This window comes from Martes martes, assembly GCF_963455335.1.
Source record: "Martes martes genome assembly, chromosome: 4".
Lineage (NCBI taxonomy): Eukaryota > Metazoa > Chordata > Mammalia > Carnivora > Mustelidae > Martes > Martes martes.
This window is the reverse complement of record NC_137891.1, coordinates 162,695,789-162,814,801: the sequence shown is the minus strand read 5'-3', so window position 1 is coordinate 162,814,801 and position 119,013 is coordinate 162,695,789. Positions and strand designations below refer to the sequence as shown.

Sequence of the window (119,013 nt, the reverse complement as noted above, 5' to 3'; positions counted from 1 at the left end):
GTAGTATATGCAAACTTCATCAAGGCATGAATCTGACCTGCCTCGTTCACTGTTGTATGTTCAGTACCTAGAACTATGCCAGGACTTTGAACTTGCTGCTCTCTCTTCCCGGAGCTCTCTTTCTCCAAATGCCTGCATAGTTTCCTTTCTCTCTCCCTTCAGGTCATCCTCGTAGCGAGGTCTTCCCTGATCAGCCTACAAAAATTACATAATTTCTCTACCCTGGGCCTCCTCTCCCCACACGTACATGTCTCACTTTTCTCTACAGCCCTTATCATCATTTGACCACTCTGTCTTTGTCACTGATTGACAGACATCTTCATATGGGAACTGTGTAGAAGACAGTATTCAAAGGATTTCTATAAGTGTGTTGAAGAGTTTAGGAAAAATAACTAATAAAGACATATAAAACAAATAATGGGGAAAAGGGGAATTATTAATTCCAGGAGAACAAAAATTATACAAGAAAGGAAATATAATCATAGTTCACATTTGGTTCAATAGTGGAAAGTTTTATTGAATATAGTGTGTCTACTGGTGATTTAACCTAAAATAATGATACAGCCACAGAAGAAAGTTGGGACTGGGTTGTATCCCAGGACGTCTATCAATTTCACGCATTCCCTGGACACACCTGCCCTGGGGTATCTTTCCACTCCTATAGGGGCAGACTGCTCTTTGCACTTGCCCAGCTGTCAACCTGGGGCTCCCCCCATGCTTTTTTTCTGTCTTAGATTTCCTTTTTTTTTTTTTTAAAGATTTTATTTATTTATTTAACAGACAGCGATCACAAGTAGGCAGAGAGGCAGGCAGAGAGAGAGGAGGAAGCAGGCTCCCCGCTGAGCAGAGAGCCCGATGCAGGGCTTGATCCCAGAACCCTGGGATCATGACCTGAGCCAAAGACAGAGGATTTAACCCACTGAGTCACCCAGGCGCCCCTTAGATTTCCTTTTTGCTAGATCCCAAGTTTCTCCTTACCTTTTAAAATTTATTTTCTCATTATATTGTTTGGTGGCTTCCTAAGAAAGAGAGAATGGGGGGAAAAAAACTGAGACCTTGGATACCTAAAAATGTCTTTATTCTCCCTTCACACTTGTTAAATTGGTTATAGAATTCTAGGTTCAAAGCTATTTTCCCTCAGAAGTTTGGAGGCAACTCTCCCCTGTCTTCTTGCTCCCAGTGCTATTCTAATTCCACATCCTTGGGGTATGTCACCTCTTTTCCTAAAAGAAAAAATAAGACAGCCATTTCCTCTTCTGCATCTGGATATTGTCAGGTGGGAATGTGATGCTTGGAATTGCTTCCATCCTTTTTCAACCATGAGGGGAAGGCCAAAGAAACCTAGAGAAGACAATGTGATGCCCCCGTATCTTTGAAACACTGGGTTAACCATCTCAAAAACCAACCGATCTAAAGACTCTTCAAAATGTGGGGTCATGGGGTGCCTGGGTGGCTCAGTGGGTTAAAGTCTGTGCCTTCGGCTCAGGTCATGATCCCAGGGTCCTGGGAGCGAGCCCCGCATCGGGCTCTCTGCTCAGCGGGGAGCCTGCTTCTCCCTCTCTCTCTCTGCCTGCCTCTCCGCCTACTTGTGATCTCTGTCAAATAAATAAATAAAATCTTTAAAAAAAATGTGGGGTCATAAGCTCACTATACTTTAAAGATGAAAATGTGGTCTGAGACTACCAGAATCAGTACCACCTGAGATCTTATTAGAAATGCAGAGTCTCGGGCCTCACTCCTGACCCACTGAATCAGGATCTGCATTTTAAGAAAATCCCCCAAGGACTGACATGATGTTCAAGTTGGAGAAGCACTGCTTTCAGCCATATTTAGCTATCTCCCTTCTTATTTACAGCCCAACTCATTCTGAGAGAGTGAGTATAGCTGACAACCTTGAAGCCACAAGTCACAGAGCCTTGGCTCACTTTGAATCCAGCGACAGTTTCCGAGGTAAGAGGAATTCTGATATCCCTGCTCCCAAGATTCTTGTCCTTGGGCTGTTCCTCCAAATACAAGTATAGTGACTGCTAGGAAGGGACTTTGCAGCTGGGATTAAGGCTACGAATCAGTTGGCCTTAAAACAGAGACATTATCCTGGCGTATCCAACGGGGCCTGATGTATCACAGGAGCTCTTACAAGTAGAAGAGGAAGTCAGAGAGATTCAGTGTGTGAGGGCTGAGCCTGATGTTGCTGGCTTTGAACATGGAAGAAGGCAGCCACAAATCAGGAAATGCAGGCAGACTCTTGAAGGTGAGAAAGACCCCCCACCTGACAGCCAGCAAGGAAGTGGGAACTTGAGTTCTACAATTCCACAGAACTGAGCTTCCGTGCCAACCATCTGGGATGCGGATCCATTCCTAAAACCTCCACAAAGGAGCAGAGTCCTGCCAACACTTTGATTCTGGTCTTGGGAGACTAAGTAGAAAACTAGCTGAGCTACACTGTGCCTGGACTTCTGACTTCCAGAAACTGTGAGATAGTACACTTTCCTGCTGTTTGAAGCTGCTAAGTGTCTAGTCCTTTTTTTCTGGACCGTGCAGTTAGGGTGGACAAGCCTGCTAAGCCCGGACTTACCTCTACCTGGCAACATCCCCCTTCAAGCCTACGATGTGTCTTTATGCCTGCCTTCAGGACCTTCTCTGACATCACGGGAGCCTACTTGGCACAAAGGAGACCAGAAGGGCAAGGAAGTTAACTGCCCCGAGGAAAACACACACCCCGTGGATGACGGGGGCCAGTAGATAATTGCTTTAGCTGTAACCTTTTAATTCTGGGAGGCATTTGTGCACTTCTTAGAAGGCAGACTCAAAGCCCCATTCACTGTAGCAGCAACCTCTGTAATGTACCCTTCCCTTGTTTGACTCTTCTTTCTTTTTTGTCCCATTCTCCTCAAGTCCTTGTTCTTGTTTCCTATGATTCCCTTCCAAATGCCCACCCTGTTCCTAAGTCCCTTTATCAACCTCTGCTTGAGACTGACGGGCAACTGGCAAAGTCGACTCCATGAGTTCATCTTGCTCAGAACGAAAGGTTAATTTACTGGAAGATTATTTCAGTGTTTCACATTGAAACCAGGCCTCAAGGAAAACTGAAATCGGGAATCCAATACCACTAAGTTCCTCTCTGTTTCTTGTTCCTTCCCTAAAGGTATTATTTTTAGAGAGAAAGATGGAATGTACCCTCAACGCCAGAGAGAAAAGTCCCAGAGAAAGGTTGTAATTGATGACCCTTGGGTTGGTGTCCATGACTGGTATAGTGGGAAACAGGGCACTCTCACTGGTTCCTTGTGGGTCAGGGTTCTAGCCGTGGATCAAACCATACAGCTGGGTGGTGTGTCAGGGCCTCCAGGGCCACCATTATATTGCAGGGCATTACCAGAAACGGGGGAAGGACTGAGAGATGGGGAAAGCTACACTCATTTTCTAAAACCTTTACCATCCATTCTCACTTCTTACTGATGTGGGGAACAAAGGCAGAAGAAAATGTAGATATATTAAATGTCCTTATAACCTGCAGCCCATTGACAAATACTTGAAATAAACAGATGATAACATTCCTCCAGGATCCTGCAAGTCTCCTTCAGCATATGGAAGTCCTTTTGGAACTTCCTTTAGTTTTACTTTCCCAACTCCAAGGTACATAATCACTGCCCCTCACATTCCCGGGGCAGCAGGGAGCAGCTCTTTCTGCCCATGGGTCCTGTCCCTGTGCTTTAATAAAACCACCATTTTTCTCCAAAGACATGTCAAGAATTCTTTCTTGCCCATCAGCTCCGGACCTCATCAACGCACAACAACATTCCCCCCAAAACCAAAAACTACATCATCGCTTCCTTTTTCCTGATTCTCCTCAGCTTCCCTCACATGCTCTCCTTCCTCTGCCCAATGCATAAATGTTGGGGTTCCTGAAAGTTCCATCCTTATTCATTTTCTCTTCCCATTCTTATTCATTTCCAGAGTCATCTAATTCCATGGCAGCCATCATGGTCTTCTCCCCAACATTTAATCCTCTCCAAACATTTAATCTAAACTAGTTATGGTAGTTTCATCCCCCTTGGCAACAATTCGTTTGGGAGGAATCAAACTGGTGAGATTTAAGGAGAAGCTTGCTTAGGACTTCTGGGAAAGAGAAATCAGTCTTACTGTTTCCTGTTGGATAGGAAAGGGGAGAATGCTGCCTCAGTTGCCCTGCAGTCATTCTGTGACATGAAGGGACCCAGCTTTGGTATGAAGTCAATGGTTGGCACAGCAGAACAGCAAGACGGAAGTGTCTCAGGTTCCTAATGACATTGTTGAACCGGGAAATCCTCTCGCTCTGCACTACCATTGGATTTCCTGCGCTGTGAGATGATACATTCCATATTGCATAAGCCAGTTTGAATCAGGTGTCTCCTGCTTGGCGATGTAGTCATCCTACTTAATTCACACTTACTACTATGAATTCTCTCAAACTCACTTTCCTGGGCTCCAGACCTACCCACATTTCCCAAATTTGCTCCTCCTCTTCCTGGTTTTCCTACAATTCTTTCACATAAGAAAGAAGAAGCAGGTGCTTACTATTATGCCAAACTCTGCCATAGACGCTGCGGCCAGAGCAGTTGCTGAAACAAGATTGCTGTTCTCATGACCAGTGAAGGAGGCAGGCAATAAGCAAAACTATTTTCTGAATAAATGAAATAAGGAATAATGCACAGTAGGAACTCAGTGTCGAGTGAAAAAGTTACCACTGCCTATAGACTATCAAACCAGAGACTGGTCAACAGGCAGCAGACAGCCCTAGTCAGCAGGGTCAGACCCTGCTCCTGCAGCCGCCGCCTTGGAATCTAGAAGGGTAAATAACGACCCAGGGCCTGCCCTCTGGAGCCGAGTCCAGAAAGAATGCCAACATTGAACTGAGTGCTCACTTTGTCGGGCGCCGTATAAAGGGCCTTCGGGTAACTCTCATTTAGTTCTCACCGATTCTATAGGAGTTTGGCCGAGGACAAACAGCTCTGGACAATGGGCCTCGGACCCAGCGGTCTGGCCAGTGACAAAATCTCCCTCCAGCCAGTCCCGACCCTTGGGCTTAGGCCGGGTGCATGTGACTTTGCGCAAGTCACCGTCTCCCTCGTCTTTCCACGCACTAGCCAGTGTCTCAAACGTCTGACCCCTGGGTTTCCCTGGCGCCGCAAGCTTCAGAGGGTGCCTGGGGTGTGAGACAGGGTCCGAGGGATGGGGGATGCGGAATGCAAAGAAGGGAGGTCCCTGAGATCAGTACCGAGGCGGTCAGTGGTGAGTGAAGAGGGATGAGCGGGCAAGGAGATCCCTGGAGAGAGAGACGGACACGGACAATCGCATTCTTCCCCACCCAGGCCCTGCTCCCACGCCCTCCGGCGCCGCCGCCGCGACCTTCTCCTGGGCTCCGGAGGGAGGGCATTTGCCTTCCCCACTGCGTGCCTCTACGCCACTGGCCCGGGCCCAAAGGCGACAAGTGCTCCGCGAGCCGCGCCGCTTGACCAGGCCCCTACTCCTTTGGCTCCGGGAACTCGCAGCTCTGCTACTCTTTGCCTCTCCTCTCGTCCACTCCCCCCTCGGCTCCTGACCACTTGGTCTGCGCCATCTGCATTCGCTGTGTGCCGGGCCCGCCCGCACTGCGGGGGAGAGGCGGGGAGCCGCCCACGCCGCGCTCAGCGCTCGGCGTCGCCGTCTCCCTGGGACGCGCGCGGGCGGCGCGGCGCGCGGGAGCCGGGCGGGCAGCCATGGCGTGGCGGGCGGGGAGGTAGCCGGGCGGGCCGCGGGGAGCGCAGGGGCCGCCATGGCCCGGCGGCGGCGCCGCGCCTGCATCGCGCTGTTCCTGGTGCTGCTCTTCGCCTTCGGCACCCTCATGGGCCTGCGCACGCTCAAGGCTCCGGACGGACTGCCGGCGCTGGGCCCCGGCCTGGAGCTGGCGCCCTTTGAGCGACGCCCGGAGGGAGCCCCCGCGCCCGCCGCCCGGGCCCCGGCCGCCCCCGCCGCGCCGCCCCCGCCGCCGCCGCCGCCCCGCACCGCTGGCCCGGGCAGCTCCCCGGGCCCGGCCCCCGCGGAGGCCGAGCCCGCCCCCGGGCAGAGTCTGCGCGTCTACTCGGACCTGCACGCCTTCTACTACTCGTGGTACGGGAGCCCGCGGCGTGAGGGCCACTACATTCACTGGGACCACGTCATGGTGCCGCACTGGGACCCCAAGATCTCGGCCAGCTATCCCCGCGGCCGCCATAGTCCTCCCGACGACTTGGGCTCCAGCTTCTATCCGGAGCTGGGGCCCTACAGTTCCCGGGACCCCGAGGTGCTGCGGGAGCACATGACCCAGCTCAAGGAAGCCGCCATCGGTGAGTTCCTCCCACCCCCGGGGAGGCCCTGTTCCCCAGTCTCACCCTTCCTCAGTTTCCACACCCCAACTCCCGCTGGTCCTGTCACCGGGCCTCTGGTCCCACTAACCCTTCAGCCTGGCTTCTTACTCCCTCCCTTCTATTTTCATTCAGCACTTACCACGCGGCGCCCTCCCCCCTCCTAGTATTAAGACTCCTCCATCTCTGCCATCTGACCCCTCACAGCAGGGCCCTTTCATAGGGCGGAGCTGCCTGGAGGGCCAGTGGAAGAAGGCATTTGCTCTGAGCTGTCCCAAGTAGGGACAGCAAGGAGAGGGAGAAAGTCTTCATCTCTTGGGCTTCTAGGCTTGGGTAAGTGAGGACTGTGCATCCTGACTCTGTAGGAATGGGGTTCAGAGGAGCCATGCCTGGGATGGCAATGCTTTCACACCAGATACAGAATAGGGCAGCAACCCTTCCAGTTGGGTAGGATGGGGGGTGGCAGGAGCTTTTCTTCAAGTACTCTGGTTGCAAAGAGGTCCCTGGGAGACACTTTTGCAGGCAGGCTTGGGTGGGGAAGCTCACTTCTTTCAGACTGTGTCACTGAATTCTCCTGGATTTTAGAACACATTTCAATTTATCTAGAGATGGTTAGTGAATGGGGGGGAGTGTTTGAGTGACAGAGACAATGGTGGGAGGTATTCGCAGAGAAATACCACAGAGGCTATTCCTCAGGATTTTACAGTCTGAAGAGGCAGTCGAGACAAATGTCATTTCCCTCGGAAGGCATGAGATGACTTCTGCATGGGGCTCCTCTCCCTGCGGGAACTTAGAGGTGTCCCTCTTCTCCAGAGAGAGTACTGTGGCTTCCAGATGGGTGTGGCATTATCCACTCATTTCCTTTTGTTCTACTGCTTGCCGATGCAAGCGGAAGCCCGAGTCCTCCTGACTTTTCTCAGGCTCCTTCCCCGCCTGATGTGCAAAGGTTCCCGCTCGCGCTGAGCTTCAGCACCGTGGGCGTGGACAGCTCCGGGAGGCTAGGTTCTGGGATTCGATCTGCAGGAAGTGAAGCTGGCAGGAGCCTCGCTCGAGGTTTCATTCAGAAACCATTTTGCAGTTGGAGACTGGGAGGAAATGCATCTCTGTTGCGGGGGTACTGTGTGTCTCTGAAGTAGCTTCTATGTTGTGACTCAGGCGTCCTGGTCTTGTCCTGGTACCCACCTGGTATGGCTGATGATAATGGGGAACCCTCAGATGACCTGGTACCTGCTATTCTCGACACCGCCCATCAGTACAACATCCAGGTGAGTGTCCAAGAATACGTCAGGTGCTCTTTGGCCCATTCTGGAGATTTCCCCTTCTTTGCCCACAGGGGTTAGTTTTTGGCTTTAGCCCACATATGGCAGATACACAGCAACTGTGGTGTTGGGGGTGGGGTTCTAATAAATAGCACCTGTCCCTCTTATTCTCTTGAATTTTGGGTGGGAAAACTAAATTTAGGAGAAATGGGAAGACTGAATAAGTATCACTGTGATAGAGGTTAGGTTGGAGACCCTGACTCTGGATAGAGGGCAGGCAAGCACCAAACGTCTCAGATCCCTAATAGGAGGCAGTGCTGGGCCTCAAGGAGGGGAGTATAGACAGGCAGGTGCACTTTCAAGATGATGGGGTGGAGCTAAACATGTCCAATTATTTTCCCCAAATGAACCAAATAAGTTATTCCCCGCTCCTGGGGTGAAGGAAGAGAAACAGCAGAGCGGAGCCCCATCCCTGTTCCTGAGCCCATCACCGACATGTTAACAGATCAGAGCACCTTCGCCGGACAGCTTCAGCACACTTGTTCCCATGGTTTCAGATAGCTAGTGCCAATCATATGGAGCTGGCACGTAAGCTTAAACTAATTAGCCATCCAGTGACATCCCATGGGAATGACTCCCAGACGCCCTGCTGTGGGAGGTGGCCAGGCTTCTTGCCCCTCTTTTTCCGACCCTAAGGGCAATGGCTGCTTTTATCTCTGTTATGCCCACTGTTGCCAAGCCTCCTCCTCCAAGCCCCAGTGGAGCATGAGCCTTATTATGGGTTGTGGCCTATGGGCAGATACTCACCTGACCAGTACCTCCTCTGTTTGTGGCAGGTGGCCTTCCATATCCAACCCTACAAGGGCCGGGATGACATCACTCTGCACAACAATATCAAGTACATCATTGACACGTAAGGCTGCTATGGAGCCTGGATCTTGATGGGGATCAAAAGGGGGGGGGCGGGGATAGACTTGGAGGGGTAGGTTGAGAGACACCAGGGAAGAATGCTGGTGTCCTCAGCAGCTCCTTCCCAGTAATACAGTACTAGGCTTGGAGTCAGCAACTTGGGTTTGAATTCCAGTTCTGCAGCCTCCAATCTGTGATCTGATGCCTCTTAACCTTTGAGTCTCATGAGAGTTACAGGAGTTAAAATATGTGAAAGTGGCTTGTATAGTGCTTGCGGTTTCATCCATTCATTCAAAAAATATTTTGAGTGCCTTCCGGTGTCCAGGCTCTGTCCTGAGCCCTGGCTGTATGGTCACGGGTAGGGCTAGCGAAGGTGACATTCTAGTGTGTCGCTGCAGTGAGGCACACAGTAGCTACATGCGAAAGATCACATAGTGACCCATGCTATGAGAAAGTGATAGTAAAGAATAGAGCAGGGTACTGTGTTACAGCATGCCTGAGAATGGGTGCTAGACTTTAGAACGGGTGGGCAAGGGAGCCTGAGGAGAGGAATGTGTGAGCTAACACCTGAAGGAAGTTAGCTCTGCAAAGATCTGCAACAGAAAATTCCAGGCAGAGGGCTGTCAGATCCAAAGGCCCATAATGGGACAAGCTTGACAGCAGAATAGAAGGCTGTGTAGCTGATGTGTGGAGATGGGGTAATGCAGGGATGGAGGTGGGGAGGGCCAGATCAAGTAGGAGGGGCCTTGCCCATCTCCATCAGGAGCGGTCGGATCTGGTTCATGCCTTAGAAAGAGAGTGGGTTATAGGGAGCCAGAAAAGTGGGAGCCTGGAGACCCAGTGGCTGGCTGCTCCTGTAGTCCCAATGGGAGAGGGGATTGGTGTGGTGTGGGACTCGAAGTGAGGCTTTAATGGAGGGAGGTTGAGGCTGGGGAGAGGAAGGTGGGAACTAGGTTCTTGCTATGAGGCATGAGGAGTGCAAGCACGGGGAAGGGCTGGATCCCAATCACACTTGGGCATCAGGAAGGACCTGAGCCGTGGCTTGCCTGACAGCTGAGCTGACTGCCCCCCTCCTAGGCCACCAGCTCAGGTTCTTCTCCCTCCTGCTCCTCAGGTATGGCTCCCATGGTGCGTTTTACCGCTATAAGAACAGCATGGGTAAGAGCCTTCCACTCTTTTATATCTATGACTCCTACCTGACATCCCCTGAGGCCTGGGCCCACCTCCTGACACCCAACGGGCCCCACTCCATCCGCAACACCCCCTACGATGGGGTCTTCATCGCGCTGCTGGTGGAAGAGGGCCACACCCACGACATCCTGGCGGCCGGGTTTGACGGCATGTACACCTACTTCGCCTCCAACGGTTTCTCCTTCGGCTCCTCCCATCAGAACTGGAAGGCTGTGAAGAGCTTTTGTGATGCCAACAACCTCATGTTCATCCCCAGCGTGGGGCCTGGCTACATTGACACCAGCATCCGGCCCTGGAACAACCACAATACTCGGAACAGGGTCAATGGCAAGTACTATGAGACAGCCCTGCAGGCAGCCCTGACCGTGAGGCCCGAGATTGTCTCCATCACGTCTTTCAATGAGTGGCACGAGGGCACCCAGATCGAGAAGGCCATCCCCAAGAAGACGCCAACACGTCTGTACCTGGACTACCTGCCTCACCAGCCCAGCCTGTACCTGGAGCTGACTCGCCGCTGGGCAGAGCACTTCATCAAAGAGAAGGAGCAGTGGCTGATGTGAAGAGCCTGGCCACGAGGTGCCAATGTCCTGGCCTCCCCGGAAGGTGTCACCGTGTGGGGCTCAGCTGTGGTCGGAGACACTCACTGGCCTCCAAGTTAGCAGTGGGTTGCCTCTGGGTGGGCCATCGAGCCTGGGCTGGTGGGGACCAGAGCTTCCTCCTCAGGCATGTGGCACTGGGGTGCTCTGTAGGGATGGGAAGTAAGGCAGGGCTCCCAAGAGGAACCCAGAGAGGCTGGCAGGTGACTGGACTCAGCCCAGGGCCACTCCACAACCTGGAGAAACACTTTAGAATTATCCCTTTGAGCTTGGAACTCAGCAGGTTGGTGTCGCGCAGCAGTCCCCAAGTCACTGCTGTCAGGAGGGTTCAGGGCTCTGGGCAAGCAGGTGCCCTGCTCCCTCTTTGGCCTTCTTCCCATAGCATCTGTCTTCTCCAAGTGAGGGAACCATATCTGAGACTTCCCAAAAGGGAAATTTTAGGTTTAAGCCCTTCCCAGTAGACCCCTGAACACAACAATCAGGAAATAACCCTGAGCATTTGTACACTCATTCAGCACATACTAATGGAGCACCTACTATGTGCTAGGCGCTGGGGAGAGACTTCATACGGGAAGGTTCTTTTCTTCCAGAAGCTTACAGGATCCAGCTTTCCTTATTTGGCGTGGCCTTGTAGCTAGTGCCTGAGCAGTTTTTCCTTTTTTGCCATTTTCTCCAGTGTTGGGAGTTCAGTTTTTTCCTTCTCTAAGAAGATACCTCTGTGCCCCAGAGCCCACATTTCCCCAGATGACCATCTAGCTCCTGGGAGAGGACCAGGACATCCTCCCTCCCTCTAGCTGCCTAAACCGAATGAGGCCCACTCGGTGGGGCCATTTTCAGTGCTACTGTGATTTGTAGTAATTAAATATAACATGGTCTTCTCAAGTAAGCATTCCTTTGCTCTCTTCAAGCCTTCCTGAACTCTGAGCCCTCCCTCAAACGCTGTGACAGACACATGAGATGGGCTGGCCAGTGTCAGCACAATGAAGAGGGAGTTTGCTTAAGAAACCAGGAGTATAAAGATTTTTAGAGGGGATATTTAACAGTGCTTATGTACAAGTAAATGAATCTACTCATTGTGGGGGCCCTCAGGGCAGGTCCTGGAACACCTTTCTGGCAAGATTTAGGAGCTACTTGGAAATATATGCATTACTTTATAGGCTCAAGCTTGAATCCCACTTGTGGGACCAGGGTGCAAGGCAGGAAGGGAGGAAATGGGGCCTACGGATTACCATGGGACCCCCAGCTCCCGTGAGGTAATGGGCACTGGATGCCATGGTGGACAGGGCAGATCAGGACAGGAGCACAGTGCTGCACGGTGCCCTGCAGTACTTCACAGAAACAAACACTGAGGCTTCATTTCACACACACATGGTTTGAAAAATACTAAAAATATGGGAAGCTCAGGGTCAGGAGCAGTAATTCTCATTCATTACAGCCTGGTCAGTTCTCTCAAAGGCTAATCTGTAGTGAGAGCCATAAAGATGTCCATACACTTTAACCCTATAATCCTAATCCCTGAGGAAATAATTCAAAAGAAGAAAAATAAACTATTTACAAAGCATTTTCTATTAAAGAAAAACAAGGTTCAAATAACCAAGAATAATTCTGTTTAACACTTGGCATACATATGAATAAAGGCTCTGAGTACACACCGGATTCAATAAAGGTATTGTAGGCATAACTCATTATAATTTATTTTATGAATAAATAAGAAAAAAAGCCACTGGCTGAAAAGAATAGTGAAGATTTGTTTTCCCATATTCTTTTGATTTGGCCTTCCCCAGCCCTGCCCCCTGCCAACTGAGCTCACTTCCCACCATTAGTCCAGAATGCTGACTCTCTCCATCAGGCCTTAAGGCACACCACACCACCTGCCTCTCCGGTTTGGAGAAAACAGTGTCGGGCCTGTGGCTCAACAGTCTTTATCCTACTCTAGGTCCAGCTTCAGGTGCCTAAGTACATATCTTTGGTCACTGGAGACTTAATAGCACCAGCTGGTGCTCTGGCTGATTTGGACCTTAAATGCCACCACCCGCCAGAGAGGGGGCTCCAACTGGATTCCATATCTGTTCCTCAAATTATTTCTCAAAAAATATTTTTTTAAAAAAGAAACTTATCAGAACAAGGCCATCCAAGGAATGTTCTCAAACAAAATCTCTAAGTCAGCTTTTGGCTGATACATGAAATCACAGATAATAAATATGACCTCCCCCACCAGGTGTGAGACGAAACCAGCAGCTTCTGGGACTTGGTGTGCAGTATTCAGAAAGACACAGTGCCTTCAAGAGTCAAGACTAGTGGCGCCGCAGCCCCAGTGGCCTCTCTCAATGAGGCCGTGCCAGTCCCCAGTGGACAGACACACAGTGTCCAGCACCAGTCCTTGGGCCTTCCCCCTACCCAAGATGCAAAAGCAGGATCAGTGTGAGGGGAGGAGCCCATACTTCTGTTGGAGGATGGCTGTAGTACTCTCCAGGGCACTGAGAAAGAAAAATGGAGGGCAGTTAAAGTCTGACTTCTCAAAGACCCGAGCCCGCCAGAGTCTGCTGATCAGTGACCTCTAAACCCTCAGGTCTTAAATATGCTCTCATCACCAAACCTGTGATGAATCCTTTGAATCTTCAAAAAGCCAGCAAATGCCAGCAAACTCAGTCCATCCACCACTTCTCCAAACCTGCCCACCCCACCCAGGACAAGATAGGAGTATCAATCCTTATTTTATTAAGGCCTTTTTTTTTTCACCTTCCAACCTTCCTCAAATTCTTTCCCCGTGCCATAGCAGACTCACCAGCCTGGACGAATGATGCCAAACTTTCCAGGTACAGACAAATCAACCACAGTTGAGCCCAGGCGATACTCAGGGCTCTGGCCATCCCCAATTGGTCCCCCATCAATGACCAGGGACAACTGAGGCCAGAGGTCCTGGAACTCCTGAGAAGAGGGAGAGGAAGATCATGGACACCACCTCTGGCATCCATAATGATGTCACCTTGCACGCAACGTGCACACGGAGACAAAGCCCGCACACGTCTAAAACAGGAGGCGTCTTCCTCTAGGCAGGGAAGGAACCTCCTTCAGTTAAGGTCTGTCAGCATCTAGGACATGGCATCCTGTGGGGTTTGGAGCTGCCCCAGGTTAGCACTTTAAGGAACACCTATCTAGAGCTTTAAAAAAAAAAAAACCTCGCTGTGCCAAGAGGAGCTTGCACACAGGGCTTCTGTTAGGGACATATAGGTTCGATGACTGGAGGTCTAGGTGGATGTCCAAAGATGTAGGCTTTTACCCTGAACTTTTGCCCAAACTTCTGAGTCAGTGCACACAAGTTACGTCATCCAGCGCATCTCCTGGCTCTCAGGAGAACTCTGGGTAAGGGCAGGAAAAGGAAGGCAGGGTGCATTCTGCACATGCGTGACACCAGCTCTCAATCCTTGGGTTGTGGGAAGGATAGCCCCTCTGAAATCCATGGTCTGAACTGTTAACTGGGTTAGAGCATCACCCACTCTCCCTGCCACCACCACACACGAAAACCCTGCAGTGGTGGCTAAGCCTGGGCATTTGCGATGGAGGAGCCTAACCAGCAGTTACTGCACTGGACAGGTCAACTGTTTGCTGACAAGAATACCCCCACCCCCATCCCCACTGCCTCAGGCATAGCCACCAGGTAAAGCCTGCAGTCCCAGAATAAGACAGGATGCTGGACTCTCAGTTTCCAAGGCCCCGGAAGCCACTCTCTAGGTCTGGACATGGAAAACCCCATCACTGTGCTGTGTTTTTCTTTTCTTTTTTTTTTTTTTTAAAGGTTTGTTTATTTATTTGACAGAGAGAGATCACAGTAGACAGAGAGGCAGGCAGAGAGAGAGGGAGAGAGGGAAGCAGGCTCCCTGCTGTGCAGAGAGCCCGATGCGGGACTCGATCCCAGGACCCTGAGATCATGACCTGAGCTGAAGGCAGCAGCTTAACCCACTGAGCCACCCAGGCATCCCTGTGCTGTGTTTTTTATTTAAGTTCAGGAAAAAGAAAAGTGGTAAGTGGCATCTTTTTTTTTTTTTTTAAAGATTTTATTTATTTGAGAGAGAGAGAGAGAGCTCACGTGCACACAGCAGGGACGGTGGCAAGCAGAGGGAGAGGGAGAAGGAGGCTCCCCACTGAACAGGGAGCCTGATGTGGAGCTAGATCCCAGGACCCTGGGATCAGAACCTGAGCCAAAGGCAGATGTTTAAACAGTTGAGCCACCCAGGCACCCCTGTAACTGTCATTTCTTTGTGTTGTCATTCATTCCAAGCTATGCAGTCAAGACAGAATTAGGATGGATTCTTTGACCTGGCTAGTGGCCAGGGAAGAGAACAGAGTCAGGAGTCCCTGGGCCAAGTGATTTCACTTTTTGGAGCCTTAAGTGTCTTTACAGCACTGTTGTAAAGACTTAGTACCTGACTATACTTTCCCGCAGCTACCACCACAAAAAGAAGGAAAGAATTAGATTCACCATGACGTTCCTTATTATTAAAAAGACAACAAGAAGAAAACACCAACTCTTCCCCTCACCTCTCAAGCTTTTCAATTAAACCTTTCCAAGATTCTCTAATTTGGATCCCCCCACGCTACCCCACCCCTGCCAACCGGACAGACCTCCCACCATCAGACTAAATGGATGAAACTCCTACAAGGTATTCTGGTGAAGCATCAACTCTACTGACTCAGAGTAAACTGTGTCTGGCCTGGTGATGTTTCTGCGGGGAGGGCTGGGTAACTTACCTCAACATTCAGAGAACTGGACTGGGAGCTCAGGTTGGCACTGGTGAGAGCGAGTGGTCCCCCAAACACCTGGGCCAAATCCTGTATGAAGGCATGATCAGGAATCCGGATGCCTACAAGCTATGAGGCAAGAGGAAAGAAGATAGTCAGAAAGGTTGGAAGGGGTAGGGAATGGTTCTTGCCTGGATCCTAGTGAAAGCCAGATGGCAGAAGTCTGGGGACACAGGAGAAACTCTGACTCACAGGAGTAAAGGGGTTCAGGTCCTTATTGAGCTCCTCCGAGCGTTCCAACACCAGGGTCACTGGTCCTGGTAGTAAGTCTTTCAGGAGTCCCTCGGGTACTCTCACATGGCAGTACCTGAAAAACAGAGATGGCACAAATCTACCCAAGAATGAAGGGTCTCTGCTGGTCCTATTCCAGACGGTAGGCAGATCTAGAAAAGGGGAACCTGGGGACTACAATGGGATCTGTCTTCCCTCTTCACCTCCCTAAGAATTTGAGAAGGCAGTGCTCCAGAGGAACACCCACGGCTTGGAGCCCACACGCCTCTGGTCTCCAGGACTAAAACTGCTACACCGTTATCACGCTCCGTGTTTCATTTTCTTCGAGGCATCCCCATAGCGTTGTTTCCTTTGTTGCCGTTTTTAAACCGTGGGAGTCCCGACCCCCTCCCCTCATCATCACAAAATCGCCGGGAGGATAGGGACCCTGCCTGCCTCGTTCATCGCTGCGCCCCAGCACCTCTCTCAGGGACTGGAAGACGTTAAGTGCTCGATACACATTTCCAGTTCCGGATTCCTGGGTGAGCCTGGACAAGCCCCTCCCGCTCTCTGCGCCTCAGTCTCCCAAGCCTGTCACCGGAAGCCCCTCCCGCGGTGCCGCCCCCAGCGGGGCCGGGTCGGGGCGGCCTCACCTGTAGACGTCGGCCACGCGGCCCAGGCAGACGGCCAGCGGCTTGGCCTCGCTGCGGCCCTTGAGGCGGTACACAGCGCCCAGTGCCGCAGAGCAGCTCGCCGAGCAGGCCAGGCCGTACAGCGTGTCGGTGGGGACGGCCACCACGGCGCCGGCGCGCAGCTCGGCCACGGCGACCCGCAGCGCCTCGGTCCAGCCGGCGCGCTCCGGGCTTGCGGCCCGCACGGCCCCACTCCCTGGGAGCCGGAACAGCCGGGCCCCCGGCGCCGCCGGAGCGGGACTCGGCGGGCGGAGGAGGCGGCCCCTCCGGGCGGAGCCCGCCGGCCCCTCGCTCAACCCCACGCTGGCAGCCACCGCGGCCCTCAGCCCCCTGCACGGACGCGCCGGAGACATCCGCCAGGGCCCGCTTCCGGGAGGAAGTGACGCGCCCAGTCAGCTTCCGGCCGGGGAGGCTCGGCCCCACCTCCGCGCCGGGCAACTTAAAGGGACCGCGACCCCCAGGAGGATTGAAGGAGACCGGTGGGGACGGGGCGGGGCGCAGCTTTGCGGAGCCCTAGCGCAGCGCTGGGGAGGGGGGCGGCCGAAAGGGGGGCGGTGGTCGGGCCGCGCAGGCGGAGATGGAATGGGGCCCGGGCTCAGACTGGTCACGGGGGTGAGAGGGGGCCTGTCGGGGCGGGGGGAAGGGGCTCGGACCCCGCGCGAGCGCCGGCCCTGACCGTGTGTCTCTCGCTCTCTCCCGGGCAGGGAGGCTGCCGGCGTGGACCGTGGGAAGGCGGGGCTGGGGCTCGGCGGGAGGCCACCCCCGCAGCCGCCCCGGGATGAGCGCGCCCAGCAGCTGCTGGACGCGGTGGAGCAGCGGCAGCGGCAGCTACTGGACACCATCGCCGCCTGCGAGGAGATGCTGCGGCAGCTGGGCCGCCGGCGCCCGGAGCCGGCTGGTGGCGGGGTCAGTGCCCACCCCGGGCTGGGCCTGGGTGGTGGGAACTGCCCCGTGGCTGGACTTGCTAAGCCCTAGCTTCCCCTGGAGGGTGGAAGAGTGTCCCCACCGCCTTACCCCCGAACCTCCTTTCATCTGGGCGAGAGGCTTTGAAAAAGTTGTGCTATCCAAATGCCAAGTGGCCATGTCCTTGCGGGGCCTAATCCAAGGCCTTTCCTTCCAGCCTCACTTTTCCTTTCTGTTCCGACCAGAATGTCGCAGCCAAACCCGGAGCACCTCCCCAGCCAGCTGTCTCCGCCAGAGGTGGCTTTCCAAAGGATGCTGGCGATGGAGCTGCGGAGCCCTGAGCATCCCTGATGGGCACCCTGACTTCTCTCCCTCCCGGGGCTGGTGGCTGAACTCTGAACTCCCTTCAATAAAGGGGCCAGTCTTCACTGGCAGTGGCTGGTACTTGGCTCTCAGCCTGGGGTGGCAGCTCTGCTAGCAGCTGGGTTCACTCCCACTTCATCCTGGCTGAAGGCAGTGCTGAGCTTTGAAATGTAGCCAACGAATACCCTGTCTGATTACCCGGATTTGGGCAGACCAGCAGTGCTCTCCAGAGTGGTCTGGCCTGCTTTGGGGGATCCAGGTGGTGTTACATGTCCATTTCATGCTTTGGGGGCTCCTAGCCCCACAAAACACTTTTAGCAGAGCCTTGATTAAAAGGAAACCTGCAGACTTTCTCCTGGTGACCGACCTTTCCTTTCTGTCCCCCAAGACTCAGCTGGGGAAGGGAGGGGGTGGTAAGTAGAGGAAAATCATCAACCATGGGTAGGTTTGGGAAGAAATGCCACAGATACTACTAGATTTAAATAAGCATTTAATTAGGATTTCATTAGTATTTAATATTGCTTTTTCAATTCCAAAAAGTTAAATCTTCACTTCTTAGCAGATATTTTAAAGTACAATATTAAGTTTATACAAAATGAGCAATTAAGCAAACACCATTATTTCACATTCTTCAAAAATACAAATTCATATTTACTCTTTTTTGGGTTTGGAGGTTTCTTCCTTTGGAAGTACTGAACCTGTAACGTTTTCATATCGCTCGGTGGAAGTCCGTTGTTCCCATGTTTCACACTTCAATAACTTTGATAGGCTTTCACATAATCCAAATAAAACCATTTGAGATTTAAAAAACTGTCACCAAGATCTCCGGCCAATGACTACTAGTGTGTGTCAAAAAAGAAGGCTCTCTGTGGGTCTTGCCTTTCCTGGCCAGATGCGAGCCAGGGATTCAGCAAAAACCTGTTTCCAGCCACCTTCCCCAAAAAGGGACTTGGAAGAGTTGACAGGGAAAGGTAACAACCACCTTGAACTCTGACCCTCCACCCCCACATTCTCCAAAACACAACAAAGGATGTAGACTTTAATTAAACCAAAGGCGCCTCAGGGAGGCCTAAGGATGTGGGAGAAGGGCAAGAGAGGCCTCTGACTTGGCACCACTACGAGGATAACAAGGATATTGCAAAAAACACCCCTGGGTTTTGGTGAAAAAAGGTTTTATGAAAAATTTTCCCATAAGAAAAAGAGTAGAAACTGCATTGAGCTGAGAAAGTGACACTACATTATCACCCAATTTTTGGCCCAGCAGGCACACCACCAAAAGGGCAGTGTGTGGTTTTAAACTTTGCTTCCAGTAAAAAAAGCTTGTACTATGTACACATTGACGTAAGATCCAGTTTAATTTGCATTTTTCAGTGCAGACTGAAAAGCCCTCTGGAACAGGAGTAACAGTGAGAAATGCCCCAACAGTGATCGTCAGCTTCCCCAAGGGGCATGAGAGGAAACACGGGACTCTCCCTGTCCCCCAAAACCATGCAAGAGGAAACAGGCTAAACTGACTACCAACCAGAAATACACAAAATTCCGTTTTGTTGCCTCCCCCCGCCCCCACCCCAATATTAGGGAATGGACAACTTCCCATCTATGTCACAGCAGGCCCATTTGCATATTGATCTGTGGAAATCCTTCTGCTTTGGCTGAAGTGTTATGTCAAAACTTCTCTATTCTACTGTAGCCTGAGAATTGAAGATAAAATGGGGGGGGTACTCCCCCCCCCCGACAAGAGGGAAATATGGGGGAAGGAAGAAAGTAAAAAAAGCAGATTATTAACAGCTTTGTTTACTGGATTTAATGAAGGCTGGAGATCTTTTTTCTTAAAGAACCAATGCGGGTGGTGAGGGGAGCAGTAGGGAAATGGCTCATGTTGCCCGCTCCCCCACTACCACCACAACCTCCCAGACATGTTTCTGATTGGTGGTGGAGGAAAATGTAACTCTAGCAATACTGTTGCAGTTCCACAAATCAATGGTTTCAGTGACTCTGGAGAAGTCTTTAAGATTAAGGACAATGAACGTGACTACAAATAGAAAACTCTAGAAGGTGCCAGGTTTCTACCTAGGAACAACCTGTTCCTTCCTTTCAGGCATCACTTTGTTATGGTGAAGGTGGGGCAAGATGGCAAGGGACCAAGAAGTGATGAGAAAGGGCCTCAACAGTCAGCAGAAGAAAACAGGACCCGCAGCAGTTCTTCAGAGAGCCTGAGGGGGCGCCCTCGGGCACACAGGGAAGGCTTGCATAGATTGAAGCAGTTGCTGAGAATGCATAATAGTGTTTCCCTATGGACAGCCTCACAGCACAGGGCTGATCAGAGTGGAAAAACGTGGCCAGGCCAGGGCCACATGGGACAACGACCGTCAAGCTACACATATTGCACCAAGGTAAGTGCTTTTCTTTTCACACCTCAATTTAAATTTTTATTCTGAGCAAAAAATAAAACTTTGTGGAAAGTATATATATGTATATATACACACAAAAGAAATTGCAGCAATTGGGTTAAAGATAAAATAACCTAAAGTGCTTTTTTATTTTATTATTTCTTTAATATACCAATATGAGGTTCTGCAAACTCATCCCTCTGGACACATTCAGCATTATACAAAGTCTCTCAGGAAAACCCACCCACACCCTCCATGATCCCCATCAGCCCACTGCCTTGACCCTGAAGTTGAAACTCCAATCTACTGACTTTCCCAGAGCTGGTGGAGAGAAGTCCCTGGCTTTTACACAGAGAGGTCACGCCTTAAGGCCCCTCCTGGGCTTTGTACCATGATCTCCTTCTAAGGGGAAAGGAGTGGAATTTAATAAATGACACCAACTCCTGTCACCAAACAAGCGATGCCCCCTTGAGGCTGACCAGATTCCTCCTCCCCCTCACACCCCCTCCCCCCTGCCCAGGATAGGCAGGGCCATTCTCCCTTGATGTCCCAGCCACCTGCTGGGGAAGGGCCCACATCACTAAGGCAGCTTGGGGGTGCCAGCTGGTCTCCTACCCCTTCCTAAGTCCATGAACTCCAGTCCCTGGTGCTGATGACACCCTGTAAAGGGGTGGTGGAGCTGGAGATGCCAGCGGGGGCTGGAAGCATACACCTACCAGGTGGAAATGGCTAAGGTTACCATGGTTAGAAAAAAGGCTTGATTTTACCTGCCCGAAGTCTGGAGCTCTTCCCTAACTTCACCACAGGGTCATTCCTGGGTTTGGGACAGCACATTCTCCATGAAGGCTTGCTCTAGCTCCACTGTAGCCAGTAGCCTGCTCCCCCCAGAAGGTTCCTGGCACCAGAGGCCAGGCTTTGCAGGAAGCGATGGGAGGGAGAGAGCTCTGGAAGAGGAAGGAAAGACTGCCTGTCCCGTGGACAAAACCTGCTCTTCACAACCGCTCGCTAGCATTTTAAGCACATTCCTGATTTTTCAAAAGCTAATTGGCTCTGATAGTCCCCTTGTAATTTTGAGTCACCCTCAAAAGGCAGGTACTTCAACTAGATAAATCTGTCAGCCTAAATACTGTTTGAAGATGCTTCTTCATCACCCCCAATCTTTGGAGAGCAGAAAAGCCAATGACCTCGCTAGGCCCAAGAGGAGCACAGCTCTGGCTAGCTAGAAAGAAGCAATCATGAAACCACGGACACTTCCAATGACCTTCCCTGGGCTCCCGTTTCCCACCTCAGCTCCCAGGGAACCGAATCCCAGGTGCCCCTAGACTGGGTATGTGGGGAGGTCACTTGTGCCCTCTGATATGAGCTATCTTTGGGACCCTGTCGCGTTGCTCTGTTTGAAGTTGTAGCGAAAGCAGCCTCAAAGCTTCCTATGCGTACAAGACCCAGAGACAGCCATGGATAACCCACCCTCAGCAACTAGTTTTCCAGGAAGACTAAGCCACTGTGGTAATAGAAGATTCCTTCCCCCTTATCAACTTCTGCTGAAGTCAGTGGTCACCAGAACCCACCAGCCTTTGGGGGAGGGGAGCGCAGAAGGTCAAGAAGAAATGGATTCTCTGGACTAGACTCCTAGAATGAGAAACCACCAGCTGCCTGAGGGAGAGTCCTTTTCTCATGGCAGTAACAACATTTACTACCTCTGCCTTCCTGTCCAACTCTGTCCCTGAAATTCTGTCAAAGGCAGGGCCTCTGGGCCCCCAGGTAAATGATCAGCTCTGGATACTGTCTTGGCTGGCCCTGAGTAATAGCTCAGAGAACACAAGAGTGACACATGCACATCTCTGTATGTTAGGGAATGGAAAAAGAAGACAAAATTATGGCTGCGTTCTGCCTGACACTGTTGACTCAGGAGAGCAGCTGTGTTCGTGGACCCCTCTTCCTTGCTCAAGGCAGGGAACGGGCTCTTGGAGGCAGAGGCCTAGTCTAGACCCTGGGCCAGGCCTCATTTCTGAGCTCAGTGAGCTTGGTGAGCACTCATGACTACGTTAATATAGCCAGTTGAGAGAAACCTTCCATTTTAGTGTGAACTGGATTTTAGGTTTTATTTTAAAGAGGCAATGACTTAGAGCCAAAGGCAGACAGATGGATATAATTCTATACACAAATCAAAAAAAAATTTTTTTTCCTATAACACAACTTAAAGAAACATTCCAAATGAGATAACTTATTGCAACATTTCAGGCTTTTTGGTGGAAGGGGGATTTTTGTTTTGTTTTACCCTGAGTAGAAGATCATCGTTTTGTGGTTTTGTGTTTTTTTGTTTGTTTGTTTAGAAATCACATGACTAAGCCAAGCAAGTCACATCCTTCTTTGCACTGTACTAGACTGCATGCAAAATCCAGAGGGGTGAGAGGCGGAGATGGGAGGGGCAACCAAAAGCCTGGCTAGAACCTGGAACCAGGACACCTGGCCTGCCAATTACATGCCGCCTAAAAAAGAAAACAAAACAACAACAAAAAACTCCCTTAAAGCTGCACCCTTTCCCGTAAGCAAAATGCAGCTCTTCTGCTCTGAGGAAGAAAATACCATTAAAGGCAGGCAGACCACCACCCAGCCACTGGCCATAAGCCACATGTCCACTCTAGGACGAAACAGGGAGGTTCCCCCAGAAAAATTCACTGCAATCTGCAAGCCCTGGCCGCCAACCAAGAGAGGCAAAGAACCAGGAAGGCAAAGACTGGGATGACGTGGCTAGAGCCTGCTCTGCACACGTACTGACAGTCAGCAGTCAACAGCTCGTCCAGGGCCCCCAAAGAACCTGATTCCCCCACACAGCCTCGGGCCAGACTTTTCGCTACCCACCGGGCTGCAGCCAGCTGCTGGGTGACACCTGCCACAGCCACCCTGAGCTCCACCGACACCAAGAGCAAACAACAAAACCACCTCACCCAGTCCCTGTCTGGCTCACGGCTGTCTGACCTGCCTTGGCCATGCCCCCTCTGATGAAGCCAGGGTCTGGCCTCCCAGGCCAGCTGCGGCCTCAGACTCAAAAGACGCACAGGGAGGGAGGGGCAACACCCGACCCGCTGAACTCCGCTGCCCAAACCACAGAGACCCCAGTGCAAGTGATGGGCAGCATCAGACTGATGGAAGCCACACCCTTTCATTTCGAATGTTTATGCATACGAGTAACCTTAGTTTCCAAGTTCACATGACAATAAGCAAAAGTGACATACAGTGCAGCCAAACAGTTCATTTATAACTTAGCTTTTTTTGTTTTGTTTTTTTGTTGGTTTTTTTTTTTTTTTCCAAAGATCAGTTCCTTAAAATGGATGCTCCTGGGATATGACTAAAGAAAATACGTCTGAAAGGTGAGGATTTCAAACAGTAGATTTCTTCATCCTTTGAACTGCTGACCCACCCCCAGTGAGGCAGGCACCGGCCCTTCCGCCTCCGCTCGCTCCTCCTTTCCTGGAGGTGAGCGCATGTGGCCCTTTCACTTGGAGAAGCTGGTCAGGCCCATTTCCTCCTCCCCCTGCAGTAGTGCTTCAATGGGAATCAGATTGGACGGGGTGTCCAGGCTCTGGAGGGACAAAAACTCTGACACATCCATGGCACTTAACGTTTCTGTCTGAGGGTCTGAAGGAGTCTCGGCTTGTCTGCTTTGCTCACAGGAAGAGGGTACAGCAGAGGGTGTCGACAGGGGGTCAGGGGGCGAGGAAAAAGTCTGTGGTGGTAGCTTCAGGCTGGGCCCATCAGGAGGCTGGGGGCTTGGTTCTGCAGGGGGTGGGGAAGAACAGCCCTTCCTCCTGCCCGCCGCCCGCTCCTTGGCAGAGTCCCGGCACGCGCACTGACACTGACATGCCTCCTCTTGTTTGATGATGATCACAGGAACACTGAGGCCAATCTGCTGTACAGAGCTCCCTGTGAGAGAGGCAAGAGACACTGCTCCTCAAGTAGCCGCAGGCAGGGGCGTGAGGGACGGGGGTACAGACTAGGTGAGCGCCGAGGGCCACGGAGGCAAGAACCGTGGGGAGGGAGGATGCCAAGCTCCAGGCTTTGTTCTGTCTGACACTCCCCATCCCCTCCAAGGCAAAGTCCCTTTTCCTCAGAAAGCCACACACACCATCTAGATGACCCTGTACCTCCAGCTTTGTTTCTGGCCTTTCTCCCTGGTACCCTCCATGCCAGCCACAGCAGATGCCTCCGTTTTCCTGACATGTTCTTCATACCTCTGGGACTCTGGGCTCTTCCTTCTGCCTAAACTCCCCACACAGGGCTGTTTTTCTGGAGAACTTACTCTTCTTCTCCCTGAAGACCCAGCTCATCCCCTCTCCTGAGGCTGCCAGGCTGGGATGCCCGCAGGCTCTCACCTAGGGCTGGCCCGAGGGCAGCTGGCCTACCAGTTTCTTGTCTGTGTGCCAGGAGCTCCCGCCTCCCTTCGCACCTCTCTCCACATTGCGTGGGATGTGCGGCCTGAGTCCCCCTTGCCTAGGACTAAGCTCCTGGACGGCCTCTTGCTCACTCTCACATCCCAGTCTTGCACACACAGTGGGTGGGGGGGATCCCCCTGTACACTGCCAGCCTTGTGCTCACGCATGCTCACGCTCTTTTGTGCGTGTCTGTGTGCTCTGCACACGCACACTCCAAAATCAGGCTGTGTGTGTCTCAAAAAAACTAGAGGCCAGGGAGGCAGGAGAACAGAGTAGAAGTCAGAAGCCTGAGAACCAGGGCTCTGACTCTGGCCAAAAACTCTCTTAGGACTCCGGAGGAGTCATTTCATCTTTTAGGGCCCCGTTTCTTAATCTAGAAGATAGTTTAAAAAAAAAAAAAAAAGGAACTTTTTGCTCTGTAGGAGTCTCTGACCCAGATGCTATTTCTTCATTACTGTAATTAGAAAAGAATCCAGTGAATTAACAGCTGCCCTCTTCGGCATTAACTGTGAGTCAAACTTTCTTCTGGTTACACTTAAAAGCTGTATCTGAGAGGGAAAGAACCACTGCTCCTTAAGGAATGTTAAATGTGGTTATTTATGCCGTAAGTGTGCTAACTTATGAACAATACAATCTGACAAATGTGAGGTTTTAAAAACTGGGGCAAAGCAACAATGAACTCTGCCTCAAGGGGCCCCGAAAGCTGACGTGCTTTTAAAGCCTCCACACAGTTACATACCTGTGCTACTGGCTACTGGTACTGCCGTGGTAAAAAACACCTTCTCGACTTTAGATGCTTGCTGCTGGGGAGGAAGAAAAAAAAAAAATCACATTTATGGCCACTCATGTATGGCAGATCTCCAAGGACCTGAAGCCTGCCTGATTGTACTGGTCATCCAAGAGGACAGAAAACCCTCAGTGTTCAAGGATTTTTGCACTGAGTGATGTTTTGTTTGTGCTCTGACATGAGGTCACTGCACTATTTGACATTCAGTGCTGATGGTGCAGCCGGCTTTGTCCCCTACTACTTGGCTGTCTCCCAGCTGCCCAATCTAGTAGGTTCTGTCCGCCCAAAGGCTCCACCAAGGTTGCTTTGCTTAAGCTGGGGTCTTCTCACAGGGAACCCCAGGGCTAGCTTCCCTACAAGGCCTCCACTGCCGCCACACCCCAATACTTCTGTGAGGCTGGAAAGTTCTTTTGTCTCGTCAAGGATCAACCTGCATGCTAAGGACCAGCTAAGATGTCCTCTCACTGGTAGAAGAGCCCCGTGAGGTGTGCTATAAGCTGCACAGGGTAGCAGCTCCAGGGTGGGCTCTGGCCTCAAGTTCAAGCCCCACCACCTCTTAGTTGTTGAGGGCAGGCAAGTGATTTTTCTTAGAGTCTCAGTTTCCTCATCTGTAAAACGGGAATAATAACCAAAGGACCTCCCAGAGGGCCCCTGTGAAGGTGAAATGAGAGGAGGCATGCGAAGCCTACAGGACATGGTGAGCCCGCAGCAAACATGAGCGATTTACGTTCTATGAGGCGGACCACAGAATCAGGCCCAGAGGCCACCCCTTCCACTGTGGTAACACTTCCTGTTACACTGGCTACAGGATTTCTGCTTTCTTCCAGTAGTAACCTTAAAAAGGCTTTGTACTTTATCCCTTTTGGTGGGGGGGGGAAGGGTCCCTCTAGGCTGAGTCTAGGAGGAATATGAGAACTTCTGGCTAAGTTATAGGAGCTGACACTAAAATAATGGTAGAAAAATGAGACCGATATTTAAATACACAAAAATGAATTGTATGGAAAAGGAATGACACCGGCCCCATGCAGCTCCCCAGGGCAGATGCAGGGGGAAAAAAAAAAAAAGTAAAAGTGACATGGAGCAGATTGGATTACAACACCAAAAAGGCCTTCCCAGTGACTCTGGCACTCTAAACATGGAATCAGGTGGCCTCCAGAGGTGCCTGGCACCTGATCTATGGAATCTGAACACTCTGGTCTCGCTGTTTAGCCCCAGACTACCCTTCCAGTTTGACGGCGTCATACATCCACCCTAGCATTCTCCAATTTAGTACGTTGTTTTCTCCATCTATTTCCTCCTAACTCAAGGCTCACCTGCCCTGGATGGCTACCCAACAAGCCCCGATCCTCTGCACCCCTCATCTGGCAGCACGATGTAGTAGTCAGGAGCACGGGCTCTGAGACCAAGCTGTCTATGCTCAAATCGCAGCCTTCCCACTTATGAGGTGTGTGACCTTGAGCTAGTCACTTAACTTCTCTGGGCCTCAGCTCTCCATTGGTAAAATCATACCTACCTCCTAGGATTACTGTGATTAAATGAGCAATGCACTGAAAAGTGCTTAGTTAGCACAGTGGGTGACATTCAGACATACAGACATCTAGAGACTGAAAATATCAGTGGTTGCTAAGGGAGAGGGGGACGGGATAAATAAGCGAAGAATAGGGAGTTTTAGGGTGGTGAATCTACTCTGAATACTGTAATGGGAGACACATGACATCATGCGTTTGTCAAAACCCACAGAACAGTGCACACACAGTGTAGGCCCTAATATAAACGATGGACTTTGGTTAGTAGTAATATATCGATACTGATTCACCAGTTGTAACAAATGTGTCAGACTAATGCAAGATGTTACTAACATAGCAAACTGGGTGGTGGTGGCCGAGGGCCGGTAGCCAGAGAGTGCACAGAAACTCTCTGTACCACCTGTTCAATAAAATCTAAAAAAAAAGTAACCTAAGAATAATGTATATAAGGTAACAACTGGCACATGTCAGACCTTCAATTTCAAAAAGTGCTTAAACAGCACAGTGAGCCCTTATACATAGTAAGGGTTCGATAAATCACTGCTGTTATTTTTTTATTACCACTTTTATTATTATTTGGCCCTTTCCCTACTGGTAATGTTAACTTTGAGTCATTTTAGCCTCTTTAACTAAAATCGTGAAAAAGAGATCATGGTTTTCACTCTTCTGTATCCCCAAAAGTATCATGCATGGTGCCTGGTAAATACCAGGCGCTCAGGGCACCCGGGGGGCTCAGTCAGTTAAGCGTCTGTCTTCGGCTCCAGTCACGATCCCAGGGTCCTGGGATGGAGCCCCCGCTCAGTAGGGGAGCCTGCTTCTCCCCCTCCCTCTCCCTCTGCCCCTGCTCCTGTGCTCGCTCGCTCTCCCTCTCGCTCACTCCTTCAAATAAATACAATCTTTTAAAAAACAAACAAACAAAAAAAAACCAGGCCCTCAAATATATATTTAATTGAGTGACCAAATCATTTCCTTCATCATCGAAACGAAACACTTCTGTAGAAACCGGTTCTCGAGGAGGCCCTGGGAGCACAGATTCTCTCTCTGACCTGGCCACAGCTGTGCTTTCCACCTGATGGGGTCTGACCATCCCTGCACATCAGTCTGACTCTGCCTTGGAGAAGAACCCGGTTTCCTAAGTCGTTCTTGGGCCTCTGCAGTCTGCTGACTGCTCTGCTCTCCTAGAGGGTGCCGTGACACTGCAGATGGGATCTTCATTCATGAGCCTGCTGCTGCCTGGCAGAATGGGAGGGCTTGTCCTCTGCTTCCCTACTGCGGGTCTGCATCATGGCATTCTCCGGATTTCTACCACTCGCTCATGGGGACAAGGCCAAGAGGTCAAATCACAGGTTTCAAGGCCGATACAATAACTGTGTTCAGCAAAACCTGGGAACATGTCCTCTATGTACAGACGCACCGGATCCGTTCAGACAGAGTACTTACAATTTGTTCCTGGTTTTGCGGTGAACTGGTGGCACCATTTAAGATCCACTGTAGGTTCTGTTCTCCCATGACCAGGCTTGACTGCAGGATGGCTGTGCTGGGCGTCGGGGTGATGGTGATCGTGGGGTTGTGAGTCAGGACAGAGTTGGCGCCCAGGGGCAGAGTCTGGACCATGGCCGGCAGGGGCTCAGTAGTACTTTGGGACTGGGGCGGTGCCGCCACGGCCGGTGGTGCTGCCGCCGCCGCCGCAGCCCCGGCAACGACAGAGAGTCCCGGTACGACGGGCTGCGGGGCCTGAGGGTGCGGGAGAAACTCTTGACGATTAGCAGCAAACTGTGTGCTGTGGGGGACAGGCACTTCTGGAGGTTGGAAGAGAGCAGAGGGGTTGCCAAATGCAGCTTGCCGGGAACCAGTTCCTAGGGAAGGAGCAGGCGGAGGAGCAGACGGTGCTGAGGCTGGTAGCAGAGGCTGGGGTGGCTCGGACATGCCAGGCTGCAGTACAAGCGGGAGAGATAAAGATGCTGAATTTCCTGTGGATGGCGGAACATCACTGACTGACTCTGCATCACCATTAAAACTTTCAATCAAGGCAGCTGGCAAGAAAAAGAAATAGAAATATATATACATATCCCAAGCCTTACAGGAGCCACAAAAACACAGTCATCATGGCGACACCAAAGATAGCTGAAGTCCGTTAGAGCCAAGAGCTTCGTTTCTAGAAGGCTGGCCTCCTGCGTTCCCTTTAATGACCCCTCCGGCCGAAGCACCAGGCTTCACGACCAACCTCGCTTTCTACATGTGAAGAGCTAGTATGGGCTTCACCGTCAAAAAAAAAAAAAAAAAAAAAAATTGTTCTAAGGCTTTTCTGGAAAAGAGAGACTAGACATCCCCTTTTGGCATAAGCAGCGAACACACTTTCTGACTGCTGTGAAGCTTCAGGGACAGATTTTCATTCAAACACAGAAGGATCTAGGCATCTGATGCTGTTCGTGGATCCTGCCTACTCGCGAGCACAGTGTCGCTTCAGATGAGCGAGCTCACAGCTCCTCTTTCTTCTGAAAGCCAACAAGAGCTTTTGAAGAAGACCCTCTTCTTTTGAAGGGCTAGGGAAAGGAGGCCCTCAAGGAGACTCTTGCTGAGGGAAGGAGAGAAAAAGCTGGAACCAAACAAAAGGCTCATACTTCCCGGACCCCTCACCAAATTCATGTGTTGTTCAAGGGAACTGAAAATCTACTTCACGGCGCCTGCCGCGGTGTGTCACCGAGGGGGACTCCCTTGCCCGGTGCCGAGACGTGAGCAGGAAGAGAGTCTATGGCACAAACCTGTCTGTTGAGGATCTTCCTGAATTGCCGTGTCATCGGAATTCTGGAACATAGATTCGAAGATGATTGCTGGTGAAATTGTGCTGAGGTCCTGGCCCTGTGATTGACAGACAGAGACAGAGACGTGAGGCTTGTCACCCTGAGGCAATTCTTCACTGGGACAGAACACACAGAAGCAGAACCAGAATGATCTTTTTGATATGTTTCTTTTTTCTAACTTCTCCCTTTCCAAGGTGACATCTAGTTCCCTATACCTCAGACACTGGCGATTTGGGTCCTCAGATACTCTAAAACAGGAGCCCACAAACTATGACTTGTAGGCTGCGTGTCCGTTTTGGGAAATAAAGTTTTACTGGAATGATGCATGCTTGCTCATTTATTTCCATGCTCCTTTCATTTCTGACGGCACAGCTGAGTTTTGTCAGAGACTCTGTGGTCCGCAGAGCCAAAAATATTTACTATCCAGCCCTTTCCAAAAAAGGAGCTTCCTGACCCCTGCCCTAAAAGACCAAATCCTACCTAAAAATGGGATTGTATAATATCTATTACCTGCAACCTGCTCTTCTCATGTAATAATAATGTACTCTGAATATCCTTCAAGGTCATCATATAATACCCATGAACAGGTATGCATGGCAACGAATCAGGCAATAAAAGAAACCTTTTATGAGAGACAGTAGTTATCACCTTATACTCACTACTGTTTGTCACTGCAAGTTTCTTTGTAATTAAGAATTAAGAAAACGTCAGAGGCATTTTTAAAAAAGATAAAATGTGGGGGGGGGGATCTAAAAAACATATAATGCCCTAAGGGTCTGACTGCTGATAGGCACCAAATAAAATGGCCACCTCCAGGCTTCTCTGTGGTGAGGGGAAGTGAGGGGAAGGGGACAGCAATTCTTCTCCCTCCAGTCTGCCTCTGCCCCACAGCTGGTAGGGCAGGAGGGACAGAGGCAAGTGCCTCCAGGAGAGCAGGCAGGTAACAGAAGTCATGAAGCCAGGGCAGCAGGGACAGGAGGTTGGGGCAAACTGGGGGGCGTGTGCCCCCGGCACCTCAAGGGCTTCGGAGGAACGCTGCCCTATGAAGTGCAGACTGGGGACTTCTGGAGCTCAAGAATGGTCTGAAATGTGGATTTTCATGTGAAATCTACTGATTTGTAATTTAAAGCAAGTAACCGAAAACAAAGCACTGTACGGACCAAACAAAACCCATCTTCAGGCCATATTTTGCATCAGTGCCAACTTGCGTTTAAAGGTCATTTTGTAACAACTCTGCTTCTGGGAGGGGGAAGGATCACTCTGGGCCTGGGCAAGTGTGGTGAGTGGAACTGTCCAGCAGCCTAGAGGTCCTCGAGATAAAACCGCGCACGTGAGCCAAGAGGGGCCAAGTTGGGAGAGCAGTTATCCTTAGGGAGAGGTAATAGCTGTTAGTGGGCATGGAGGGTAGGAGGCTTCTGGGATGCTGAGAATGTTCTATTTCTTGATTTGGGTGCTAGTTACATCGATGTGATGAATTGTGATCATTCATTAAGCTGCATATTTGTGATTGGTGTACTTTTCTGTATGTATATTACACTTCAATAAAAACTATTTTAAATTAAAAAAAAAAAAAACCAAAAAAGTGCTGAAGTGCCTGTGACTCAGCCACTGCCAGGCTTCAGGATACAAACCCTGGGGACAGAGTGAGTTCAAGCAGCTCCCCGAAGTAGAGGAGACCAGAAGAGGCTGAGCCTCTGGGGCCTGGCTCAGAGAGACAAAGAACCCTAGGAGCTGTCTAGGACCAGGATGGAGCCTGAAGCTCTAGATCCAAGAGGTCCAGAGCACCGTTCCCTAGGCGCTTCAACCCTCCTTTAACGAAAGATCCAAGGAAACCGAAGCTCACGTCGGGGACCCACATACACATATGGCTGTCCAGAAACCAAGAAAAGAAGGCCTTCGTCAAAATGTGTCTGTCATTTGGTATTAACAATTCATCATTTTTTTAAAACCAGAACAAAGCAAATTAATTTTTTTTAAAAAGGCAAATTAATTCTATTACTTTAAGAATTGTGGCCTTAGAATGAAAGACTAAAAATGAGACTATTTCCAATTCTGGAATAAATGATGGGTGGTGAGGGCACACTATGTAATTTGACCCCAAGGGACAGAGCCTCTGTCTTGCCAATGTCAACTATGGTAGAAAAGGCTTTTTTTCTTTTTTCTTTTTAACAAGTACTTAATGTCCCTCCATACCAGGATTCCTCACCTGATGACCCCAGGGCTCCAGAAAGCTCTTTAGTCCTAGATCATGGCCCTGGTCAGGGAGTAGACTCCTAAACAAATCATTTAATACAACCTCTGAGATTAAAGTGCTATTTTACCCCAAAATCTTAGGTTCCCCAACTCAGAGGGCATCGAGGCCTCCGGTACAGAAATTTCATCTTAGACTATTAGCTCTGAAATGCGAAGAGGCATAAAAATCACATGAAGCGCTTATTTAGCGTCTTTCTTTGTTCTTCAGATTGGTTCATTTCTATTGCTCTGTCTTCAATTTAACTGGTTCTCTCTTCTGTCATTTCCAATCTGCTGTTAAGACCATCCAGTACATTTTTTGTTTCAGATATATTTTCAGTTCCAGAATTTCCATTTGGTGTACTTTTTATAGTTTCTATTTCTCTGCTGAGATTTCCTGTTTATTCAGTTATTACAAGCATGTTTCTTTATGCCCTTGAGCATGAAGGAGCTACTCAGAAATCCTCGTTTACTGGGGCACCTGGCTCGCTCAGTAAGTGGAGCCTGCAGGTCTTGATCTTGGGGTCGTGAGTTTAAGCCCCATGTTGGGTGTAGAGATTGCTTAAAGAAATAAACTTCTTAAAAAATGTTTTCCTCTTTCTTATGTGTACTAATTTGGGATTACCCAGGACACTGTAAACGGTATGTTGTAGAGACTCTGTCGACTTGACTATTCTGTGGATCTGGCTGTGCTCTGATGGCAAACTCGGTCTTCCCTGTGGGGGAGAGCAGCCGCCTCTTCGTCTACTTCTTCAGCCCTAGCTGGGCTGCTGTGGGTCTGTCTCACACACGCCCAGTTCGGGGGTCAACTAGAGATGTGACCAGTTTATACACAGAGTTTGGGGCTCCCACTTTGTGGCTCTTTACTTTCCAGGCTATTCCCCTCTTCACCTTCCAGGTGCTGCTGTGGTAGCTCGGAGCTCTGTCCTCTGGTTATCAAGCCAGTGAGCCTGCATGTTTACTGAGTTTTAGCCATCTTGTCTGGTGTCACCTGGGGCTTGCCCTGAGGCTGATAAGCCATAAAACTTGAGAACATATCGAGGGCCTTTGCCATTGTCCATGCGGCTCCTTCTTCCAAGCTTTACCTCTGCCTGTTTGGGGGCTGCCCTTTGGTGCCTTCAAGTAGCTGTTCCTGATCATCTGCCCAGCATATGGAGTTGTTTTCCATGGGGGTTTGGTCTGATAAGAGCAACTCCACCATTACCAGAAGAACCCAAGCCTTGGGGTGCTTAGATAAAAAAAACGCAGTGTCAGATACCACTCCCAGAGGATACTGATGAAGCAGGCTTGGGGTGAGGCCCAAGAAGCCACGTCATCAGAAGCGCAGAGGACCCCACTGACACACTCTGAGAACCTGCACACATTTCACAGCACTCCTGAGTCTTTCCATTTCTGCTCAAATACCTCCTGTCACGTTGATTCCTTCTTACTTAAGCAAATACTCATAGAAAATCTAACTTAAGATATGTTTATTTACCATAGAAAAACGTCAAACAATGCACCCCTAACAACCCAGTTGGTGACAGAGCAAAGCGCACATCCTCACAGAGCATAAGCTCGGCCTTCATACAGTGGCCTGCAAGGCACATCACTGAGCCACGGGAATGGCAGGGGAATTCCACACACAGTCAACTGAAGTCACCACATCAAGAGACAGTGGGGTTGTCCTTTAGAAGAGGCTCAGAGAGAAGGCTCCCTCAGGACCTCAATGCAGTGAGTGAGCTCAAAGAAAGACAAAGACGGACTCCAGTCACATCAGCAGGGCTTGAGAGAGTCTGCAAACTGAAATTCTGGTGAATTCTGGCTCTCCCCTTATAGCGGACTAATTTTAACTCCTCAAGGACAGACCACACTTACTTTTTTACCCCTACAAGCTCACATCAGCACACTACCTGATGGACTAGGCACTCAATAAGAATTTGCTAAGTGAATAAAAGAAAGAAATTTTCTGGGGCCAGAGGTTATCGACTGAGTGACATGGGTCAAAAGGCGTTAGACATCAGAGAGAAAGACCTTTCCCGTGAGGGCTCTATCAGGAAATAAAATCAAAACAGCCCTAAACTAACTGGATGCAACCAAATCTGGAAGACTCCAAAGGCTGGCCTCCCTCAATTTTCCCACCAAAGGGGTGTGCTCAATTCTTGCACTTATTTTTCTCATACCCATATCACAGGTACACTTACCGTAGAATTTTCTCGCAGTTCAGAATCTGTGGACAGAAGGCTCAAATCACTCAGACAAAGTGAGTGATTTGTATCCTGTGAAAGACAAAAAGTTCTTATTGAGTAACAAAAAAAATTAAGATTTATAGTAGCACAGCATGTATAAAACACTTGATCACAATGTCCCTATGGTTGCAAATGTCAAGATCTGTTACTTGGAAAGGTAAAAACCATCCGAAGAAAGGGCTATGTGAATTATTTTAATTTTTAAAATCCTGATATTCTTAGAAGACTGTCTTATATTTCTTAAAGATGGTTAACAGATGATCTTAAGAATTGTCTCATGACGGGGCACCTGGGTGGCTCAGTGGATTAAGCCGCTGCCTTCGGCTCAGGTCATCATCTCGGGGTCCTGGGATCGAGCTCCGCATCAGGCTCTCTGCTTGGCGGGGAGCCTGCTTCCCCCTCTCTCTCTGCCTACTTGTGATCTCTCTCTCTCTCTGTCAAATAAATAATTTAAAAAAAAAAAAAAAAAAAGAATTGTCTCATGACTGAGGCTCCAGAGGAACAAAAGCTGTAATAATATGAAATTAATAGTATTTGTATAATTGGTCTTCTCATTTACAAAGCAATTGCCCATGGCCTGATTTGCTATTCATATGAACCTGAATTATTATTTTATATTCCCATTTTAAGTATGAGAAAATCAATGCTAAGACTGGCAGTGAACTGTCCAAAATCACACAGCTGATTAGCAGAACACAAACCCAGTGCTTCTGAGGGGAACGCCATCTTCCTCTGTATCACTGTGTTCCCAGCATCTCAGGGATTCTTACTCAGCAGTGCTGAGGATTTACTTCCAAATACAGCTGCCTAGGCTAACTCTGAACTCTGGATTCCCAGAATGCCAGCTGCGATTCACATACTTTTGAGTGGGAACCCTGCTTACCTCATGGGTCAAATGTTTCCATTCATACAATCAACAAATAGTCACTGAGCGTCTACTACGTGTGAGGCACTGTTCCAGGCCCAGGGCTACGATACTGAACAAAACAAGTCCCCGCCATCAGAGCGCTTACATTTGGGGGTTGTGGTGGGGGGGGGTGTGTGTGACAAAATCCCCGAAGATGATGCTAAGTTTATGGAGGATAAATGGAACAGGGAATGCTGGGGCAGGAGATGTCCTCTTATTAAATCAGGGAAGCCCTCTTAGATAAGCTGGCATTTGAGCAAATACTGAGGGAAAGACAGCACGAGCCAGGCACGTATCTGGGAAAAGTGTTCCAAGCAGAGGGTATAATAAGTACAAAGGCTTGGAGGCAGGAATGGGCTTCCTTTGTTCGAGGCACCACAAAGAGGACAGTAGAACTAAAGCGAGAGGAAGAGAAGTAAACGAGGCCAGAGAAGTGACGAAGAGAAATGACCCCGTGGGCCACTGTAAGATTCTGACTGACTTTTGCTCTAAGTGACGCAAGAAGCTACTGGAGAGTTATGAACGGAGGACAGACATTATTTGCTTTATGGTTTAGAAAGACTGCTCTGGGTGAAATATGTAAACCAGTCTGTGTCAGGGCAGGGTGGGAGTGGGGAGAAGGGGAAAGGTGTGAGGAAGATCACTTAGTGGTTACCATAGTAATCGAGACAAAAGGTGACAGTGGCCTGAACAAAGTTATCAGAAGTGATCAGATTCTATGTATATTCGCATGGTAGAGCTGACATTTTGCTGGCAGGTGTGGGATCTGAGGGGAAAAAAGAGGTATCTAGAACGACTCCAAGACTTTCGGCCTATGCCACTAAAAACACAGAGGTACCGTTTACTAAGGTGGGAAGAGGTTTGGACATATGAAATTTGAGAAGACTGATGCTTTCTGGGTTGAGGAGAGAGGCTGAAAATATTGATCTTTCTCAACTTAAAGTGCAGCTATATCCTGATAAACCCAGCCTAAGTCGAAAATGCACTGAACACCTAATCTTCCAAACATCACAGCTTAGCCTAACCTACCTGAAACAGGCTCAGAACATTTACGTTAGCCTACAGTTGGGCAAAATAGTTTAACACAAAGCTGATTTTATAACAGTGTTGACTAGCTCCTGTAACCGATTGAATACTGTACTGAAAGGGAAAAAAACAGACCGGTTGAATGGGTCTGGAATAGTTGGAAGTGTTACCAGCTGGTTACCCTGATGATCGCAGGCTGACCGGCGGCTGTGGATCATACAGGATCATACAGCCTAGCCTACTGTTAGACCGGGAAAAGAGTCAAATCAAGTTTCAAAGTACAGTTTGTACTGAATGCATATGACTTTTACACCATAAAATCAAACCATCCTAAGTGGGGACTGTCTGTACCAGTCTAGAGTTCAGGAAGAGATCCAGGCTGGAGATCTTTGTAAGACTCAGAGGCAATCTAGATGGCTCTGAAAGCCTGGGACAAGAGGAGCTTCCCTCTACTGGGGAATGAGCTGCAACCCAGAGAAAACGAGACCTGAGCACCATGTACTGGGGGGTTTGGGGAGGGGGTCCCAGTGCTTAGGGGCTGTCACCAGTTAAATTGTCCTCTGTCACATGAACAAGAAGATTGATCACAACTTAATACAGGCAGCTTAGTAGACAAAGACTCTCAGATCTTAATATTTTTATCTGGTTTTCCAGAAGAGGAAACTGAGGCACAAAGAAGCCATTTGCCTAAGGGTGTCCATCTGATCAGTAGCAGAGCCTGGATCTGAATTCAGGCAGCTGAGCTCCATAGGCCACAGCCTTTACAGATAATGTTATTTTGCCTCTCACCACACAGGGGTCAAGGACCAGGCTCTGGAATCAGACTGCCTGCTAAATCGGAGTAATTACAAGCTCTGGATACTCAGGCAAGTCATTTAATTTCTCCTTGCCTCAAAAGTTTCATTATCGGTAATGTGGGGCTAATAACAGTACTGACCTTGCAGAGCTCGTGAGTGAGACTATCCATGTAAAAGCACTTAGCACTGAATGCAGCAAAAGGTAAACACTCAGTAAATGCTAGTTATTATTACTAATAAGATACAGAGGCAGAATAGGTTTGAAGGGATCCTTTGCTTTTTAAAAATTGGAAACCACAGAATTTATGCGGTCTCTCCCCAGACCAAAAGATATTACCTATTTTAAGTAAAAACCTCATTTTTCAAAAGGAGGTCAGTGTGGTTCAGTTCCTCTATGAAATAGTAAGATAATAATACTCACTTCCTAGGTTTAAGAGATGTACATTAAGTGCCCAATACATTAGAAGTAAAAACAGTAGGGGTGCCTGGGTGGCTTGGTCAGTTAAACATCTGACTCTTGATTTCGGCTCAGGTTGTGATCTCAGGGTTGTGAGACTGAGCCCCGTGTCGGGCTCCACACTTAGTGGAGTTTGCTTCTCTCCCTCTCCCCATGTGCTTGTTCTCTCTCTCTCCCCCTCAAATAAATAAATCAATCTTTAAAAAAAAAAAAGAAGAAGAAGAAGAAGAAGTAAAAACAGCAAATTTCTCCCAGGACCTCTCCAGAATGAAGCTGCAGAGAAGAAAATACGGTAGATGGCCTTGGCAAAGAACAGACCAACTGTCTAAAACTCTGCAGAAGAAAGCTCTGCAGTTCAGTACCTCCCATCAGTGGCTCTCAAACCTTCTGGTCTACAGACAATTCAAAAGGGCAAGAAACCTTCCAGATTCTGCCTGGTTCTCCAATGACAGATTAAACAGATCTATGAAGCAAAGCTTTAATTTGCGTTTCAAACTCAAGTACAGATGTTTCACAAACACAAGTGAGAAAATAAGACACTTGCAGAGCATCTGGCTGACCCATGTGAGACCTCTGGTGACAAGGTGCCTCTTGCACCGTATCTGATGGGAAGGAGGCAGAGCCAAATCAAAAGCTGAAGCACAGGGCGCCGGGTCAAATTGCCAGCTTGCACCATCCCATCACAAAGACACAGATCTTGACCCTGACTTCTTCCCTCTCACTGTCGGATACACAGAGAAGACTTTTTGACCTTTTATTTTGACACACAAACAATTGTTGCTGTTCTGTGTTGCCCAGATCAAAACAAGAGACAGGGGCGCCTGGGTGGCTCAGTTGGGTAAGGCCTCTGCCTTCGGCTCAGGTCATGGTCCCGGGGTCCTGGGATCGAGCCCCGCATCGGGCTCTCTGCTCGGCAGGGAGCCTGCTTCTCCCTCTCTCTCTGCCTGCCTCTCTGCCTACTTGTGATCTCTGTCTGTGAAATAAATAAATAAAATCTTTAAAAAAACAACAACAACAAAACAAGAGACAAAACACCACGCACCTCTGACCCATTGTGATTTGGAAGTGCATTGTATGAGTGTCCTTTATTGTCGTGACCTTTCATGTGACTTTTGAGACTGTACTGAGTGCTGAATGTTTTCTCACAGCCATTACTGGGGCAGAAAAAGGGTCTTTCACCTGCAAGAATGACAAATAGTGTTAATATTTCCATAGTCATTTCACTCGATTCAGACATCTACTTTTCCCTAACAGAGAGAAGTAAATATCCCTGTGAGGGTTCAGGTAACAGCTGTTACAAGTTGGACAAATTACACGTTAACCATCCCAGTCCTGAAACTGAATGTAGAGTAAACGTAGCTTGCCCCTGGCAAGTTTAAAGAGAAGATTCATTCCCCCCCACCACAGGTTCTTCTGAGAATCTCTGCACTGATTTCACTTGTTAAGGTTGGATTCCTGAGTCCAACCTTTAGATCTTTTTCCCTCTGAAAGAAACTCAAACATTATAGGTGAAGGCTAAGCTGATTAGGTTTGCTCCGTCCAGGAAGCTCTACAAGTCCCAAGAGAAACACAGATATTTACTGGCTTGATGAAGGTTAAAAGAAAAACTACAAATCAGCCTAAACTCACCAGTATGTGTACGGACGTGAGTTTTAAGGTGGTGGCTTGCTGCAAATGCTTTCCCACAGCCATCATGATCACACCTAAGGAAGTTGTTTAAGCAAAAAGAAACAGCAGTCATATGGGAAATAGGTCTTTTATCTTCAACATCTCTTATAAATACAAGCTCAAACTAAAACACATGTTCAGAACACAGAGATCTGATCGAGGAAATTGATTTTAGAGATGGGAAATGAAGACAGGTCGCTGGAAAAAGTGACAGATCTGGGAACAGAGGGAACTGATGGTCCAGGATAAATATTTCTTGTCCTACAAGCAAGTCACATGTTGAGAGCTCTGACAATGAAAGCCTTTTGATGAATTACTTAACAGAATTCTATTGTCGATCAGAGCTGATACAGAAAATCTACTGCCAGTGGGATACTAGGAATGTCAATAGTAGGTACAGAAGCTCTCACATAGGCAGGAAGCCTAAAATGTAACACTAAAACAAAATCAGTCCCAACTACACTGACCACATAATATGTAATGTATAATGGCCGTAATGACTTATTTATAATCTTCAGTGTCAAGATCTACTTCTTTCTCTTTTACTTTCTTGATAACCAGAGCTATAAGTAATCTCTCCCTCCTGAGAACTCCTGAGGCACTTATCTCTGAGTTTCTTTTAAGGCACTTGTCCTTTCCAATCTTATTTTATCTTTAAGGGTATACATTCGTTATCTGTTCTAGATTAGAAACTCTTTGAGGGCAGGGTCCAAGTAGTCCTTTATATCTGCTGTAGTTCTTCCATACCGCAGGCATTCAGTAACTATTTATATGAATGAATGCATTTTCTTGTAAGCCAAAATATTTTCTTTCTTTAAATAGAAAGCTTCTCTGGAGCATTTTACTTCTTAATTATATATAATCATGTGTCTAAATTCCCATCTAATATTCAAGAAAAATTAGCAGTTTCAATCATCACAAAAATACATGTGATTGAATAAAAATTAAGAGTCCCTCAACAGCCCTATGGGGGAAAAAGTAACCCAAGCTTTCCAGAATCTGGAGAGTAACCAACTAGAATCTAAATACTCTTGCTTTTAGGGGTGCTTGGCTGGCTCAATCGGCAGAGCATGTGACTCTTGATCTCAGGGTTGTGAGTTCAAGCCCCATGTTGGGCATATAGCTTACTTATTTACTTACTTACTAACTAACTAAATAAATACTCTTGCTGTTAGAGGGGCTATGACTCAGGAATGAAACTCTAATTTTAAAACACAATTCCATTCAGTTGATGTTTAAGAGTTGACTGCCCCATGCGGTGCCTAGGTGGCTCAGATGGTTGGGCGTCTGCCTTCAGTTCAGGTCATGTCTCAGGGTCCTGGGATCGAGTCCCACACTGGGCTCCCTGCTTGGTAGGGAGTCTGCTTCTCCCTCTCCCTCTGCTGTTCCCCCTGCCTGTGCTCTCTTGCTCTGTCAAGTAAATAAATAAAATCTTAAAAAAAAAATAGCTGACTGCCCCTGAAGACAAGGGCACTGCCTAAGGATCCTGATGAGATGAGTGACTTGAGAGGGGAAAGGTAGCATTGTGATGCCATGCATGTAACAGCAGTCTTTCCTGCCACACTTCAGAGACAATGTTTATGAGCAATTTTCACTAATACATCTATACTGTATTTAGGGAGAATCCTTACAAGCTGATTATCTTACCTAAAAAATGTCATATAATCATTTTGTTCAAAATTTGAACATTTGTTCAAAATGTTTTTGAACCCCTACTGAATGCCCAGAACCACACTCTATGCTATGAGCGGAGAAGGTAGATGATACACATCCTCCCTTCAAGGTTACATACACATTTACACGTGGATGTGTTCAATATACACACGGGCACAGGTATGTATAGACTGAAATACAAACAAAAATGGTTGCTCCTATATGTGTGTGTATACAGATGGATTACAAGGCAACAACTAAACACGCAACAAAATAAAAAACCTGCACTCTTACCCTTCATCTCCCCTCTCATCTCCTCCTCTCCCCCACCTAGATATTTAGGTAGCTCTCCCTTCCGCTGTGCTTGAAGTCATCTGTGCACCTTGTTCTCATACGGTCTGTTACTTAGTACTTTCTCATCAGACTACATTCCCAAGAGAAGAGCATGTGTCTTAGTATTTCTCTAGCACCAATAAAAGTGCCTCCCACCTTAAGTGAGTTTCAACAAATGCCTGTTGAGAAAGGGAAAGCCTGAGGCAGAAAGGCCATCACTAGGGTCCCGAGTAAGGATGCTCTTAGAACCCATCACCACTCCCTCCTGTATGCAGGAGTTGGTTGCGGCCACCAAAGAACTAGCAGAGGGAATTTTCTTTCTGCTTCGAAAAATGTCAGGGCCCATGGAGACATCCAGCTGCAACCTGGTCAGCGACAAACAGAGAGCAGTTCGACTCACCGAAATGGCTTTTCTCCTGTATGGGTTCGGATGTGCTTCCTCAGATCGCTGAGTGTGGTGAAGTACTTGCTGCAGCCTTCGGATTCACAGTTAAACGTTTTCCCTGTGTGAAGCCTCTGATGTGCTTTCAGCCTGTGAGACAGCCCAAGAGACAAAGTCCCTCCGGCATTTGCATAATGTAGGACAGAGCCTCCCCACCCCTGTCAGCTTAACGTGCTTCAGGATCCAGGATGTGAGAACTCTATATCCTTAATATATTAGTATCCCCAGTTTTCTTGCTTGAAGAGAAATTCAGAGAAGTATGTAGCCTAGTGGTAGGAGTGTGACTGTGCAGCCAAACTGCCTAGGACTCAAATCCTGGTCCCACTTCCTACTGGGTGGGGACCCTCCAACCAGTTACAAAACCTCTCTGCTTCTGCTTACACATCAGCGCTGTGAGGATTCACACTCAGAACAGTGCTTAGCGCAGGGTGAGTGCTTCCTAAGTGTTAGCTCTTGCCAAAGTTGAGGACTAACAGGAGTCTCCTGATATAAACAGCGTAAAAGAGAACTGGCCAAAGTGTGGTAGAAAAAAGTTAACTTCAAGGTGATGAAGGAAAGAAAATGACAGAAGCCTTTGGACAAGATCCTGAGCCAAGGGGAAGTAACAGTGCAAGTATTAAAATCCCCAGGCCAGTATGTCACTCTGGGAGAGGCAAATCTGAATACGAAATGTACTATCCTTTGTAACCAACCCCATATAGGTCAATCTTTAAGTAACAAGTTCCTCCAGCGAATTTTAAACAGTTGGGAGAGCACAGCTGTGCATTTCATTTTTATTTTTTTTATTTTTTTAAGTAGGTGCCACGCCCAGCGCAAAGCCCAGCACAGGGCTTGAACTCACGGACCCGAGATCAAGATCTGAGCTGAGACCAAGAGTTGGATGCTTAATGGACTGAGCCCCCCAGGTGCCCCCCCAGCTGTGCCCTTTCAAGCACTAGAAGTGCCCATCTGCACTGGGCAAGGGGAGGACTCTGTAATCACAAGGGCAGGGGCTGGAGAAGAGGCCGACCTGTACAGCGTGTTGAATGCCTTCTCACAGCCCTGCACGTCGCACTCAAATGGCTTCTCCTTCGTGTGCACTCGCACATGGATCCTGAGGCTGTAGGAGGTGAGGAAGGCCTTGCCACAGCCCTCCTGATTGCAGACAAACGTGTACTCTCCTCGGTGAGTCTTCTGATGGGTGCGCAGGTTGCCTGCTGTGCTGTAGGTGCGGGGACAGCCCTCAAAGGTGCACTGGTACCGCTTTACCTGGCAGACAAAGGACACCTCATCAACAGGACAAAAGAGCTGCCCAACGCCTAACTCCTCCCAGAGTCTGGCTCCCAAGAAATGTGGAGGACACACTGAGGTTCCTATCATAAGCACAGAAAACCACCTCTAGCAACAAAGCAAGGGAATCTTCCCCTTGATGGAATCACGCCAGAACAAAGAGTAAGTCATGAGGATGAGATAAGCCTATAGGCAGATGAATATTCTAAATGAATATGCTAAAGGGGTTTTCAGACTCTAGTATACATCTGGCATCTAAAGGTGGGTCCATACTATCACAATCACCTATATCAAAATAACATTTTGCCTTTGTTTTTTGTTTTTTGTTTTTAAGATTTATTTTAGAAAGAGAAAGAGAGACTCAGGCTGTGTGTGCAGGGGGTGGGGACAGAGAGAGTCTTAAGTAGACTCCACGCTGAGCACGAAGCCTGCCGCAGGGCTCGATCTCGATCTCCTGACCCTGAGATCGTGACGTGAGCCGAAAACAAGGGCCGAGCTGGATGCTTGACTGACTGCACCCCCCAGGCATCCCCTGGCTTTGTTTTCAGGCTTGATTAAACACCCTGCCTTATGGCAGCCCACCTTGACTGGAACTGACCAATGTTAAACTGGGTCTAAACCACCCTGACACTGATATACTCAGTCATCAAGCAGTATCTCCCTAGCATAGCTTCCACTGCAAAGTTTCAAGTCCACGAAACTAAAATACTGTATTAAGAGTTTCTCAGAGTATTTGCTGGTATATGACATTTCTCAAAATGCCAGCCTCTCGGTTTCACTTTCACCGCCAAACTTCTTGAGAGGGTGGCATACATGTGTGCCTCCATCTCCCTCGATGCCCACATACTCCTTAAGAACTTGGCAAGCTGCTTTCACTGCATGAAATTCTTCTCTTGCACTTCCCAGTGGACAAACCCTTCCATCCTTCGCCATTTGCCTTCCCTTATTTGCAAACCTCTCCCATCGCCCTCCCCTCCCGAAAACCTGTCCTTCACAGCACAGCAATTCCACACAGCTCTCTTTATCTTCTTCTTCTCCTCCTTCTCCTTCTCCTCCTTCTTCTCCTCCTCCTCCTCCTCCTCCTCCTCCTCCTCCTCCTCCTCCGAGCCACGCCTTTCCCTTCCCAGTGATATGTAGGTTTATTCTGGAACGTATGGCTCCCCTCCCAGACCCTCCCCTGCCTGCCCCGGTGCAGTGGGAAGCAGCCTCAGACGTGGCTGGAGGAGACTGAATTTTCGGCACTTATGTTCAAGACCTTCCGCAGGTCATTTTGCTTCGCTGAGCCTCAGTTCTTTATTTCTCAAATGAGTATTTTTTTTTTAAAGATTTTATTTATTTATTTATTTGACAGAGAGAGAGAGATCACAAGTAGGCAGAGAGGCAGGCAGAGAAAGAGCGCGCAGGGGAAGCAGGCTCCCTGCTGAACAGAGAGCCCCATGCTGGGCTTGATCCCAGGACCCTGAGATCATGACCTGAGCAGAAGGCAGAAGCTTTAACCCACTGAGCCACCCAGGCACCCCTCAAATGAGTATTAATGCGTGCCCTGCCTGTCTCACGGTGCTATAGAGTGGAACGAAATGAGATCAAATATTTGTGAGAACCCGCAGTAAGAGATGTGATGTTGTACACACAGGGTGCTAGCACAGTCTACTCTTCAGCTTTCCCCGACATCTCCATCCTTTGACCTGACCTTGATTCCAAAGCCTCAGTCGCATCTCCAGCTACACCGTTAGTATTCCTTGCACAGTTACTGAACTAGCAGGTCCCAGGCAACAAGCTAGATACCATATGAGATAAACAAAGGAACCAGACAAAAATCGCTGCTTTTAAGGAGTGCCAATTTTTAGGAGGCAGATGTGCACAAATTATTACAAACTGTGCTGATCCGGACAACAGATATTTGCCCAAGGGGGCTGGGGAATATAAAAAGGGGAAACCTAACCCTTCTTGGAAAGACTGGAAGTGGTAAAGTCTAAGAAGCTGAGGTCCTCTCTCTGAAGGTTTTTTTTTTTTTTTCAGTTCCCTGTTTGTTTTAGGGATAAACTGAAAACGTGTTCTGCAGATAAACCAGGAAGAGAAGGGCATTCTAGAAAGCGCTGAGACACAGGGCGCCCGGGTGGCTCAGTAGGTTACGCATCTGACTTCAGCTCAAGTCATGATCTCAGGGATGTGAGATTGAGACCCACAGACTCCGCAAGGAGTCTGCTTCTCCCTCTCCATCTGCACCCCCCTCTCAGATAAAAAAAAATAAGGTGACACCTTGGGAACTGCATGGAAAGAGGAATAGGTGTGCTGGTACAGGGAACCACAAACATACCTGTAGCATGTAAGAGGCTGGAAGGAGAAGGATCTAGAAAAATAAGGTGAGGCCTCCTTAGTCAAGCCATGGAGTAGAAGAATAGAACAATGGGGGCTCACCAACGGATTTCAACCAAGAGCAACATATCAGATCTGCGGTTTATGACAGATCCTTCTGGCAGCCTGGTGGAAGATGGAGTGGAAGGGTAAAAGAACAGAAAACGTGGGAGAAATGACTGGCCGTAGCGGCAACTGGGTACTGAGAAGCGGAAGGGGTTAGGGGGAGGCAAAGTCGAGGTCAAGAGTATGGCCTGGATGACTAAACAGATGGTCACGCCACCAAGTTGGGGCTGGATGGAGGGTGGAGAAGAGATGATGAGTTGGCTGTGAAGTGCTGCCAGGACTTCCGGGTAGAAACTTCTAGTAGATAGACATACAGGCTGGAAGCTGAAAGGAAAGCCTATGGCAGGAGTCATGGGCACACACAGCTGACTTTGCCTATATACCAAAGCAGGCTCGGGTTCTGCCACTTATTGTGTAATCTTGGGAAAACTACTTAAGCATACTAAGCCTCACTTTCCTTATTTATAACATAAAGGAAACAAAACCTATCTTTTTAGGTTTGTTGTAAGGATCAGGAATAATTTGCATAAAGCATTTAGTGACAGGCATATCATAGGTATACAATAAAATAACAGCTCTTGTAAGAGGACAAAGGCTAGACCTCGGTAAGTCACCAATGTGTAAGGTGCTGGTAAAAGAAGAGAAGCCACTACGGTGCGTGGGGATAGGGGGCGGGGAAAACAGGAAGAGTCGCCAAGGACAACGATGGCACAGAAGCCAACAGAGAAAGGATCTCAGGGAAAAAGAATGATCAAAACATGAAATGTCCGAGAAAGTAAGGAAGCCGCGACTGAGGAAACTCCCGGATCCAGTGCTAGGAATCACTAATGACTTAGCAAGTCTAGTTTTCACCGACTACTGGGGCCCGAAATCTGGGAGAAGGTGAATAAATCGAAGGTGAACGGGAGGCAGACATGAGAGATGGACAGCAGGAGCAAGAGTGCATGGACTTCTGAGCTGATGCCCATTTCCTTCTTTCTCTTTTTTTTTGAGTAGGGTAGGTCCTGAGCACACTTGGAAGGAGAAAGGTCCTGGGAAAAAAGAGAAGCTGAGGACCTGAGAGGAATATAAAGAAGAGAAGGGTATTTAAAAGGCTGGTAGAGGGAAAAGCCTCAGATGGGAAGAGGCACAGGTAGCTTGAGAACCGAGAGGGACTGAGGTAAGGACAGGTATGTTCAAGGGCGTACAAGGTTCTATCAAGGGCCAAATGGTACATATTTAAGGCTTTGTGGGCCATGCAGACTCTGTTCCAACCACTTGACCTTGCTGCTACTATGTGAAAGTAGCCATAAACAATGTATGAGTGGACGAGCCAGGCTGTGCTCCAGAAAAACTATTTATGGACAGTGGGATTTGAATTTCATATAGTTTTCATATATCATGAAATACCATTCTTCTTCTGATTTAAAACAGATCATTTAAAAATGTAAAAACCATTCTACACACACAGGCATCTGGACGATTTGGCCTGTGGGCTATAGTCTGCCAGACCCTAAAACCTGTGGGTGTGGGGAAAGGAGGAGCCCTAACTCCTCCCATCTCCCCTCCTACTCCCTGTCTCATCTGTCCAACCCCCAACACAATCTTGCACAAGTGCTCCCTCACTTTTTGTTCGGCAGCCTTACCGCTGCTACACAGGAGGTGCGCCGTCAAAATTTGCTGAACTGAATGACTGACCCACCAGTCCAGGTGTTCTCGTGTCTCAGTGCCTAGGTCTGAAGCCAATCGTTCCCAGATTTGTTCTAAAAGGGTGTTCTCCACATGCCACCTCTATGCTCAGATGCTAACATCCCTTTGCCTGATAGTCAAGTCACCCCTCCACAGGTCCTCTTCCGCCTTCCCCCACATGACCCCACATGACTCCACCACTAGCCCAGTAGGAGGCTCTATCTGAGCCTAGAGGCAACAGGACCCCCTTCCCCTATTTGCCACAATGAATCCCCACTCGCCTGCCTCTGCTCTCTCCCCATTCTCTCTGCTGGAAATGCATGCTTCCTTCTCTGCTTTTCTGAGTCTCTCTCTCCCTTCCATTCAGGCCTCACTACTTCCAAGGTGCTCCAGGATCAATACACGTGGAAGTGACAGTGCCCTTCTCTGAATTCCAATCATATTAAACTATACCTCCCTTGTGGCACTTAGCCTGTATTATTAACTATCCTCTCATGCCTATATCCTGATTTCCCATCAAGACTGAAAAACCTCTCGAGTTCCGCCAGGCAGAGATTTCATAATAGTCACCGACCAGGAAGGAGAAGCTGCAATAAAGGAGTAGCGTGTCTCCATAGGAGCCCGTCAACGATGGCAGCTGATGAGAGCAGACTCTCATTCCTAAGATGCGACTGCGCTGATCACTTTATAAGAACAGTGCAATCAGGGGCACCTGGGTGGCTCAGTGGGTTAAAGCCTTTGCCTTCAGCTCAGGTCATGATCCCAGCGTCTTGGGATCGAGCCCTGCATCGGGCTCTCTGCTCAGCAGAGAGCCTGCTTCCCTTTCTCTCTCTGCCTGCCTCTCTGCCTACCTGTGATCTCTGTCTGTCAAATAAATAAATAAAATCTTAAAAAAAAAAAAGAACAGTGCATTCAATCATTAACTACTACCCCTCCCTGTCTCCTTGCCCTGCCAACCCCTACTCCTGTCCAGGATTTCCACTTGGCCAACTCAAGCTTCCATTAAAAGTTCCTTCCTCAAGGAACTGCTTGACATCATTACCTCTTTAGTTGGTGGGCACAGCAGTAGGTGGAGAACATGAGGCTCTAAATAACTACTTGTTGAGTTAAACACAGGAATGGCTACTCGCTTGGTGGACTGCAAGCTCCATGAGAGCAGGGCCTATATCTGTGTTGGTCACAGCCTCAGGGGCTGGCCTTGTGGAGGAGTGGCACCACATTCACATTTGTTGAATGAATGAAGGAATGATAACACAAACAAAACAAACCAGCAGGACTTAATGCTGAGGAAAGTAGTGACAAAGGGTTACAAATGACAAAGGAAGGATGGTCAACTAGGTCAAATGTAGCAGAGATGACTTACTGAAGCATTTTTTGGGTTCGCCTGACTCACTAGATCATAAGCGCCCCCCCCCCCCAGCAAGAGTAGCTTCACTGGAGGGGTGGGACCAGAAGCCAAAATGTAACAGGCTGAATAGTTGGGGGAAAGCAAGGAACTAAAGACCATGAATATAACCACTCTTTCAAGGAACCTGGCTGAGAAGAGAGGAGAGAGAGTTGGGAGAGGACACAGACTGGGGAAGGTATTTGTGTTTCAAGGTTGGGGAGACGGGCCCACTGACAAAGCCAATGCCTGCTCCCTGCTAATGTGCTCAACAGACAAGTAATCTCTTACCCCATCAGGAGGGAGGCTATAAATGAAAGTCATTATTCTGGGTCTTTCAGAATCATTTTTAAATAGCACCAAATTTCACAAAAGGGAAAACTAAACCTCCTCAAACTGGATCCGAACAGGAAGTTGCAAAAAACATGTAAGTTTTCACGGTTACAGAGAAGAGGTATTGCAACACATGGTATATTTAAATACAAGTAAGGTTTATCATGCTTTCAAAAAATTACGTCGCAGGGATTATATTGTTCAGGGTTCTACGCATACAGCAAAACCAGTCCGTGCTCTCAAGGAGCTCAATGTCAGAAGGAAAATCAAAATGACAGAGAGGTAAGACCAATACGGTATGAGAAGTTGGGCTGATAATGGATGTGAGAACAGAAGTACAGGGGAAAGAATCTAACTTAGATGTGGGGGCCACTGAGAAAGGTTTCTCAAAAGAAGTTATGCTCAAGCTGAATCTAAAGAAAGAGGTGACACATAATTCACCTTCAAAATTAACTAGCATTGTGTATAATATGGGCCTAATGTCACTGATGATTCCACTGGATAATAAAGACTGCATTTCTCTAAAAGAGCTGAAGACTTGCATCACCTTAACTTTCCTGTGTGACCTCTAACACTTGTTGATTACTAAGCTAAAGACCACGGGGTGAGGGGGGATGCAGGTAGGCTCACTGAGGACGGGGTCTAATGTTATAATGGGCAAGAAGCATGAGCTTTCAGAGAACTGATATTGGTTTACAAGGTGTTCTGAGTAGTTCTAGAATACAGAAATATTTAACAAAGATGACTGCCTGGTTAAGTCAACAGAATCAGAGAAGGAAAGGTAAATGAGACAAGCAAAAATGAGAAAATTAAACACTGGACTCCAAGAGACAAAAGCTTAAAAATTTCCAGAAAGGAAAAAAGGCTGGGTTTCTGCTGGAGGAGAAAGAAATGAGAGACCAAGAGAACTAGATGTGACCCTCCTTACCAGCGCCATACTCGATGAGGGAGTCTCTGGTCCTGAGCATCTAGTGCACAACATTCTCACAAATCAACGACTGGCCTGGTCCTGATGGCTGTTGGAGCTGCCCATTCCTCCTCCCCAACCCTGGAGACTTCCCACCCATCTCCCAGATACCAACTCTGTTCCCAGGCTGTCACTGATCTCATTTCTTCTACTGTACAATGTGCAACCACAGAGCACAAAGTGGAAATTTTTTAAAAGATTTTATTTATTTATTTGACAGAGATCACAAGTAGGCAGAGAGGCAGGCAGAGAGAGGAGGAAGCAGGCTCCCCACTGAGCAGAGAGCCCAACGCGGAGTTCGATCTCAGGACCCTGGGATCATGACCTGAGCCGAAGGCAGAGGCTTTAACCCACTGAGCCACCCAGGCGCCCCTCAAAGTGGACATTTAAGAGCTTTGACTGACCTCATTTCTTCATCAGGCCTCCCATTGCCTACCACCAGAGCTGGGGTCACACAGTACTTCCCACACCTCAGCCTTTTACACTCACAGAACAAACGCCTTCCTGCTGCCCCGTTTCACGGCTAACAGGCCTCGGTGGTTCCATCTCCCCTCTGTCCTTACAAAGGTGGTGTGTTATGTTAGAACAGCACAGGCTCCGGCATCCAGAACATCCTCGGTTCAAACCTCATGTCTATCACCTGCTAGACTAAGCCTGTCTTCTTCACCTGTAAAATGAGGGCTACGGTACCTATTTCATAAATTCTTCTGAAGATCACATACAAGCCATGCTGAAGCCCCTAGCGCAGGCGCTCTGCAGATGCTGGCCGTCTGGCTCTCTCACCACAGCCGGTGTACCTGGAGCCCTCGATCCTTAGTTCTAGGGGCCCTCAGCTTATAAAACAAGTAAGTCATGGGGATGTAGCACACAGCAGAATGACTGCAGGTAATGGTATCATACAGTGCATCTGAAAGCTGCTGAGAATAGGTCTTAAAAGTTATCACAGTAAGAAAAAACACTGCAACTATGTGTGGTGACAAGACTTACTGTGGGGATCATTTCAGTGTGCACAAATACTGAATCACTATGTTGTGTATCTGAAACTAATATAATGTTACATGTCAATTATCTCGCAATTAAAAAGGTGGGGGTTTTTTTGTTGTTGTTGTTGTTTTTAATGAGTCCCCATCTTTTGCCTGGTGCTCCAACTGCCCACTGATGGGAGTAACTTTCAGTGGCTGGGTGCTAGGGAAGTCAAAGGGAACGGATTACCTGTGCAAGGGCTGGTGTACACAGAACCCCACAGAAGGACTACAAACTTGTTGTCCTGATTATAAACAGCGGTTCACATTCCACAGCGATATTAATACAACAGCTCAGCTAATCAGGGGTTACTGGGAATTCTGCAGGCTGTCTCCTTGTTTTCAGAAAAAAAATGCTTCCCAAAGAGTTCCTAACAAAGGCCACTTTAACCTCTTCTTAAACAGGAGATTACCTCTGAACTTCCTTTAAGAACCCGTGGGCCCATGAGGGGGAGAGAGTAAATGAGCATTCACTGAACAACCACAGTAAACCAGACACTGGGCTCAATGTTTTATGCACATACTGCTGTATATTTATATATGAATAAATCTCATCTAATCTTCACAAAATGCAACGGGATATTTTTATTTCAATTTTACAAAAGAGGAAACAGAGCAGCTTGCCCAAGGCCACACAGAATAAAGCAGAGCAAAGATGGAACCTAAGTCTAAATTATCCCTTTGCACATCACAGAAGAAACAATTTCAAGAATAGGCTTGATTTTCAAAAGGGAAAAACATTAAAATTCGGGCTCTTTTTCCAATGTCCTACACTACCAAAATGTTAGCAATAACCAAGAGGTACAGCTTATATAAAATGTAAATTTGAGACCTGTTTATTCCTGCAGCACCATGCTATAAAACTAGTATGTACACAAAACCACTCTGTCCCTCTTCCAGGCCAGGGGGCTTCAATGATGCAAGTGCCCACGGCTATGGAGAGCTACCACCACGCATGCATACATACATGTGGGGAAGTGCAGAGATGGCTTCTCCCCGTGGTAAATGGAAAATGCTTCCTGCCCTGGGTTCCTACAACCCACCCCCCCAACCCCGCACATACAGCCTCTGGCAGTCTCCCTGCTGGAGTCGCAGCCCTTCAGGGCAGGAACTATTTCTCTGTCCTTCCTGATTGCTGACAAAAGTAGGTACTCCATAAGTAAAAGCTTGTGGAAAGAGTGAAGGGCTCCTTAACACCAGAATTTCAAGCAGCAAGAGTCCTAGTTCTGAATGGCAATTCCGTGGGAGTTCAGAAGGGAGCCTAGGAAGAAATGTAATCACAGTATGCGAAGACTAAAAGCAAGTAGCTCCCCTCTGGGAGAGTCAGCAATATTCAGGTTTGTCAGAGTGGATCATTCCACTGCCTGAGGGGCTGATAATGAGGAATGAAATTGGAACTAGGTCTCCCAAAGCAAAGGGCGATTGCAAAACACTAAAATCAAAATTCTCCCTCTTTTCTTATACTTAAAATTTGTCATACTAAAGGGGAAAAAACCCCACAAAACTCCTCTTGGAGTGTCCCTGACTAATATAGCAAGCAGCCTAATTCACAAAGCATCTCTGTAACTGTGCTTCTTGGTAGGAAAAAAAGATACTCTTTTCCAGTCAACGCACCAGAATACTTTGGCGCCTCGTGAAGAAATAACTGGTATGGGGTTCCTTGCTTTCTTCATACTTCCTGGTCAGCTATCGAGCAGAAAAGTGGCAGGGTCTGCTAGCCACAGGGGTACATTATGTTTACCAGTGTGGTTTGTACAGAGGTGGATGAACAGGTAACTGGAGAGTCCTGGCAGGTTCTCGCAAAGGGAGGGATGCAAAAAAGTTTGGGAAATCATGGGCTACCTGAACCAACAAAAGGAAACACAGCTGCTCAGAAACCCAGAGCAGGGCATTAAAGGAGCAACCCCCTTTAGAATGCTGACTTGTGTAGAATGACATATTTTGATTGGAAACTTCTCAAAGATACCCGCAGGTGGATGGTGGCTAAGACAAGTATGAGAAGAAGATACAAGAAATTAGAGTCAGAATGACCAGTGGGCCTGTGGAAGGAGGAGAAGACAGTATCTGTAGCCAAGTTCTGGTTGGTTTATTTTTACGCAAGACAAGCGAAAGGGGAAAAAGTGAAGTAACAGGTAAGCCAACTACACACTACAGGAAACAAAAGAACAATCCAGGGTAAACAGGAAAATCAGGCTAAAATCTGACTCAGAAAATAAGCTGCTTGGGAAGCCAAGAAGACTAACTAGTTATCAAATGATTTGATTTCTCAAGAGTAACACCTAGACGTGGAGATGGAAGGAAAACACCGGGTTTTTAAAAAGGGGAAAAGAGGGGGTACAGAAATCATGAGAAGTATTATCAAACAGTCATAAACATTGCCCTCTTTAGGCCAATTAAAAGGATTTAAGTGCCTCCCCACCCCCACCACTGTTGAAGCAAAAGCTAAGGTAAGATGATGCCTCAGGAAGGCAAGTCTCCTGAAGGCCTGGTCATTCAGTAACATTTTCAAAGACTAAAAGCCACTGACCCGTCGTCCTCCATCTCCAACGAACTCCGCATCAACTGATTTTTTTAAAGTTTCTAGACTCTTCCATGTAGGTTTCACGAACAGACTGGTGGGATGAAAGTACAGCGAGCTAAATCCACAGTAGATTGAACAAAGTGTTCATGGTACCCTTCACCTTATCTACTCAACATGATGTTCAAGACCTGAAGCCATAAATGGATAGTAAATCAGTCTTCCAAGTACAGTCCCCAAATTATGGCAGTTCAACCGCACAGTGGTGAGGAAGCGATACACATCCAGGAGAAACTGTACTTCAGATTGTGAATCTGGATTTCTCCCGGTCTAGCAGTATGAGGCAGGGTACTTTCTGCTGGGCACTAGCAGGGAGCTGCGATTCCCATCATCACAAGGGTCAGCCCCATCATCACAAGGGTAAACAACCAATAGACTTCTAGCCATTCTGTACCAATACGGCCATTCTGTTTGTCAGCACAGTATTCAATCAATTACATAAGCGGGTCAACACTTTATTACAAAATTGACTGTGTTAGATGACTCTGCCCAACTACAGACTAATGTAAGAGTTCTGAGCACGTTTAAGTTAGGCTAGGCTAAGCTATGAGAGCAACAGGTGAGGTGTCTACAACACACTTTCCATGATATTTTCAACTGCTGATTGCTTTATTGAAACATAACCAAACCACGAGTCAAGGAAGATCTGGAGCCCGGAGTGAGAAAGTAACAGCTCATATAAGTGATTGCATAATATCATTCCCTCCCTACCATCTCCTCCTTTCCTGCCTAGATCAGCATTTCCCAAAATGCGTTCCACAAAATACCGACCCTGGAAATGACACCTGAAAATGGTTTCCCAAGTTCAAAGTACTTGGAGAAGTCCGCATTTCCTTCCTTCGCAGTTATTAACACATCAAAAGCTCTGAGAAATTCTGTAATAAGCCTCTGTCTCGATTTAACTTAATGTTTCCCAAACATTTGTTCTCAAAGACTTTCACATAGTAATCATTAACTGAGGATGGCTAAAAGTTTAGGCTTTAAGCCATGTTCACATTTTCTGTGTTAAAGAAATGATTCAACCCCCTTGAGTTGCTACTACCTCACCACTCTTCCTCCAAATACCATAGTAAAACACACACACACACACACACACACACACACACACACACGACACTTCCTGCCTCCGGTTTCCTCACCACCCACTCACTTCTCCATCACTGGAAATCTGGCTTCGGCCCCCAGTGCTCTACGGAAAGTATTCTCCTGGTGCGATCAATGGACAGAGAGCAGAACCAATGGCTTCTCTTTGGCCCGTCAATCCCTCTGCAGGGTCACAGAGTGACAGCCCCATTCCCTGACAGTCTTGCCTCACCTTCCACAACACCGTATTCCAATTCCACCCATCTCTTTGACTATGTGATCTTTGGTTCCTCTTTATCTTTTTAAAGCCTTTACATTTGCAGACCAACTCTGACTCCTCCCTTGAGTAAACTGCCCATGCATGGTTTGAACCCTTCGGGAATCCTGAGCTAGTTCCTCGACTTCAGATCCACATTTCCAATGGGCTTCTCAACTTGTTCACTTAACTTTTCCTCAAGGACTATACACTCACTACACTCCAAAGAAGCTCATCAGTCGCCCACCAAACTTTCTCCTCTTCCTGATTCCTCTCATGATCTCACTATTCCCAGATGGTGAGGCAAGCAGCGGAGTCTGCCACTTTCTCCTCAGCCTGACATGGCAGCTGAACGGCCTCTGTTCATGCACCTACCACGGTTTACTCTAGCTACTCAACATCCAAGTCTTGAAGCTCCAACAATCCTCTGTCTGCCCCCCTGAGCTAAGACAGAGAAGAAACCTGACATACTTGGAAAAATGGATGAATCCACTGAATCATACCCAATTCATGGCTCGTTCTTCCAATGCCAATAATATACAAAGTTATCTTGCAGTTCAACAAAAGCTCTGGATTCTTTTCACTTACAAGGCCATTATCCTTCATCAGATTCAGATGAAACTCTATTCTAAACTACGACTACCTCCTAACTGGGCAATCAAGCTACCACTGCTACAAGAGCAGTATTTCTTAAAGTGCTACTCTAACCACATCACTCCTTGGCTCAGACACGTTCAATGGTTTCCCACTATTTCCAGAACACAGTCCAAACCCCTTAGCAATGTTATCACTACCTCCCATATCTGGATCTCTGCTACCCTTCCATGCTTATTTTCAATACTCCCTAAGCCCTGTGTTCTGGTCCAGGAGTAGGCGCACTCCAGCCAGTGGGTCAACTCTAGCCCACTGCCTGTTTTGTAAATGAAGTTTTATTGGAAAACATCCAATCAACATTTTGAGCCAGATCATTCTTTATTGCAGGAGGCTGTCATGTACATTGCTGAATGTTTAATAGGATCACTGGCCTCCACCCACTGGATTCCAGTGGCACTTCCCCAGTGTGATGACCAAAAATGGTTCCACACATTATTAAATGTCTTTTGGGGAACAAAACTGCCCTCAGTTAAGAAACACTATTCTAGAGATTTCCAAGTACAAGCTAAGAGTAAGTATGATGTCACTGCTAATAAAACACAAACTATACTGCAACTGTAGGAGAGTGTCCAGATTAGGAGGTAAGAATCACACAGTATTCAGTGAGGTTGCCTCACACTTGGGAGAATGTGCTCAACTGTGAATTTTAAGAAGACTTTGGATAACTGGAATTCACATAAGCCAAGGTGACCAGATTGATGAGAAACTAGTGAAGAATGTCACAGAGAAATATTTAAGTAAATCAAGGTGATCAGCCTGTACAAGACAGGATAAAGAGAAAGCCATGATCTTTAAATATCTGTTGTCCTGTCACAGGAAGGTTTAACTTGCTGTAGTTCAGGAAGGTGGAACCGGTGGGCAGCAGCTGCAGGAAGGCAGGTTTTTGGCTCTATACAAGTAAAAGCTTTCTAACGATCAGAGCTGGCCAACAAATGCAGGAGGCTAAGTGGTGAAACATCGTGCTCTCGTCATTCTGCAAGTGTTCAAGGAGAGCCCGGATGAACTCATGTCAGAGATGCCGTAGAGAAATTCCTGCCTGAGGTGGGAGGTAGGACGAGATGGTTTCTCTCAGGCTGCTTCCAGCTCTGAGATTCTATGGCTAGCAGTGGAAAAGCCATATGGCACGAATAATAAAATTTTCCAATTCCAAGACCTTAATTACAGCATAAGAGAAAAATACTTTGCTCAATGATTTACCCTGTGTCTGTTTGGTAACATTTTACATTTAGTCCCTGACACTGTGACTACCAGTGATCTGTTTTTTCCTAATGGACCTGTAATCAGTTCCTAGATAATGTCTATCACTACCTTTAAACTGTATCTTTCATTCTGCTAATGATCACCACACCGGTACAATTTGTACAAGGCTTTACAGTTTTCCAACCATCGTGACATACATTGCCTTACTCACTGTTGCTAAGTACGAGCATGAACACTTATTTTAGATAATCTACTTTCATTTACTGTCTCTTGCCTGAATTTCTTACGAAAGACAGCGAGGCCTTATTATTCATCAAATATTCACTATGAAAATAAAGCATACTCTAGGAGATACTCATCTCCAAAACAAATCATTTATCCACACCCCAGAAATAAGCCAAATCTTGTTATTTCAGCATCAAAAACACGGACTTACCTCAGTGAGATTTCTATTTTATTTATGATCTGGGGAGGAAAATTTGAAACATTTTAATTTAGCTTTCCCAAATTTCAATGTGGCCATACAAACTAAAAAGTTCCAGAAAGCAGTCAGAACAAAACATGAAGCATAAGTGTTGCTGACAAGTAAAGCCACTGTAGGTCCTCATTCCGGGGACTCCTTTATGCCCCGGCTAAAACTGCCAACACGAGTTGGGTAAGAACTTTTCTCCAAACCTAAACTGGGCCCTCACCCACTGTTTTACTTACTTCTTTACGTTTCGTTTCTGGACATTCCGACTGCAGAGTGAGAGTTGCACCTTCAATATTTCTTGGCATGGGCGTGGAACCAGGGTTTATTGTTAAATGAATCTGATCTGGTGAGATAATGTGTTGCACATAACCCTGGGACATTGCTTCATGATCTATTAGGTGAAAGCCCTCTTCACCCCCTACTAGAAAAGGCAAGTGTTCTCCACACTGTCCATCGTCATCTTCATCCTCCAAAGTGCCAGGGTCCTGCTCAATGAGAACAGTTGTCCTATCATAAACAGTTCCAGATGAGGAAGGCACCAGTCCGTTTTTGTCCACAAACCTGAGCATCTTGTCATCGGGGGTCAGCTCATCTTCCTCTGCTTCAAAATAGATGATGTTGTCGTCTGGACTGTGTTCCCCCATGGTTCAATCGTGCTCAGCCCAATTGTGAGAAATGGAAAGATAATGACCTGTCTGCAATAGGACAAAGCCAGAGTTAGAGTCAAATCCAGGGAACTCCTCAGCAACCACAAGACTCATTTTTCCTCTCACGTGAAGAACAGGTCAAAGTAAATGAAAATCATCTTCCCTGGGAATAATTTTTTTAAATTTAACTTTGAAACCATCAAGTCATTTTAAAGGATAAACAATGCCTTAAAACAAAACAAAACACTGAAGAAATAAATCGTTGTTCTTAAGACCCTCCAAATCTGCCTTACTACCAAACAATTCCTGAAGGGTATAAATGGCATACTACTTCAAGGCTGAGTTGTTTTAAGTCTTAAAGTAAGAAAACCCCAGTCACATATCCTTCAGATTAGACCCTGGGGCAGTGTAGTCTATTGTGGAAGTAGAACTTTGGAGGCAGGGTCATCTACCCACAAATCCCAGCTTTGCCACTTACTACTTGAGTAACTTTTCTGTGTCCCATTCTTCTTATAAGTAAGGTGGGACTGGTAGTTCCTTCTCTCAAAGTTATTACGCAGAGTGAAAGAGATAATGTACGTTAAGGCACGAAGTCTGATTATTACAGGGAAAACAAGTGTGAATTCATTCCCTCCTTCCTAGAACAGATGTTTCAGCTTCTGGGTAGGAGGGCAGATCCCTAGTCAGGCATATTCAATGAAGATCATTATATCTGTTAACCTTCTAAAACAATGTGGTATCCACTAGAACCTATGCTTGTATAGGTGCTCTCTGCAGTGAGGGAATGGTGAATCTTATTTTCGTTTCTATTGCCCCTAGCACAATACAATGACACCAAGAGTTCAGGAGATGTCAGCTAAATGAATTAAAGACCTGCAGATATACTCTCTTGGGAAGGCACACTCTCTTGGAAAGATACATTTTCTGAAGCTTTCCTGTTCTGGATTAGTTCTCTTTCCTTTAGCTGCAAACATACAGGTTCTACAAATGTGGTTTTGGCAGGCAGAACAGAACTGAAAAATAATCAGCACATCACTTTTAGTGTTCAGTCTGGCTTTGCACTTTTTCTCTTCTGCCCTAGGTTAGAAAGTGAACCTTTACGTAGTGGGGCGGCTAGACAGAGAGGTATTTAGCAGAGACAGGCCAAGGGATCAGATCTGGGAGGAACCGGCCCGACCCCTTGCTCTGGCTTACGCAACCCGGTAGATGCACATTTCGCTGCATCTGAGGAGAGATAAGAGCACCGGAGGCCCCACAGGGCTTCCCTGGCACCATCAGCGGCTAAGCGGAGACCAACTGTCCGGAACAAACAAGACCAGGAGGTTTGAGGGTGGCATACGAGGAGTACAAACGGAGCACCCTTGAGAGAAGGCTGGGAAAAGGAACCTGACTGGGACAGCCCCCAGACGCGACTACACAGAAAAATCTGAAGACAGGCTGGGGGGCTCCAAGCCGGGCGAAGAGGGGCAGGGTCCGGGTCTCCATGGAAACAGGGAAGGGGGGCTGGATACCCATCCCTATGGAAACGGAGGAGGGGTGGGGTCCCTATGGTGACCAGACTGGGGTCTCTACTGAGAAATGCTTCAGGAGGGAGCCTAAGTCCCGCACCCCCCGGGAAGCCCTCAGCCCAGGCCGCGTCTAGTTTCGCCTTTTACCTCCGCGGCTCCCGGCAACGGCGGCAGCGGCAGCTTCTCCCCTCCCCAGCGGCACCATGATTGCCCCCACCTTCCCCGAACGTCACTTCCGCTTCCGCTTTCCGGAGGAAGGAGGAGATATTGGCCCCGCCTCTCCTTGGCGCTTCTAATTGGCTCCGGCTGTGTGGGGGCAGAGCCCGAGCCTCCAATTGGCGAGCAGAAAGGGCGGGGCGGGGCGGGGTGCCGCGGAGACGTTGTGGGGCCTTAAGTTCGGCCCGCGCTCAGAAGCACCCTCAGTGTTCGCTGTCTGCAGGGTGCCGGCGCGTCCGCGTTGTGGCGCCAGACGCGAGGATAGGGGGAATCAAACCTCCACAACCACTAGGGGAAAGTAGCGTCAACCCGGCTTGCGCCTGCTGCCCTAGCCCTGGCAGCCCCACCTGCAACGGGAAGGACCCCAGTTAGCCCTCCTAATTCCAGTTCGGACCCTCAAGGGGAGCCTGCGAGGCTGTGACCTTCCCGGCTTTCTACCTCTAGTGTTGAGGGGAAGCTGGGAGCAACCAACGTTAATGTAGCGGGTGGGGTCAAGAAAGAAAGATGGGATCCAAATGGCAGAACCAAGCTCAGCCAGAGGACGCCGCCACCTCTCCCCACTCCCACCACGCCCCCGACTCGCTATCACTGGACGCCCCACTCCTTCCCTCTCACTTCCGCCCAGGCTGTCGGTTCCAACTTTTCCCCTGCTGAGGACTGCCGGCTTCCACCGGACTCCCGCCCGGGCCAGTCAGCGCCACCTACTTGCCATTCCCTTTTTTTAAATTTTGACCGTTCGTGCTGTCATCTTATCAGCCTGCATCTGAGTCACATTTCACTCTGCCAAAGAGTGTTGGTGTCCCAGGACCCAAGAGGCGACTTTGCACGTGCCTTCCTTATTCTTTTTTTTTTTTTAAATTTATTTATTTTAGAGAAGGAGCATGAGTGGGAGAGGCAGAAGGAGATGGGAGAGAAGCTCAAGCCGACTCTGCCATGAGCAAGGAGTGAGGAGCGGGGTGTGGGGCTCGATCCCATGACCCTGAGATCACGATCTGAGCCGAAACCAAAAGTCAGATGTTCAACCAACTGTGCCATCCAGGCGCCCCTCTCCTATCTCTTTTCAATGCCTGTTACATCTGTTAGAACCTCCCAGCAGCCACTGCCTGATTTTCCCATAAGCAACTTCTCTAGAATATTCAGAGTGGGACAACTCTGAAACTAGATTAGGGTTAAGGTGTTCAGGTCATGCCTGTACATCTCTTGCTTGAAAACTATGAATAGTGATTGTTACCCACCAGACAACTGCCTCTTTGGCCCCTGACCAGCTGCCCCAATGCTTAAGCCACAAAAGGTCCAGCAGCCATCTCTTAAGAGACAGAAACAGGACGCCTGGGCGGCTCAGTCAGTTAAGCATCTGTCTTTGGCTCAGGTCAGGATCCCCCGGTCGGGGAATCTAGCCCTGAGCAGGGCTCCCCACTCAGCGGGCGGTCTGCTTCTCCCTCTCCTCCCCACTCATACTCTCTGTCACTATCTCTGTCTCTCTCTCTCAAATAAAATCTTTTTTAAAAAGATTAAAACATACAAACAACCACTGTTAAAAATACATTTATCATTAAAATATATTACATATATGAGAGAGGGGATGCATCATATACAGTTCAGAGGATTTGTTGACCCAGAAAATCCCATTTGTTTCACCAAACACCACTTTCTTCGGTACCTTCATTTTCAAGCCACTGTATTGTCCTCAGAGGCTGAGTGGCCAGCCCCAGAGTTATTTAGCCACATCTGAGTAGGAAAGGGAGTAGGGTTTTTATATACATATACACATGTCCTTAGAGCCCTGGAAGCATCTGGGTGGCTGTGATCTGTTTATCCAGCAGATTCCACTCGCATTCTTGCTGTCCAATTCATTCTCCCTTTAGGACCCCAAAGTTTGTTCAAATATCTGTTCAAGGGGAGCCCAGCCCAAGCTAGAGGGAAGGCACTGACTATGTCCTGAAGGCAGGCTGAGTGAGCACAAGAAATAGAGTTATTTAAAATCTTTAAAGTTTAAAAAAATAGAGAGATCTGTGTTAAATAACTGAAGTTGAACATTGACAGTCGGTTTTATTGTGGCGGATTTCCCCCATGTCTTCAGAACTCAGAGTGACAGGACTGTGACAGCCATGGTGGGGCGGGGGATGGTGTCAGGGCTCAGGAAATAGGCAGCTGCCGCTTTTGCTTCCAAGACGCTTCACATCTTGTTGTGGTAGTTCTTGGTCTTAAACAGGTGGGGCTGGTAATTGACTGCTTCGAGTAAAAGAGGAGAGGAGATAGGCTCAGGGTGAGTTGCAGAGGAACAGGTGAATAAACTCTTGAGCCTTCTTCTTCTCTGCCATGTCAGGCTTTTGGTGACCAGCTGGGTTTCGAAGCAGTAAGCTGCCAAATACGCTAGCTGCGTGAAACACACAGAAGACAAATGATTCAGCAAAAGAAACGCTACTTATTCTTGTGTTGTTGAGTTGGGAGGAGTACCCGAAAGCATTATTTTCTGCTTGGGAAAAAAACTATGTGAGGGTAAACTTGGCCCAGAGCTAGAGATTTTAGTTCCACTGCAGTGGTCTTGGGACCTTCCTCAAGCGCATTTCTCATAATGAGTCTCTCAATGTACAGAGATCTTTCCCACAGAAACTTGACTACTTACCTAGAATATTCTCATCCAAATGATTTTTTGCTGATTTTTTCAGCAGTTCTCGCAGAAATGCCATCAAGTAGTTGAAGACATTTTGGTGGAATGTAGGGAGGGTAGAAATGACCTGAAAGAGGGAGAACTGGGATTTGTCTTTTCATTCACTCATTCAATCATTTGTCAGACATGTGCTATGTTCCAGGAGCTGAGTACATGATCCAAGGGACATGAGTAGACTGCACACAGGAAACCCCACTCACTTACCACTTGGCACAAGAGTCAAAAGAGAAGCACAGATCAAGTGCTTTGTGAATTTAGAGCTCAACAGCTTAACTATGTGCTCTCAAAAGGTTTATGGGAATAGAAGACGTTATAAGCTGGGTCTTGAATATAAGACAAAATTGGATCTGCAGAGGTAAGGACTAGGGCATTTGGGGCAAAAGAAAGTATAAAAAATGCAAGAGAAGGAACACAGTGAGATAAGGAGAGAGAATACACTGAGAAGTCAATTTTAGCAGGACGCCCCTTGAACAGGCGCTAAGCCTGGAGGGATCAATCAGGCTAGAATTCGATAAGTACTCCAACTATCTGTGTATCATCATTATCACTTAGGAGGCTTGTACAAGATATATTCCAAAAAAGATTCCAATTCAGTGGATGTGGGGTGAGGCTCTGGAACCTGTATTATTAGCAAGTTTTCTAGATTATTCCACCATGGCCTGTTACATGTGTGAACCATTAGGCCAGATGGTTAAAAGTCTTGCCTATTTGCTTAAGAATATCATTCACTGGCAATGGAGAGCCAATTGTGGTTTTTGACCAACAGTGACGTGATGAGAGCTTTAGAGCCTGTGGTCTGATGGCAATATGTGAAACAAATGAGCAGAGGGAGAGCCTGAATGCAGGGCTTGGAACCAAAGTGAGTGGATGAGAATGGAAGATGGGTGACAGATCAAGGGAACTGGGCATGGGGGAGGTGAGCAGAGGACAACTCAGGAATGACTCAGGTTTCTGGGCTGAGTCACTGGAATTCAGGGTGAAGCCACTAAAAGAAAAGGGGACATGAGAGGAAGAACAGGTTCGGGAAGGAGAGCTATGGAGCTGAACTGCTAGGACACTGTGTTTGAGGAACGGCACCCACTCTGTTCCCTCAGGCCCCGTGAGGCCCGGGGCTGCAGTATGTGAATGCTTAACGCTTCCCCTCACCTGTTTACTCGCAGTGTAGTTGCCAGAACATTCCAGGCAGTTATGGTAGGTGCTGTAGCAGATGACAGGCTCTGGCAGGCTCTCCAGGAAAAGCAGCAAGGCTTCAGCTACGGAATGATTGCTGGCGGCTTTTGGCCCATCGTTAAGGAACTGGCGATGCCATGCCATGGTTAGGAAAAGGCCCAGGAGTGAGCAAATGCCAGACGTGCTGCCTGCCCAGGAAGGCTCTGTGCTCAGAGCCAGGATGCCAGCCTGACATGGTGAAGGGGCCAAGCTGTTTGTCAGTTTAGCCGGGCCCTCCTCAGTTCCTGCTATATTGGTGGATTAAAGTTGTAAAGACTTCTCTATGCAAAGTTTAAGTAAGAAAAAAATGACATCTGAGGACACAAGATATGATTTTGAGCCTTAAAATCATACTCTTTCTATTCTCTCACCTCTTAATCATATTCACACATACACATGCACGCACACACAAATGTCTGAGGATACAGAGGCTTTCAATCATTCCAGTATCCAAACAGTCCCTGATATGCTCAAATTCCGACCTCAGGCCTGGCTGCTGGAACAGATCTTCCTGCAAAAAGAAAGTCACCAAATAACTACATTCTCAGAAAATCAGCCATGATCTCCTGACCTATAAATATGATCACCACCAAGGTGTAAAAAGGGGGCAGTGAAGTGAGGCCTTTGAATCTACTGGTAAACAATCTCAAAAAGTTAGGGCTGATGCAACCAGCTCATCCTGCCGGCCTTCCTAAGTATGCTCCCATGACAGGTCTTTAAAGTGATAAAACATCTATTATAAAACAATAGCTAGGGAATACTACTCACAACAGTAAGGGAAAACTGAAAACAGTTTCCTGCAGTGTTGTGGAAGGATTAACCAGAAAAAGAAAAATGTGAAGAAAATATATCATTTATAAAATGGAGAAAGTTAAAAAGACACCACCTTGCTTTGTGAAAAAAAGATTACAGCAATGAAGGTATTTCCAGGGGCACCTGGGTGGCTCTGGGTTAAGCCTCTGCCTTCGGCTCAGGTCTTGATCTCAGGGTCCTGGGATCGAGCCCTGCATCGCGCTCTCTGCTCAGCAGGGAGCCTGCTTCCCCCTCTCTCTCTGCCTGCCTCCCTGCCTACTTGTGATCTCTCTGTGTCAAATAAATAAAATCTTTAAAAATAAAATAAAATAAAGTAAAATAAAGGTATTTCCATTAGTCCTAGCATGCTTTATATTCATTTGTTTTCTTAAATGACTTAATGCCACTTAATTGAATAATAATATTCTATGTATTGTTCAAGTTACACTTGAAAGGAGCTCCATGGAGAATACAGACTACTAGCACAGTACTTAAGAATGTGACTTCTGCAGGGCACCTGGGTGGCTCAGTCGCTGGGCATCTGCCTTTGGCTCAGGTCATGATCCCAGGGTCCTGGGGTCGAGTCCTGCATCACGCTCCCCGCTCAGCAGGAGACCTGCTTGTATCTCTCCCATTCCCCCCTGCTTGTGTTCCCTCTCTCACTGTCTCTCTGTCAAATAAATAAAATCTTTAAAAAAAAAAAAAAAGAATGTGACTTCTGTGCTCTCTTTGGCAGCACATATGCTAAAATTAGGACAACACAGAGAAGATTAGCATGGCTCCTATGTGAGACTGTAACCTTACAGCTAGACTCCCTGGGTTCAAATCCCCATCCTGCCCCATTATCAGCTTTGGGATCCTGACCAAGTTACGTAGCCTTCTGGACCTCAGTTCTTCATCTGAGAGCTATCAGGAGAACAAACTGAGGCAATGCTGTTAAACACTTAGAATAGTATTTGGGGACACTGTAATAATAAGTGTGGGCGAGGGTAGAGTAAAAAGACATGTCGTTAAGAATGCATGTTGCTCCCAAGTGGTAGAGCTGTGGTAGACTACAGTTTCTACTAGTCTCCCTATACTAATGAGTCAGTGATACAGACTGATCTGATCTCATGAAGCTGGCTCAAATCACTCTAGAAATCAGGACTCGGCTCATGGCCTGGAGGCTCCATCTGGTCTCCTGCCTCTGTCTGGCTTAACAAGGAGTTAGCCCCTCCCATTTCCAGAAACTGTCAAGAGTTCCTCAAAAGGATAGCAGGCTGACGTCCTGAGAAGACTCCAGATGGCTTTGTACTGGGAGGACCCCAGAGGCCAGGGAAGGGTACATGTTGTGCCATGAAGGCCATCCTATGCCAGGCTGCTTCCCTTGGGGGTAATCAAGTGCTCTATGTAATAGCAAGGTCTCATGGGGGTGTGAAACATGACCCTATCTGTCCCCCACTCACTCCCTCAGGAAGCGATAGCTTTCCACAGATTTGCTGGGGTAAAAGCTTCTTACACCAGAAGTTCTTGGGGTTGATGTTCTTCCCCAAGGCAGTTCTGGCCTCAATCAGGTCTGATTGCTTAACCACCACCTACCTGCTGGATAGCATTTTGATACAGGTAATCAACCATCATCCAGAGCTCTTTGGGAATTCCCAAGGGGTTCTCCAACTGGACCCCATCATCTTCAGTCTGTAGGGGCATCAGAGTCTGAAAAGAAATAAAAAGCATAGGCGCCTGGGTGGCTCAGGCATTCAGCTCTGGTCATAGACCCTGGATCCTGGGATCAAGCCCCGCATCAGACTCCCTGCTCAGCGGGAAGCCTGCTTCTCCCTCTCCCTCTCCCCCTGCTTGTGTTCCCTCTCTCGCTGTGTCTCTCTCTGTCAACTAAATAAATAAAAGCTTTAAAAAAAAAAAAAAAGAAAGAAAGAAAAAGCATAACACAAAGGCCCGCCCATGGACCTTCGGATGGGCTGGCTCCGGTAATGAGGGCGGCAAACCCGCAGAGGAAGGGATGTACTTCAATCCCCTAAGCAAACATGCTATAGGCAAAAAAACAAAACTAGGTGACACAATCAAGGTACCAGAATGTGATTTTTTTTAAATTTTTTTTTCTAAATTTTTTTTTATTTAAATTTATTTATTTGTTAGAGAGAGAGCGAGCAAGCACAGGCAGACAGAGTGGCAGGCAGAGGCAGAGGGAGAAGCAGGCTCCCCGCCGAGCAAGGAGCCCGATGTGGGACTCGATCCCAGGACGATGGGATCATGACCTGAGCCGAAGGCAGCCGCTTTACCAACTGAGCCACCCAGGCATCCCCAGAATGTGATTTTTGAGAATTAGGAGTGGGTTATGACAAGCAGTTTCAATAAATCAGGTGAAATATGCATCATCATCTTTGAAAAAACATCCTGCCAACAGCATTTCACTGTCAGAAACAGGGAGACAGTGTGGTCTTGTGTGGTAAGGGCAGAGATTTGGGAGTCCAAAAACCTGAACGTAGGAGCCAGGTCCACTGCTAACTCACCGCGTGACCTGTGACCAATCACTCTCCTTACTGGGCCTCTGTTTTCATCTTATATAATGGAGAGGATAGAAGCCAAGAGTCCCTAAGTTAAAAAGTCCATTGGAATGGGGCAGGGGGTGGGATATGCATATTACTATAAATCTGTTCTGAAGCAGAGCCCTTGGATTCAAACTGTCTCCACAGGAGTCCTTTGCATCTCAGAAAATTTAGTTCAGGATGATGAGGAAGTCATGATTAAAACAAAAAAAGGAATAAAATCACAGGCCTGGGAAGCTTCATATCTTACTATCCATGACTGAGTTTCTCTAATGTACTATGTGTGAAAAAATTGAGAATATCTTGCTTCACTGGCTCGGCTGCTACAGTTCTAGATGCTTCCATACATCACGTAACTTACCAGCTCTCTAATTGTTTCCAGTGGCAGTTCCAAGATCGGCTCCCTCATGTAGCACAGTGTATGAATGGGAGATCCAAAACAGCTGGGCAGGTAGTTCCCAGACACAGACAAGAAGTAATCCTTCCCCCTGTCCAAGTGCAAAACCAGAATGTCTTCGATTTTGTCTTCACCTGAGTTGAGCTTTGTAGCCGTGGTCTTATTTACAAATAGCTCCAATTCAATCTCAACAGCAGAATCTGAAGAAAAACATTAAAAGTAATGTTGGCTGGTGGGAGGCCAGGAGGAAAGGGGGAAAGAGGACAGCAGGCACAAGGCTCAGGCACAAAGGGCTGGGAAAGGGATTCAGAGGTATCAGCTAACCAGCAGGTATGTATGTGCTCGGCACTCAGAGGACACATGGACAAGGCATTTATAGTCCAAGTGGGGACATGAAAACAACGCACAAAAACATGGGAAGAGGCAACTGCTATGAAATTCAAGGACAAAGGAGCACAGCTCAAGTCAGAATTATTAATACAATCAGAAGGCATGGATCAAAGAGCTTGCCCTGGGCCAGGTCAGATGAAGACACCCGATCCAGGAGAAAATACAATGCAAGAATTAGCCTTTGAATCGTCCACAAAACAGGCTTCATCCCTCTGCCACACAGCACAACGCAGAGTGCAAAGAAGTTAGGGGAAAGACACGAACGGTACATTCCAGCACCAGAGGGAACTTCTGGATTACCACCCCGTTATCTTTCCCTACAAGAGCGGATGCTGGGAGCTGATTATAGTGAGGCAGACAGTGAAAATGGGTCCTTCAAGAGCAGCACCTGCTTCCCCGCCATCTTCTGTCTTCTCTTTCTGTGAAATTACGGAACACACACACGGCTGAGAAAGCTTTCCAGGCTGACCTCGTGCCCCTTCCTGTTTTATACCTTAAGTACGGATGGCTCCCCCACAGGGCTTTTAGAAGTTTCGATCAGAGAGCAAACACTCAGAAACCAAAAGAGCTTACTGGAGAAAAATAAGCAGTCGGGGTAGAGCGGTCCCCAAACCAGCAGCCGGGAGCCTGGGAACGGAGGCCTCACCTGGCAGGAGGAAACCTCGGCTGGGGTTGGCGTTCAGCCACTGCTTACAGTACGACTTCTCATCAGGCTTGTTGATGAATTCAAACTGACAGGGAACTTGTCCATTATGAATTGTAAAGGATTGTACTTGCAACTGCATGTACTTCACATTCTGAAAACAGAACTGGGAACAGGCCCGGGACCAGTCGGATCAGTGCCCTTTTCTCAGCGACCTGCCCAGCCACCCCAAATGGGCAATCTTTGCCCTTTCTGGAAAGACAATGAAGGACCACCTCCTTCAAATCATGTTTCTGCTTTAAGTATTTCCCTGGGAGGCCACGACTCCACGAAAGATCCGAGGTCTCTGTTTAACCCAAAAACCCAAAAACTTAGGTTGTTTGATAAATAAATTTCCTAAAGGAATCAAAGTTCGAACCTTCTATCTTCTGTGCCCTAAGACCATTTTCAAAATATCTTTTACAAATTTCACCCCCAAACTTGAAGACCAAGCACATCCTTCCAAGTAGCTGGACACCCAGGGCACTAAAAAAATACCCAAACCATAAATCCCCATTTGCTTGACTTCCTGGTATTGTCCATCCGGAATGATCTATGCTGTAGCTCTTCCACGAACAATCTTCTGCCCTAACTTGACTTCCCCCACCACCCATCCCTTGTCTACACTGCCTGCCCTCTCCCCAATGCCTCTGTGTGTACCCAAGAAACTCTGACTCAACTTAATCTTGGTCAAAGCAAAATATCAGGAGGAAGACATTCCTTGCAAGAACACAGACCAGCTAAAACCAAACAAAACACCTTTTGGCTCCTCTGCGCCATCACTTAAATCACGAATGGCCCATGTGTGGGTGAAACCTATGAGCCACAAAGGTTAAAGTCTTCTGATTCAGAAGATCAGGAGAAGAACATAATCTAAACCAACAACCCCACTCCTCTCAGCGAACACCAGCAGCCTCCCTGGAACCAGAGGCCGCACGTCAAAAAGACTGTGGAGTCCGGGGGTCGAACAGGTGGCTCCTGGATTTCTGAGACCTCACAGACGAGATTTAAGTTCTATAAATAGAAGAGCCTGTTTGTTGCCAGTATTGTTAACATGTCCTTCCTACCTCTCGCTTAGAAAGGGACACGGAAGGAATGTTGGCATTTTCCATCTTGTCCAGGGAGCGAACGATCTCCTCCAGAGTCTTCCGGTAACGTTCTTCGTTGACCACCTTCACCTGGGAGGCAAATATCGGAGGCTGAGTGCCTTCTGCCCATTTCCTCCTTTTCAGGAAAGAGGACATGCACAGCACTGGGCAAGAACAGTTGGTGGCCACGCAGAAAGTGAAGACTGAATAGATTTAATTAATTAACAAAGAACCCAATTAACAACAGACTCAGGAGGGGTCCTCCAGTGGCCGAGCTTGTGATTAAGTTAACTGCTTCCTGATGAGCAGGGAGAGGAAGCAGGGGTGGAAGCCTGGTGGGCAGCTCTGCCAGCTCGCAGCCCCAGGGCAGAAAGATGCCCAGTGACTAACTCTAATTCACTTGCTGCAATCCACCGGCCTGAGGCGAGAAACTGCTAGGGTTTAATTTCAAATAGCATTTCTCAAGTTTTTGTAACCTGTGCTCCAATGGCCAAGATTTTGTCAGACTTTCCCTTCTGTATTCTGAGTCATAAACACAATTGTTGTCACTTTCCAATACAAAAACTCTGTAACATTCATTAGACCTTTTTTCAAACTACTCACACCTTCACAGATTCTGATATGCCTCTACCCGAACCCTTGAGAGTGGAGAAGAGATAGTAAGCACAAAGATGTTCAACCTCACCAGCAAAATCAAACAAATGTGATTTAGAATAATGAAAGATCTCTTTCTTTTAGCTCACTGGGTTGGCAGAAATTTAAGATGGGTAAACTCCAATATTAGCCAGGGTGGGGGAAACAAGCTCATACAGAATTGGCAGACATGGGAGAAGGAGGAAGCTCTACCTTTACTGACATGGAAAGATCTGCTAAGACATAGTCAGTAGGAGAAAAAAAAGATATTCTCTCAGAACAATATGTATAGGGGTGCCTGGGTGGCTCAGTGGGTTAAAGCCTCTGCCTTTGACTCAGGTCATGATCCCAGGGTCTTGGGATCGAGCCCCACATTGGGCTCTCTGCTCAGCGGGGAGCCTGCTTCCTCCTCTCTCTCTCTGCCTGCCTCTCTGCCTACTTGTGATCTCTGTCAAATAAATAAACGAAATCTTAAAAAAAAAAATATGTATAATATGATTTCTTTTTTGAAACGAAAAAATACCTTCTATGTTGTATATAGAATACTGCCATGTTTATAAATGCACAGAAAAACTCCTGGAAAAATACAGGCCAAAAAGCAAAGCGGAACTTGCACAGACATAGAAATATATAGTAGAAGTATTCCAAAATAATTATGACTTAAATTTAAATTTAAACAACTCTTTTGGTTTTTTTATTTTTAAGTAATCTCTATGCCCAACGTGACACTCGAACTCACAACCCCAAGATCAAGAGTTGCATGCTCCACGGACTAAGCCAGCCAGGTGCCCCTAAAAATAATTTTTAAAAGCTTTCTCACACAGTGGGGAGGAGGAGACCAGAACGACAAAAGTGGCCTTGGTTATATGAACCAATTCCCCATAGGGGTGCTCAGGACGGGTGTTGGCTGCCCACCTACCCCAATGTCAAACACCGAGCTGACAGGCTTGTGGTCGCTGGTCTTCAGGCCCATGTGGCTCTGGTAACTCAGCTGAGTGATGTTCTTCCCTTTCCAGAGGACCCGGTCACACCAGGCAGGAGCACGACACTTCTCACTGAAATGCAAAGTCCACACTGGGGGCCCCCACACAGGCAAGCACACCCACTGCCTGGTCAGCACCCCGGGGCAGCTGGGGAATGACCGGGCAGGGCCTTCAAGTCCAGGTGGCCCCAGGGTTCCAAGAAGGCACAGAGATTCGGGCCCAAAAGGGGATAGTATGTCCCATCACCCAAGACAGTTGTGAGGGCTCCAAGCCAAATGCTGTTCAGAATGACTGTCTGTTCTTTACCTTCCCATGGGGAGGAGATGAAAAAAAGCAATCTGGAAGTAAGTACTCCGTGGTCCTTAAAACATGGTGCTTGACACAGCCTCTCAATTCCTACTGCCTCAGTTATAATCCTGGTTCTAGGCTAGCCTGCTTGGGAGGCTCTTTACCTTATTTTTTTTCTCTTCTTTTACAATTTCTTTATTTTCAAGTAATCTCTACACCCAATGTGAGGCTTGAACTCATGACCCCAACATCAAGAGCCGCTCAAGAGCTGCCTGAGCCAGCCAGGCGCCCCTTGGAAGGCTTTTTACTTTTTGCCTGCCTCAGTTCCCCGATCTAGAAGCTAAGGATGATAAATCACACCTCCTTCAGCTGGCAGTTGAAGGACTAAGTGAGGTCACAGAGGTCAAGTGCATGAAATAATGTGAAGCATACCAGAAGCACTAAGGAAAAGTGATAAACTCCTATGTAATGACCAAGTATAAGCTAAGTGGGCTGGAGTCATCCTATCCCCCTAAGCATAGGTGGAAAGTAAATTAGTAGGGAACAAAGGCTAAGGCACTCAAAAAGAAAACACGCAGGAAGACAGAGCTGCTGAATGAGCAGACGCTGCCAGAAAATGTCTGACCAGGGGCACCTGGGTGGCTCAGTGGGTTAAGCCTCTGCCTTCGGCTCAGGTCATGATCTCAGGGTCCTGGATTGAGCCCCGCGTCAGGCTCTCTGCTCAGCAGGGAGCCTGCTCCCCCTCTCTCTGTCTACCTGCCTCTCTGTCTACTTGTGCTCTCTCTCTCTGTCAAAGAAAACCTCTGACCAGAGCACAAAACACGGGGAAGTCACAGGAATCCTATCTCCTTCTGTAGGCCAATGGGGACAAGTGCTTCCCTGAATTTTGGGGTTTCCATTTGCTCAGCCCCCCGGAAGCAGCCCCCTACCTACCTGGTATCCCAGTCGTCAGAGCCAGTATCATACTTATAGGTAGGCTGGAACGTGAGCTCGCCTTCAATGAAGCCTTCAAAGACAGCCTTGGTAGCCATCTGAGTTTTCAGCTACAAGAAGAGATGGAAGGGGAAAAAAAATCACCTCAGAATAAAAAAGTCAAACCTTGAATTAGCAGAGGAAAGGAAATCAATCTGGAATCTGAACCCTAACCCAAAGGGAAAGGCCCAGGAGAAAGCTATCCTGTAAGATCCTGAGAGCTAAATCCTAAGAAGGGGAGAGAGCTCACCATTCCTTTGCCTATTGTACCTTTTTTTTTTTTTGGTGGTGGTGGTGTTATTTTTTAAGATTTTATTTATTTATTTGATAGAGATCACAAGTAGGCAGAGAGGCAGGCAGAGAGAGAGAGAGAGAGAGAAGCAGGCTCCCAGTTGAGCAGAGAGCCCAATGCGAGGCTTGATCCTAAGACCCTGAGATCATGACCTAGGCCAAAGGCAGAGGCTTAACCCACGGAGCCACCCAGGGGCCCCTGTTGTACCGTTTTTAAGGTTCTTTTATAAGAGGATACTTGTATCCAGGGGGCCTGAGTACCATCTTGCTGAGATGTCCCTAAGAGGATCAGGTACCAACAGAAAAAGGTCTGGGAAGATACTACCCAAAAAGCAAAGGGGAACTTCCAGGTATCTAAAAATAAATAGCAGAAGTATACTAAAACACCTATGAATTAAATTTAAACAATCTTCTAAAGGAGTTTATCAAACAAGTTACATGAACTAGGGGAAGCTCTGTGCCTTGACTTCCCCCATTCGCAAATTGTGGATTTGTAACAGAATCTGCCACTCAGGACTGTTGGAAAGAACTGTCAACTTAGAAGGGCATCTGGAACATTCTGAGAACAGCCAGCATTCCTCCCACTGCACTCATTTTAGGGGCTTCCTCCAGATCACACTTGCAGCAAGATTAACAACTACAGGTGTTCCTGTGTCCTCCCTAGAGGACCAAGCTCGGCCCTGTGAGGACTGATGAAGAACTGTCAGCTAACACTGGAGACAGGGGGCAGCTACTCAGGAAACAACAGTTGCCAAATTCCCCAAAACATGAATTCCAAAAAAAAAACTCCTAAGAAAACCCCACAGAAATAATAAAAATGGAGATATTAATGTAGGATGATTCTTAAATCGGTATACGTAGACCTTAAAACCATCTGGAAAGTAGAGAACACACGGAACAGGTACTGTTACCTGAAGAAAGACCAGGAAAAAAATATTAAATTAAAATTTAAAAATAAATAAATCAATAAATGAACCTGGGCGGGGGGGGTGGGGGTGGGGACAGAAAAGAAGGCAAGAGGCAGTGGGCATGAAACCCCAGGGAAGTTAGAATGCCTCACTCAGGAATACAGATGCAGTAAACTCAGTTACAGAGCAGACCAGCTTAATGCTGAAATGGGGATTAAAGAGGAAAAAAAGGTAATTTACCAAGGAAAGGCACTGGCAAGAAAAATGGTCCAAAAAAGATTATTCCATAAGGGAAGATATAACAAAGTTGATATTTTTTCCCCTTTGACTGATGTGCATCTTAACAGAAAGATTCGGACTGATGACAATAAGAAAGGGGCTACAGACTAAAAAGAAAAGGGACTTTAACATTCTGAACGACCCTGACCATTTGAACAGTCTTGAAACCCACAGAGAAGGGCAGCCTGACGAAAGTCAGGGAGACACAGGTGGCTCTTGCCCTGTGAAATGGCTAATGCTCCGAGCAAGAAGCACCAACCCCAAGCACGGCAGAGAACGGCAGCTTACAGAATTGGTTCCTGTGGGACGTGAGGAAAGCGGTTCAGGAAGAAGAGTGGTCATTTACACTAGACAAGTCTAGTGAGAGCAGGAGGGGGCGAGGCAGACTCACTCAGAAAACAATTAAATTGTCTTAAACATCCCAAGTGTCTTTAGGAAAAGCTTGGTACCCCTTCGCCCCTACTGGAATGAATCAATAAATGGGCACTGGGGAAAGGGGTTGAGAAAGAGAGAGAGAGACTGAGACAGAGAACACACATGCTCTTGCCGCCCCCAGGGGGACGAGGCACCTGGAGAGAAGAGCCAGCGGGGTGGGGGGTGGGGAAGGCGGGGGAACAGCCAGGGACAAGGCTGGCCAGCAACTCCTCCAGGAAGCCAACCCCATCAGGAAGAAGAGACCGAGGGTGGGGAAGCCAGGCCTTCCTGCGCACTCACAGTGGGCGGACAGCTGCCGAAGAAGGCCCAGGAGGCCACGTGTACCTGATCATATGCATACAGGGTTTGAAAGTCCTTCTCCTCGATGAGGTTCTTCACTGTCTCCACATCCAGCTCTTCTATCCTGTAGTTGAGGTCCCCCAGCCACAAGATCACACTGTGAGGACAGAACACAAAGGTCACAGGTTGGGGAGGGACTTTACCCATCCTAGCCGGCGTGCTTCTGATGGGAGGCCCTTGAGGCCAGCTTCTTGGGAGCTGGGAGGGCACTGACTCTGCTGTTCGGGAAATCTTTTCTCTTGCCGCCCCATTTCACGTCACGGCTAACATGCTGCTTACTCAGTGACCTTTTGCTCCAGGTTCATCAGAAACAGCCTTGAGTTGTCCTGGACCGTTTTACGCTGTGTGGTTGGAAAGACAGTCTAATAAGATCTAAAAGCAAGACGACCATTTACCTCATTCCTGGGAAGAGGCACAAAAGATCAAATATTGGGAGTCAGGTCAGTTGCTCGGGGACCCCAAACCAGAGGATGCCATGATGTCGCCTCCATGCACATGACAGTCCACAAACACACTCTCAGCCTTTGTTTCTAGAACTGAGGTCCTCTGAAACAAAGTTCAACCTGTACAGTGGAGTCTGGGTTTAACCCCCACTGTATCATAGGTTGGCTCTTTCTGCAAAGTGGGACAGGTGGTTTGTCACAGCCACTGCTTCGGGAGAAGAGTAACCCGGACATCCCCGGATGACAGTGCACAGCCTGCCAGGTCCAATACCACGCCATCCGAAGCCAGCAGCCAGGTCATTAAAGAACCCACGCAGCAGGACACACGCACCAAAAAAAAGCATCCACAAGCTCAAAGCGGACAAACTGACATGCGAGTGGCCACCTCCCAAACTAGGGCGCTGGGAATCCAGCAGAACGGAAGACACACTCCCTGCTAGGTTCCCCGGAGAAGGAAAGCCATCCTGCCAGCTTCCAGAACACCAGTGAGCCCAAGACCGTTCCACCACCGCAGCAGGCGGGATACGAGGCTTGCATCTGGGGACTCCCCGGCCGACACCATGGCCTCGGGGGCTTCTTCCTTTGTCTAAAAGAAGTGGCACACGCTTCGAGTGTTACTGTAAAGTCTGAAATTCTAATATGCCTTATAGAACGTCTTAGAGATAAAGAAAACAAAGATTAGCACAAGATGCTCCAAGCAGCTATCACGGCAGCTTCGTAACACTGGCTCGAGAGGGAAGGCGGACCACTGCAGTGCAAATCTCAATTACGTGTGCTTTTAGAAAGAACAGACCCATACTATCCTAAAGCCTACTTCTGAAACCCAGACTTGAGACGCTCGCTGTCTGGTGGCTTTCCTCGTGGGGTTTAATCCAAGGCAGACCCACATTAAAATAAATCTTATACATATTCTGGGGACAAATGATGTGTAAGAAAGAGTCTAGAGGTCTGCCTGATGGTATGTTAGGACATGGAACATTCCCACAAGACATAATCCACATGTAAGCGAGTGATGGCTAGAGTCCCCACTTTGGGAGTGGAAAGCCTCCCCCAGGCACCTCCGTGACAAAACAGAGAGGCCCCAATTCTGCAACGTCGGAGCAGTGAACTACTTGGGGTCTGAGCCTAGACTCACTCGTGTTTGCTGATGGTGAGAGGGGGAAGGCCTGGGTCAATCTGACAAAACTGCATTCGAGAACAGATGTCTTTATAGTCCTGGTTCCTCCTCTCATACTCTTCTGTGTGGGCTGCCAAGTGAGAATTCACGACGCAGATGCTGGTGTTGTGGAACTGGAATCTGATGGCCACGCCTCCTTTGTTACCCTACGGGAAAGAGCCGGGAAGAACGCAATTCACAACGTCAACACGGCTGCCATTTAAATCTTCATGCTTTCAATGTATTTTCTCTTCAAAATCATCCTGACAGCTAAGTGAAGCAATCTGTATTTTCTTTTCTTTTTAATTTTTTTTAGAGGGGGAGAGGGAGAGAGACTATCTCCAGCAGACTCCCCGCTGAGTGCAGAACCCAACCGAGGGCTGGATCTCACGACCCTGGGATCATGACCGGAGCCGAAATGGAAAATTGGATGCTTAAGCAATGGAGCCACCTAGGCACCCCTATTATCCGTAGCTTAACAGGTAGGTAAACAAATCCAAGAAAGCAGAGTGACCAGCCAGTGGCAAAGCTGAGTCCACTTTTCACTATATCACAGGCAAACCACATGCTTGGCCTTCTCCACAGGAAGCTAAGCTCTTGCAGGAGAACCTAAAAGCAGGACTTCAGGAGCCTCAAGAAGAGGAAATTGCAAACCTATTATCGGCATTCTTTATCTTGGTTTTCTGCAATGTATTTCATGGGTGAAATGATCATTTCATGATCAGGTGGAGGCTCTAGGGTGGCGCAGATAGGGATGTGTGCCAAATTAGCCAGCAGCTCACGAAATTACAACTTCTAAGTGGTCCGCTCTGTCTCACACTGCTTAAGGGCATCATTCATCTCATCACACCAGTCCCCTTGAACTAGGACACATGCAGTTACAGTGTCGTGAGAGAAAGGGTTGAAACCTTAGGAATCAAGCATACCCCCCAAACTCACCATCCTGCCCATGATTCCTGTCCCCACGGTCTCGGCTTCCACCTCGGAGATGTGCGCTGCGTGTTCCTGTTTGACATACAATAGCAGCATAATCCCCACCAGTCGGATGAGCTTCACCTGGACAACAGAGCCAGACATTCCCGTCACAGCATGAACGAGAAACCAAAAACAGGAAGACACATCCCAGAGGAAAAGTGGTCTCGAAGATGGCTGAGGATGCCAATGTGTTTCCTTCTCCACAGCAGGACACAGGGAAATCACCTGTGCAGCTCACCGAGCATGCTCTGTGATACCCCAAATAGCCTACTGCTGCCCAGACCTGCGTCTTTCCTACCCAGAGCACCTCTTTTGGAGGACTTGGAATTGAAAGAATTAGGACGGGCTTATGATAACGGTCACAGGTCTCAGAATTTCCTTGCATAGCAACATACAATTGAGGGTCACTGACCCCTCGCTTACCTTCGCATACTTGGCATCTGGATGAAGACCTTCTGATACAGCTTTAAACCACTCTTCCTCCTTTGGGGTATCATGGAAGAAAAAGGCTTCCTTACTCAGATCAAGCTCCTGGAACCTGTAATAAGCAGCAAGCAGTCAGACAGTTGAGAAGAGTCATGTGCAAGATAGCACGTCCTCAGATTGGGTTAGGTATGTGTATCCTCACTTTCCAGCTAAACCGCAGGGCCCTCGAGGGGAGAAAAATAAATATGTGGAGCCAAGGGACTAAATGCTAAGGAACTACCAGCGCTTTGACGAGCTGTCACCCATTTCCTCTCCATAACCAGCCTGGGAAGCAGTCAGAAGTGTCTCCATTTTACCCCTGAGAACCCTGGTTCACACAAGCAGTAAATGCCAAACTGGGGGCCATGCCTACATCTAGATCAATTCCAAATTCTAGGCCCTTCTCACTTTACTATATAGGCTCCTTTGCTGTCCTCCTCCCCATTCACAGTGTCCAGGACAAGGCTAGGAGAATAATATATATGGAAGAAAAAATGACTGACTGATAGAGTCTTTAAAAAAAAAAAAAAAAAAAAAAGCTAACCTTCCTGGAGCACCTGGGTGGCTCAGTCAGTTAAGTGTCTGATTCTTGATTTCGGCTCAGGTCATGATCCTGAGATCAAGCCCCGCATCAGACTCCACACTAGGCATGGAACCTGCTTAGGGTTCTCTCTCTCCCTCTGCCTCTCCCTACTTGTGCACTCACTCTCTCTAAACAAAATTGAAACAAAAAAATAAATAAAGCTGGGGCGCCTGGGTGGCCCAGTCGGTTAAGCATCTGCCTTCAGTTCTGGTCACGATCCCGGGATCCTGAGATGGAGCCCCACATCGGGCTCCCTGCTCAGCGGGGAGCCTGTTTCTCCCTCTCCCTCTGCCCCTCCCTTCTGTTTCTGCTCTTTCTCTCTGTCAAATAAATAAACAAGATCTTAAAAATAAATAAATAAACAAAGCTAACCTTACTTCCCTGGCAAACGCTATTTTTGCCTTGTGACCAATAAAGTGCTGAACATCTAAGTGATAAAAGTCAGTCTGAGGTGTAGTGATTTTAACAGAGGGCTGCACAAAATAATAGCATTTAAATGCCAAGCACATTGCTTTAATGGTGCCAGAAATTTGTTTTATTCCAGGAAGAACATCAAAGAGAGAAGCAGCTGTTATTAAGCACATGGTCATTTTTCAATTCCTTTACCTGCTGTGAGAACTCAGTTATACATTCACGTCCTTGTCCCTTCCCCTCAGCTATATTTTCTGGAGCTGGAGAGGCAGAACTGAGAAGAGAAGCACTCACCCCACACAGTATACATCTGGGGCTGGGATGCCATGGCTTAGCCAGGGCCGGAGGCCTTCTTTGGGGGACTGGCCATTCACGTTGTATGTTCCCACAAAAAACCTGTCAGCAAAGAGAATGGATCAGTCCCTTGGGAGGACAATGGAGATGACGGGGAAAGCATCCTATGCTGAGTCCGCCCAGTTTCAGGCTTTCTGGAAACAAATTTTAAGACGTTTCCAGTCATTGAGAAATGCCACCCCAGAGGTCGACCAAGGACTGTGGCACTGAAGGGTGACTTGCAGTCTGTCATGATATTTATTGCTTTTGTGGTAACTTTGAACAGTATGGGCCTACTGTGAACATTGCTATTTAGCCTTGGCCACCAGTAGAGCCATAATCTACAAAATGAATCCTCAGCCTATGTGTGCTGGGGAAATGAAAGAAAAATGAAAAGTACCTTGGTAATTATCTTCAGAAGGAAAGCAACAGCAGTGTTCACCGTAAGGGACTGTTTGTATACCTGGAAGCAATGTCACTTGGTATTACAGGCCCCGTGCACGGATTTAAAAAGATTTAGCAGAATCCTACAACCTCTATTCATTTAACTTTTGATAATCCTGTCTAAAAAGATTACCAAACACTAACTTCATTTCACTAACTTCAGTTTAAATGACTTCCTTCAAAGGCCCGGAATGACCAAGAGATACACAAGTATCAGGATATCGTTCCTTCTTCTGTCCTTTATACCTCTTCAAATACTGCCGTAATTATTTGTAAGCTGTGTGACTCCGCTATACCACACCTACCACCGTGCCTGGCCAGAAAAGACAGAATAAATGGCTGCTCATGAAGAGTGAAAGGAATTGATCATTTTGAGAATGCCGGGTGAGATTCTGCAGAAGGATCTGTTTCCAAATCCAGCGTAGGGGGTGAAGTGCTGAAATTTCAGAGCTGAATGATCATTTTGCTTTGAAAACAGTCTGCCCAGTTATCTACCTGAAGTTCTGGATATAGGTATAATCCTCTTCTTTCTGCACGAGACGTGATTTCACTATTGTATCTCGTAGCCCGAACTTCTGCATGGATAAAATGTGAGCCTTGTCTGATACCATGATAGTGGAGGAGCGGACCATGTCGGTGATTTCACACTTGGATTTATTCTGTCTAGAAAAACAAACAGACAAAACTTTATCACATTCTGATGAATTCCCCATGACAAAATACATGAACATGAAGCTAGAAGTTTCCACACACAAGTTGTCTGAGTCACAGAAGAGGAACAGAGGCCAAAGTCAAATGTATTTACTAAAACAAACAAATAAACAAACAAAAAAACCCACTACATCTGTGTGCAATTAAGTAAATTTGTATGCTGTTGAATATATAGCACATTGGTCCAGAGATTTTTTTTTCTTTTTTTTAAAGATTTTATTTATTTATTTGACAGACAGAGATCACAAGCAGGCAGTGGGGGGGGTGGTGAAGCAGGCTCCCCGCTGAGCAGAGAGCCCAAAGCGGGGCTCAATCCCAGGACCCTGAGATCATGACCTGAGCCAAAGGCAGAGGCTCAACCCACTGAGCCACCCAGGTGCCCCTGGTCCGGAGATTTTCTGATAGAGATCTCAGATCGGAGGGGACCTTAAAGACATTCTGATCTAATCCCTTCCTTTCCCAAATACGAAAAATAAGATCTAGCACCACCCACCCAGCTGGATGGCAGCAGAGTAGGGACTAGAACCCAGATGTGACAGTACTCTTTCTAGACCCTACTGCCTCATGCAACGAGACTATAAAACTATCCAGATCCTTTGACTTGACAATTCTACTGTAACTCTTTCCCACAGGAATAATCCGAAATAAAAGAAGAGCAATGAAAGTTCGTATTTCACGATTATTTACGTAGTTTTAATAGCCAAACTAACAATTATTCAAATGCCAACATTTAAAGTCAAGCAAAATTTTAAAATTGACATATTTATCTAACAGAAGCCCAATAAAAGTGCAAGAAACTTTTGCTGAACATTACTTAATGAATTAAGAGATATAGAGTACTTGCAACAACTTCTGGCCACAGAATTATCTGACATCATATCATCAAGTACATACGAATTACAGCCATGTAAAAATGTATCTATGTAACCAAAATGCCTCCACGTGAACTGAGCATGACAGATCCAGCTACACTTAAAGTTCAGGGATTGTTCCTTTCTGCTTAAGTGCATAAAAATACGGACACAAGCAAGTTTTTTTATCTTAACCAGCTGTTTCTGGCTATGAGCAGCAGGGGGCACTGGTGTACAGACTAAATATAAGAGCACATCAGGAAAAAGAAAAGTAAATAAAAACAGAAAAAAAAGAAGTATCGGGGGCCTGGGTGGCTCAGTTGGTTGGACAACCGCCTTCCGCTTGGGTCATGGTCCTGGAGTCCTGGGATCCAGTCCCGCACTGGGCTCCCAGCTCCACAGGGAGTCTAATTCTACTTCTGACCTTCTCCCCTCTCGTGCTTTCTCTCACTGTTTCTCTCTCAAATAAATATTTTTTAAAAATTAAAAAAAAAAAGAAGTATTTCAGAGTCAGGAAACTCCTAAGAGAATGTGAGGGAGAAATAAAAATGTTTCTAATCTTCTAGATGTCTAAGGTAGAGTTAGATTGCCAGTTTCAAATCCTAGATGGGCTACTTGCTAGTTCTGGATCTTGTGTAAATAATATAAAGTCTCTTCACCTGCAGCGGTAAAACATAGAAGACCATGGTACCTATCTTTTAGGTCAAAATAAGATAATCCAGGTAAAAGCATGGGGCCTGCGTACACAGTAAATGCTCAATGAATGTCCAACATTTCTTAAACCAGCTACCCTGGGACAACTTACATCACACACAGCAATGGTCTCAGTTCTCTATTGAGGAGAACTTTGGCCCTAGGACGTACAAATGAATGGACAGCCGCATTACCTTGTGAGTAAGCTGTCTGGTGTATCCTGAGCGCAAGAGCTTGGGTCCACAAGCAGGCCTCTCTTATCTGACCGTGAATCATCAAAGTCAGAAGCACCTAAGGCGAAGGGGAAGGAATGAAAACAGGCTTACACAGACTTGAACATAGAGACCACAGCTTCTCCAACTGTTGTCTACGAATCACTGGTTGTGCACATAATGCTTGAAAGCATAGGTAAGGTGGATGGTGGTACCTTGTGAAGCACGAGAGAGAGGGCGAAAAAAACAAGCATTTCATCCAGAGATCTTTACTTCTGAAAACGTAACTATCTCAGCTGGTCCGACTTCCTTTTCCTAGAGACGGAGTGCCTTATAGAAAGAATAAAAACTATGCAAGCTGCAAACCTAAGTTCCTTCACCGGCTCTACTATTTACTGACCTTCTGACTTCAGGCAAGTCATCCAACCTCTCTCAATCTCAGTGACTTGACGTGCCCTGCCCTTCTCACAGGTTTATTGCCGGGATCAAATAGTTGACACATGAGTAAGCATTTTGGAGGCGACACGGCATATTATGAAATATAAGATAGTGATCTCATTTCCATTTACTCCAAGTGGAACTTCAAGTTCAAGGAGGAGAGAGCCAATGGTCAGAGGTCTGACACTGGAAAGGGTCTAAGTGTTAGAGAATAGCCTGTCATTGTTAATAAATTGCCTCAAAAACAAAAGAGCAAACCAAGGACTTTTAATAAATAAATACTTTGGGACAGTTGTTAAACCAAGATAAACCTGAAAAGGAAAAGTAATCTCCAATAGCTTCTTTGCTCCTTAAAAGCCCAATCTCTCATCCACAGAAAACAGAATGGAGAGGCCACAGAACCGGGCTGCTTCAACATACAAGTTACAAGGAGCACTGTAGGCATGAACCATCACGAAAGAATTCTGCCCTGAAGACTATTACTAAACATGGATTTTTCGACCATGCATTCACAGGAACCAGAACACACACACACACACACACACACACACACACACACACACAAATTTGAAACGTGAAAATAATGACATTTCAATACGCCAACCACCAAGGCCTTTCAATTTTGTTTCCTGAATGCCACTCAAATCAATATAGTCCAATGTGACCCTATTACCCATGTTACCAACATCTCCCTGGAATGACTTCAAACTAATCTCCGGGCCTCCCTTCTTACCCCACCATCTCTGACCCAATTTCTACACTGCGGCCAAAGGATTTTTTTAAAAACGAAGGCTAATCACATCACTTAAGACACTTTAAAAGTTTCCCATTGAATAAACTTAAACCTCCCAGTATGGCTGCCAAGTCTCCCTTCAGTCCGGATCCCACCTGCCCACTTGCATGTCTCACCACAGTCCTCTGCCTCCCATCCCCTTGAATGCCACAGTCTATTAAAGTTACTGCAGTTACACCACAATCCCATCAGAAACCCACTTCCTTCTTTCATTTTGCTTTACATGGCTAACTCCTACCCATCCCGGGACCAGGGGTGAGCAAACTTCTCTGCAAAAGGCCAGAGCATAAATGTCCGAGGCTCTGCAGGCCAAACGGTCTTCATCACAACAATCTGACCCTGTTGTCACAGTGTGAAGAAGCCACGAGCATGGCTGTGTTCCAGGAAAACTTTATTTATGGACACTGAAATCTGAAGATTACATAATTTTTACATGTCACAAAATATGAATCTTTTTAAAATTCTTTTCAAACATTTAAAACTATGAAAACTATTCTTAGCTCCCAGGCTGTAAAAAAAAAAAGCAGGCAATGAGCTGGACTTGGCTCATGGACTGTACTTAGCTGAGTCCTGCTATAGACCACATGTCAGGGGTCATGTCTTCGAAGATGCCATCTCTAACTCCCCCTAGATCAGGCCAGATACCCTGCCACTGGTGTCCCACAGCTCCCTGCATGTCTCATTAGAGCCTCAACTGCTGTGTATTATAATGTTCATCCCCCAGTTAGACTGGAAGCTTACTGAGGATAAACTATGTCTGATTTATTCATCACTGCATCTCCATCACCCAGCACATAAAAAGCAGTTCAATCATTCAACAATTCAACAGAAAATACTGGATGAACATGGATTCCTTATGTGTCATAAAAATACGTAACATCTAAGCTCAAGTCTGTAGCCTTCTTTTGGAATATCTCAGGTCATCTTCCCATTGTCTTCAGTATACAACAAAAATAAGAAAGACAGGGTTTCTGGAATTCTACAGCTCCATGGTTCACCAAATGATTTCTGAGAACTAAATCCCCAACTGTATTCTACCTCTCTTGCTTTACTCTCACTGAACTCTAAAGCTTAGAGAACCAAGGGACCAGAGTTAATAAATGGCATACTGAGAAACCTTTAAAAATGGCTGAAATCCAAAAAACTGACAATACCAATTGCTGGCAAGGATATTGAGCAACAGTAATTCTCATTTACTGATTGTAAGAACGGAAAATGGTACAGCCACTTTGCAAGCAGTTTGGTAGTTTCTTACAAAGCTAAACATAGCCTTACCATAGGATCCAGCAATCACACTGTTAGATATTTATCTATTTGAAGGTTTATGTCCATATAAAAACCAGCACATAACTTTAAAAAAAGGGGGGGGCACCTGGGTGGCTCAGTGGGTTAAGCCTCTGCCTTCGGATCAGGTCATGATCTCAGGGTCCTGGGATCGAGCCCCACGTCGGGCTCTCTGCTCAGCAGGGAGCCTGCTTCCCCTCTCTCTCTCTGCCTAGCTCTCTGCCTACTTGTGATCTCTCTCTCTCTGTCAAATAAATAAATAAAATCTTAAAAAAAAAAAAAGATTTTATGGGGCGCCTGGGTGGCTCAGTGTTTATTAAAGCCTCTGCCTTCGGCTCAGGTCATGATCCCAGAGTCCTGGGATCAAGACCCACATCAGGCTCTCTGCTCAGCAGGGAGCCTGCTTCCCTTCCTCTCTCTGCCTACTTGTGACCTGTCTGTCAAATAAATAAATAAAATCTTAAAAAAAAAAAAAGATTTTATTTATTTGAGAGAGAGAGCGAGCATGAGGAGGGAGAAGGGCAGAGGAAGAGGGAGAGGAACAAGCAGACTCCCCACTAAGCACAGAGCCCAACACAGGGCTCAATCCCAGGACCCTGAGATGACAACCTGAGCCAAAGTTAGATGCTTAACTGACTGAACCACCCAGGCGCCCCTACAGTGGCTTTATTCATACTCACAAAAACTGAAAGCAACCAAGATGTCCTTCAATAGATGACCGGATAAACAAACAATGGTTTATCTATATAATGAAATATATTCATTCAGCAATAAAAAATAAAAAATAAATAAAATTTTAAAATTTTTTTAAAAATTCAGCAATAAAAAATGAGCCCCAAGTCACAAAAAGGCATGAATGAATCTTAAATGCATATTGTGAGGTGAAAGAAGTCATTGCGAAGAGGCTCCACACTGCAGGACTCCAATTACACATTACAGTAAAGCAAAACTCTAGAGATGGTAAGCAGTGGGTGGGTAAGGATTAAGTAAGTGACGCACAGGGGACTTTTTAGGGCAGTGAAACTATTCTGTGAGAAGCTGTAAGGGTGGATACATGACACTATCCATAGGCTTCAAAACCCACAGAACTTTATAGCACACAGTAATGTATGCAAATTCTTAAAAAATCATTTTGAAGATCAAAGGATCCTGGAGTGAAATGTAGAAAATGACAAAAGAATCTAACTATATTACAAATGTATGAAACAGCCTCACTGAGGGGGGACAGAGGAAAAAAGTGCTGACTTTAATAGCTTTGGAAATGAGTGGAATCTGTAAGACTAAAGGCAAAATGAACTGTTCCTAAGCACTCTACTCTAGCTGATAATGCTGTTTCCCACAGGGACATGGGTTAACAATTCTAAAGCCGCTATACATGGATCCTGGAATTTAACACATAAGAAAATGGAGAGAGTTGGGACGCCTGGGTGGTTCAGTGGGTTAAAGCCTCTGCCTTCGGCCCAGGTCATGATCCCTGGGTCCTGGGATCGAGCCCTGCATCGGGCTCTCTGCTCGGTGGGGAGCCTGCTTCTCTGCCTATTTGTGATCTCTCTCTGTCAAATAAAAAAAATTTTTAAAATAAAGAATCTTTAAAAAAAAATGGAGAGTGGATTGTGGGAGCCAGGTTTCTCATTGCTGGAGTGGGAGGTTCCAGATAAACAAGTAGAGGCTAGAATGATCCATGTGGTAATGGGTTAGAATTGGAGATATCAGCATGAGTTCATGTTTACCTAATATAGATACATATGGTTACGTGTAGAAATATAGAGATACACACATTTAAGTATACACATGTAATTTCCTTGTGCCATCTGCTAAGAGGGCCTAGAAGCAAGGACACACCAGTAGCAAGGACCAAACTTTAATACCAATCTTTCCAATACCATTCTCCAATAAAAGGACAGGAGCTCCTTGAGATATGGTTATTTTAGGACTGGGGTAGGCAATATACAAGACGGAGCATCTTCCAGTGTCAGAAAACAAGAAAGTACTTTAAAAAACTCCAAAAATAAAAATACCCACAATGATGAGGGTATGTCAAAGGGACACAGGAGCCAACCGGAAGAACTCCAATGGTCACAGGTTGAACAGTTTGAGCAATGAAATAAAGCAATATTGGATTATAATTCAAACTACAAAAGAAATATCCATCAATCCATACTGCTATAAATAACTGAATTAAAAAAAAATAAATGGAGGCAACCCTCTCGGGTCCCCTGCCTCTTTGGGAGCTTTATACTATCACTCAATAAACTTTGCTTTGGGGAGCTTGGGTGACTCATTTGGTTAAACATCTGCCTTTGGCTCAGGTCATGATCCCAGGGTCCTGGGATCGAGCCCCGCATCGGGCTCCCGGCTCTGCAGGGAGCACGCTTCTCCCTCTCCCTCTCCCCCTGCTTGTGCTCTCACGCTCTCTCTGACAAATGAATAAATAAGTAAAATTATTTTTTAAATATTTTTATTTATTTATTTGACAGATCTCAAGTAGGTGGAGAGGCAGGCAGAGAGAGAGGAGGAAGCAGGCTCACCGCTGAGCGGAGAGCCCGATGCGGGGCTTGATCCCAGAACCCTGGGATCATGACCCAAGCAGAAGGCAGAGGCTTTAACCCACTGAGCCACCCAGGCGCCCCTAAGTAAAAATATTTTTAAAAAATAAAAATAAATGGAGGAGAAAAGACAAATCTCCCATGAAGAAATCCGGATAATGCAGGTGAATATTCTTGCCTTCAAAGAGGCGGAACCTAACTCCCCACTACTGTACCACCAGCAGCTGTGTTAAGGTTACTGACAACCTTCATGTTGCCAAATCCAGCGATCAGTTCCCAGTTTTCAGCTGAGTCCACTCCAACCTCCCCCAGCAGCTCTTGATAGAAACCTCTCTCTCCCCCAGTAAATACTTCATTTCTGAAGGCTCCTTTTTCCCTCCATGGACCCCCACGCCCCACCCCCAGGAATGAGTCCGGGCAAAGCCCTGGCCAGAGATGGCTTCTCCAGCTACACTCTTTCCCAGGTAGGTGATCTCACTTAGTCTCAGAGTTTTAAAGATTTTATTTATTTGACAGAGATCACAAGTAGGCAGAGAGGCAGGCAGAGAGAGAGGGGGAAGCAGGCTCCCCGCTAAGCAGAGAGCCCGATGCGGGGCTCGATCCCAGGACCCTGAGATCATGACCTGAGCCAAAGGCAGACGCTTTAACCCACTGAGCCACCCATGCGCCCCAGTCTCACAGTTTTAAACACCACCTCCATGCTGACCACTCCCAGTCTCCATGCTCCAGCCTTTCACCTGAGCTCCAGACTGTTCTGTGCTGCTTCCCCCCTTAGGCTTCTTCACCTCGGTAGACAGAACCATCACTGGACCAGCTGCGCAGAACAGAAACCTGAGACTCATTTGTGACTCCTCTTTCTTCACCTGATTCCCACGGCTAATTCATCAGCAATTCAGCCAAGGTCTACCTTCAGAAACATACCTGGAATCTCTCACCACAGCAGCTTCCTAACTGTTCTTAACTTCCACCCTTACACACTCCTGCCGTTAGTTTTCTAGAGAGGGCCAGAGTGAAAAGAAGGTGCTTACAACTTTCAAGTCGCTTCCCACACCTCAGAATAAAATTTGGTGCCCTGAGAGAGTTGAGAAGGCCCTCCCGAAGCTGGCCCCCACACCACGCTGGCCCCATCCACCACGCTCTCCCTCACTCAGTCTGCTCTGGCCACATCTCCTTTCCTGCTATTCTTGGGCATGTCGAGCTCACTCCTAACTCAGAGACTTTGCTCTTGCAGATCCCTCTGCCTGGAATGCTTTTCCTTCAGATCTCTGCGTGACTCTGCATTTCATTCAGGGCTCTGCTCAGATCTCAGAGGCCGTGCCACCCTATCTAAACAGCCCCCCACCAACCCCACGTCACTCTATCCCCTTACTCCAGAGCTTCCAGATTCCTCTGTCCACAGCACCCTTACTGCCACAGTGATTTTTTTTCAAAGAGCCTCGAGGCCAAAAGAAGTACTGACCAGTGCTGTTCAAGTAGTTAGGGCCAAAATAAAATCGCCGATTATTTAACTCCTAACAACTTAAGTAGCACTTTGAAAATGAATACCCATAAATAGGAGGAAAAGATACTATTTCTATTTCCTTTGAAATAACCAGAATTACCGACTAAGGAGATGGCTATGCAGGTTGAGCACTGCACACCCTCTCAAACCTTGGAATCCAAGGGGACACTGCCTACGATGTGCCACATTGATTTGAGCCTGGTACTTGCTTGTGATCCCAGCAACCACCCAACCCAGCTTCGCAAAGATACCGTGTCACCAAAAGAAATGCAGCACCATCTAATGTTGAAGCTGTGAACTACTTTGAGCTAGAAGGTCAGTGTTCCAGCAGACATGACAGGTATCTCTGTCATGTCCCACAGTGGGATGTGTCCCAACTCTAACGTGTCGCACTGTGAATTCCCTGCACAACGCCGGGGAGCCACAGTACACTGTCTGGGAACCACAATCCTGTTACCTCTTTCCTCTTAGTACTAATACCATTTGATATCATATCTCATGAGTATTCCTCAGCTTATTGGAGGCTATGCCCCCTGAAAGGTAAGCTCTGGAAGGCAGGAGCCTTGTCCTCATGCTCTTTCCCAGGTATCTGGATCAGGGCCTGGCTTATAGTAACTACTATAATGTTAAATGCAAACAAGTATCAGGAAACGTAAGCTGAAGCCTAGCTGTGACATTATCTTCCTGTGTGACAAGTTCCTTCTTTGGGTCTCAGTTTCTTCGTCTACAAAGTAGGAACTTCAGGGGCCTTATGATGGGCCAAGGCAAATTAAGGACTAAGGGTTAGAGCTCTGTTCCTGCATCAGTGCTTCCTAAGATCTTGTTTTGAGGGGGCGGTTCCCACTAACAGCCTGATTGAAAGGACATCTCCTGAGGACAAGTGGTGTGTCCTGATGGATTCAGCTGCTGTCCATGAGCAGACTGGAAAATCGCCCTGCAGACCTACATCGACGTGTCTGCCGCAGGACCCAGTCCAGCAAGGACAAGAACATCTTCATTCCTCACTCTGTGCATGGAAACTTTAAGGCATGATTTGGGGGATTTCCAGCCACAAGGCAGTCTTCTCGGAATCTCTTCTCCCCTGAATCTAGCACGGAAGCTGGCTGTCAGCGGCTCTTTGCCAAATTTACCATCATGTAGCCCCACGGTTCCTTCTTGACCACAGCTTCCTGTCCTTCCTCCTCTCCTGCTTCCCTACTCCTACTCTGCCCTTTTTCCAACCTCAGACCTCCATTCCTTTGTCAGTCAATCTAACAGCTGACATCTGGGTTTTTCCTTTCTTCCCACGTTTGTCCTCCAAGTCCTATAAATCCTCTCTCTTGAATATTTTTATACCTGACCCTCTTCCCTACCCCTAAAGTCATGCCTTAGGTTAGGCCCTTATCGTTTCTGGAAAGCACATTATCTCCCCTCTCCAGTCCATTCTGCCACCATCTTGAAGAAAACCCAAATCTGAGCAGGTCATTCCTGTGCCTCAAATCCCACAATAACTTCTATCACCCGTGCAATAAACCCCAAACCTCAGAGTATTACATACAAAGACCTTTGTAATTAGCCCAGACTCCCTTTCCAGCCCCATCTCCTGCCACCCTCCCCCAAACGAGTCACAGCAAAATGACTTCTCTCTTTGCACGCTGCCTCCTCACCCACACCCCTGACCCTAACCACCCCCCAATCCCACCTCCATGGGGTGAGTTTCAGTCATCCTTGCAGACTCAGCTCGGGATTCACCTCCTTCAAAAGGTCTTCTCTGGCCCTCATATCTTCACACACCCAGGGTTTGCCTTGGCAAGGGATTTGTCATAATGGAAACATAACTGTTTAACTCTTTCTGCCTCCCTTCTTTAGCTAGACCACAAGCTTCCTGGGAGCAGGAGTTGCTTTTTCTCTGTGGCCCTCGGCTCACCACAATTTATGGAACATATCAGGCAGCCAGTAGACACACACTGAACAAATACCCACAGGGCAGAGAGCAAGCTCAGCATCATTTCTGGTTATTTATTTATTTATTTGTTTTTATTTAAATTCAATTTTGTTTTTAATTAAAGATTTCCATTTGTTTGAGAGAGAGAGCAGAGTGAGAGAGAGAACACAAGCAAGGGGAGTGGCAGGCAGAGGGAGAGGGAGAAGCAGACTCCCCGCTGAGCAGGGAGCCCGACTGGGGCAATCCCAGGACCCTGCGATCATGACCTGAGCCAAAGGCAGCAGACACTTAACCAAGCCACCCAGGTGCCCCCTGGGTGCTTTTCTGATGACCATCTTTCACACCTACAAGTGAGACCATGTCCCTGAAGAGCCTATGGAGGAAGTAGGTCAACCATAGTAACAGCTTGATCTGGTATTTAAAACTGCAGAAGTGTTGTTCTTCTTGCAAATTCTGTACATTGCACTGCACAGCTTATAGACCACGCCCCCTCTCCCGTGCTTGGCTAAACAGATGACAATGCCCCTGGAGGCCCCTTCCTTAGCCCAAGCAGCAACAGAGCCTAAAACAGATCCTCCAATTCCTGATCTGAAACCCAAATTCCAGTGACCTTGGAATTCATAATTCGGGGGATTTTATTAATTTATTTATTTTAGATTTTTTACTTATTTATTTGACAGAGAGAGACAGAGAGAGAGTGCACTAGTTGGGGGCAGGGAGGAGAAGCAGGTTCCTCATGGAACAGGGACCCCAAAGCAGGATGCGATCCCAGGACCCTGGGATCATGACCTGAGCCGAAGGCAGATGCTCAACTGACTGAGCCGGCCAGGTGCCCCAGCATTTGGGGGACTTTGGAAAGCTAATATGTTACCTACGCTGCCTATAATACAATACCCCAGGCAGAGTCTGAGGCGACACCAAGGAATCGAGCACTTTAATATTTCCACAATGCAACTCAGGAGTAGTCATATGCGGTGGGATAAAGAAAGCCTATAAATAGCCTCATGTCAGTCCAAGCAAGTCTTACTGCCAAACTGAGCTTGGGCCAAACTTGCAAAAAAAAATTTTCAGTCTTTAGAGCTTTTAGGACTTCAAAACTGCTGATAAGGGAATGAAGATGGCAGTTAAGGGCATGGCCTGACATAGCTACATACATCAGAAAGGAATAGAGTGTGTCTGTGCACATATAAAACAGGCTTATAAATATACCTATACATTTCACAGACATATACATACACACATTAGAGAGCCTGGAAGGGGAGAAACCAAAGGGTCAACAGTTGTCATTTCTCCGTGGTAGGACTTTGTTTGCTTTTTGCTTATAGGCACTTTCAAAGTTAGCCACGATGTGTATTTTATTTATATACGTCTATCACAGGCTTTGAAATCAAAGACCCAGATTCCATTTTTGACTCTGCCACTCATTAGCTCTATGACTCTGGGCAAGTCACTAACTTCTAGTCACTAACTTCAAGTCACTAACTTCTCTAAGCTTAGGCTCCTCCACTGACCAGAGATAACAGTGTATCTGCCCTCTATGGTTGCCATCTTCTCTTCCTACGGTTAACTGGAGCCTCTCCCTCCCTGCAAGGCCAAAAGGAGCTCTAGAAGCCAAACCAGACCTATTGTAGGCCCCGATCTTCAAAACCAAGACAGGAGGCAAGGTCTCAATCCCAACATCTCGTGGCCAGGCCTATCACCGACCTGGGGTGGGGGCTTTTTTCTCAAACAGAACATCACACAAGGGAAAAAAAGTAAATTCAAACCCAAATCCAAGTACCAGACTTCTTTCCAGAATTGTCTGTGAGGCAGCAACATTCTTTCTTTCTTTTCTTTCTTTTTTCTTTTTCCCCAGCAACATTACTTCTTAATTCGGTTGCCCCTTCTATCTCCCCTTCTTGCTCCATTTCCTCCTACAAGTCCCCTAGTTATCTGGAGGTACTCCCCAAGATCTAGACCAGCACAGTCCGACAGAACTTCCTGTGACAGCAGAAATGTTCTACAACTTCACTGCCTGAAACAATAGCCACTAGCCACACTGAAACACTTGAAATGTTCGTAGAGCGAATGAGAAACTGGATTTTTATCTTATTTACCTAAATGAAATGTAAATAGCCACGTGTGGCCGCCAGAGAGAGTCGTGCAGATGTAGGTTGCGCTCCTTCTCTTCCACGAGAATCCTCAATCATCACAGTCCACTCCAAACGGAGCTGTCCAGCTCTGCCTGAGCGCAGTCCTGTCACCATCTACATCTCCACCCGGCATCCTATGTTGATCCGTCCCAGGGAAAGCTGTCATTGGACTGCTGGACCCTCTCTCTCTGAGCTCTCCCTTGTCACCTGCACCTGCCCCATCCCCGCCAGCCCGGTGGGGATACAATCCTGCCATCCGCTCAACCCTCTCACTGGGCCTCCAGAGCCGATGGCCTCATTCCTAAGGCTGCCTTCTCCCAGGCCATCCTCTCCTCAACTTGTCACCACAAGAGTCTCCCGCTACAGGATCTTCTCCCTTCCCCCTACTCAGCTTTGTGTCTGGAGGTGGCCAGACTGAACTCTGGTTTCCTGTCTCCCGGCTCCAAAGCTTTCGGCGCTGCACTGCTGCCCGCAGGTTAAGATGCAAACTGGTTGAACCAGCAGATGAGACCCTTTGCAAATTGGCCCTCCTCCCCAGCTCGGGGCTCCACCACCTAGAAACAGCCCCATCAAAACAGCCACAACAGCCAGGTTCAGCGGCCAGGTTCACTGTGTGTGCCACCCTCACACCTGCCTCTAGGGTGAAGCCCCTCTCCCTCACGAGGCCCCACTCCCACTGCCATGCTAGTCCTCGGTCTCATTTCTCCAACTTCTTGAGACCTTCTTGTCCACAGAACTTGTGTGGCCCTCTAAGAGAAATTAGAGTGTTTGGGGAAAGAAGTCTTGGGCTTTGGAATAAAACAGTCCTGGCTCTGTCACAGACTCCATTCATTACCTTGTATGAAACCTCAAGCAAATTACTTAATTTGTTTCCTTATTTGCAAAGTGCAGATGACACCACCGAACTTACAGAGGAGCCAAAGGAATAACCAAATGAAACCTAAGTGGGTCAAGAGCCTAGCACAATGCTTGGTACACAGCAGACGAGCAGGAACAGTTAGTGCTTTTCCCTCTCCCACTTGCCCCCACAACACTCCTAACCCCCCACTGCCCTGATCATAAAGCCTACCATTTATCAAGTACCCTCTAATTGCCACGGATTCTCCTAAGTGCTTCTCTGTTACTTCCAATTATTGGCTTCTTTTTGCAAATAAGGATACTGAGGCCCACAGCAGAGAGCAGACGCACCCAAGGACACAGAACCAAGCCAGTAAACGGCACAAGTGATATTAAAGCCCAGATCTGCCTGCCTCCACAGTCTCCCCCTCTGCAAGCACGAGCACATCTTCGATGAAACCGTCAACTTGTAGAGGTAAGTTCTCTATGAGCCTGTCTGGATAACAAAGCAAAAGTACTACTATGGTGTCCACCGGGTGTGTGGGTGTGTGGCTGTCAGTGCTGGGTGGAGGCCGAGCCCTACCCTTGCTGAGCATCTACCAGACAGGTCTGGGAGGACCCTGCCTATCTTCTCAGCTACTAGCCTTCGCATTCCTTTTCCAGCACACTAGAAGAACTGGCAAAACCATGGGAGAAAAATACCTCACGATTCAAACTGTCAGCAGTGAGTGAGCTGGTTCAGTGCTTATCAGTGACACTGCACTGTGTACACAGGGGGCCATGCCACGCACTGTCGCAGCCTACGACGGCAACACGTAGTGGCAAGGGATACACTCAGCTGGGGTGCCTGGGTGGCTCAGTAGGTTAAGCCTTTGCCTTCGGCTCAGGTGGTGGTCTCAGGGTCCTGGGATCGAGCCCTGCTGAGCAGGGAGCCTGCGTCCCACCCCCCCTCTGCCTGCCTCTCTGCCTACTTGTGATCTCTTTCCTGTCTAATAAATAAATAAAATCTTTTTAAAAAAGAGAGAGAGAGAGAGATACACTCAACTGACAGGAAAATAAACAGATCCAGATCCAACTACCCAGAATCCAAGTCAAGGCTGTGTTAATGACAGTGATAGTACCACTATCGTGAATGATATTAATAGCGAATACTTAGGGCTTACTACATGCCAGGCATGGCTTTAAATGCTCTCCATTTATTTAATCTTCACAGCTACTCCAGCAGTAAGTGCTATTATTATCTGCACTTTACAGACCAGAAGGTAAATACAAAGATCTTCAGTAACTTGCCACAGAACACAGAAATAATAAATGGCAGGTCTAGGAGTCAAACCCAGGGAATCTGGGTCCAGGGTTTGTGCTTTTAACCAGTAAACTATATTAACTATCAGAAAAACGAGAAGTTCAGAAAACATTTCTGGCAAAAGAAACAATTTCAGTACAATGATATGGCATTATGGTATCCTCAGAAAAAAGGAATAATAAGTAGGCTAAACAAGTAGAAAGGAAAAATTTTGTTTCAGAAGCATTAGGGGAGACGAAAGGATGAGGGCTCAAGCATTAGACGCGAACTGACAGCTGGAGTTCTGTTCTCAACTCTGTCACTGACCAGTGAGTGATCACAGGCACGTTACCTACCCTCTCTGAGCCTCAATCTCTCCATCTGAGAAATGGATATCCTCTTACTGTACTTTTATGGCACAGTGTGAGACCCACAGACCCATAGTAAGCACTTAATAAATGGTAACTGCTAATAATAATAGTTCACATACATTTTTATAAACAAATTTTTATTTTAAAGGATTTGTTAGTAATACATATATACTAGTAATATATAGCCAAAGTGTTAAGACTTTGAATGCCATGTAGAGTTTGGATTTTACTCTATGATAAACCAGAGCTAGGAGGTGCCTGACTGGCTATTGGAAGAGCAGGTGACTCCTGATCTTGGGGTGGTGAGTTTGAGCCCCATGTGGGGCATGGAGTCTACTTAAAAAAAAAAAAAAAAGGTGGGGGGAGCTATGTAAATAGCGCACAATGCAGGAAATCCTGGAGAAAAGCCTGTAACACAGGGCACTCAGCATTACAAACAATGGAAAGAATCAATTTTTCCTATTTCAGCCTAGCCACCACCCAAACAGTTCTGTTACTTTCTTAAAAGTTGAGTAACTATGCTTCTTCATTTTCTCTTCTTTTCTTTTCTTCCTTTAGAGATCTCTAAAAACATATCCTGTGTCCTACAAACTGACAAGCCCTGGATTCAAGCTCCAATCTGCACCCTGTGCAAATCCGACTTGGGTTGGCAAGGGCTAACCATGACCAGTTCAGCTTTCTTTCTTTCTTATTTTTTTTTTAATATTTTATTTATTTATTTGACAGAGGGATAGAGAGCACAAGTAGGCAGAGCTGCAGGCAGAGGGAGAGAGAGAAGCAGGCTCCCCACTGAGCAGGGAGTGGCATGCGGGGCTCGATCCCAAGGTCTTGGGATCGTGACCTGAGCCAAAGGAAGATGCCTAACCGACTGAGCCACCCAGGCACCCCCCAGTTCAGCTTTCAAGGAGGAAGACTCCAGTGCAACCACTTCACAGCAACAGGTTATAGTGGTGACAGACCACTAGACAGATGACGTGACTTTTTCCCTCCATGCTCTCCTTTCGCTGGACCTTCTGTGAACTGTCTGGGTCTGGCCATACAGCTAAAAGAGAAGTGGCAAGAGCAAACCAGGAAGGGAGGGAAGAGAAGTTCAGAGCATGCTCAGAGAGGAAGGGGGCAGGAGTTGCTCACGTGACTTAAGCACTTCAGGGGATGAACTGCCTGGGTCGCTATAGCTCAAAGTCACAGACATTTTTTGAGCACCTACTGATGTGCAAGGCTGAATCTGGCTGGCATTTGGGGGAGGCGGGGAGAGGATGCAAAAATGCTAAGAACAGCAGGTTCAAGCTTGTAAAAATGTAGCTGAACGAGCAGTCAACAAAGATGAAAACGCAAAGGGCTTTATCCAAAAATTACAAGCAGTCAAGTTTGAAGAAGAGGAAATGAAGGTGAGCTGGGGCAGATAAGACTAGATAAGATAAGAGAGGGCTGAAGCCAGGCTGTGCAGGACTTGAACAGCCATGTGGACACGAGGAAGTGGCAAAACACTCAAGTTCACATACAAAATAGTAGGGTATGATAAAAGTTAGAGTCTAAGGAGATCCCTACAGAGAAGAAGGCTTAAGGTTAGGAAGGCTTGTAAGGAAGCCACTGGGTTCATTCAGGTAAGAGGCTACTTATATGAACTATGGAACTTTAAATTTTTTAATTTTTCAAAAATTTTTAATTGCAGAAAAAGAATGGATAGAATGTGGTTATTAGGAGAGGAGAGGGAAGAGTCCAGGATGACTGAGGTTTTTAGTGACTGTATTAACAGAAAAGAAACTGGAGGGAGGACAGAAGAAAGATGATGAGTGGCTACCTGGAAGAAACCAGCCTAGGATAGGCCCTGAAGAGAGCAGCCAGTTTCTAGGCTCTGGGAAGTGCGCATTTGCAATTCCTGAATGTGTTTCCCAAAAGGAAGCACCTCTAAATAATTCAGAGTTTCTCTCCCTCCCTCTTCCTCCGACCCTCTCCTCAAATACATAAATATTGATAAGTAAATAAATAAAGGGACGCCTGAGTGTCTCAGTTGGTAAAGCACCTAACTTTGGCTCAGGTCATGATCTTGGGCTCCCTACGCAACACAACGGGGAGTCTGCTTCTCCCTCTCCCTCTGCCTGCTGCTCCCCTGCTCAGGCTCTCTCTGTGTCAAATAAATAAACAAAATCTTTAAATAAATATCTAAATAATTCAGAGGTGATCTTTTAGGAGGCAAACATTTGCTCCCCTTGTATAGATGGAAGAAAGGAAAGTCAATAGACACAGCTAATATTATACCAAGGTGAAATAAGGAAAATAAAAATTTAAATATCCAGGCCACTTAGCCACACACTTTGTTCAAATCCTCATCATTCATCCAGCTTCGGCTAGCCTAAGCATCATCTGTGGTAAAGCCTACAATTTGTTACAGTATATTTTAAGCAGCAAAGAAAACATGCGAGTCAGCTAACTTCTATGTTCCAACACTGTCTTCCCTCTAATAAATATTGATGCCTCTCTTCCTGAACCTTCCGTCCCTGAGGAATTTTCTGTGCAGAGCTCTACTTCTAAGTGAATGTTTGTGGGTCACTTCTCTTGCTCTAGACTCCCACTGTAGAATTCCAACAGAAACTGTTTTCTGAGGGAAAGAAAAGTAGGGGTGGGGGGCTCTCCTGTTCTAGAAAGGAACACAAGGTTAAATGGGACAAAGAGGGAAAATAGAGAAGGGAACAACAAAAGGAGGAAGAAAAAGAAGCACAGTTCTCTTTTGTTTAAAGAAACAAGGTGATTCAAACTCATTTGCTTAGAAGCCAGTGGAGCTTCCCACAAAGGCACAGACAGAGAGAGAGGATGGGCGATATTCCCACCTGCAGAAACATCTAAGAGAATTCTTTTTCTCCACGCTAAAAGGACATGTTGATCACAGAGATTTTACTTACTGAAAGAGAGGGGTTGCGGTGAGGGTTAATAACCCCATCCCAGGGGTTATTTTTCCAGCATTCTCTCTGGCTTCTCCCCTAGTGATCTAGGTTACCCTTTAGGCTTGCCCTGAGATATAAATAGCATTCATTTCCTTTCTCAGGCCAGACAGACTTTAATGCTTTGTTTCCTGGGTCCAGGGGAAAAAATACTCACAGCACATCTCATTTGCAATCTGAGTTACTACAAAGCTGCCTCACTTTGAATCAACCATGGAAATAAGAAAACCACTTCAAAAGACCAAAATTTGTTTGTTATTACCACTTTGTTAAATCAGCCCAGAAGAGCCCCTATGGGACTTCTGAGTAGTTCTTTCCCTTTCTAGCGCATACCTTAGAATCTTCCAGAACACAGCTCCAGGTCTTTGCATGTGCCCAGGATGAAATGCAGGTGAATGTTTTACAGAAGGGCAGTGATGAGTGCAGAGGCCTATGCAGGATCCCCCAAGGAGCTTTCTGGATAAAAGCACCTTCACTTGCTGGATAGGACTAAGAAAGCATTTGTTCTTATTTCTTTTTAAGAAAAAGCTCCATCGAGAAGAACAAATAAGTGAAACAGAAAAGTCCCCACCTGTGATTGTCTGAGGCCAGTGCAATTTCTTAGCCCAAGAGAATCAGATGAACAGGCTACCACTCCACCTGCAGCCCACATTTCAGCATCACATCTGTCAGACCCCTCTGTTAGACCGTCAGCTCCTTGAGGGAGCCCTGTTTCTTCTGAAGTGCCTCCTGAGTAGCATTTTTAAAGCAGCCTTTTGCCTCGGGTTGGTTCCTCAGGCTATCAGGAAGTGGATATTTTGATCACATGCATATCGGAAGAATCCAATCCACTACCTGTTTCCCTTGGGGCCCTGGCTATCCAGAACATCCAGAGGAGGCCCAAAGAGCGACTCTCCTCTGAGGGCCAGAGCAACTCTGGAAACAGAGATGAGAGGCAGAACTAGGGGCTTGGTGCTCTCTCTTACCAATCTTACCATGAGCAACTTAGCAATTAATCGCATAACCCCACTTACTGTAGGTACAAAGATGGGGCCAAGTCATTTTAAACCAAAAATAAAACCAAAACCTTGACAATAAGTCCTCACCAGCATGTGACTAGGTTTTGTTTTGTGAATGGAAACGAAAGATTCTGAGATCCCTGCACATTTATCACCCATGGGTGGACAAGCTGCCTTCAGAGCTGTCCGGACTTCTCCTGGAAGACCTCTCTCCACTTAGGGAATGAAGCACTCCAGCAACCTGGCGCTGGCCAAGAACACACGACCCACCCCCTTCCGTGGCCACTGGGCTTGTTCTCAGTTGTAGGCTCTCACCAGCCCCAGCACCACAGCCCAGAATGTCATGGGAACTGAAGCAACAGCCCTCTCAAGAGCAGTAGTTCAAGTGAGACGAGATAAGCCCAAGAAAGATGCAAACTGTCGGCACCCTCAGGCGCCTCAACTGCGCCTGGTGGCAGCTGCAATGAAGGAAAAGCATAAGCACTAAGGAAGTCCTTTGCTCACCCAATTTCCTCTCATTTTACAAACTTTGTGCAACATACTATCCCCACCCTCCTTGCCCCAGCCCCTCATAGTTTCCAAGCCTTATAAGAGCAAGTGGAGTGCTGGCCACACTTACACAGCTACTTGACAGGCTCTTCATCTTTCGCAAATGGCTGAGAAAAGGGGCACGAATGGGTACCAGTGGTCATGCCAGAGCTCACACGTAACTGGTGCCGCATGGGCACACCCAGGAGAAAAACATACCAGAGGGCCCTTGCAGAAAATCCAGGAGCTGGACAGAAAATCCAGGTCTGCAGGTCCTCCCAAAGCACCAGACTGACGCACCCTTCAGCCCTGGGCCTCTCGCTTTCCAAAAGACTACCTCCTGCTCAACAATTGGCCTTTTGTGCTGCACAACATTCCCCAGTAAGGGCTCGGTTTAAAGAATCTAGTCCCTTTCACCTGTAACCTCATCCTGGCCTCCAGTCCCAGGGTAGGCAGGGCTCTCGCGGACTCCAGATCTGTGCACACCCCCATCTATCACCCCCATCTATCTTCCGGAGGGCCGAAGACCGACAGAAGAGCCGGGCAGCCCCAATAGACATACCCTTCCTCACCCAAAGGAAGGCTCCGTCATGGCGAGCGCACCCCCAACACAAGTCAAACACGCAAGGTCAGAATGGAGAAACTGAGGCTCAGAGAGGGGCAGCGACTGGCCCCAGGTCACACAGCGAGTCAGGAACGGAGCTTTACTACAACCCCAGCCTCCGAATCCCTCAGTACCACACAGCCATCCGCCTGCCCTCAACCACGCCGGCGAAGAATAATATCCCCACGGAACTTCAGTCCCAGCGTCCCCGCCTCCGAAGGGCCAGGACCTTGGTCTTTGCCCCGTGCGTCCACCGGCCAAACCGCAGACCGTGCGCGCCCGAGGCCTGGGCCCGTCGCCGCTCCCCGCCCCGAGCCCCAGCCCAGCTACCCACAGCCCGCCAAAGACCTGCAGAGTCGCAGTCCCGAGAGCCGGCGGCGGCGGACATTTCCCTGCCTGCTTCTTCAAGCTCTTCATCACGCCGCCCGCATCGCCCCACCCGCTCCGCCCCCAGAGGGGCCCACCCCGCTTGTCACCTCCGCCAATCGAAGGCCGATCTTCTCCATAGCCCCGCCCCTAGACAGAAAAAAGTGCCCGCCCCCGTGGCCGCACCTCCTCCAATCCCTACCAGCCGTTTCGAGACGGATACCTGCCTCCGCCAATTCCGGCGAACCGCTGCGCGGTGCCTGGAGGCGAGTTCCAACCAAGCGGCGTGGGCTGCTCGGGCTCCGGCCGGGTGCACCTGTACCGAGACAGCCACATGAACTCAGGATCTGGAGTCGCAGGGTCGAAACCTGTGGCGGGAATATGGAGGGAATGCTGAGCCATGGGTTTGAAGGGCCTGTTCCACCTCTGCATGACTGTATGCCGGTGAGCAAGTCGCTCAGCCTCCCGGGAGGGTCCCTAAGCCCGCTTCCCGGAGCACTCGGTACGTTTCAGATTCAAATGCAATAATAAACGTGAAAACAAAAGAAACCTTCCAGGCTAGACCCGCACCACTCCTCCGGGGGAACTATATGCCAATGCCTGCGCTTTCTTTGTGTGTTACTCCTTAGCCTCACAACTAACTTTAGGAGGTAGGGAACTATTATCCTATGGCAGCTGAGCTCAGAGACCTTAAGTCTAAGGTCAGGGAGTGGGAATTCAAATAGCTATCAGTAGTAGGGAGTGGGTAGAGTGCTTTAATGGCCCATAATCTCCATCAGCGACTTGTAAACTACTCCAAATAAACACACACTCTAAGTGAAAGCAGTGTGCTTGCTCTGGGACATGCCTTCAAGACGAGTCCTCTCAATGACAAGCCTTCTGGTTCCCGCTTAACCAGGCTGCCACTCCTTCCTAGAAAGTCTTGAGTGGTTCTGCCTCTCACTCAAACCCAGTTCTGTCTCAGCCCCAAATGCTTTTGGTCTCCTATGCTCTTTTGCCTGGTCTTGTAAAACTGCACAAACCTAACGGAACTGAATTGGATTTGCAAGAGCATCATAATTGAAGACATTTGGGTTCCAGGCCCCAGTGTGGCACCGCCAGACCCAGCTTTTAAATTCTTTTCAGCGTTTACATACTGTTAACCCATCCTGGGCCTCATCTGATCCTCACAAAACTCTTGGAGTAGTAGGGAAGGGAGGTTCATATCTCCACTGTACAAATGATAAAGTCAAGGCCTAAAGAAATAAAACATACTGTTCACGTTCACGACTAGGAAGTAGTGCAGCTGGGATCTGAACTGAAATCTCTGGACCCCGTGGGCATGAGTTAGAACCTGGGGTTGCAAATCTCATCATAGTACTTCAATCGATGAATGAGCTTGGGTAAGTTACTTACCTTCTCTATGTCAGTTTACTCATCTGTAAAACAGGGTATCTACTCTTTAGCATTGCTCAAAAGAAAGAACAGGAGAACATGGTTGGTGTGCATTGTTTAGATGTCTAGGAAAATATCTGGGACATAGTAGGTGTTCATTTCATTAGCTGCTTCTTTTCCCTAGCTGTGGTTTCTTGACCAAGGTAGTTCCACTCCCTGGCCTTTTGTGCTGCACATTATCCATCAAGGACTGGGTGGAGAAAACCTATCTCCTTTCACCTCTCACCTCATACATCATCCTGGACTCCAGTCCCGTTATCTGTAAAATGCAAGGGTTGGGCTTGTAGACAGACACCCAAGAGCCTTCAGCAGTGAGAGTTACCTCTTCTCTGGGCCCCTCCCTGAGGAAGTCCACATGGGACAACTGCTCAGAGAAGAACTTGATTCAGTGCAGGCTCCCGCTGGTTGTCCCGAGTGTGGGTCCCAGCAGGCAGAACAGGGAAGACAGCAGATAGACACACACTTAAGCCTTAAAGAGGGAAGTCATCCTTGACTCCTCTCTCTCCATCTTCACGCCGGCCTCAATTTCTGTTCTTGCATTCAACATATATCCATGAAGGATCTACCAAGTGCCAAGCACTGTTCCATACACTGGGGGTAAAGTTATGAACACAACTCAAACTCACCCCCCCCCCCGCGGGGGGAACCTTCATCTCCTTCAGTTTGAACTCTCCAGTGCACACTTTGCTCCCTGTCCCCATTACCAGGCCCTAGCCTAAGCCTCAGTTTTGTTTGTTTGTTTGTTTGTTTTTTCTTTTAAGATTTATTTATGGGGGGGGAGGGAAAGAGAGAGAGAATCTTAAGCAGTCTCCCTGCTGAATGTGGAGCCTGACATGGGGCTTGATCCCCCAACCCCGAGATCATGACCAGAGTTGAAACCAACATCCAGGCACTCAACTGACTGAGCTATCAGGCGCCCCTCCCAGCCTAAGTTTTTTACTCCTGAACCCCTGCAATACACTTCCGTTGACCCCCCTGCTCTCCCCTTCAGCACCAGTTTTCCAGGAAATGGGCACATTTTCCTACATGCAAATCCTACTTTGCCATTCCTTTGTTTAAAAACTCCTACAGCTCCCCACAAGCTGTAGAGCAAAGTCCAAGGTCTTTGCTGGTTGGTTAAAACCCTTCCCTGAGCTGTCTGTGCCAGCCTCTCCTGGCTCAGCTTCCTCCATACCTTCCTACCCCACATCTGATCCCACCCAACAACCTTCTCTTCCCTCAGACAGCCCTTTCCCCCTTATTGCCTCCCTGGAAAAACTTCATTCATCTTTCCGCTCTCAGCTTACACATCACCTCCCCACACAAAGTTTTTCTTCATGGAGCCGTTCATATGGGATAGGGTGGCGTGAGCTTAGGAAGCACTTGTAAAAGATTCTGCATCAAAACACAAGAGCTTGGGGCACCTGTGTGGCTCAGTACATGAAGTGTCTGACTTGGGTCATGATTTCAGGGTCATGGGATCGAGCCCCACACGGAGCCCTGCATCAGGCTTTGTGCTCAGTGGGGAGTTGACTGCCCCTTGTCCTCTACCTCTGCTCCTCCTTTCCCCCTGCTCGTACTCTCTTTTTGTCTCTCTCAAATAAATAAAATCTTGAAAACAAACAAACAAACGAACAAGCAAACAAAACCCATAAAGAGCTCAAGCTCTGGAGAAGACTTTCTAGTCTTGTCTAATCCTGGCTCCATGGTTTACCAGCTGTGACCTAAGACACCCTCTCTGAGCCTCAGGTGCCCAATCTGTAAAATGGAGGCATTGCTAACACCTACCTTATAAGGCGGCAGTAAAGAAAATGGTACAATGCATGAAAAGGTCCTAGAGCGGGGTCGAACATATGCGTCAACAGTGAATGTTGGCTAAGTTATGGACCCTCTGGTACAGAAGGATGAAATGGTTTCTGAGCTCCTACTATGTGCTGGGCACTCTCACATGTGTTATGCTAGTTAATTCTCACACTCCATGAGGGAGATATTCTTGACATACGCAAGTCTACAAGCCACCGTTCAGACAGGGAAGGTGGTTTGCCCCAAGTCACACATAGCTAGGGATCGGCAAAGATAGGTTTCAAAGGCAAGGGGCTGTGTAGCTTCAAGGTCCGTGCTCTTTGCTATTAACTATTATGACCCCTCCTACAGCCTCCATAGCACAATGGATAGCGGACTGGACTTCTATTACCCCTCCTACACCTACTACTGATAATCATAAAATGAGTTATCCGTATTAGTTGAAGCTTTGGAGACAAATTTCCCCTGCTCGTAGGGTAAACTTTAAACCCCTTAACCAGGGGGGCACCTGGGTGGCTCAGTGGGTTGAGGCCTCTGCCTTCAGGTCAGGTCGTGGTTCCAGGGTCCTGGGATTGAGCCCCACATTGGGCTCTCTGCTCAGCGGAGAGCCTGCTTCTTCCTCTCTCTGTGCCTGCCTCTCTGCCTACTTGTGGTCTCTCTCTGTCAAATAAGTAAATAAAATCTTTAAAAAAAAAACAACAACAAACCCTTAACCAGGCATTCAAAACTCTGTAATCTTGTTTCTACTTCCTTTTCCCACATATGCCAGGTTGCACCCAAAGCCAGTCTCCTGGGGCGCTGGGGTGACTCAGTGGGTTGAGCCTCTGCCTTCTGCTCAGGTCATGGGATCGAGCCCCATATCGGGCTCTCTGCTCAGTGGGGAGCCTGCTTCCCCCTCCCTGCCTGCCTCTCTGCCTACTTGTGATCTCTCTCTCTGTCAAATAAATAAATAAAATATTAAAAAAAAAAAAAAGCCAGTCTCCTTCCTGGCATACCATGTAGCTAAGTTGGAACCCCCTGGACGGTCAGTGTCTGTGGTGAGACCATGATGCAAGGAAGGTGTCCCCCACCCCATTCCCACAGAGACAAGGTGTTGGCTGGAAAGGAAACAACTAACAGTATTGGGTAACACCTAAGGCCAGCACCTGGTGGCTGGGATTTGCATGTTCTGTGGCTAATCCTCTGTTCTGTACAAACTCTCCTTTCCCTGCCTGGCTGAAATCCTGCTCTAAACAAATTTTTTCCCCAGAAGCCACTAACCTCTCACTGCTAAGCCAAAGCTAGACTTGCTCCTCAGCTGTAGTGGGAGAGAGAGCAGGGTTCCAGGGCAGGAGAGCCCACGTACCCAACCTCTTTTGGGTCCAGCTGTGGTTGCCAGAGAGAGGGAGGATGGGTCTCTAGAAGCTTCTGACCCGCCAACTTGTAAGAGATTCTGCATCAGAATCACAACCTGCCCTGTGCAGCCCTGCCCAGAGCCAGGAGGACAAAGAGGACTCTGCTGGATGTAAAACTCGGGTCTGGAAATAGGAAACCAGAAATGCAAACACATGTTTGGTTCGTGGCCTGAGGGCACTCTGGCCTCCTGCCAGCAGCTTTGAGAAGGCACAGAAACTGTGGAGTATGGGGCCAAAGGGTGGAAAGTCAACTGGCAGCAGGTAGGTCAGTGCCCAGCCAACGCCCCCACCCCACCCCAGAGAACCTGGGGTCTTACCTACCTGGACAGGCCCTGGCAACTTCTTGGAGGAACATCCTGGTGTGTGAACCAAAGGGCAGCTGGAATACGAGGCTGAGCTCCGCCGTGTCCAGCTGGACGGTCACATCTGAGCCTGCACAGAGGAGGTAGGAATTGAGCCCTTGGCCTCCAGGAACCAAGGGCTAAGGCTGGAGGCCCCAGAATGGAAGAGAATCAGTCCCCCAAGATCCCAAATCTCCTTTGGCCTGTAAGCAGTTCACCCATACTAAGTTACTTAATTTCTCTGGGCCTCCGTTACCTCGTCCATAAACTAGGGATGACAACAGTAATAACCTCACAGAGTTGTGAGGAAAGCAGCCTATGATGCCTGTGAAGCTCCTAGCACAGTGCCTGGCACAAGAAAACCAGGGATTAGATATTCATTTCTGTTGTTCTTACCACCGCCCCCACTACTGCAGTCTAGCCAAGGAGAGGAGCATTAAACAGATTCACCAGTGGTAATTAAATCACCGTGAGTGCCATAGACCTGGCAAAGATGAGAAAAAGGAATGGGTATGCATGAGGCTCAGACAATTTCAGGGGGCTCAATACAAGCTTTCTGGAAAAAGCCCAGTGTGGACTGAAGCCCCGAAGGATGAGTTGGCTAAGTGAAAGGAGGTGTGGGGTCTTTCAGGAAGAGGGAACAGAAGGGGCAGGGGCTCGGCTGGGGGGTGGGGGGGCGTGTCATGTTCGAGGTGATGGAAGCCATCCAGAGGATTCCAAGCACAGCAAGGAGGAGGAAAATGGTGGAACCCAGGCCAAGAGGTGGGCGGGCCTGATCCTGCAGCGTCCTGCTTGCCACAGGAAGGACATCACCATGCTCTTACTTCACACCATTCTTCTCTCTGCAGCTCCTCTACCCCCTGTCCCAGCTGGGACTCACGCTGAAAGGACCACTCACCAAGAATGTAGAGTTCGCCATCTGGGGACACTGTGGGGAGGGAAAGGCAAAGACCCTTAGCCGTTGAGCACCCTAGCCCCTGCGAGGGCAGACATGACCGGGGGACCCAGAGGAGAGGGACTCATACCGCCCAGCCCCTGTGGCACCTTCTTCCAGCGTAAAATCCTGTGAGACTGGCACTATCTGGTCCAAAGAGACATCGTCCCCCGTAATGGCCATCCTCCGGTGCGTATACAGGAAGAGACTAAGGGCAGGAAGCAGCAGTGAAGACGGGGCTCCCTGGCTGTCCCTTAAGCCTTGCATGCTCACATTCCCTCCTTGGTCCCTAGGGTCGTGCTGGTGGTGCCCAGCAATGCACAGTCCTCATGCCCTCTCTGTCCATGGTGCCCATCAGAGACCACCATTCTATGGGTAGGTCCTCGAAGATGAACATGTCTCATCTGGGGGACGTCCCTGCTTTGTGAGTAAAACATGTGCGTGATCTAGCCATTGCCTGTGACAGCAACAGTACAACTTCAGCCGCCCCCTTCCCTCTCTGACCACAGTTTTGCTATCTGCAAAGTGAGGGCGGCAGATTAGAACATGTCTCATGCCTCTCCCTCCTAGCTCTAAGACCATGAGGCTCACTTTCTGGCTCTGAGACCTTTGATAAGAAGTCTTCATTCTCTCTCTGCTTCTGTGTAATATGTAGGCATTACTAGCAACATTTATTGGGTACTTTCTGTGTCCTTCACAGGGTCTGAAACATGTTATGTGTACTAACCCACTCTAACCTTTAATCTGGACAAACCGAGGTACAGAGTTTGCTTGCTCCAGATCATGGGGCTCAGGGGCGTGGGTGGCTCACTCGATTAAGCGTCCAACTCTTGATTTTGTGACCCTGAGCCACACTCAGGTCACACTCTCAGAGATAGAACCCTGCGTGGGGCTCCATGTTGTGGAGCCTGCTTGAGATGCTCTCTTGCCCTCTCCCTCTGCCCCTCTCCCATCCCACTGGCTTGCATGCTCTCTCCCTAAAACAAAAAGAAAAAAATTCACGTGGCTCAGAAGTAAGAAAACCTGGATTTGAATCCAGGCAGAAAGACCATGCAGCTCAAGATCTGGGCAAATACACGAAGTCATCTGTGTGTGAGGTGTTCCTTCATCAGACTGTTGAGGATTTTATGAGCTAATACACATGAAGGGCTTAGAATATAATGTTCAAACAATATTAAGTATCATTAGTATAATTAATCTCCAAGACTTAAGACTGGGCCCCAGAGGGATGGCTGAAGTCCAGCTGGAGGGTATGGTGAAGGATAACCCCGAGGCCTGACAGGTAAGGACCAAACCCCTCACTTACGCATGTTCCTGGCCACCTCGTTTCAGGCGGTGACGCACGAGTCCCAGGAGGCGGCTCTGTCTGCTGTCTCCCTCACACAGCACACCTTGTAGTGCCTGCTGCGTAGGGTCAAGGGAAACCAAAACAAAACCCGAGGCCAGGCCTCTGCCAGCCCAGCCCAGCCCAGGCCACCTTCCCTGCCTTTCCGTTGCTCACCCAGATTCGCTGTGTGACCTTGGGCGAGTCACTTCACTTCTCTGATTCTTCCTCATCTGTGAAATGGGGACTGATAACCCCCAATTAACAGTAGGTTGGGAGAATAACAGAGTATTTAAAGCACTGGGCAGAGTCCAGGACTGAGCAAGTACTTAGTAAATACTGGTTTCCTTCTCCCCGATGGCACAGAGAGAGGGAGGAGAGCAGATAGACACATAGACAGGTCCATTCTACCGCCCAGGGTCAGGGCGGGTGCCGGGGCTGGGAGCTCCGTGCTGGGAAGGATATGATGATGCAGTATTCCCCCTCAGCCAGGGTCTCCTGGATCGCCACAGACTGGTCCATGCTGGGCCCTGCTGAGCAGACACACCCTGGAGAGCAGCAGATAGGAGCCCCCTTTGGTCAACGTGTTACCCAGGAGGTGATGGAGCTGCCTCAGAAGGCTGGGAAGCAGGGTAGAGGGACCCTTGTAAGGGGAGAGGATAGAGGAGGCCTGACCATCCTCTTCCTCCTCCTTAGATGGGCCTTTTAGTTTCTAGGGGGAGGGGCCATCCCTTTGGCCCTGGAAGGATGAACAATTTGTCGTAGGACCCTTTGTCTGGAAGGGCATCCAGTTGTTTCTGAGTGGGGTCCTGTCAACTAGTTGGAAGGTGGGTGCCTTGTCCCCTTACTGGAGAGGGAGACAAGGTCCCACTGCCCCTGGGATAGGGCTCTGTCTCCCTTTTTGGGGAGCAGTAGTAGTCCTCTCTGGGAGGCACCTCTCTGGGAGGTGTCCATGGTGTGTCTGCATGGGTTTGGGGGGAAACGTCCTATTCCCAGGAAGGGAGGTGTCTCATCCTGGACAAGGACCCCAGTCCTGTTTCTCTTTCCTTGGAGACAGGAAAAAAACATCCTACTGCTCCTTGGTCCTCCCGCCGGCCCAGCAGGCCTCATTGCATCAGCCACAGGCCAGGGGGGTGTCCAGTATTGACAGCCACAGGACAAGGGTCTCAGCCCTCAGTTTGCCCACTCCCTCCTGCCCAGTCCTGCCCTGGCTTCCCCGCTCCGCACCTGCTCCCAGCCCCCTGCCATTGTCACCTACCTCCTGAGCTGTCACCGCTGGGTACGTGGGACACTGAGGCCCTGGCTGGTGAGGGACTACGTTTCCCAGCAGCCTTTGCGCCACAAGATGGTCAGCCAGCCTGCAAGTCCCAGCATGCCCGCACCAATCACAGGGGCGCTGGTGGGGGGCAGGGCTCTCCCCCACCTCCACTCCCCACCCCCATTAACTCCTTAGGTCCTGGGCTATGCTGGGTTCCCGGTTCCGGAAGGTTTTCTTAATGACTGCTCTAACCTCTATCCCGGCCCTCTAAGTCTTGGGGCCAGAGCTCCCCGCCCAGGGCCGGGAAGGAAGACAGCCACGTCAGCCTTAAGGGAAAAAAAGAATGCATTTTCACTTTCTCCTCTATTCCGTCTTCAACTTCTCTCATCCCCGATGGCCAGCTCTGGCCTCGACTGGAACGCTTTCTCCCCACAGAACTACCTTGTTCTAGCTTGAAGAACAGCACTGTTGAAGAACCATCGCCTCAGTTTCCCAGGTGGAGAAACTGAAGATCAGAGAGGTTAAACAGCGTGACCAAGGCCCTGCAGCTAGCAAGTGGCAACACTGGGCTCAGCTAAAGTCTCGCTTCAGCTTCCATGCATTGACCCTGCCACACACCGCCACCTTTCCTCCCTTCTCCCTGTGTGCGTGACGTCTGTGCGTGATGTGTGCGTGACATGTGCGTGACGGGAGCACCTGGTCCTGCCTGCCTCATGGGACTGCTGGAAGGCAATGGATGTGAGTGTGCTTTGTGAAGGGGTTACCCTGTTCCTGTGCACTGCCAGGAAGAGACCCAGAAACCCAATTCTCCTCCTCCTTCTCCCTCTCCCCCACCTCTGGGAGGAGAGAGGACTTGGGAGGGGGTCCCTCAGCTCTCAAGACAGCCTATTACTCCCAAGCCTCCTCCCCTGATTTATGCACGTTCTCCTTTTGGGCTTTGATTTCTGCATCTAGGATAAGGAGTTTCCCCCAGATGGAAAAAAGGGGCCAGCTCCGATATGGGAGTCCAGGACGAGTCTCTCACCCTGTTGGCTATGTCACTGTAAGCTGAAAGCTCCCTGAGGAGAGGGCTGTGTCTTTTCCATATCACCCCGTGCGGTTTCTGGCACAGTTGGCCTGCAGACTGTGTTTACTGAGTCAGGGAATTAATAAATTGTCTTAATGAATACATCTTCTCTTAAGCTTTGACCCAAACGAAAGGGTCAGTCCTGGGGAAGGAGTGGCCACTGTGACCTCAAACCAGTGCCCCCTTCTCTTTCACTAAGCTGGGAGTTGGTGCTCTAATGGCCAGTCCAACTGTACACGTGGAAATAGCTTCCAGAAACAGATGGCACCTTCTTCCCAATCTCCTTTTGCCAGAAATCCACAACTCAAATGGACCTCAGGTTTATTTGAATTTGATTTCAAAGTTACGTGGGGGATGAGGAGAAAGTGAATTGATTCAGACCTTAAGGGATAAAGGGGGTGGGGTCACCAGGAAAGTAGGGGAACCCCAATTCCTCCCCACTCTTAATGACAAAAGCTAGGGAGGAAGGTCTGGGAAAAGTGGATGGGGCCAGACTTTGGTGTCCTCCCATTTGATGGGGGTCAGGAGAGAGGTTCTGTTTTTCCAGATGAACCCCAGCCTCTCCCTGGGACTGGCGCTGAGGCCCTGCCCCCTTGGGAGTACACCAAGTTCAGGCCCAGGCCCTGGGAGGGAGAAGTGAGGATACTGGAACCCAGGCTGTGGACTCCATCAATCCTTTTCACTGAAGATATAGCTGCAGGTATCAGAGCTGGGATGGGACTGGGGGCTTGCAGGGAGTATGGGGTCTTTTTAGCTGCTGCTCCCTGGGTCCAGCTAGAGGAGTGGGAAGGGAGCAAGTCAGAGTGGAGGAGCAGCAGCATGGACCCAGCCATGGCCCAGCGCAGGGGGCTCCTAGTGAAGATTCCCATCCAGTTGGAGGCAGTTGCCTGGGGCTGAGGCTTGGCAGCACCCCTCCTAGCAGGCCACAGCCCTGGGACCCCCAGGGGTCCCTGCCATGCAGGCTTGGCTGCAGCCCACAGTATGGCTTGAGCTGGACCAGTTCAGCTGCAAGAAGAGATGGGACCATTTATACTCCACTTGCCCCTGGCCCCCACTCACCCAGGCAGAAAGTGCTAAGTGGGTCATGCGCTGAGCTGAACCTCCCTGGTCCCCCAGCTCCCTCCCCACAAGGTCAACCAGCCAGGCCCCAGAGAACATACAGGGTGAGCAGAAACAAGGAAGCCTGCCCTGGAGACTTGGAAAATCCCAGCTGCTGCCCTGGATTTAGTATAACTCAGAGCTGAGAGGGACAAGCATGCTGGACCCCGGGCAGCCTAGCCCCCAGCAGGTCTAGCTCCAGCCAGATTCTTCAGCTGCTGACCTGCTCTGTGCAAGCAGGAGGAGAAAGGGCACAGTTCTGAGGGAGGACAGCCCCGCAATCTTTGGAGTACTCCCATTGCTCACTGCACAGCCATCCAAGCCCTCAGGGCCCAGGGTCACAGCTTTCCGCCCTTCGAAGAAGTCCCTCCCTTGCAGGAGAAGGTGGCACAGGTTTTCCCCTGCAAGAGAAGGTGAAGGCAGGCTGAGGGGCTGGGAACTCCATTCAGGCTGAACAGGGTGTGAATGCTGCACAGAAGCAAGGAGCCTCACGTGTCAGTCCGCTGGTCCGAGCCCCCACTCTTTTCCTGGCCTCTGCCTCCCAGAGCAGGCAGGTGTGAAGGGGGCTCCCTTTTGGGGGGTCACCAGGAGTATAGTGGGAAGCAGCTTGTCCTCTGGAATGGTCAGGTGGCCTAGGCCTGGAAGCCCAGCAGGGCTGCCTAGGGACGTGTTGAGATACCTCCGCTGCAGGGGAGTATGGTGGTAACTGCTCTTCGAAGTCCCAGCCCCCACCCCAGAAATGGCTTACATTTGGGAGGGGGGCAGTCACAACTGGAAACTCCCCACTGTGCTGCAAGCTTAAACCAGCTTCCACGGAGCTTGTGGGAAGGGGAGTGCTGGTGGGGAGAGGGGGAAGGAGGGGCTGGGAGGGGTAACCTGGAAGGGGTGGGGCCCCAAATGTACAAAGCTCAAACTTGGGGAGTGGTGAGGAGAATAGATTCCAAAGGTAAGGAAGGGTCAGCCTGGCCAGGCTCAGAGGTTAGGGTGTTGCTAGAGGCTGGGGGTTGGTGAAAACTGAGCTCAGACTCCAGGGCATTTCAAAGAGTGGGATTCAGAGTTGGGGGCTTGTAGGTGGGCAAGGCTCAGAGCTCAAGGGGCAAATGGGAGAAGTCAGAGCAGGGGTGATGGAGGAGGGGCTCTGGCTCCAGGCTGGTGGCGCTGCTCCCCTGAGGCTGGCTCAGAAAGTAACATGCCCTATGGGCTGCCACTGTGGCCCCCCGCACAGAGCAAGGGCCTGGGCTGGCAGCCTGCTTGTTGGCTCCGCAGGCAAAGGCTGGGACTGGTTTCATTTCCCTCATAACTGAGGTTGCACTTGGCTGCATGTGTAGTGGGCAGCACTGAGTCGAATCAGCTGGAAGAATAGAATGTGGGGATTCTGGGAGGAATAAGGATGGCCAGTCCTGGACCAAGCTCAACCTCCTGCCCCAACCCCAGTTCTGGACCAAGCTCAACCCCCTGCCCCAACCCCAACAACCGACTCCTCTCCCTCCTGTCAGCATCTCTCTCCCAGCGCCTTGCCTTACCGAATGCAGGATCAGCAGCAGCGCAGACCCGCCCCTCAACTCCCAGCAGCGGTGCTCCCCAGGCTCTGTTCGGTTGAACTTTGCCTCGTGGTAGCCCATCTCTCCAAAGCTGTGCATATCCGCGGATAGGCTTGAACCCAGTGGCTCCATTCCCATGGGGTGAAGGCATCGGGAGGCTCTCTCCTCCTGGACAGGAGCAGGGGTCAGCTGGCTTCACCCAGGTTCTGGGCTACCAGTTAAGACCGGCAGGAGAGGAGGAGAAGGAGAGGGGGGACCACTGCAGGGATAGAAACATAAGCAACCAGCTCAAGGGTCACAAGTCAAGGAAAGGTCAAGTGAAAGAGGTCATGAGGTCAGGGAAAAGGAGGGGCAGTCTCAGGGTCCAACAACAGTCATGAGTTAGGGTTGGTCACAGAGTCCAGGAAGGGCTGGGTTCCCCAGGCTGAGGACAGCTACTTCTGAGCAAAGCAGCCAAATGGCTACTGCTGGCCACAGGCATCTTCTGTCGAGGTGCTGTTGGAGCCGGAGAGCAAAGGACCCAGCTGAGGGCTACACACACAAGGGTCAGGGGCCGTGCTTGGGATCCAAGGTGCTGACGTGAGGCTTGGCCGGCGGGGCCACGTCACTCTCTACCCTCACCCCTTCTAATTTTATTTTTCTTTTGTAAGTAATCTCTACTCCCAACATGGGGTTTGAACTCTCGACCTTGAGATCAAGAGTCACGCGCTTTAGGTACTAAGCCAGCCAGGCGCCCCTACTCTCACCTCTTCTTACCACCAGGCGCCTCAGTCTCTCTGCTGCTTCCCTCCCCTCCAACACCACAAGCAAGAGGCAGCTCTCGCATCAACACCTGTCCCAGGGGAACTGTTTCCAAAAGTGAATAGGTCAAGAGAAAGGCCCAGAGGCTCTCCGGACGTCTGTGTCCATGTGAAAGGAAGGGCTTCCCACATCAGGCTCTTTTCCTCCTCCCTGGTTTGGGTAGATGAGGCTGGAGGGACAGCTCGATTGTGAGGGGGCCAGGCACTCAGCAGATTGAGAAAACCTGGCTGGTTAGCTCAGCTGCCTTACTTTTGGCTCTTACCCACCTACTTTAGATCGCGCACCTCTCCATGCATAGAGAGCACATTCCCAATGTTCCCCGTGCCACGCCACTCCCCTAGCCATCGACCTACTTGCACACCTGAGGCTACGTGTGCATGCTGCAGCCGCTGGAATCACTTGTCACCTCCAGGACTTCCTTCCCACATTGCCACCACTGGGGCCATGGGGGCCACAGTAGGATGTCCAGACTGTAGCCAGAGGGAGAAATTAAAGCCAGTTGGCAGCACCGGCAGATTGAAGGACCCCCATCCCAAAGTCCCACTGGGACATGCCTATTTGTGTAGATCGGAAGCCTGGTGGGTAGAGAGGACTCTCAGGAGCGACAGAAGGGTGGGGAGGCCGTGTTCGTCCAGAACCCACCTGGAATGGGAGAATTTGGGCTGGCTGGTGATAGAAAGGGTGGTATGTGGGGAGAGACCACGGGTCCATTCCTACCATGAGAACTCTGGGGTGAGGCTGCTAGCAGGATCTGAACAATGAGGGGTAGCCATCATCCCAAGGATAACGAAATGCAGAGGGAGGGGAAACATCGCGGAATCCTGCTCACTTCCCCAGCACATTGGTTACGTTTATGGTACTCTTCCTTGTGAAGCCTTCCAGCTCAAGTTGACCCCCGGGAAGGGATCAGAAGGAAAGTGGAGGAAGGGGATGGCCAGTTGGGTCTGGACACAGATGAATGGGCTTTCCTCTCAGGGGTGGGACTGAGGAGACTCCTGCTGCTTCTGGGAGTTTCATCCCACAATCAGCCTCTGGGTTCAGCTTCCTGCCAGCCTTCCTTCTCTGATGAGCAGCCTTTCTTCTTGAAGAGGGAGCGGAGTCACCTGTTCTCAGCAGGAAGCACCCTCATCTCCACCAGGAGGTGGAGGTTCAGACTCCACGACTAAGGGAGAGAGTCCTGTAAGACTCAGGAACCAAGAATGGATTTCTGGGCATTCGTGAACCTTAAAAACAGAGTGCATAGTACCTATGCACATGTATTTTCCTGGGGAGAAAGTCCACACAATTTTTATCTTTGTATTTTCTTTTTTTTTTAAGATTTTATTTATTTGTCAGAGAGAGAGCACACAGAAGCAGGGGGAGCAGCAAGCAGAGGAAGCAGACTCCCTGCTGAGCAGAGAGCCTGATGAGGGGCTTAATCCCAGGACCCTGGGATCATGACCCAAGCCAAAGGCAGACACCTAACAGAGCCACCAAGTTGTCCCCATCTTTGTATTTTCCAAAGAAATCTAGGATCCCAGAAAGATGAAGGATTACTGCTGTAAGCCAGGGAGGAACCATCCCACTCCTGCCCGAGCTCGTCAGGGTGCTGAGCGGGAACCCTGTTCTTGCTGTGACAGAGCCCCTGAAGTCCAGATTTCAAGGAGTGCCCTCTGTGAGAACCAGTTCTGCCAGTCTGCCCGTACCTCTACTGATAGCTCCATGCCCCTCGGGCCTGGTGCAGTTGGCTGGGGGGCTTTCTCCCTGCCCAGGTTGTCACTGGGCCTCCATACCCCTGCTTCTGCTCCCACTCACCATCTCACCTCCACTTAATCCTCAAGGTTTGTAAATCGAGCTGGGACACGGAAGGCACTAAAAAATATCTGGATGAATGTAACAAAGAAGAAAAGGATCCATAGCTGCAACAGGGAAGGACCCCCGGGTTCCTCCAAGGCTGCTGTGGTGCCCAGTTCACAGGGCGGTGGTTACCTGGGCAAGGGTGATGGCAGGACTCCTCGGAAGACCGGTCCTTGCACTGACCCTGGAATCTGGGTGCCCACTCCTACAGAGGAGGTTCGGAGGGCTGTGACAGTTGGGAAGCAGCAGGTACATCCCCGGGGAGCCCCAGTGCTGCCACTGCGCCAGCAGGAAGGCTGGAGGATGCGCCCTCCCGTTTCCCACTTCCAGGGCTTTGTTCAACTCTCTTCCCACATGGCAGGGTCTCCTTGCACGGGAGGCCAGTTTTTGGTATTCAGTGCTTCCAGTTGCTCAATTAGATTTAATTATCCACTCACTGCGCTTCAGGAGCTCAGTCCCTGGGGAGCTTGTCCAACTGGGGTTTTAAGCAACAGGAGGAGTCAAAGTACAAAGAAACACGTGAGGGAAAAAAAAAAAAAAAAGAAACACGTGAGGAGGTGCCGAAAGAGATGGTTAAACCAGGAGGGAAACAGCAGCCCAGAGTGACGTGCCACAAGGTCAGGGGTGGTGAGACCTTACTGCCGTGGAGGCGACCAGGGCAACATGGGAGCGTGAGGAAGAGTGCCAGTTCTGGAGCTGGGACTTTTAAGTAGATGGATTACAGACAGACCTGGGTGCCTGGGTGGCTCAGTCGTTAAGTGTCTGTTTCTGCTCAGGTCATAATCCCCGGGTCCTGGGATCAAGTCCCTCATCAAGCTCACTGCTCAGCAGAGAGCCTGCTTCTCCCTCTCCCACTCCCCCCTGCTTGTGTTCCCTCTCTCTCGCTGTGTCTCTGTCAAATAAATAAAATCTTAAAAAAAAAAAAAAAAAGTACAGACAGACAAACTGAAGGTCTGACTGCTGAGGGCCAAAGGAGGCCTCTGGAGAAATCCTGTTCTGGAGCAGGCTCCGGGTTTCAGACAATCATGCCTGTGGGCAGATCACTGCCTCCTTGGCTCCCCTAGGTCTTTCCATGTGGGATACCAGATTCATATGTCAGGGCAACTGCTCAAGCCACCCGAATCTTGGTTACTTGGGGTTGGAGTACACAAGCATATTAGCCACTTCCTAGTCAAGTAGGGATCTTGCAGAAGAGACAGACAGACAGGATCACCAAAGACTTGTACTAAACTAGCAAGCCGGTGAACTCACAGCTGGTCTTAGAGCCACTGTGTGCCAGGCCGCTGAGGTGTGGGGCAGGCGCAGGGCTGCGGGCCCATTCCAGGACAGCTCACCTCCTTCCTGGCAAATCTTGGTGCCACAATCTTGTCCTTATCAGCGGCCCTGGCTCGCCCTCCCCATCTTTGTCTAATACCTGCAGAACTGGCTGACTCAACTAGGGTAGGGCGTATCCTGGGGTGATGCACCTTTGGGGACAGCACAGAAAATGGGCCTGGGGAACAAGGTTAAGTCAGATCTACCTACCAGAATAAATGTAACATAACGAGTGCTCCTCAAACTTTAGTTGCCACTTAAATTGATGAGAAAGAGGTAGGGAAGTATTAAGAACTAAAGGATTGCATTAGTCCACAATCCTGGGCTTTAGTACAAGACACATTCCGAAGAAGGGCTGGGTTTATTTTCTGACGGAATCTTTTAATATAAAACAAAGATAAAACACATCTCAACCCTGCCATCTGCCAGCACGCCTTGTTCTTTACAAGAAGCACGCTAGACCTTACGACTAAGCAGCAGAGTCTTTAGGAGCATTTGGTTGGGAGAAATAGAAAAAGCAGATTCCAGGGAAGCCCAGGCAAGGCCCAAAGCTGAGATTCGTCCCTGTACACTACAGCAGCCCTTGTCTTTTCAGATCCTCATAGGTCTTCTTATTCACAACATTCCCACTGGAGTCTTCATACTCCTCCTGGAAGGAAAGGGGCACACTATTAGCTATGCCTCCTCAGAGAAATGTCTGGAACCAGCCTCTGGGTACCTGAGCTCACCCTGGCTTGATCTCATGGCATGCATCTAAGACAGCCTTACTCAACAGGGGTCTGCTGGAGAATCCAACCCGACTGTTCCAGGCATCCACTGCGTGCCATGATCTAACATATCTGAGGCATCTAGCGTGCTACCGTTTATGACCTACCTTTGGGATACCTGAGAAAATAGTCTGTTCACATCACTCTCTGTGTCTAAGATGATGAACGCTGGTTGAGAAAGGCTGACCAAAGGCAACAGTTCTCTAATGATTCCCAAGACCCTAGGTTTCTGCCCTTTCTACCCGAGGCCACTGAAGGGTTGAAAGGGAGGCCAACAAGGCTGAGCTTCCTCATTTCAAGTATAATACTCCTTTATTTTATATACTGGAATTCTACATTACAGTTTGTAAAGGACTTCACTGCTTTAAAAAAAAAAAGAAAAGAAAAAGGAATATTAGAAATCACTGACCTAAAAAAAAAAAAAAAAAAAAGGAACAGCTGCCATACCTCACATACACATCATTCCTCATCTCTGAAATCTGCTCTGTGGGATGACTATCTCAGGACCAACGAGGAAACAAGGATGCTTCCCCACCCCATGAGACAGGCTCATCTCTAACTGGGTGCTTTCCTCAAAGGAGACCTAACCTATGATATGGATTCACAACTTCTTAGCCTGTGAATCCTCGCGGTAAGGCAGGACATTGGGTACTCCTGCTTGCCACTTCAACATTTTAAGAGCAGAATACAGTCTGTCTTAAGACACACATTTCAAGTCTGACACATGTTAATATCACAAATAAACTAGGCTCACAAGTCAAGAGCCAATTTACAGATACTGGCACAGGGTACTCGCCACAACTGTGACCCAGGGACCGCCTTTCTCCTCCCTTCTACAGGGTGAGGGAGCGGTCACTTGACACTCTCCCGATGCTACGTTAGCACCCACCTCGGTGTCAGGCTGCCATCGTTCTGATGCCTTCTGCAGTTTCAGCTTGGCCCACACTGCAGGATGAGAAATGAGCAGCAGTCAAGACTGGACTGAGTATCCATCAGGCAGACAAGTGTTACAACATCCCTGTCCCCATTAAGGTCCTCCTGGATGACCCTGTGCTTGAGACTTTTGCCTGCCCTGGACCGGAATTTCAGTTCTGGCCCACCAACAGACAAAACCCCCTCCATGGCAACACTTACCACAATCTCTGCTTTGCTGTAAAAGGAAAGTTGGACCAAATATAACCAAAGACCTCTAAGAACAGAGAACTGATATGCCCTCAAAGAAGTTAGTGTGTACAACCTACGGGAATTATGGGACAAAGTGACCTTATGGTCTTAAAGTTCATTACAGAAGAGAAAGGGAACACCAGGCTGGGTCAAGTATGTTTCTTTAAAGCCTGCTGTATAGATTTCAAAAGCTTCAGAGGAGGAAAATAAAAGATGAAATATCATAACCAAAAAATCCAAAAGATAAGATAGCTCAGCAAACACTGAAAATATTAAAACGAGAACTCTGACAGTTCAGTAAAAGTATTCTGATGAAGAGGAAAGGGACCAGATGCTTCCAGAAATGACCACAGATTCAAAGGGAGCAAGCACACATACACAAGGCAGGACAGGCACTGAACCAGTAAAGAGAGACCTAACTCTGACAGAATGGTGAGGACAGGTGTACTCTCAGAACAGAGATCCCACACAGAACAGCTAGGACAGGCCCACTGAGGGAGAGAGATTAAATATTACCGGTATTAGGAATATTGATTCCTAGCTGCTTCCACATTTCCCACCAAGTAGAGTGACTCTAAACTTGACAAGATTATATTGTGATAAGCAGTGAGTGTTATGTGTAAGAGATGAATCACTAAATTCTACTCCTGAAACTACTTTGATGCTATGTGTTAACAACTAAAATTTAAATAAAAACTTGAAATATTTAAAAAAAAATACTTAACAAGAGTGGAAAAAATATCATAGAGAGCAAGTTGAATCCTAACACGGGGGACATAACAGGGAAACAATAGATGAGGAAGTGCTTGGCTCTGTTCCTGGTGTATAGATGCTCGCTTCATCAACCTTTCCTTCCTTGCTCATTGCTTCAAATCTTCAAATGAGCTCAAGTCTTCGGGCCCAGGCAATAAGCACATCACAAGTGAACAGAAAATTTATCATGTGCTATAAGGAACCAGGGCAGAGTCTTGTCACATTCTATGTCCAGGCCATTCAGGAATCCAGTCCAGAGTGGTACTATAATACTGGAGACTGGAAATGCTGTTGTGACTGCCTTTTTTTTTTTTTTTTTGGAGCCATCGTGATTTTTCTTTACGGAAAAGAAATGGATGTAGGAAATTACGGATCAGTAAGGGAGATATTATTCTTCAGAGGGATCTGGAAACAATTAGAAAAGAATGGGATCACCTTGGGTGCCAGTGTGGATTCACTAAGTGAAGTGAATGAATTGATTTTCCTGTTTTTGATGAGCTAGCTGACCCAATAAAAAGCCAGAGACATAGGATATCACGATTTTAGCAAAGTCATTCCTCTCACTGGCAACGTCCAGAGTTCATTACAACGTTTACATTTCTTATGCTATTATTGTAGACAACATGGTGGTAACTGAACTTGATGCTGTAAATTTATCAGTTAGTAAATTCGTACCTAGTGAATACTGGTCTATGGTGACCACCCATCTAAATCATGGGGGTCTCTGGTGGCAATTTCACAGTGCTCTTTCTCAACTGTTTTTTCTACAACTTAAAAAAAGAAAACAAAAACAGGGGTGCCTGGGTGGCTCAGTTGGTTAAGTGCCCGGCTTTGATTTCGCCTCAG

The 119,013-nt window shown here is 48.1% G+C and overlaps 6 protein-coding genes across 13 annotated transcripts in view; 2 read left to right on the top strand and 4 right to left on the bottom strand.

Moving 5' to 3' along the window:
- Positions 1–5,791: 5,791 nt before the first annotated feature.
- Positions 5,792–11,195, top strand: MANEAL (mannosidase endo-alpha like; the record flags this gene model as incomplete). Of its 2 annotated transcripts, XM_080801220.1 has the most annotated exons (4): positions 5,792–6,341; positions 7,515–7,624; positions 8,455–8,531; positions 9,642–11,195. In XM_080801220.1, 4 exons carry the CDS (start codon positions 5,792–5,794, stop codon positions 10,276–10,278), a joined length of 1,374 nt encoding a protein of 457 aa, XP_080657346.1. In that variant the 3' UTR covers positions 10,279–11,195. The 2 variants fall into 2 exon arrangements, with proteins under 2 accessions (XP_080657346.1, XP_080657347.1); XM_080801221.1 differs by lacking the exons at positions 5,792–6,341; positions 8,455–8,531 and having other exon boundaries at positions 7,554–7,624.
- Positions 11,196–11,859: 664 nt separating this feature from the next.
- On the bottom strand, positions 11,860–16,375 carry YRDC (yrdC N6-threonylcarbamoyltransferase domain containing). The gene is made up of 5 exons (XM_080801222.1): positions 15,978–16,375; positions 15,307–15,421; positions 15,064–15,183; positions 13,100–13,242; positions 11,860–12,791 (listed from the first exon to the last, which is right to left on the bottom strand). The coding sequence occupies exons 1-5, from the start codon at positions 16,367–16,369 to the stop codon at positions 12,731–12,733; spliced, it is 831 nt and encodes a 276-aa protein (XP_080657348.1). The 5' UTR covers positions 16,370–16,375; the 3' UTR covers positions 11,860–12,730.
- LOC308341339 (uncharacterized protein C1orf122) lies at positions 16,012–18,086 on the top strand. 2 transcript variants are annotated; one of them, XM_080801224.1, is made up of 3 exons: positions 16,012–16,495; positions 16,721–16,922; positions 17,165–18,086. In XM_080801224.1, the coding sequence occupies exons 2-3, from the start codon at positions 16,875–16,877 to the stop codon at positions 17,258–17,260; spliced, it is 144 nt and encodes a 47-aa protein (XP_080657350.1). In that variant the 5' UTR covers positions 16,012–16,495; positions 16,721–16,874; the 3' UTR covers positions 17,261–18,086. The 2 variants fall into 2 exon arrangements, with proteins under 2 accessions (XP_080657350.1, XP_080657349.1); XM_080801223.1 differs by having other exon boundaries at positions 16,485–16,628.
- Positions 18,087–22,842: 4,756 nt separating this feature from the next.
- Positions 22,843–58,655, bottom strand: MTF1 (metal regulatory transcription factor 1). The gene is made up of 11 exons (XM_080801219.1): positions 58,572–58,655; positions 56,506–56,964; positions 41,972–42,210; positions 40,921–41,052; positions 38,496–38,569; positions 37,909–38,045; positions 33,635–33,709; positions 29,181–29,277; positions 27,859–28,451; positions 24,845–24,908; positions 22,843–23,596 (listed from the first exon to the last, which is right to left on the bottom strand). Exons 2-11 carry the CDS (start codon positions 56,911–56,913, stop codon positions 23,169–23,171), a joined length of 2,247 nt encoding a protein of 748 aa, XP_080657345.1. The 5' UTR covers positions 56,914–56,964; positions 58,572–58,655; the 3' UTR covers positions 22,843–23,168.
- A 1,514-nt stretch (positions 58,656–60,169) lies between these two features.
- On the bottom strand, positions 60,170–107,839 carry INPP5B (inositol polyphosphate-5-phosphatase B). 6 transcript variants are annotated; one of them, XM_080800761.1, is made up of 24 exons: positions 107,828–107,839; positions 107,035–107,117; positions 106,552–106,646; positions 105,356–105,453; positions 105,210–105,239; positions 104,292–104,402; positions 99,588–99,728; positions 80,800–80,896; positions 78,846–79,013; positions 77,868–77,969; positions 76,538–76,652; positions 76,079–76,195; positions 75,119–75,306; positions 73,526–73,637; positions 71,250–71,359; positions 69,965–70,100; positions 68,392–68,502; positions 67,289–67,451; positions 66,217–66,452; positions 64,891–65,004; positions 62,947–63,031; positions 62,458–62,585; positions 61,267–61,378; positions 60,170–61,017 (listed from the first exon to the last, which is right to left on the bottom strand). In XM_080800761.1, the coding sequence occupies exons 2-24, from the start codon at positions 107,089–107,091 to the stop codon at positions 60,902–60,904; spliced, it is 2,742 nt and encodes a 913-aa protein (XP_080656887.1). In that variant the 5' UTR covers positions 107,092–107,117; positions 107,828–107,839; the 3' UTR covers positions 60,170–60,901. The 6 variants fall into 6 exon arrangements, with proteins under 6 accessions (XP_080656887.1, XP_080656888.1, XP_080656889.1 ...); XM_080800762.1 differs by lacking the exons at positions 62,947–63,031; positions 107,828–107,839 and having other exon boundaries at positions 62,458–62,607; positions 107,035–107,129; XM_080800763.1 differs by lacking the exons at positions 105,210–105,239; positions 105,356–105,453; positions 106,552–106,646; positions 107,035–107,117; positions 107,828–107,839 and having other exon boundaries at positions 99,584–99,676; positions 104,292–105,085.
- A 7,166-nt stretch (positions 107,840–115,005) lies between these two features.
- Positions 115,006–119,013, bottom strand: part of SF3A3 (splicing factor 3a subunit 3) — a 21,647-nt gene continuing 17,639 nt past the window's right edge. Inside the window, exons 16-17 of the mRNA XM_080800455.1 lie at positions 117,140–117,195; positions 115,006–116,132 (exon numbers count right to left, since the gene is read on the bottom strand). Of these exons, the coding sequence (XP_080656581.1) occupies positions 116,055–116,132; positions 117,140–117,195 (134 nt within the window). The 3' untranslated portion in view covers positions 115,006–116,054. The remainder of the gene's footprint in view (positions 116,133–117,139; positions 117,196–119,013) is intronic.

What these genes read in the sequence shown, in the direction of transcription:
- YRDC (XM_080801222.1), bottom strand. Translation starts at nt 16,369, where the DNA reads ATGTCTCCGGCGCGTCCGTGCAGGGGGCTGAGGGCCGCGGTGGCTGCC. An exon ending in CGCGTGGCCGACGTCTACAG is followed by an intron (nt 15,422 to 15,977) that starts GTGAGGCCGCCC and finishes TCTGTTTTTCAG; the next exon opens with GTACTGCCATGTGAGAGTAC. An exon ending in ACCTGAACCCCTTTACTCCT is followed by an intron (nt 15,184 to 15,306) that starts GTGAGTCAGAGT and finishes CTTGCCTCATAG; the next exon opens with CTTGTAGGCATCCGGATTCC.
- LOC308341339 (XM_080801223.1), top strand. Translation starts at nt 16,594, where the DNA reads ATGGAATGGGGCCCGGGCTCAGACTGGTCACGGGG. An exon ending in GGCTCAGACTGGTCACGGGG is followed by an intron (nt 16,629 to 16,720) that starts GTGAGAGGGGGC and finishes TCTCCCGGGCAG; the next exon opens with GGAGGCTGCCGGCGTGGACC. An exon ending in CGGAGCCGGCTGGTGGCGGG is followed by an intron (nt 16,923 to 17,164) that starts GTCAGTGCCCAC and finishes TGTTCCGACCAG; the next exon opens with AATGTCGCAGCCAAACCCGG.
- MTF1 (XM_080801219.1), bottom strand. Translation starts at nt 56,913, where the DNA reads ATGGGGGAACACAGTCCAGACGACAACATCATCTATTTTGAAGCAGAG. An exon ending in CAGAAACGAAACGTAAAGAA is followed by an intron (nt 42,211 to 56,505) that starts GTAAGTAAAACA and finishes TTTGTCTGCCAG; the next exon opens with GTAAAGCGGTACCAGTGCAC. An exon ending in AACTGCGAGAAAATTCTACG is followed by an intron (nt 29,278 to 33,634) that starts GTAAGTGTACCT and finishes TGTCAATCACAG; the next exon opens with GGCCAGGACCTCAGCACAAT.
- INPP5B (XM_080800761.1), bottom strand. Translation starts at nt 107,091, where the DNA reads ATGGACCAGTCTGTGGCGATCCAGGAGACCCTGGCTGAGGGGGAATAC. An exon ending in CCGAGGTTTCCTCCTGCCAG is followed by an intron (nt 66,453 to 67,288) that starts GTGAGGCCTCCG and finishes GTTTTTCTTCAG; the next exon opens with ATTCTGCTGTTGAGATTGAA. An exon ending in TGGAATGATTGAAAGCCTCT is followed by an intron (nt 62,586 to 62,946) that starts GTATCCTCAGAC and finishes ATGGGCCAAAAG; the next exon opens with CCGCCAGCAATCATTCCGTA.